Here is a 144,179-nt window from a genome sequence, read left to right as displayed (position 1 = left end):
CATGGTCTAGTCGTTTGCGGAATAGCTACGCCAACACTCAGTTTAAACGTGACAACGCCTTTGTTTTTGTCTTTATTGAACATTGGGATTGTCTGATTATTATGCAATATCACAGAACAAATAATACTGCAGAATTATGAAGGGAAGTGATATTGGACGAGCTGAAGTGGCGCTACGAAAATGCACAGAGCGACAGGCAAAGGAAGGGACGAAGCACTTTGCATGGGTGTGGGTAAAAGAAAGGGTTGGCACCTTCCACTGATGAACAGTAGGGACCACCCCCAGTAGGCACCAGGATGGGATTCAAAAAATCCAGACTAGAAGTTGGAAAAACGGCCCAAATACAGCAAACTCCACTATAGCCCTGTCAGCCGCCCACGAAAGATGCGGTGACAGCTTTATTGATGGGCTTCGTCATTGATTTCTAATTAAAAAAAACCTACAGCAGACTAATCTCTTTATTGGAAGCTGATAGATGTGGGCTGTACACTGCCGTGCTCTGCTGGTGTGACTGGACGCCTTGTAATTCTTGATTATTAAAGGAAAAGAAACACATGTTTTTTAACCACTTAGGACTGGGGCGGGGAATAAAATCAATCTAACTCAAAGGGGGAGAAAAACAGGAGGAAAGACATAGTTTAAACTTGAATTTCCTCTCAAAATGACATTCCAGTTGGACCAAAGCTTTGGTTCAAGCTTTATTTTGTTTAGCAAGCCTCCTAATGACTAATGGGATTCGTGATGGGACTACAGTAGATCCAGGTGCACGGGTTCCTCTTACCAGCATCACGTATCCAGGGAAGCAATTGGGGTTAAACTAAAAAAATCAGCATCCTATGCTTTTAAGGATTCCCCCGGCCAGCTCAGCTCTGCCTACCCCTATAGGGCACCCAAAAAATCAGTGTGTACACTTATGTTACCCAACTTTATGAGCTTACTGTAAGGAAGGCATGGTAACAACAGTGACAACAGACACAAGTGATCACAGTTCAAGGGTGTTTATTGAGTTTCAAATGGATTGGTTAAACACATATCTAAACCTCAATCTAAAGATGGGAGCAAGCTACGACCATCAAAGTAAAAATAACACAGTCCTAGTGACGTCTTTGTCAAAATAAAAGGGCCTATACTAATAAGCCTAATGACAATCCTTACTTCTAAATACAAATGGTGTGGGACAATAATGCATGCAAACAGAAAAGTGTTCAAGAAATAATATGTCAGGATGATCGAGCAGTTGGTTCCCCTTCCTCACGTTTTAAGCACTGGGCAAGGGGACACACTTGAGCTTCGCACACACTATTGCTTCTTGTCCATGAGGTAACAGTTCAAAACATTGGTGTCAGGGCTTTCTGCCAAATTCGCTCTCTCAATTACAGTCTCTTATTGCAGAGGGCTTGACGTAACAACCAGAACACAAAAGTTCCTTTCTCTTTCTCGGGTTTTCACATTCACAAATTTCCACAAGATCCCTCTCCTTCAGGCTCAGACCCCTTTTTCACAATGTTCACAATTTGATCTCCCTCGTTCGTGCTCAGACCATGGATTCCCCTCCTTCGGGAGCAGACCCCTTTTTCACAATGTTCACAATTTGGTCTACCTCATTTGGGCTTGCACCATGGATGCCCCTCCTTTTGGCTCAGATCCTCTTTATATGCAAATTGAAGACTTTCGAATGTGAAATGGGTTTTGATTAAACCATTGCAGGACCTCTTCGATTCACTTCACACAATTACTGTCATCAATCTTCTTCTTTCATTTCTCTTCGCAGGATACCCACGGTGCCGGACCACTATGTCAATGATATTGTATCTTTCTTTCTCAAGTTCAAACATTCATCAGCAGTTTAGCTTTACTTGTGTCTTTCATCACACGCATTTAAAAATGTTTGTTCCAGCGCTCGTTATCCAATGTTGCCACTTGCAACCTTGACTTCAACACAAACCGGTCTTGTATCAGTCTCTCCAACTCACCGGCTGTGTTGATCTCTCTGGTGCTCCTTTGTTATTGGAGCTAAAGATGATACAACAGTGGCTGCTGCTGCTCCTCCTCGCTTTGGTCAGTTTCGTGGGAGGGCCTTCGGTATCTCCGACACACAATGCAGGATTCTTCAGTCTAGTTTCTTGGCCTTGCTCTTTCTGCCTCGAAGGTTTCTTGAAAGTAACAGAGTCTTGCTGGAAAGGTCAAGGGTAATTTCCTTCTTAAGAACCCTTCTTGGTTTTCTGTCTTTCTCCCCTCGTTCAGGTGCTGACTCGAAACTGCTGTTGCTTTGCCTCGCTCAGAGTGTGCTCTCATGCTCTGCCTTGACATGTCAGGTAAACGGCTCGGGTGTGAGTCTGTTTTCTCCCAGAACGGGCTGTCCATGAGAAAGTGTTCATGCAGGGAAAGGGGGCAGAGGGCTGAATTTCTAAATATCCTATTGGGTATGATGCAGTAAAGGTGTTACATGGGAGGGGGATACTGCGTCTCACAATCCAATGTCCCACTCCCTAACAACCCCTCACCCAGGTGATCCTCCCGCACTGGTCCACCCCCAGGGTCTTGATCCAAAGGCGATGGCCATGCCCTGGCCACCTGAGAGAGAGATCCGCAGGGACTAGCGGGTGAGACGCCTTCTGGTTTCTCACACACCCTTCCTCTATGCGACATAGCCACATCTGTTTCACAGGGAAACCAGGAAAGGAAATCGACGTTGCCTTGGTCTTTGCCTTTTCAGTGTTCCACAGTGAAACAGTAGGGTTTCAGGTCTTAGAATCATCTCATGACTCAAGGGTTAGAGTCCTTTTGTTGGCTTATCCATAGTAAAGGTGAGTGGTCTGTGACAAGGGTGAACCTCCCCAAAAGACAGTGGCCCTCATTACGACCCTGGCGGAATTCGGAAAACGATGGCGGAAATGCAATACCGCCATCGAATAGCGCTCGGTGCGACTATGACCCGTCACCGCAAAGTACGAAGCCATTAGCGACACCGTAGTGAACGCCAACGCTAACTGCACCAAGCACGCGCGCGCGCGCCATGCCAAACCGTAAACACCACCATGGCGCAAGGGTACGCCAATTCCGACCCTAGCGGACATGTACCTAACGCCATCAAGCATGGCGGAATGAACCATTCCGCCATGGTGAGAAGTACGGCATCGCGAATCAACCGTAAACGGCCCCACTGAGTGCCTGTACACCGCTCCCTGCCCACAAAGTACAACTCCCCGTAGGTGCAATGAAGTCACAATGCAACCATTGAAATGTACAAGTCACCCATGCATGCCAACGAACAAATGAAACACAAGAGGGGCCAATGGGAGCTGCAGGGCACAGATGGCACGAATACAGAAGCCATCCCAATGGACATGACCACAGTCCCCCACCAAGAAACGCACGCAAACACAGGCACCTGTGACCAGCAATATTCCGAAAATCACATCATTCCACCAGTCCACCTGGCTGACCGGCATCTGTTACACAAAACCCAATCCCCCGCCCCTGAGCATGACAACATTCAAACAGTCATATTGGCAGCCCCCATCCCTGACCTCACGGGCTTCGTAGGCAAACGCGTCCAGTACAGTACCACGCAACTAAACTCCGAAGCTGGAACCCAATGCAGATCTCCTCACAATACATCGCTCCCCAAATAGGAATATGCCACATCACCTGCAAAGAAGAACGCTACACGGGCCAAATCAGAATAGAAATTTAATGCACAACAAAATCACCAAGCCCATACAGCCATCAGGCCATGAACTCCAAAACACATTTCACCATTGTGGGCTGCATCCGCAAGAAATGACCAGCCACTACTTGTGTGACGCCCTGTTCCATCATGGTACACAGAGCCACATTCACGTACGAAAAGGCAACATGGAAGCGCACAGAACCGCAGGGCCGTCCCAATGGGGAGGCACTAGTCCAGCTGAAAGGCCGAAATGTTGCTCCGAGCCACCAGTACTGCGTAAGGGCATGTGGCCCATTGGCGATCGTCCCATAAGATCGTAATGCTGCTCCACTGATTAACACGAAGCAGCAGGTGTCGGGAGTAAAACCCATCTGCAGGAGTGGCATACAGATGGCAGTGGCAAAAGGGGAGGAGATACCTGTCAACCAAAAGAAAAGAAAAAGAATAGAATGGCCATCAGAACTACATTCGAACAACTCACTTCAATGATCACACTAAATCCACAGCCATATGCATGCTAGCCCACTCCAAAGGTTCATCACCACCCAAAAACCACTTGCGACTCATAACTATCTATATCGAGGTGTAAACACCATCACAAACGAGTGTACCTGTGCATGCGTCTGTCAAAACAGAATCCATCAGATGGGATTGGTAACGTGCATGGACACAAGTGTCTGAGGGCGCGTCGAGACAGGGAGGGCTCAACAAGGCCAGATAGACGATGGTCCCACTATGGCAGCCCTGCATCACATAGCGTAGGGGAGGCGGATAGATTCCAAGAAGCCCTGTACATGGCAAACTCTGTATCAAATCACCTGCCCATGCATCCATTCATCATTCCCTCATCCCGGGATTAAAACGCCTGAATATTTACTCACATAACATTAGAAATATCCATTGAGTCTGTGCGTTATGCAGCCTGCAAAATCCACAGTGCCCCAGCCCGTAATTCCAGTGTAGTGAAGTAACATGTATTTGGGAACGTCCGGCCTCATCGCCCACGTCGCTATTGCGCATCCCAAACCATTCATATCAATCATTGCATCCTCGCCATGGCCCCTGTCCCAAGGACATTGAACAATAGTACGTTATATTTGCAGTCAGACCTGTGGGCATTTCCCCGCCGCTAGCTGAAAACCGAAAGCGCCGCCCTTCGAATTCCTCATTTGCAACATCACGTCGAAGAAGCATCTGTGGCCGTTTGAAATCACTAATTAATCCATCTAGTGCGGCTGTGTGTGAAAATGGCAACTGCCTTCACCCACAAATGGGACGCCCCGCCCGTCGTTGCAACTCGGTACAGTGATGCATGAGGGCCCACCGTTACTCGAGTACTACGTACCACTGACCCTTCACAAGTCTGTTCGCGACTGCACAGATAGTATGTGAAACAATGGGACCATAGCAGAATGAACATATCAACCAATGTTACACGGCCATCGGGTACAAATACATGATTGCAATAGCAAGATGCCATTCCCTGAATTGCAGCGTTGTGTGCGGGACGTGCTCGGCCAAAGGGGAGAGCAGTTTGCACAGGTGGAATGAATCACCACAGGTGGAGGCCATACAGCCTGAAAACACATAAATTGCACAGCCAGTCTCCTCCCACAACCACTCCGAAATGCTACCGGCAGGACTCGCGATGTTGGCCCTGGGGGACCTGATAGCACTGCAAGTACTCCAACTCCAGGAAGAAGACGAACACCAACTACAACCGGCCGCACGGAGGAGACGCAGGAGGAGGAGGAGGGCAAGGCAGGGCCAGCAAGGGCCGCCAGCACAGCCACTACCACCACGCAGGCAGCCCGCAATCCCACGCCTCCGAGCACATCCGTTCAACCTCACTGATGAGCAGATCCACACCCTCTACCGTCTGGACCGGGACACCATAGCCGCCATTGTGGACATGACACAGGCTGACCTTGTCAGCATGATAGATAGCCCAACCGCCATCCCACCCCTACTGAAGGTGGTGTCTGTACTCCACTTCCTGGCCACAGGCACCTACCAGCACACAGTCGGACAGTTGCATGGCATTTCTCAGCCACTGTTCTCACGGACACTATTGCAAGTGCTCGATGCCCTCCTGCAGCACGCAGACGACTACATCTCCCTACCACGCTCGGAGCAGGAAATTACCAACACGAAAGTGGGATTCCATGCACTTGCCGGCATACCGGGTTGCATTGGTGCCATCGACTGCACCCATGTGGAATTGGTCGTCCCACATGCCATGGAGGCCCAGTACCGCAACCGAAAACAATTTCATTCTCTGAATGTACAAATGGTGTGTGACTCCAACAGGATCATTACACATTGTTGTGCCCGATTCCCTGGATCAACCCATGATTCTATGGTCTTGAGGAACTCTACAATACCACGCTACATGGAGCGACACGCAGGGAACAGATCCTGGCTACTCGGTGAGTCTCATTACATGCATGATAATGTGGGGTATGTGATTCGGCAATGACCTGGCAGGAAGGGGGGGGGTGTGCGTACGTAGCAATGGCATTCCACATCATACGTTTCTCGTCCACATACAGGTGATGCTGGATATCCACTGAAGAGATGGCTCCTCACACCAGTCCGGAACCCACGGGACCAGCATGAGGAGGACTACAACCATGCCCACTCACGTACCCGTGTAGTCATAGAACAGGCATTCGGCCTACTGAAGGGTCGTTTCCGCTGCCTCAGCAGGTCTGGCGGGGCACTCCTGTACCGCCATGAGAAGGTTGCAAAGATGGTGATGGCATGTGTCATGCTCCACAACATGTGCGTACGTAGAAATGTGCCCATGCCCCCTGACGCAGAACTGCAAGCACCTGATGATGGTCATGATGAGGGCGGGGATGTGGCAGCACCTCAAGGAGTCTGCGAGGCACCGGAGGGCCGTGACATTCGTCAGCATCTCATTGATGTATGCTTCTAGCACTCACGCCTGGTGGCTGATACATGGACACGGGACTCGTGGCACTGTGTGTGTCTGGGACATGCACAATATGGACTGTACGCCTATGATGGCCTAGTACACAAAGATCAATGTCCACACATCTCATTGGTTGATCGTGCACTGTTTATGGCATATGTGATATCATGTTGAACACCCTATCGACCCGCCACCCAAGTGAGCCCAACACACCCCCTCCACCCTCCTACCTCCCCCCCGAACACCAGTGTCCAAAGATGCTCATTGTCAGTGGGCAGTCGCTATTGCAAGCCCCCTCTGCGGGTATCAGGGGCACCCCTGCCTGTGGAGCGCAGGTTCCTCCCAGATCTACGTTGGGGGCTGCCCTGGACGGAACTTGCAACGGATGATGTCTCTGCCTGCTCACGTCCATGCATGTCCCTAAGGGTTTGCGAGAGCTCAGTGAGCACACGGCGCACTGCGGCAAGTTCGGCACATACGTCCTTGGACGTCGCATGCAGTTCCCCCCTCAGGCTCTCGGTGCTTCTCTCCATTTGGACTCCCAGGCTCTCGGTGCTACTCTCCATTTGTGCCCTTAGTGTCTCTGTTCCTCTCTCCATTTCTGCCCTAAGTGTCTCAGTTGATGTTTCTATGTCTGCCTTAGTGCCCCCACATTCATCGGCATGGTCCTTGAGGAGCGTGGCCAGTTGCTGCTGTTGCACGATTAACTGGTCGAGGGACTGTTGCCTCTGCTGGGCCATGGCCATTTGCGGGGGTGTCACAGAGGGGCTGTTGACCTCATGTTGCCTTGCCACAGGGCTTGTGGGGGATGGCCAGTCGTCGTCTTGTGGGTGCCCCTGCGTGGTATCCTCATGTTGTACGGGATGGGACAGACAGGGGGATTGGGACAGGTCATGGATGGATCTGACTTCGACATCCCCGTCTTCTGTGTCGGAGCATGCTGCCATCAATGGGGTGTCACCTATGGTGCTGCTGCCACCAGAGGCAGTGCCTTCTGTGGCATCCGTTGGGGGGACCTGTGGTGGTGGTGTTGTGGGCATGCTGGCTGCTGGGGTGCCTGTTGATGTTCCCTCCTCTGTGCTGCCACCTGATTTGTGCTGCTGCCGTGTCTTGATGCGTGCAGCTGAGGTGGAGGGTCTTTGGCCGTTGGTCTTGGCCCTCTTTGCAGGTGTGCTGGTAGGGGTGTCCTGAAGCTCGTCGTTTGGATCGGACCCTGTGGTGGAGTAAAGGAGGGCGAGGGTTATTGATGGGTCTGTGGGAATTGGAATGGCATTGTATCACATGCATTGGGGTGGTACCTGAGGGTGATTTGGGTCGGGGCCTTGGAGGTGCTTACATTTGTGTGTGGAGTGAGGGTGCAGTTGTTTGGCAGCCTGCAGTTAGGGTGTGCCTGCTGCACGTGTAGTGGGTGTTTTAGGGGTTTTTAATTATTTATGTATTTATTGTGGGTTTTAACGTGCGCTATCAGGCCGATGTGTGTGGACGTTCTCCTGGACATGTGTTTCTGTTGCACTATGTGGACACATGGTACTTCACATGGTTGGACTTTGTGGATTTGGCATTGTTTTATCTGGCCCACCTACCTGAATCTTCGGATGTCTGCACTCCTTTCTCCATCCCTCCGACTCCCTCTATGCTCTCCATTCCGATGGTGGAGGCACAGATTTCTTCCCAGGGGGTCAACTTGATGGGTGATTCAGGACCTCCCCCGGTGGCTGTGGCAATGTTGCGGTTGGCAGAGAGTATGCTGCGGACGCGTATCCGCAGGTCGTCCCATCGCTTTCGGCATTGCTGTGGGGTGCGGGGTGCGGTCCCCACCGCACTTACCCGCTGTGCCACCAGAGCCCATATGGCCTTCTTGTTTGCAAGTGCCGTCCTGGTCATTTGTGTGCAGAAGACGACGGCAGCATTCTCCTGGAGGGTCTCTGTTAGCACGGTGAGTTCCTCACGGGAGAAGTGGACCTGCCGCTTGCGGTCGCACGCTTTCTTCGCTACTTTTCCCATTTTTCTTGGTTTCGCTAGGGTGGATGACGGGTTGGGGTGTGTCTCAGGGTAGTGTTTTTAGTGGTTGTGTGGTTTTAGTGGTTTTATAGGTGTACGCGGGATGTTTCCCGTTCCGGGCCCATGTTTTAACTTCCGTTTCCGTATATTTCCGGTCACCGTACTTTCCGGTAGGCGCACACTGCGGTGTCCGCTGTGATGGGTGGCGGTATTGCACCTAGGGCGCCGTACGGCGGCGGTGTGGGCCGTTTTGGGGTCTTTTCCGCCATCGCGGACTTTGCACTTCCGCCATGCCGTGGTGCTCGTGCCCGATGGGTCGGAATGGGCCGCACTTTGCTCCTTCGTACGATGGCGGAAACGCTATTTACGCTGTGGCGGTCCGGTCAGTCACTTTCCGCCAGGGTCGTAATGAGGGCCAGTATCTTAGAAGGGTGATTGCCCATTTGGTGGCAATGGCCTTTAACTCCAATACGGAGTAGTTCTTTTCATGAGGGAAGAGTTTTCGACTAGTCAAGAGGATAGGGTGTTCTAATCCATCACAAATGTGTGATTAGACTGCTCCTAACCCTGTGAGAGAGGCATCAGCTAATAACACAAACTCCTTTGAAAAGTCTACCACTTTTAGGTGTGGGTTCTGGCACAAGGTTTGTTTTAAGTTGTTGTAGCATATATCATCCTCATCAGTCCAATTAAGCTTCTGGGGTTCAGCGTTCTTTAATTTGTCAGTTAACCTAGCTGTTTTATCCAAGAAATCAGGGATGAACCTATGGTAATAAACAATCAATCCTAGGAACGCCCTGAGGTCTCTCTTAGTCTTAGGCGGAGGGGTATCTAGGACGGCTTTCACTTTTTCACGTTGGGGCTGGACACTTCCATTCCACACAAAGAAGCTGAGGTATTTCACGGCTGATTGGGCTAGCTTACATTTGGATGGATTGGCAGTTTCTCTGAGGGTTCTTATGATAGTATAAAGATGGTCTTCTCAGGTCTTACTGTAAATTAATATGTTGTCAATATAAGACTCACAGAAATCAGAATAGGGATGTAAAATCCTGTCCATAAGCCACTGGAAAGTGGCTGGGGCCGGTACAGGCCAACGGGGAGGGCTTTAAACTGGAAAAGTCCCAAGTGCATTGTGAAAGCTGTCTTTTCCTTATCAGGTCCATGTACAGGGACCTGCCAATATCCCTTGGTCAAGTCTACGGTCGATAGAAAGACGGCACTTCTGAGTTTATCTATTGACTCATCGATGCATGGCATGGGATACACATCGAAGGGAGAGATGGTCTTAACCTGCCTGAAGTCTATACAAAACCACCAGGAATGATCGGTTGTGTTACCAATACACAAGGTGAGGACCATGGGATCAAAGAAAGCTCAATAATGTTTGCCTTCAGCATTTTTTCACTTCCACAACCACTATTTGTTTTCAGGCATCTAGGAGTCTGAAGGGTTTTAAATGGAGCACTTTTCACTTTGGAGTTCTGATATAATGATAAGTACCATGTAATCTCCCTGGATTTTTCTCAGAATACATCAGGGAATGCTATGACCAGGTTGTTTAAGTCTTCTTGTTTCTTTCTAGATAATACTTAAGCAATACGCTTTGAGTTGTCTATCTCCTGTGATATTAAACAAGAAAATATTGTGGTGGAGGCAGCTGAAGGATTGTCTTTCCACTCTTTTAAGAGATTTACATGGTAAAGATGGGACTCTTACTTCTTATCAGGTTGGGCTATTTCATAAGTGCGGGTCCCTATTTGCTCTAGTACCTCATATGGCCCATGCCACTGTGAGACAAGTTTATTTTCAGAGGTAGGTAAGAGGACTAATACCTTTTGTCCTACTGAAAAAGCTCTTAAATTGACTTTCTTGTCATAGGTGGACTTCTGCTGGGCTGGAGCTTTTTTCATGTGAGTTTAGACTCAATTTCGTACAAGGTTCATGTGCTCCCTCTTGTAATTGGGTAGCTCTTTGTGAAAGGGGAATAGGTGCCTCTTCCCTTTCTTTTCAGGTCTCCAGAGCATTTCTAAGACATCTCTTGGTTCTCTTCCGTAAAGTAATTCAAAAGGGGAGAAACTGGTGGATGCCTGAAGGGTCTTTCTTACTGCAAATAGGGACCAGGAGATGATGCCATCCCATTCCTTTCCATCTTGATCTACCAATTTTCTCAAAATCATCTTAAGGGTTTTATTGAATCTCTCAACCAATCCTTCCATTAGAGGGTGGTAAACTGAGGTTCTTAAGGTGGAGATATGTAGTAATTCCTTGACTTCACTCATCAATTTGTTCATAACATTGGCTCCCTGATCCGTTAGAATTTCCTTGGGGAAACCAACCCTAGAAAAGAATGGTAAAAGATCTTGTGCAGGAAAAGGGGGTAGAGGGGTGTTGAGTTTCTAAGTATCCTATCAGGTAGGATGGTGTAAAGGTGTTAGAAGGAGGAGGGACTGCATCTCACCATCCAGTGTGCCATTCCCCTCCCTGAAGACCCCTCACCCAGGTGATCCTCCCGCACTGGTCCACCCCCAGGGTCTGGATCCAAAGGCGATGGCTCTGCCCTGGCCACCCAAGAGAGAGATCTGCAGGGACTAGCGCATGAGAAACCTTCTGGTTTCTCACATTACCCTTCCTAGGTCTTATACTGCCTACTGTCTGGCACAAGATATCTTTGCATTTTGAGAAGGAAGATTTGGGGAAATTTATCTCAACTTCATGTGGGAGGGTTCTGCTTGCAGTTTCCAGAGAACGGCATTGTGAAGGACTGTCTCCCTAAAATACATTGATACATAATAGCTATGGTCTGGGCATTATTTAAAAAGTAGGAAAGCCCCTTTGGGTGGATGGGAACAGTCATCTTTTCTATTAAGCAGAAAGGGGTGTTATCATGCACATATTTAGAGATAAGACAAAGGGGGTCATTACGAGATTGAAGGCAGCCATGGAGCTATTAGCTCCATGGCTGCCTCCAATACCGGGTCCGGAACTGGTGTTGTTCAATGGGGACTTACCGGTCCATTCCGACCCTGGAGGGACCGGTAAATCCCCATTGAACAAACCAATCCCCATTCCCATTTGAGCCCCGATAGGGCTCAATGGGAATGGGGAGGGTGCAAATAACGCGCTCGCGAATGGCAAGCCCATTATTTGCGCCCTGGTCCCTTAGCGGGGCCCGTAAAGGACGTGTGGTCCGACCACACGTCCCTTACAGTTCCCGGTAAGGGACCTCAGAATTGGGCGGTAGGGGATTACCGGCACCGGTCTCCTTACCGATGCCAGTAATCCCTTAGCGCCCACCTCGGATTGACCCCCAAAGACATGTTAACAATATTCTGGCCTCTAAACCAGAAGCTAGTACAGCGAGTGGCATACTAAAGGCCTGGGGTCATTTAACAAAACGTTCAAATTTTGAACCTTCCAGAATAGTGTTTTGGGAAGTCGAAGCTAAAAGGCAATGGCATAGTTGATCTGGGAATTAACTATGGTCACTGTCATAATGCAGTAAACATCAGAAACAAGAGCTAAACTAACAATCGTGGACGACCAAAGCTAAAAGAAACCTTTTGTTTGTTGCTAGGTCAATCTTAGGAGCAAACGGTTTTTACTGAACCACTCCTCATAATAGTGTGAACAGCAGTGATATACTCAATGCAAATTGGATGCCAGAGATGAGTTTTCTTACTCAGATGAGAGAGCCTACTGGAGTTATATGTTTCCAGTGAGGATGAACAGATTTACGAGTCAATGCGGCTCATTGCAGTTTCCCCAGTCGCAAGAAAATGGAGGTTAAATTGCCGGTAATTCCAGCACCATCATTTTTACTGGACCAGGGAAACACAAGTTTGCCGTGAGGGCCACGGATCTACCTCCAGGCCTGACCTGCTGGTATATCACACCCCACCAGCAAAATAATTCTGCAAATCCCGGCACAGGTTCTACTGGTGCCAGTAATTGCAGCAATCTCTTGGAATGCAGAGTTACTAGCATTCCCGCCACCCCTAACCTCCTGGTAATAGCAGGATATTAGGCTGCAGGATTGCTAATTCCGTTTTGGTTGCATCCTGCCAGAATTAGCAGCGGGTTTACCACCAGACTAGCAATGAGGGCCAATGTCAACGTTTAAAAAAGAAAAACATCATCCTTAGTAGCAGGAATGGCTGAAGGGTATCCAACTATGATCGAATGCAGGATAAACTGCTTTGTCTTTCAAAGATCTAAGGTAGTTTGCTTGCAACTAAATGTGTGAAACATGTGGCTGTCATATTACCAAATCTGGGACAAGACACCAATGAAGAAGAGCCCCACATTTTAAAGACTGCATGAGTCTAGTAACATTGGTACAATTGAATATAATAGTGAAGGCATTGTTTTGTAAGGATTAGCCCTTTCAGAACTTACTGAAGAGTGTGCACACCCATGTCAGAGAAGGTGAACATCCATTTGCCGGAAGCATTCCCAGCATTCCAAGACTGTACTTCCTAAAATATTTTGATAAAATCAAGAGGTAGCTCCTTTTCCAACGTTTTTGTTCACAAAGTAGACCTGTAGATTGGGTTTTTAGTTCAGGTTTGTCAAACAATTACTGAAAGTTTTACACTTGAAGCTATTGGATAAAGGTGGTCTTACGGTGCTAAGCATGGTCATATTATAGTGTGCACAGTGCTGAGCATGGTCATATTATAGTGTGCACAGTGCTAAGCATGGTCATATTATAGTGTGCACAGTGCTGAGCACGGTCTTATTATAGTGTGCACAGTGCTAAGCATGGTCATATTATAGTGTGCACAGTGCTAAGCATGGTCATATTATAGTGTGCACAGTGCTAAGCATGGTCATATTATAGTGTGCACAGTGCTGAGCACGGTCTTATTATAGTGTGCACAGTGCTAAGCATGGTCATATTATAGTGTGCACAGTGCTAAGCATGGTCATATTATAGTGTGCACAGTGCTAAGCATGGTCATATTATAGTGTGCACAGTGCTAAGCATGGTCATATTATAGTGTGCACAGTGCTGAGCACGGTCTTATTATAGTGTGCACAGTGCTAAGCATGGTCATATTATAGTGTGCACAGTGCTAAGCATGGTCATATTATAGTGTGCACAGTGCTAAGCATGGTCATATTATAGTGTGCACAGTGCTAAGCATGGTCATATTATAGTGTGCACAGTGCTGAGCACGGTCTTATTGTAGTGTGCATGGTCCTAGTATAGTGTGTAGGAGGCTGTGGATGGTTCTGATTTTGATTTGATTTAGATTTTTTGCATTTGTAAAGCGCACCAAACGAAATAAACCGTATATCGGCGCAGATGACACAACTAAAGGTAGAAGCAAAGTTCAAGAAGAATCCCAGATGAAATAGGGACAACTACCTAAAAAGGAAAGTCTTCAGTGCCTGGCGAAATTGAAGAAGTGAGCTCATGGTTCTTAGAGATAGCGGCAACGAATTCCACAACCTGGGACCATAGACGGAAAATCTTCTGTCACCTCTGGTTCTGGAAGCTGAGTGAGGAATGGTTAAAAGGTGTCTATCACAAGATCGCAATTGTCTCGTGGGTTGATATGGCTGTATTAGCTCTTGTAAATACAAGGGAGCCATGCCATTAACACATTTATAGACAATACATGCTGTCTTAAATTTGATGCGATCATCGACTGATAGCCAGTGCAACTTTCGGCGAAAAGGTGAAACATGATCAGTTTTCTTCAGTCTAAATATCAGTCTGATGGACGCATTTTGCGCCCTCTGAAGCCGCTGAAGCTGTTTGATAGGAATACCCAACAATTGACTGTTGCAATAGTCTAAGTGGGCACTAGTAAGAGCTCCTACCACAGATGCATGATCTTTAGTTGGTATGTAGGGAAGTGCTTGACGTAGCATTCGGAGGACGAAGTGTACTGCTTTGGTCTTAGCTCTCACCTATAATAGTTCTATAATAGTGTGTATGGTGCTGAGCATGGTCCTATTATAGTTTGCATGGTGCTGAGCATGGACCTATGATAGTGTGTATAGGTCTGAGAATGGTTCTATTATAGTGTGCATGGTACTTATCATGGATCAGTTACAATGTGTACGGTGCTGAGCATGGTCCTGTAATAGTGTGTACAGTGCGGAACATTGTCCTATTATAGTGTTTATTGTGCTGAGCATGGTCCTATTATAGTGTGTACGGTGCTGAGCATGGACCTATTGTAGTGTGCACGGTGCTGAGCATGGTCCTATAATAGTGTGCATGGTTCTTTTATAGTGTGTATGGTGCTGAGCATGGTCCTATTATAGTGTGTATGGTTCTGAGCACGGTCCTATTATAGTGTATACGGTTCTGAGCATGGATCTATTGTAGTGTGCATGGTGCTGAGCATGGTCCTATTATAGTGTGTATGGTTCTGAGCACGGTCCTATTATAGTGTATACGGTGCAGAGCATGGATCTATTGTAGTGTGCATGGTGCTGAGCATGGTCCTATTATAGTGTGCATGGTGCTGTGCATGGTTCCATTATAGTGTGTATGGTGCTGTGCATGGTCCTATTATAGTGTGCATGGTGCTGTGCATGGTCCCATTATAGTGTGCATGGTGCTGAGCATGGTCCTATTATAGTTTGCATGGTGCTGAGCATGGACCTATGATAGTGTGTATAGGTCTGAGAATGGTTCTATTATAGTGTGCATGGTACTTATCATGGATCAGTTACAATGTGTACGGTGCTGAGCATGGTCCTGTAATAGTGTGTACAGTGCGGAACATTGTCCTATTATAGTGTTTATTGTGCTGAGCATGGTCCTATTATAGTGTGTACGGTGCTGAGCATGGACCTATTGTAGTGTGCATGGTGCTGAGCATGGTCCTATAATAGTGTGCATGGTTCTTTTATAGTGTGTATGGTGCTGAGCATGGTCCTATTATAGTGTGTATGGTTCTGAGCACGGTCCTATTATAGTGTATACGGTTCTGAGCATGGATCTATTGTAGTGTGCATGGTGCTGAGCATGGTCCTATTATAGTGTGTATGGTTCTGAGCACGGTCCTATTATAGTGTATACGGTGCAGAGCATGGATCTATTGTAGTGTGCATGGTGCTGAGCATGGTCCTATTATAGTGTGCATGGTGCTGTGCATGGTTCCATTATAGTGTGTATGGTGCTGTGCATGGTCCTATTATAGTGTGCATGGTGCTGTGCATGGTCCCATTATAGTGTGCATGGTGCTGAGCATGGTCCTATTATAGTGTGTATGGTACTAGCATGGTCCTATTATAGTGTGTATGGTGCTGGCTATGGTTCTATTATGGTGACTAACAGTGCTGAGCATGGTCCTACTATAGTGTGTGCAGTGCTGATGTTGGGATGGAAATGAGTCTATCCCACCCCCATAGGCACTTTCAGGTCAGGCAAACACCCTATGAGGTAATGTAGTGTATAAGGGGGGAGTAGTCCACACTATTAAGCATGATGTATAGGCACTGTAGTGCCTAAAGTTGATGCACGGCACTAAAAAGCACATAGCACACAACTCCATTTTGTTTTAGGCCCAACCAGTAGGAGCTTGCATAATCGTGCTTTTCATGAATCCAGCTCACTAGGCCCAATCAAAGTAAAATAGAATGGATCCCCAGAGCCCCGTTCCCACGGAACTTCACTTCCCCCTCATCCCTCCAGTGTTGCAAATATTTAGTATCTTCCAAAGGAATGTGCCCTCCAAGAGCGTGAGACAACACCAGGCTCCACACTGCGCACATCCATCTTCACTAGACTGCCAGTAGGCCTCTAACCCCCACCCAGCCAGTCCGGAGCCAGCCCCACACCACTGACCCGACCACCACACCTTTGCATTCACCGATAATCAAATGACCACCCCTGTTCCAACACAAATCAAGGGTCTGCAGAAGATCTAAGCATTCACGGCTGTATTTCTTCAAGCACGAAAGCACATCTCTTGTCACACGAGGTACAGGGAGGGATAAATTAAAGATCAAAAGCCTAATGGAGACCTTGAGTGCGGGAACTGTGGTGTCAATGAAGCCCTAAATGTGTAGGTCAGCGTGACTGTATTTTATCGTCCCTTCCCACTGGCACCATTTCCCGTGCTGCCCAGGTGCATGACACAATGATATAGTAACCAGGCTTAGCATGTTTAGCTTAGAAAGAAACAATGTTGTATATGTGTGCTCCGAAACCTAACCAGGACGATTAGCCCAGCTGACCCACGTGGATCCTGATCGACAAGTTAAGAACCAACCAATTGTAGCTTGGCATCCCCAAAGGAGCAAGCCCATTTGTAGGGTGCCACCAATCGGTGGCACCCTTTTCTATTAGATGTGATGATGTTTTAGGCCTTTTAAGCTTCTGTTGTAGCAAGAAGAGCAGAGTGCTCTCGAGCAGCAGAGTCCTTTGCTGCTATTTGTATTCTGCATGATAAACCTTGTTATCCTTGCAGCGCTATCTCCTGGCCTATTTCCCTAGCAGGTTGTCTTCATTCTGGAGTGTGCATAAAAAGGGACTTGCCTTCACTGGTCATAGTCCTATTGTAGTGTGCATGCCACTGAGCATGTTCCTATTGTAGTGTGCATGGTGCTGAGCATGGTCCTATTATAGTATGCATGGTGCTGAGCATGGTACTATTATAGTGTGCATAGTGCTGAGCACGGTCCTATCATAGTGTGATACACTGCAAGGCCAAGTACATAGACAATTTCATGGCAGAAGGCATGGGTGATGAGAGATGCTGGGCTAATTGGGTGGTGAGGTACTTTCATGTCCTATCTCCTTGCACCTGGGGCTGGGCTTACGTGCTGTGAACTGAACTAAATGTTTCACACATGGCACAAGCTTGCCAACCAATTATATCAGTCCATATAACAAAGGACCTTATAGTTTGAAAACCAATGAGAAACTGTGTATCTAATGTTTCTGAAATTACATGTTTTTAGAGGTAGGCATAAGTTGTCCACCTGATGACGGGCAGCCAATAACCAACCTATTTCCTATAGAAATGTATAGTTAGATGTTTCCCTTAACCAATCCTGACCCTTGATAGGTTTGTCACTATTGCCACGTAATATGACGTCACTCTGATGCATTTTATGCATAAGAACCATACTTTTTGTGGAGATCATTGAGAGACTGAGCATACGTCCATTGATGTTCGTTGTAACCTCCCTGTTTTAGATATTTGTTACTAAAACAGTACTTTGCCATCTTCCTGAGTTGATTCTGTTATTTGGACTCAGAATTACTCTGGCGTAATCCCATCCATTTCATATACACATTCCTAAAGTCTATACGGTCACGTGGTAGAAGTGCGGATGGATTCAAGATCCAAACCAGTTTAGCTCCAGAATTTCAGATGTTCAGGAATCCTCCACCATTAGTTGGAAGTTGGTGGAGTTTCATGTGGAGAGCGGCTTGCAAGAAGAATCAAGACAGTGGGAAGGTCCCTCTTTGAATAAATCCCTGCACGGTTTCCACGGGTACTCTGCGGATGGAAGGCGACGTGGTCGGATTGAAGGAGGAGTCGATACCAAACGCCTCGAGTTGATTACGGAATGTAAGTAAACTAGGGAGGGAATGGCAATATAAAGGGGCAGGATTGTGATATTTTGAGTAACTGACGTTTTGTGTGGATAACGGAATGTCTAAGTAATCCTGTTTCAAGTGAGATAGAAAAAGACGTCTCAAACTCTAATGGGAGTGTGAATAAAAGGGATACGCACAGTCAGGACTGTGAAAGATGACATCTTGCACAGTCAGGACTGTGAAAGATGACATCTCAAACCCTGTATAGGGTAAAATAAGTAGAGGCGAGAGAAGTATACCTCTTATTATAAATGGTTATAAATAAGGGAAGGTGATAACGGGGGCTATTAATGTGTATTGTGTTATTGGTTTGAGTATTATTTGTTGTGTGAAGTTTTAAGAAAAAACAAGTGTGAATATTAGAAGTGACGTTGCTTGAAGCGAGGTGCCAATCAAAAGACAGATAGGGTGTTGAAACAAAAGAGGATTGAGCGGTGATTGATGGTTGTCACAAACTTGATGGCCGTGCAGAGTATGGGCAACCCCTCTGTCCCCAAGTATCACACTGACAACACCAGAATACTGTCTGTGTGATCTTTGAAGCCACAGGTGGAAGTCCGTAAGCCTGGGCGTGGGGAACAGCCGGAAGAACCCCTGAGCGCTGCAAGGCAAGTTGCAATGTGGTTAGAATACAGGGCAAGGCAATGTATACTGAATGCAAAATACAAGAGCACGATGTACCTGTGAGGATTTGAGGGTGGTTCCGGAAAGGCCGACAGAGGCGTAGACCTTCAGACAGCTGTTGGGCCAGACAGAGGGCAAGGGTAGGTGAACACCTAGTGCAGGACCGAAATCCTAAAGTGGTACTTGATCCGTAGAGAAAACCAAGCAGTCCGTGGTCAAAAACAGGCGATCCAGGTCGAGGCAGATGAAGGGTTAAGAGACAAATACAGTCCGTAGAGCAAAGCGTAGTTCGGCAGCATGTAAACAAAGTTCCAAATCAAGTGAGGGGTTAAACACAGAGGAGTCCGTTGGGCAAAGCGTAATAGTCAGCAGGCAATCCAAAGTTCCAAAACAGACGAGGGCTAAGCGTAACAGTTCGTGAAGCAAACCGTGGTCAGGCGATGGACACAGATCCTTAGAACGAAGAATGAGCGTCACGTGATCCAGACGAAAACAGCTGTGAAGCAACGTCTTCAGTTTCCGGTCTTCCTTTATCCCTTGGGAGAAAACACGTGACCGTAGTCACGTGAGGTGTGGAAACAGAACGCTGCGGCGTTGCTAAGGGACCACGAGTCACGTGATCCGTGACGCGCCGTGACGCGCAGGTTTCCGTGAAAGCCGTATGTCTCGGCGATGAAGGAGTCTCCACTTCCTTTGCCAGCGATGTGAAGGGCGATAAACGCCAGTCCTGCCAATCATGCCATGCCGTGCCCTGCTGTACAGGAAGCGAGGAGGCAAAACGGTACATGTGTCAAGGTGTGTGTGTCGGGTGGCAAGAGGGGTGGAGGCCACAGACGGGGTAGGGCGTGTCTTTGTTTTCATAGGTGCAGCACGTAGCGTGGGGGGCGGCGTGACAGAATCCCCCCTCAAAGGCCCACGACCCCGTGGGCTGGCAGGGTTATCCTCATGAAACCGCGAAACCAGAAGCGGAGCCTGGACATCCCGGGAGGGAACCCACGAACGGTCCTCGGGACCATAACCCAGCCAGTCCACCAGATACTGGAGGCAACCCCTATGGACACGGGAACCAAGGATGGCGCTGACCTCATAGACGTCCTGGGAAGACACAGAGACAGGGGCGGGAGGAACCAGGACACGAGTAGGAGCAAGGAAGGGCTTGAGGAGAGAGGTATGAAAGACCGGGTGGATCCGCCAGGCAGGAGGAACAGACAGACGGAGAGCCACAGGGTTCAAGACCCTGGCGACCTTGTAAGGGCCCACAAAGCGAGGTAACAGCTTGCGACAACCGGGGATCCGCAAATGTCTGGTCGACAGCCATACCCGATCGCCCACATGATACTCCGGTGCCGTAGCCCGCTTCCGATCCGCCTTAGCCTTCATCACCGACAGGGCCTCACGGAGATGAACCAGAGTCTGGGCATGGACGCCAGCTAGATCGCGCACACAGGCGTTAGCCGCAGGAGTGGCAGAGGAGAAATCAGGGAGCGGTAAGGTGCGTGGATGTTGCCCATACAATGAATAGAAGGGGGAAAACCCAGTGGACGAATGTCGGGAATTGTTGTAGGCGAATTCCGCGAGGTAGAGCAGATTGGACCAGGAATCTTGGTGCTGAAGGGACAGGCAGCGTAGGTATTGTTCTAGGGCTTGGTTAACCCGCTCGGTCTGTCCATCGCTTTCGGGGTGATAGGCCGAGGAGAAGCGAGCATCGATACCCAGGAGCTTGGTAAGAGCACGCCAGAAACAGGACGTAAACTGTGATCCACGGTCCGATATGATGACCTGTGGCAGACCGAAGAGGCAGAAGACCGACTTGAAGAACAGGCGAGCCAAGGTTGGGGCTGATGGTATGCCCGTACAGGGGATGAACCGGGCCATTTTAGTGTATGAATCGACGATAACCCATATGGTATCGTGACCTTGTCTGCGGGGAAGATCTGTGATGAGATCCATAGAGATAGTGTGCCAAGGCCTGGGGGGAATGGGCAACGGTAGGAGCAACCCTAGAGGCCGTCCTCTGCGTGTTTTGCATTGGGCACATATCGAGCAGGTGTTTACGTAGTGCTCTATGTCCTTTCTCATGGATGGCCACCAGCACCAACGTTGTAACAATTCTAGGGTGCGTTGTTGCCCAGGGTGGCCGTTTATAGCAGCATCATGTGACCAGGCAAGCGCCTGGTTACGTACATCACATGTAGGGAGGAACAATTTGTCTTGGATAAATGGCAACCCTTCCCGGAGGGCAACCTCCCATTCGGCGAGTGCATGAGGATGTTTGGAAACCCATAGTCTGATGGCGGTGAGCATGGGTGGGGATGGTGTACACATACATATTACATGGCCCTTCCCTAACAGTGTGTCCGGAAACAATGACAGTGATTCCCCACCAGGAGAACGGGAAAGAGCGTCAGCCTTGCCGTGGATGTGACCCGGTCTGTGCTTAACAACGAAATCGAAGGCAGCAAAGAACAAGTGCCAGCGCACTTGTCTACTGTTTACACATTTCAGGGAGGCCAGGTCTTGTAGGTTTTTGTGATCTGTGTAAACCACCGTCTGATACCTTGCCCCCATAAAATGGTGTCGCCACGTTTGGAGGGCGTCTTTGATAACCAATAGCTCTTTCTCGGTCACGGTGTAGTGTGTTTCGGCAGCCAAGAACTTCCATGAGTGATAGGCTACCGAATGTAGGCTACCCGTGGTTGGGCAAGGCTGAGATAATATCGCACCTAATGCAAACGAGGAGGCATCTGCTTCCAGAACATAGGGAAGGCCAGGGTCCAGGTGTTGCAGGACAGGAGCAGAAACAAATCTGGACTTAAGCACCTCGAAGGCTTCCTGGTGTACAGAGGTCCAGGTGAACGGGACAAGAGGACTAGTCAGAGCGGTCAAAGCTGAAACAATAGAAGAGAAGCCTGCGATGAATCTCCGGTAAAAATTAGCGAAGCCGAGAAAGGACTGGAGCTGTTTGATGTTAACGGGAATCGGCCACTCCGTGACAGCCCGTACCTTAGTCTGATTCATGGATAACCCTCCGGGGGAGATGTGAAAGCCTAAGAACTCCACTTCCTTTGTATGGAACAGACATTTCTCGGGTTTGGCGAACAAGGTGTTCGCCTTGAGGCGAGAGAGGACCTCCCTAACATGACCGACGTGTTCCTCCAAGGAGGATGAGTATATCAATATATCGTCCAGATATACCACCACGAACGTATCCAAGATATCAGAAAATACGTCGTTGATAAATCGTTGGAACGTTGCGGGGGCATTACAAAGCCCGAAGGGCATCACGGTATATTCAAATAACCCTTGTCGGGAACAAAACGCCGTCTTCCATTCGTCTCCACGCCTCATACGGATTAGGTTGTACGCCCCCCTTAGGTCCAGCTTGGTAAATATGGAAGCCTTGGTCAACCTGTCCAACAGCGTGGAGATGAGCGGGAGGGGGTACCTGTTTTTTACGGTGACGGAATTCAACCGCCTGTAATCCACACAAGGGCGTAGATCGCCTTCTTTTTTCGGCACAAAAAAGATCGGGCTATCGGCCACCAGGGGGCGCACGGACGATGTCAGCCTTCGTGTGAGCTCCTAACCCACCGGCCCCCAAAAGTGAATTGAGCCCCCACTTTGGCCCCCCCGAACCCAACAACGACAGCCTGACCCACAAGAAACGCCCCCCCACCCCCTGAGCGAAAACCCGGCCGAAATCGGACCCCTGGTCCGCGAGAAAACCACGAGAGGAATCGACCTCCCCCCGCCGGCGGAGACGCAGACACGGGAGAAGGCCGCGGCCCGCGGCGCTGGACTCCGCCCCCGGCCATCATCGAGGAACACCAGCGCGAAACCTGGGCTCCGGGGAGAAAGGCAGCGGCCCGCTCCGGATCGCGTGGAGGGTCGCCCCCCCCCGCGCTTCCGAAGAGCGGACTCTTCGAGCAACCGGCCCCACGCCACAAGGGATCGACCTCGCGGAGGTAAGTGCCCGGCTGGGAGTGGGGGCTTGGGTCTGCGCCACCCCAGCGGGGGCTTGCTCCGCCCCCCCGGCCTAGAATTACAGAGTTACCAGGACTCCCCCCGCACCAGCAGGAGACCCGAATTTCCCGCGAGCAAAGAGGACCTGCCAAGAGCCTGCCCCCCACGGCGCCCCCCCCTGATTGGAGCACAAAAATCACCCGGAGGCCCTGGGTTGGTGGGGGTGCCGCAGCCCCAGCGCCGCTCCCGCCGGCCGCACTAGCAGGCGAGAAAGGAAACTTCTGGCGCTCTTGGTGACCCATAATTGCAATCTACGGTCTCCCCCTACGCAGCGAATTAACTAAGCACACGAAAGGGGAGGCGGAAGGTTGGGCCCCCACTCCTGGGGCGTGTGCCCTCTTCTGAAAAGACCACAAGCAGAACGGAGACAGGACAAGAGGCCCCACAATTGGAGGACAGTGCATTACACGGTGGCCCGCGGCCCCCCTCCAAGCATCTGCGCCTTAAATCCTCGTCCTGAGACCTGCGCCCACACACCTCCAGCAGGGCCTGGCTACAGGACGTTATCGACACCTAATACCCCCCGAAAAGGCGTTGAATCCGACGAAGGACATAAGTGCGGAGGGTAGAGCCCCTGGAGACAGGGCATGTGCCTCCTCCCACTCCCGCCAAAGGAACCCCCGCCACGAGGACAACCCCCCACGAGCTCTTCAACACACTGGTTCCGAGGGTAAGGCCCCCGACCCAGGGGCGTGTGCCTCCTCGTTGGATACCCATCCATGAACATACCGAACAAGCTTGCCAAATACGCCTACAAACCAGCAGCTCAAGCTCCTGACCCTGGATCAACAATGTCGGTAGAAACCATCGAAACGGGTGCAGCTGCCACCAAGGGAGATATTGCCGCCCTTTTAGCCGAAATCCGAAACATGGGCGCCAATCTCGGTGGCAAAATGGATAAGATGACCCAAAGGATAGACAACATCGAGGAGAGACTAGAAGGGGTCGAGACTAACCAAGCCTCTATTGACACTCTAGAGGCCCAAATGGAGCTCAGAATACGAAACATAGAAAAGAAGGAGGATGAGATTCGCCTGAAGATAGACGATTTGGAAAATAGAGAGAGAAGAAATAACCTACGGTTTTTTGGAATCCCGGAGAAAGAAGGGGAGACAGAGGAAGACCTCAAGCAGACTATACGCGACATCACCAAAATCCTAACTGCGGACGAGGACATCGATGAGCTCAGGACCGAGAGAATTCATAGAGCCGGTGGCCCCCCAGGAGGCCCGAGATCGGTCCTTGCCAGATTTCATAGGTATCAGGACAGAACAAAGATACTCGCCAAGGCCAGGTCTGGAGGCACTCTTACCCTCGGGGGAGCCCAGATTACTATTTACCAGGACCTCTCATCACTGACACTGGCATTGCGTCGCTTATGCGGCCCCCTCACGAGATGGCTAAAAGAGCAGGGCACGAGATACAGGTGGGGATACCCCTTCTCCCTCGCGTTTGAACATGGAACCAGAAAATTCCTACTACGATCTGAGGAGGAAATTCGAGAATGTATTGCCGACCTCCTCGGACAGACCCCAGAGGGGGGCACTCAGGGAACACTAACGCAGGACAGATCACGCTGGGAACTTCAGGGCCAGAGAAGAAAACGGGTGAAAGGCTCCAGAAAGTACAGGCGGCCCAACGACACACCTGAACACAACTAATGACATAGTCGCTTCAAACTCTACATTATACCGAGGAAGGATCATTCCCAAAACCGCATGTATCATACAATATGTTACCTTGAAGTGGGAATCCTTGTTGTTTGACACACTGTTGTTTGATAAGTGATTTCATGAGCAGGGGGGTGGGGGCTCAAAAATGTTACCTTGATACTATTAGTTTACGGGGTCGTACGGTTACGACCCTCACTGGTGGTCCGACAGAAGACCGGTTGTTCACATCCGGTCCAACTCGGACGCCACCACGGACAATCACAAACCCTCATCGTAGAATTAAAGATCGACGCGATAGCCCAGAGGGTGATGGGTATGCAGTCCAATACCCTACGGGGATGGGAGGGGGGAGGGAAACGGGGAATGACACAGTCTCAGACAAAGCCTCTGTCAGATAGAGGCACACACAATGCTACTTCCAATATGGCAATTTCGTACAATGGGCTCCACGACGTTGCGAAGAAACCCCACGAACGCACTGATGTCACACAGACACGATAAACCAAATGACACGCAGGGTAACCTCAAAATTGGCACGCTCAATGTTAAGGGCCTTAATTCCCCCACCAAAAGGTCACTCGTGCTGAGAGAATTCAAGAGGGCTGAACTAGACATTCTTTTCTTACAAGAAACTCGATATAGCAGAGGGGAGGAGAGGAAGATTCTCTATGCTAAGCTAGGATCGGAATATTGGGGCTCTGGCCCGCTCAAGAAGGCAGGAGTTGGCGTGCTAATCAACAGAAAGATCCAATTTGAACTCTTAAAGTCATGGATGGACGTCAGTGGTAGAGCAATAGCCCTGGTGGGCAGCATACAGGGCACGGTTGTTACCCTTGTGGCAATATACGCCCCCAATACAGGCCAAGACAGATTCCTCCAGAGGATAATACCTAAAATCATGTGCGAAGCAGAAGGCGAAGTAATTATTGGAGGTGATCTAAACATGTGGATGGACCCGGAACAAGATAGACAATCAGGTCGCCTCTCTACATCTCCACTCGTTGGTCCCAGACGCCCACTAGCCGCAGACATGATGACCGCCTACAACCTCACCGATGCATGGAGGCATGCCAACCCCAACCGTACTGGCTTTACCTTTTTCTCGGCACCACATGCAACCTTCTCCAGAATAGACTATGTGTATCTGACCACAGACCTCATCACGGCGATGACTGAAGCTGTCATAAACCCGGTCTCCTGGTCGGACCATGATATGGTCACGGTCACTCTCGACCAAATGGCCCTGCCCCGAAGATGCTCCAAATGGCGCTGTAATGAAACCCTCTTTAAGGATCCCACCTTTCGTGGGGAACTGGAACAGGACATTACCCGATACTTTGAGATCAACAATACAGGGGAAACTCCTATGAACACAGTTTGGGAGGCAGGCAAGGCGACCTGGAGAGGGCTACTTATCCGAGAAGGAGCAGCCAAAAAAAGAGAAAGACAACTAATTGAGAACAGGATCCGGAATGAAATCACACAACTGGACCACATGGCACAAACGGCTGATCAGGATAGACCACAAAAGATTAAAGAGGCCAACGATAAGAGAGAGGAATTAAGACAACTAGAGGCGGGAAGCGTAGCGCGTAAACTACAGCACCTGAAGCAGAAGCACTACGAACATGGGGACAAAGCGGGCGCCCTCCTTGCCGCAAGACTACGAGGCCAACGCCAAGAGAGGTGGGTCCCCACGATTCAAACAGAAGAGAACTCTGATGAGCCAACTTCTCCCAGTGTCCCTGAAGCTTTTGCCGAATTTTACGAAAAATTATATTCGGCGCGCCCCCCCTTGCACACGGGAGCCATAAATGAATACCTAGAGCGAGCACCCTTGCCCACCCTCCCAACGGATAGTGCACTCACATTGGAAGCCCCCATAACAGGAGAGGAAATTGAAGAAGCTATCAAAAGGCTCCCAACAGGGAAAGCCCCCGGAAACGATGGATACACGGCAGGGTTCTATAAAACTTTTAAAGATGCCCTTCTCCCATTCATGGTGCTCCTATTCAATAACATCCTAGAATCCGGCGAGGCACCCGACTCCTTCTCTGAGGCGCTGATAACAGTCATCCCCAAGGAGGGTAAGGACCCAAAGCTGTGCGCCTCCTACCGCCCTATATCTCTATTAAACATTGACGCCAAAATCTATACGAGAATCCTGGCTGCAAGACTGGAATCATATATGCCGGCAATAATCCACAATGACCAGGTTGGCTTCATTTTAGGCAGACAAGGAGCAGACTCCACCCGGAAAACCCTACACTTAATCCATGAGGCCCAAACGTCACAGAACAATCCAACGCTACTCTCAATTGATGCCGAGAAGGCATTCGATAGAGTAGACTGGCACTTCCTCGAGGCCACATTGCAAAAGATAGGCATAGGCCCCACACTCCGACGAGGAATCAAGGCAATCTATAAGTCTCCAAGAGCATCGGTCTCGGCGAACGCCCAATTCTCCCGATGGTTCCCCCTCAACAGGGGTACAAGACAAGGTTGCCCCCTATCGGCGATACTGTTTGCACTGTCCTTAGAACCTCTCGCCGTGATGCTACGAGCTGATCCCACAGTGGAGGGAATCCAGGTGAATGGTAAAGAATATAAACTAGCCTTATATGCGGACGACATTCTGCTCCACCTGTCAAACCCAACGTCTTCCGTTCCGAGAGCGATCCAGCTAATAGAGGAGTACGGCACGCTCTCGGGATTTAAAATCAACAAATCTAAATCTACTCTTTTTCCACTCCATGAACCATCGTCGGAACACCGGAACACCCTTGCGCGACTCGGGCTGATCGTCGGAGGCCCGACATTAAGATACTTGGGAATCAACTTGACACGACACCTCGACGGCCTCTACGAAGCCAACTTTCCTCACCTCCTCGAGGCTCTCAAGGCCGATCTCAAGAAATGGAAATTGCTAACGATATCCTGGATGGGACGCCTGAATGCGATCAAAATGGTGTCCCTCCCACGGTTTCTCTACCCCTTTCAGGTCCTGCCTATCACAATTCCGGATCACTTTTTCAAGCAAGTCAGAAAAGCCATCCTACACTTCTTGTGGAACGGAAAGAAACCCAGAATCTCCTACGAGGTCCTAATACTACCGAAAGAGCTAGGCGGGGTTGGCTTGCCGGACATAGAACGCTATTATCAGGCCACACAGCTCAGGATCTTAATCCCACATCTCCGAGAAAGGAAAGACCTCCAATGGGTCCACCTAGACAACAACGTTCTATACAACGTGACTCTGGCAGAGTGGTTATGGGTCCCCAGATCGAAGCTATCGAGGAAACTGCGCAACCACCCGATAGTAAGCATGTTGTGGAACATATGGAGGAAGGGAAGAGCAATGTCAGGAGTTACCACGTGGCCTTCGCCACTAAGCCATCTTTGGTCCCCTGGAATCAGAGAGGAAATCCCGGAACATGCCAGATACCAATCTTGGTTTGATGCCGGCCTTGAGAGGGTCGGACAGCTGTGGAGAAAGGGGAAATTCATTTCGATAACGGAACTCGAGGAGGCCCTCCAAATCCGCCCGATACCAGTTTTCCTGTACCTACGTCTGAAAGGCGTCATATCCAGAAAAGAATGGAAGGAAACCACGCAGAGAGAACTAACACCCTTTGAGACGATCCTAGACACAACTACTACCTCCAAATGCCTCATAGCGAGAATGTACAGAGCCCTAATCACCAAAGACAATGCACCCAACCATCGTCTAAAAGCAAAATGGGAACGAGACTTTGCCAGAGAGTTCGACCAGCAAGCCTGGAATAAAATATGTGAAACACCATCCAAAATATCAATTGCGGCCCAATATAAATTGCACGCTATAAAATTACTACATAGATGGCAATACGACCCACAAAGACTGTCCAAAATGTTCCAGACCTCCAGCCCGCGATGCTGGCGACATTGTGGGATGAACGCCGACTATTGGCACATGTGGTGGGCCTGCCCCAAGGTCCGCATCTACTGGCAGGAGGTCCTGGGATGGATCAAACAGCTGGAAGGCATAAATAGAGAACTGTCGCCCCTCCTGATCCTGTTTAGCCTCGAAGAAGAAGACGACGAAATGACAAGAGTGAAAGGTCTGATATCCCCCCTCTTGCTTGCGGCGAGAGCTGCCCTTGTGATAAAATGGAAAGCTCCCCGCCTACCTAATAAGAGGGACTGGATACAGATCGCTACAAATATTTACACTATGGAGAAAGTAACAGCAATATTGCATAACAGAGCTGCGCGACAGGAAGAACTCTGGTTCGATTTCATAACTAAATACATCTCGCGCCCGACCATGGAAAACTCAACTCAACAGGGAAACTCCTCCCGATCCATGCTACCAATCATTGAAAACTGAAAGACCCCATGCTGACAACCCTTGCGTGTCATAGACCACACAGGAGAACAATAATCGTTGGATGTTCCAAGATGCGCGTCACGTAGCCCACTACGACTCAGAATGCCAATGCCCCGAAGGAAGCGAACATGAGACATGGGGATAGGGAGGGGGGTGGGAAGGGGGGAGGGAAGGGGGGTTTTTCTTTTCTCTTCTTTATTCTCTTTTTCTTTCTACTTTCTGCCTTCTCCTGGAATATGGAGCGTTAAGGTTGATAACTGTTGTTAAGATGGACACGGAGTTTCTACTGAAGTAGTTCGCTATGCACAATGTATAACCACCTGTATGTTCATATTCACTGTTAAAAACAATAAAAGTCAAATTAAAAAAAAAAAAAAGATCGGGCTAGCAGCAGGGGAACAGGAGGGACGGATGTGACCTAGTTGTAAGGCCCGATGGATGTACTCTGAGGGCTCGTTCCTCTGACTGGGATAATGATTAGATCCTACCCCTGGGAATGGGAGCATCTGAGACCAAATCTATTGGACAATCGTATGGTCTATGTGGGGGTAGACCTTCTGCAGTAGCTTTGTCAAAAACCATATGAAAATCGTGATAGTCAACGGGTATGTTCGGCATGACGGCCCCCACGGTATGCGAAGGCACAGGGCCTGAGACTGTGTCATCGATGCGGGTGGAAGCCATGGCACCAAGGATGGTAGCAGGAGTGGAGACCGAATCCACTTCTGTGAGACAAAACTGTTGGCACACCTCTGACTCAAACGTGACTTGTACCGTTCCCCGATTTATCAAAGGGTTGTGCTGTCGCAACCAGGGTATCCCCAATATGATGCCGAACTGAGGTGTAGTGATAAGGTCAAATGACATGGTCTCTCTATGGGTACTCTGTATCATTACTTCCAGAGGAGCAGTTCGGAACTTGATTGGGCCGGAAGATAGGGAAGTGCCATCAACCGCGTGTACGGGTTCTGGGTGTTCTTTTCTGACCAAGGGCAGATTGAGACGGTGGGCCAAGGCAATATCGATGAAACAGCCAGTGGCCCCAGAGTCAATCACAATCTGAACGATGTGTGCGATCTCCCTAGTGGATTTCAGAAGGGCGTGGACTACCACCGGTCTGATAGGGCCGAAGGCGGGTTCAGCGGGGGTCATAGACAGGCTCGCCGGTGCCCCCTGTATCACGGGCGAGCCTTCCGAAAACCCGGGGTCTTGTTCTTGGGGCGTCGGGGGCATTCCCTTACATAGTGTCCATTCAACCCGCAATAGAAACAGGTGTTCTCAGCCCTCCGACGTTCTCGTTCGGATGACGTAATCGGACTTCGGATACCTCCTATTTGCATAGGTTCAGAAGCGGTGGTAGAAGTGCTCGGGCTTGGTTGGCTAGTGAACGTTGTTTCTGCCCTCCGCTCGGATCGCCTTGCGTCAACCTGTAAGGCTAGATCCACCAGATCCGTGAACACTGAAGGAAGGGCAGGAACCACCGAGAGTGCGTCCTTCATGGTGTTGCATAGCCCACGATAAAATACGATAGCTTTTTGCTCCTCCCGCCAGGAGGTCTCGGCGGCAAGCTGGTTGTACCGTGTAATGTACTCTATCAGTGTTTGTTTCCCCTGTGTTAAGTCCAGGAGTTCTAGGACCCTTGATTGGGCCTTATAGCGAGTATCGAAGACTTTGGCCATTTCTGTTATGAGAAGATCGAAATCATACAAAGCGGGGTGATCGTTCTCCAACATTGGATTTGCCCAGGTGGCCGCCACCCCAGACAGATGTGACAGAAGGAATGCGGCCTTAGCAACTGAATCGGGGAAAGCCAAGGGTCTGCACAAGAAATGTAGTTTGCATTGATTAATGAAAGTACGGTACTTCCGGGGGTCCCCCTGGTAGCGTTCTGGAGCGGCAAGAGGAACGGGTGTCGGGAGTAACACTGGAGTGGGTGTTGGGGCCTGAACAGGTGCTAGTCGGTCTGGAGGGGCTGGGTCCCCGAACTCGGCGTCTGCGGGTAGTGGGTGTTGGGTGCTCTGTAAGGCGTCCAGACGGTGATGTATGGCTGCTGTGGCGGCGGCCATGTCGGTCCTGAGGGCCGCCACTGCCTGCATCAACGCGGTCACTGGATCCCCGGTGGAGGGATTCATACTCTGGATGACCAAAAAGGCTTCACAGTCTGTCACAAACTTGATGGCCGTGCAGAGAATGGGCAACCCCTCTGTCCCCAAGTATCACACTGACAACACCAGAATACTGTCTGTGTGATCTTTGAAGCCACAGGTGGAAGTCCGTAAGCCTGGGCGTGGGGAACAGCCGGAAGAACCCCTGAGTGCTGCAAGGCAAGTTGCAATGTGGTTAGAATACAGGGCAAGGCAATGTATACTGAATGCAAAATACAAGAGCACGATGTACCTGTGAGGATTTGAGGGTGGTTCCGGAAAGGCCGACGGAGGCGTAGACCTTCAGACAGCTGTTGGGCCAGACAGAGGGCAAGGGTAGGTGAACACCTAGTGCAGGACCGAAATCCTGAAGTGGTACTTGATCCGTAGAGAAAACCAAGCAGTCCGTGGTCAAAAACAGGCGATCCAGGTCGAGGCAGATGAAGGGTTAAGAGACAAATACAGTCCGTAGAGCAAAGCGTAGTTCGGCAGCATTTAAACAAAGTTCCAAATCAAGTGAGGGGTTAAACACAGAGGAGTCCGTTGGGCAAAGCGTAATAGTCAGCAGGCAATCCAAAGTTCCAAAACAGACGAGGGCTAAGCGTAACAGTCCGTGAAGCAAACCGTGGTCAGGCGATGGACACAGATCCTTAGAACGAAGAATGAGCGTCACGTGATCCAGACGAAAACAGCTGTGAAGCAACATCTTCAGTTTCCGGTCTTCCTTTATCCCTTGGGAGAAAACACGTGACCGTAGTCACGTGAGGTGTGGAAACAGAACGCTGCGGCGTTGCTAAGGGACCACGAGTCACGTGATCCGTGACGCGCCGTGACGCGCAGGTTTCCGTGAAAGCCGTATGTCTTGGCGATGAAGGAGTCTCCACTTCCTTTGCCAGCGATGTGAAGGGCGATAAACGCCAGTCCTGCCAATCATGCCATGCCGTGCCCTGCTGTACAGGAAGCGAGGAGGCAAAACGGTACATGTGTCAAGTTGTGTGTGTCGGGTGGCAAGAGGGGTGGAGGCCACAGACGGGGTAGGGCGTGTCTTTGTTTTCATAGGTGCAGCACGTAGCGTGGGGGGCGGCGTGACAATGGTGCTTGCTCATATTTGTTGTTTTAAAACTAAAAAAGTGGTGATTTTAGTTAAATAAAAGGTTTAATAACGATCTGGTAAATATCAACTGTCAATTGCGACTTGTCATTATGGAGGACACTCCTCTCAAAAATCTTTGTAAAATACTACCAAAAAATGCAATCAAGCTCAAATAGTACAGTACAGAATAGGTAAAGGGCACAGCAGATAAAATGTTCATGACATGGCCACAAGGATAATCATTGTCAAAAGCAGTATTGCAACATATGACCACATACGTGCATGATGCCTACACCGGAAAGAAATTAGAGAAAAGGCTGGTAATTTTAGAACTTTGGAAGATGAACCAAGAGGAGAAAGAGGACCCACCACCAGAGGAGTGGATGCTTAATCAGCATAAGGGGGAGGGCATTGAGCCCTCGGCTCCTCTTACCTTGTTTGAGATCAAGAGAGTAACTAAAGAAGAGATAGGAGTCTATCCTCTAAAGGAACTGAAAGCCGAGGCTGGGTAGTAACCCGACATATAAACCCCCTGCTTACAGTAGTGATGACAGTCCAGAAGAGAGCAAAAGAAAGGAAGATGCCTGTAAGTCTATACGAGATAAGGAAGAAAGAGGCGAGAGATCGAATATATCTGCAGTTATAGAGTGAGAAATTAAGCGATGGAAAGGAGAAAAGGATAGGGCTGAAGAGGCAACGCTCGTACAGAATAAGTGGATGGGAGGGCAGATAATACTCAATTTAGATGGGAAAAGCATCGAGGAGGTTAGGCAGAGAGAAGATTAAGATGAACAAGAAAAGGAGGACAGGGAATGAGAAATGAGATTGAGGGAGGATGAGCAAGGAAGAAAAAGCCGGTGTCGATGGGAACAGATATATATGGAGGAACAAGAGAAAGACGATAAATGGGCAGAGGAACAAAGGAAGTATGACAATACACAAAGAGCGATAGAAGAAAGGGATAGGAAGGAAAGAAAGAGAGAGGAGGAAGAAGCACAAAGAGTGAAGGACAGAAGGTTACAGAGAAGGAGAGAAGAAGAAGAAAAAAGACAGGAAGTAAGAAGAGAGGAACGAAGGCAGGAGTAAGAGAGGGTAAGAAGGGATGCGAGAAAGCAAAGGGAAGTGAATGGAGAAATAAAACAGAATAGGAGACAGCGAGGTCTGGATGCCAGTCTCATCCTTAAAGAACCAATGAGAACAAGCAAATAAATTCGATGGGATAGAGTAAGAGAGATTTCCCCGATAAAGGAAATAATGCCAGAAACACCTAGTGTAGCACTAGAAGAAGAAAGATATGATGCAGAAGATATTGGGGAGAGGATTGATAAGGTCTATCAGCAATTAAGGCAGAACAGCGAGTATGGAACTCAGGGAGCAGTGACCGATCCCCAGTACCTTTACTATGAAGTTTGGAAGAAAACATGTTCAGTGATAAATGCCAAGCACTGTCTTTGAGTAGATAACATTTAGATAGTGATGAAGGGGATGATAGTCACACCAGTTGGGGTCTAGCAATATCAGACGAAGAAAGAGAATTGGGCCATGGCGCAGAGGGAGCGGGTGCATGAATCCCACTAGGAGACCTACCAATGCATAAGGAGGTAAGATGGTCAGATCTGGAACACCCTAAAGAAAGAACACCAGGTCCCATGTCATATCCTGAGCTTCCCTGAAGACGATCATGTAGTGAGAAATGAGAGTCTCCACCGTATGTGGTTACCAGCAAGAAGACGAATAGGGACAATTACCCCTGCCATAGATAGACGATTAGTGGGATCCAACTATGGGATCGGGTTCTCGCAGTTCCCCTTGTTAGAGAAGGGGGAGCAAGACCACAATACATTCCATGGCCACAGATGGATAAGAATAAATTAAAATACAAGCTCCCTAGTTTAACTTGGGCGGCTGGGAAATGGATATACAAATTAGAGAAAATGACAGGAGGAAAAACGCTGACCATAGGAGACACAAAAGGTCTACTGGCAGCTATTCTTGGGAAGAAGACTGACAACATATGGAGGCGAGCATGGTATGCAAGTGTGACAGCACAAAACACAGCGAATGATGGAGCTCCATTTAATAATTGAAGGGAAGATGTTGGAGGGCTCTAAGGGTACAGTATCCTAATACATCAGATATGGGTGCAATTATGTCATGTAAAATGAAAGAAAATGAAGACCCTATTGCTTATATTCAGGATTTTCAGGAGAAATGGCAGCTTGAAACTGGTCAACCATGGGAAAAGACAGTGGTGCTATTTTATCATATTTTGTGTCAGGGATTGCCAGAACCAGTACAGAGACAGATGAAAAAATAAGTGGGGATGAAAGCAAAGCCATGGGCTGAAATACAGTTAACCATTGTGCATCATTGTCGGTTGCTACAAGAAAAGAACAAAAAGAAAGATGAGAATAGAAAAGTGGAGGCAGCTAAGTTAGTTCATAAACACATTTCAAAGTTTGCCATAGAAGGGGCAGTATTAACAAGTGGAGAAAGAGTAAGAATACAAGAAGCAATGGGTACATCACAGGTGAATAGTTCATGCACAATGGGTCAAAGTGGGTACAGATTTGTGCCACAAGCAGTGGTGTAGGGTTTAAAGGAAGAGGAGGTGGATTATAGAACACCGAGGGTGGATTTCAGAACAAAAAGAATGAGAGTCAGGATACCCAGTGAGTATATAACCAAGGAGGGTTTGCCAGAGCGCCACCCCAAGTGTGATGGAATTGAGGAATAACAGGGCATATTGCGTGCGTATGTAGGAGCCAAGGGAATGTCCAACAAAATGGACAGTTTTGAAGAGGGGGGACAGCTTATGCACCACCATACAGCACACGCACAAGAGAGGGCTTTTCTCAGGATCACACATCCGATCAGGCACAGGCACCACAAGTACAGTAGGTACAACAGCAGGAGCAAGTACAATTGCACCCATCTCAAGGGCAGTCGCAACAAGCACCTATGCAAATACATCAAAACAAGAATACAGGGCATATACTCATACCTAGGATAGGGGGGTCACTGTGGTAAGAGGAAATTCTTTCATGGGGACGGGAATGAGTTTATACCCTCAATAGGACAGCTCACAGGGTGACTTGATGTGTTCAGTACTATCTGTGACACCAGACCCCCAAGAAAAACCAAAGGTCGATGTGACGATAGGGAGCAAATCCATTTATTTTCTTGAAGACACTGGGCGACCTACTCTTGTATATGGGAGGGAAAATATCCAATGGCTGGTATTGCCATGAATGCTCAAGGGTTCTCTGGAGCTACGAATTTAGTTTCTTTTACGGATAAATTACCTGTTTCCATAGGGGAATGTGACATGTCTGTTCCCTTATTATATTCACAACAGATGCCAGTTAACATTTTGTGAAGAGATTTGATGACAAAACTCAACATGACGATTTCGTTCACTGATCAGGGGATAGTGTGCTCCACTCCAGGAATACACTATTTACATGTAGGAGAGTTCATACTGGCATTCACAGGGCAAGTGGCTCTGCAAGGAGTCGTGATAGATCCCGAAGTCTTCCTATATAGAGTGAGCATTTTTTTGACATGGCTACCTGGGCTAGTAGGAGTCTGAATATACCTGATTAGTTCTTATTTAGACCACAAATCCCTATGGATGATGAAGGTGGACAGACTATTCCTATAGAACTGGAAGCATCTATAGTACGAGGAGAGATAGCAATGCTTGAAGGGATGGATGAGGAAGGAAGATCATGTAGAACCATGATAGCTATTGAAGAGAAGAGGGGGACAGATTAACTGAAATAACAGATGAAGATATGTTTAGAGAAGAACATATTGATGATGAAGAGGTGTTATTTATGAGCATTACATACTGGATAAAGATCAAGAAAAGAGAAATCCCACCGCAAATGGAGGTAATGTGGCAATGACCAGCATTTTTTCAGGAAGATCTACAAAAGGTGCCAAGTGCCCTATTGGAGGGGAAAGTGGAGGTTAAAATAAAGCTTAAGCCAGGAGACATTTTAGCCCAAGCAAAACAATACCCTATGTCCCGAGAAGTTGATGAGGATATAACCAGACTATTTCAGCACTGATGAATCAATTAATCGTAGTGCCATCGGAATCATTGTGCAATACTGTGGTGTATCCGATAAAAAAAATCTAAAGGAGGGACGTGGATATTTATCCAGGATTTATGCCCTCTTAATCAGATTGTAGAAGCAGAGTTTCTTTTAGTTCCTAATCCTGCGACAATATTGTGTAGTATCCCAGTTTAAGCTAACTATTTCACAATGATCGATTTGAAAAATGTGTTTTTCTCGAACCTGTTGCATAAGGACTCACAAGACCTGACTTGCTTTACGTTCAGACAAAAGAGACTAAAACATACTCATTTACCTCAAGGGTATTGTGAGTCCCCATCGATCTTCAACATGGTCCTACAGATGGAACTTGGTAACATTTAACTCACAAGTGCAGCAATTCAGCACGTAGATGACATATTGATTTGCAGTAAAACAGAAGAAGATGAATGCAGACAAGACTCTGTCCAGTTAATTACCATATTATCAAACAAGGGATACAAGGTGGACAAGGAGAAGTTACTGTATTGTCAGGAAGAAGTGTTGTACATAGGTGTGTCAATTTCACATAAAGGAAAGAAAGTGACACCTGAAACAGCTGAGGCTATTATGAAGACACCAAAACCAAACACAGTGTGGATAATGCAGCAGTTTCTAGGCTTGTGCAATTATTGCAGAGCCTGGGTTTTTGATTACAGCACGTATACAAGTCCACTTTTGCAAGAGTGAAAGAAAGCAGAATGTGGTAAGGAAAAGATAGAATGGACCGAAGAAATCGAGGGAGGATTTGAGAAGTTGAAAATAGCAATTTGTACAGCTCCCGTTTTAGGGATTCCCAGCTACAGTGAGGAATTTCATTTGTTTTCACACACAAATGGGGAAGTAATGACAGCAGTGCTCACACAACGGACAGCATTGGGGTACACACCTTTGGCATATTACTGCAGGATTTTAGATCCCTTTATGTGCGAACAATCTTTGTCTGCTGCCGCATTTGCAACTGAGAAATCCACAAGTGTTATCATGGGCTGTACTCTTTACATGGAGCATGCCTTATTTGCCATTTTAGAGATACCCAAGGGCACATTAACGTCACAAAGAGCTTCAGCTTACAAAGTAATGATTTCCAATCTCGCCATTAAAATTGTGATGTGTAAAATAGTGAACCCAGCCACGTTTTTAGCTGAACCTGTAGAAGAAGGTGTTTGTGTGCATGACTGTGCAAACTATGTTGAATTCTATGATGATATACCCTGTGGGAAGGAGAATGCTTTGGCGAGAAGGGAGATTCTTTTTATTGATAGTTCTTCAAATATTGACCAGACTAGTGGGGAGAGGCATTCAGGCTCTGTAGTTGTATGTCACAGATTAAATGGTGAATTTGAGCTTGTAGCACCTGCAAGACTACTGTCTCACTTTTCCACGCAAGCAACCGAATTAGTAGCACTTATTGCCACGCTCTGGAAACATGAAGGGCAGGAAGGGATTGTATACAGTGAGTTTGCTTATGTGGCGTCAACAGTACATGCAGGGCTGTCACGTTGGAAAAGGAGGGACTACCTCCACGCAGACGGCACTCCATTGCAACATGCGTCCTTATTGGACAGGCTTATTAAGGCACTACAGCTCCCAGTGGCCATAGCGTTCGTTAAATTTGCAGCACATACTAAACAAACAGACTTTATTTCTTGCAAAAAAGAAGCCCCAGACATAGAAGCCAAAAGGGTTGCTTATTCTCCAGACATTTAGAGTTTTGATAGTGAAGATACAAAAGAGGTTTTGACTCGAAGTATGCTAGTACAAGAGGGGTTTAATATGCTGTCAAGTACACAACTAATAGAAATTCAGGGAAGAGAGAGCCCAGCAAGAGGAGCAAGAATTATGGAAACATAGTGGGCGTTCTTTATCCCCCACAGAAGCATTATGGTGATTGCAAAGCATTGGAAAGCCAGTGATGCCAGTGGCATTATTGAAAGTCGCACTTCAACAACTGCATTACCCCATTCATATAACCAGAGAAAGTCTTGCTGCCACAATTGCAGAAGACTGGTTTGTTCCCAATTTACTGGAACACCAAGTTCATGGTGAATTGCATTGTGTGTCAAATGTTTACCGCTGGACATACACTGAGAACAATCAGAAGAGTAATACCTTGACCGAATGGTCCTTTTCAGCATTTACATATCGATTATGTCGATATGTTGCAGACACGTAATAGATACAGGTATCTATTAGTGGTGGTGGGTCCCTTCTCTAGGTGGATCAAAGCTGGTCTGTGTACACACCGTGATGCCACTTGCGCAACAAAGTTCTTAGTGCGCAAAGTCTTCCCAAGGTGGAGTGTGTGCGAAGTACTAAAATCCGATAATGGGCCACATTTTGTCAATAAGCTATTCAAACAAATAGGACTTCTATTGAGCATAAAGTACCGGTTTTCCTCTGTGTATCACCCACAAGCAAACTGGATATGTGAGAGACTCAACAGCCTCCTCAAAGAGAGGATCGCCAAGATCAAATTGACTTTAAAGATGGGATGGCTATATTGCCTATCTCTAGCGCTATATGCCCTTCTGAATCAGCCAGGTTCTGACCACCAACTCACCCCTCATGAGTTAGTGACAAGGCATTGCATGAGAACTCCTCTTATGTCTCCATCTAGAGTAAGGAGTGATGCCCAGAGTGCAGAGAAGACTCTAGGTGATGAGATGCACAATTATTTGACATGTTTGACTACCAGTGTTTCTTTAATTTCAGATCAAGTAAAGCATCACGGGGAGGGGTCAAGAAACACAGAAAAGGACAATCCAGCGACCAACCCCAGTGAACTATTGCCACTGCCAAAGTTATATGTTGGTGACTTCATTCTCATTAAAGGTTTTACTAGAAAGTGGCACGAACCTAGGTTTAATGGCCCCTTTAGTGTCGAGGAAGTCTCCCCCCTTCTGCAGTTAAGCTATCGGGAAGACGAGTTTGGCTGCATTTAGGTGATGTGAAAATGTATAAAGGCAAGACCCTCCCTCCAGCGGTTGCCGACCAAGAACCAAGAAAAGAAGAAGAATTTCTGCCTGTGAAGACTTCATCGATGACCAAGAAGAAGGACGATAAAGCAGCGAGTGATTAGAACATATTTTTTCTGGATTGGAATTCCGTGGACACTCCTTATATATTTAGTAAGAAGTGCATAGACTTGCAGAGAAATTCCAGAGGCTGAAAGGAACTTTTCGAAATTCATTGAAGAAATAAATATTGCATCAGTATTACACCTAAATAATATATTTATGTCTGGACTTCAAACAGCAGGGAATGCTAACTGGTTACAAAAGACAGGGTGGGAGCTTCTTCAGACAATCAATGCCACTATAAAAGGATTCAACGACATAAAAGAAGAGCTGAGGGCCATACGACTGATGACCCTTTAGAACAGGTATGTCCTTGACATGATCACGGCAATGGAAGGAGGTGTTTGCGCCAATATCGGAACATCATGTTGCACATTCATACCTTCTCAAGATGGCGAGAATGGGACCTTGACGGAGGCCATATCGATGTTGACAGACCTACATACTAAGATGGAGGAAGAGACAGATGGCATTGAAGATGACAGTTGGTTCTTGTTCCTGTTCTCATGGATTTCCCATTGGATGGCAAATGTATTCAAGTTTCTAGGAGCAATACTGGTGCTGATCATATTTGGATTCTGTGTAATCAGGATAATAATTGCACAATGTCAGAAAATGGCAAAGAAAGCAGTAGGAATGAAGGTCATGATTGATGACAAGGATGAACCAGAAACCAAGGAGCTGACTGATGACGCTGTCAGAGATTACATAAAGGCCAGCATTGTAGCACCTGAAGGAAAAATGTTCTGGTATCCAAAAGATCATAAAAAATATGTGGGACGTTGGGTCTATTGTACCCCAAATGGAAAATGCAATTACATGACCTGGAGTGTGGATGAACACATTAAAATGGCTGGCACCTTGAGGAGGGTGATGAAAAAAAGGACACCGAAGAAACACTTCTTCAAGAGAAAATACAAGGACGCAGAAAGACTTGAGGAGGTGGTAGAGGACTCGAACAGAGGGGGGAATGTGGAAGAGCAGCTGTATACATCTGCAGGAGATCCCGTCCCCCTTCCTCCCCTGTATTGGAGACATGAGACCATGCCGTGTTTGACACCTGCCGTGATGCCAATATTGCAGCTAGTGTTCGGAAGAAGATCCCTATTAAGAGAACCTTATCGAATGTGCCAACAACCTGCAGGAGGAACTCCCTGAAGGAATATGAGAAAGAGCAAAGAAGAAGAGCTGGTGACATCATAAAAAGTGTGCACGACATCCCGTGATACTGGCTGAAGATGATGTATAGATCATGAAAAAACGAATGACGAAGTCAATCTTCGAGTGAACTCTGAAATATAAAAGAAGAAGATTACATGTGAATGAAGTACTGCAGAGAACAACTGTTCAATAAATGTACAGAAGCTGAAATGCTAGGTAGATTAAGTCATCATAGAAGCTGACTATAAGTAGTGAATAGAATGGAGGTGAAGCCGCCATTGCGCAGAAACTGGACATTGGTATGATTGGTATCATGAATTGAGTAAGCCAGAAATTATGAAGCAGGAGAGTGGAAAATTATGTTGCAGCAAGAATAGTAGGCTCATGGAGATGCGTCGCGAAGCTGCCTGGCCTGAAGTCAACATTCTAGAAGGTGAGGTTAGCTATCTCCTCTGAAGAAGGACGGGCATCTGGAGGATGAACCTTCTCAGGTTAAGGTGCAAGAAATAACACAAAGGATGCCAAATTTGTATTTATTTAGAGCATTTAAAAAGCTGCAAAATTGACCAAATCGTGGTCTCCAGTCACGTGAGCCAAGGATGGAAATAGAGTTTGAAATTGGAGTTGCAGACACGACAGCAAGTGCCCTCACACTCATGCATTCTCAAAGACAAAGATACTCTGCAAGGCCAAATACAAAGACAATTTCATGGATGAAGGCATGGGTGATGAGAGATGCTGTGTTAATTGGGTGGTGAGGTCGTTTCACATACTATCTCCTTGCACCTGGGTCTGGGCTTACGTGCTGCTGAATGAACTGAATGTTCCAAACATGGCACAAGTGTGCCAACCAAATGTAGTAGTCCATATAACGAAGGACCTTATAGTTTGAAAACCAATGAGAAAATGTATATGTAACGTTTATGAAATTACATGTTTTTAGAGGTAGGCATAAGTTGTCCACCTGATAACGGGCAGCCAATAACCAACCTAGCTCCTATAGAAATGTATACTTAGATGTTTTCCTTAACCAATCCCGACCCTTGATAGGTTTGTCACTATTGCCATGTAGTATGACTTCATTTTGACGCATTTTGTGTATAAGAACCATCCTTTTTGTGGAGTTCATTGAGAGACTGAGCCCATGTTCATTGATGTTCATTGTAACCTCCCTGTTTTAGATAATTGTTAATAAAACAGTACTTTGCTATCTTCCTGAATTGGTTCCGTTATTTGGACTCATATTTACTCTGGTGTAATACCATCCATTCCATATGCACATTCCCAAGGGCCATAAGATCACTATTATAGTGTGCATGGTGCTGAACATGGTCCAATTATAATGGGTACGGCGCTGAGCATGGTCCTGTTATAGTGTTTACGGTGCTGAACATGGTCCTATTATAGTGTGTACAGTGCTGAGCATGGTCCTTTTATAGTGTGTATGGTGCTGAGCATGTTCCTGTTATAGTGTGTACAGTGCTGAGCATGGCCCTATTATAATGTGTATGGTTTTGAGTATGGTTCTATTACAGTGTGCACCGTGCTGAGCATGGTCCTATTATAGTGTGCATGATGCTGAGCAAGGTTCTATTATAGTGTGTATGGTGCTCAGCATAGTCTTATTATAGTGTGTACAGTACTGAGCATGGTTCAATTATAGTGTGTATGTTGCTGAGCTTGGTCCTGTTATAGTGTGTAGGGTGCTGAGCACCATTCTATTATGGTGTGTGTGGTGCAGAGCATGGTCATATTATAGTGTGTATGGTGCTAAGCGTGGTTCTATTATAGTGATTATGCTGCTGACCATGGTCCTGTTATAGTGTGTATGCCACTGAGCATGGTCGGATATAGTGTGTATGCCGCTGAGCATGGTCCTATTATAGTGTGTCTGGTGCTGAGCATGGTCCTATTATAGTATGTATGATGCTGAGCATGGTCTTATTATAGTGTGTATGGTGTGAGCAACGTTATATTATAGTGTGTATGGTGCAGTGCATGGTCTTATTATATTGTGTATGGTGCTGTGCATGGTCCTATTATGGTGTGTATGGTATGGTGCTGAGCAACGTTCCTTTATAGTATGTATGGTGCAGAGCATGGTCCTATTATAGTATGTACAGTGCTGAGCATGGTCCTATTATAGTATCTATGCCACTGAGCATGGTCCTATTATAGCGTGTGTGGTGCTGTGCATGGTCCTATTATGGTGTGTATGGTGCTGAGCAACTTTCTATATAGTGTGCATGGTGCTGAGCATGGTCCTATTATAGTATGTACAGTGCTGAGCATTGTCATGTTATAGTACCTATGCCACTGAGCATGGTCCTATTATAGTGTGTATGCTGCAGAGCATGATTCAATTATAGTGTGTATGGTGCTGAGCAAGGTTCTATTATAGTGTGTATGGTTCTCAGCATGGTTCTATTATAGTGTGCACAGTGCTGAACATGGTCCTATTATAGTGTGCATGGTGCTGAGCATGGTCTTATTATAGTGTGTATGGTGCTGAGCATGGTCCTATTAAAGTGTGTATGGTGCTGAGCAATGTTCTATTATAGTTTGTATGGTGCAGAGCATGGTCTTATTATATTGTGTATGGTGCTGTGCATGGTCCTATTATGGTGTGTATGGTATGGTGCTGAGCAACGTTCCTTTATAGTGTGTATGGTGCAGAGCATGGTCCTATTATAGTATGTACAGTGCTGAGCATGGTCCTATTATAGTATCTATGCCACTGAGCATGGTCCTATTATAGCGTGTGTGGTGCTGTGCATGGTCCTATTATGGTGTGTATGGTGCTGAGCAACTTTCTATATAGTGTGCATGGTGCTGAGCATGGTCCTATTATAGTATGTACAGTGCTGAGCATGGTCATGTTATAGTACCTATGCCACTGAGCATGGTCCTATTATAGTGTGTATGCTGCAGAGCATGATTCAATTATAGTGTGTATGCCACTGAGCAAGGTTCTATTATAGTGTGTATGGTTCTCAGCATGGTCTTATTGTAGTGTGTACAGTACCGAGCATGGTTCTGTTATAGTGTGCACAGTGCTGAGCATGGTCCTGTTATATTGTGTAGGGTGCTGAGCATTGTTCTATTTTAGTGTATTCGGTGCTGAGCATGCTTCTATTATGGTGTGTGTGGTGCAGATCATGGTCTTATTATAGTGTGTATGGTGATGAGCATGGTTCTATTATAGTGTTTATGGTGCTGAGCATGGTCCTGTTATAGTATGTATGCTGCTGAGCATGGTCATATTATAGTGTGTATGCCGCTGAGCATGGTCCTATTATAGTGTCTATGGCGCAGAGCAATATTCTATCATAGTGTATATGGTGCTGAGCATGGTCCTATTATAGTGTGTACGCTGCTGAGCAAGGTCCTATTATAGTGTGTATGGTGCTGAGCATGGTTCTATTATACTGTGTATGGTGCCGAGCATGGTTCGATAATAGTGTGTATGGTACTGAGCGTGCCCCTAATATAGTGTGTATGCGGCTGAGCATGGTCCTATTATAGCATGTATGGTGCTGAGCATGGTCTTATTATAGTGTGTATGGTGTGAGCAACGTTCTATTATAGTGTGTATGGTACAGAGCATGGTCTTATTATAGTGTGTATGGTGCTGAGCATGGTCTTATTATAGTGTGTGTGGTGCTGATCAGGGTTCTATTATAGTGTGTACGATGCTGAGCATGGTTCTATTATAGTGTGCACAGTGCTGAGCATGGTCCTATTATAGTATGTATGGTGCTGAGCATTGTCCTATTATAGTGTGCATGGTGCTGAGCAATGTTCTATTATAGTGTGTATGGTGCAGAGCATTGTCTTGTGTATGGTGCTGTGGATGGTCCTATTACGGTGTGTATGGTGCTGAGCAACGTTCTTTTATAGTGTGTATGGTCCAGAGCATGGTCTTATTAGATTGTGTATGGTGCTGAGCATTGTCCTATTATAGTGTGTATGGTGTAGAGCATGGGTCTATTATAGTGTGTATGGTGCTGAGCAAGGTTCTATTATAGTGTGTATGGTGCTCAGCATGGTCTTATTATAGTGTGTACCATACTGAGCATGGGTCTGTTATAGTGTGTATGATGCTGAGCATGGTCTTATTATAGTGTGTACCATACTGAGCATGGTTCTGTTATAGTGTGTAGGGTGCTGAGCATTGATCTAGCATAGTGTGTAGGGTGCTGAGCATGCTTCTATTATGGTGTGTATGGTGCAGAGCATGGTCTTATTATGGTGTGTATGGTGCTGAGCATGGTTCTATTATAGTGTGTATGGTGCTGAGCATGGTTGTATTATAGTGTGTATGCCACTGAGCATGGTCCTATTATAGTGTGTATGGAGCTGAGCATAGTTCTATCATACTGTGTATGGTGCCGTGCATGCTTCGATTATAGTGTGTACGGTACTGAGTGTGCCCCTAATATAGTGTGTATGCGGCTGAGCATGGTCCTATTATAGTATGTATGGTGCTGGAAATGGTCTTAATATAGTGTGTATGGTGTGAGCAACGTTCTATTATAGTGTTTATGGTGCTCTGTATGGTCCTATTATAGGGTGTATGGCGCTGAGCAACGTTTTATTATAGTGTGGATGGTGCAGAGCATGGTCCTATTATAGTATGTATGGTGCTGAGCATAGTCCTATTATAGTGTGAGCAACGTTCTACTATAGTGTGTATGGTCCTATCATAGTGTGTATGGTGCTGAGCAAGGTTCTATTGTAGTGTGGATGGTGCAGAGCCTGGTCTTATTATAGTGTGTATGGGCTGTGCATGGTCCTATTATAGTGTGTGTGGTGCTGAGCAGGGTTTTATTATAGTGTGTACAGTGCTGGGCATGGTTCTATTATAGTGTGCACAGTGCTGAGCAATGTTCTATTATAGTGTGTATGGTGCAGAACATGGTCTTATTATATTGTGTATGCTGCTGTGCATGGTCCTATTGTGGTGTGCATGGTGCTGAGCAACGTTCTATTATAGTGTGTATGGTGCAGAGCATGGTCTTATAATAGTGTGTATGGTGCTTAGCATAGTCCTGTTATAGTGTGTATGCCGCTGAGCATGGTCGTATTATAGTGTGTATACCGCTGAGCATGGTCCTATTATAGTGTGTATGGTGCTGAGAATGGTCTTATTATAGTGGTTTTGGTGCAGAGCAATATTCTATCATAGTGTGTGTGGTGCTGAGCATGGTCCTATTATAGTGTGTACAGTGCTGAGCAACGTCCTATTATAGTATGTATGGTGCTGAGCATAGTTCTATTATACTGTGTATGGTGCCGAGCATGCTTCGATTATAGTGTGTACGGTACTGAGTGTGCCCCTAATATAGTGTGTATGATGCTGAGAATGGTCTTAATATAGTGTGTATGGTGTGAGCAACGTTCTATTATAGTGTGTATGGTGCCGTGTATGCTCCTATTATAGTGTGTATGGTGCTGAGCAACGTTCTATTATAGTGTGGATGGTGCAGAGCCTAGTCTTATTATAGTGCGTATGGGCTGAGCATGGTCTTATTATAGTGTGTGTGGTGCTGAGCAGGGTTCTATTATAGTGTGAACAGTGCTGAGCATGGTTCTATTATAGTGTGCACAGTGCTGAGCAATGTTATATTATAGTGTGTATGGTGCAGAGCATGGTCTTATATTGTGTATGGTGCTGTGCATGGTCCTATTGGGGTGTGTATGGTGCTGAGCAAGGTTCTATTATAGTGTGTATGGTGCAGAGCATGGTCTTATAATAGTGTGTATGGTGCTGAGCATACTCCTATTATAGTGTGTATGGTGCTGAGCAACGTTCTATTATAGTTTCTATGGCGCTGAGCATGGTCCTATTATAGTGTGTATGGTGCTGAGCAATGTTCTATTATAGTGTGTATGGTGCAGAGCATGGTCTTATTATAGTGTGTATGGCGCTGGGCATGGTCCTATTATAGTGTTTGTGGTGCTGAGCAATGTTCTATTGTAGTGTGTATCATGCAGAGCATGGTCCTATTATAGTGTATATGGTGCTGAGCATGGTCCTATTATAATGTGTATGGTGCTGAGCATGGTTCTATTATACTGTGTATGGTGCAGAGCATGGTCTTATTAAAGTGTGTATGGTGCTGAGCATGGCCCTATTATAGTGTGTGTGGTGCTGGATATGGTACCATTATACTGTGTATGATGCAGAACATAGTTCTATTATAGTGTGTATGGTGGAGAGCATGGTCTTTATATAGTGTGTATGGTGCTGGGTATGGTTCTGTTATACAGTGTATGGTACAGAGCCCACTAGCGCTGCTAGGAAAAAACTCCACTGGCTCCCGGTGGCAGCTTGCACCCAATTTAAACTGCTCACGACTTGTCACAAATGTATCTTTGAAAAGGCCCCCCTATACTTGAAGGAGAAGATCAGCATTTACCGACCTAAGAGATGCTTGAGATACACTGAAGGCTCTCTGTTGGCACTGCTGCAGATTAAGCGATCTTGTGGCGTAGGGCGTGCCTTCCATGTTCTGGGTGCTCGAGCATGGAATGCTCTTTCACCTCAGCTACGAAAGACAGAGGACCATCTCGCCTTTCCTAAACAGCTGAAGACAATGCTGTTTTATTAGGATGATTCGCCTAGCTTCCTACCCTATATCTGTCTCTCGGCGCCTGAATGCCTGCGGGCTTTGGCGCGCTACAAATCCAATTAACATAACATAACATAACATAACAGAGCAAGGTTCTGTTATAGTGTGTATGGTGCATAGCATGGTCGTATTATAGTGTGTATGGTGCTGGGTATGGTACTAGTATAGTGTGTATGGTGCAGAGCATGGTTCTGTTATAGTGTGTATAGTGCAGTGCATAGTCTTATTATAGTGTGCATGGTTCTGAACATGGTCCTATCATAGTGTGTATGGTGCTGGGTATGGTACTAGTATAGTGTGTATGGTTCTGGGTATGGTTCTATTATACTGTGTATGGTGCAGAGCAAGGTTCTGTAATACTGTGTATGGTGCATAGCATGGTCTTATTATGGGGTGTATGGTGCAGAGCATGGTTCTGTTATAGTGTGTATGGTGCAGAGCATGGTCTTAATATAGTGTGCATGGCTCTGAGCATGGTCCTATCATAGTGTGTATGGTTCTGGGTATGGTTCTATAATACTGTGTATGGTGCAGAGCAAGGTTCTGTAATACTGTGTATGGTGCATAGCATGGTCTTATTATGGGGTGTATGGTGCTGAGCACGGTCCTATTATAGTGTATGGTGCAGAGAATGGTTCTATGAAGGTTGTAACTGGGCCACGGAAGGCTGTGCTGGCGTTTATAAAGGTACATGTTGATGCAAGGCTGGACCATAGCATATGATGGTGTTCCCGCCACACTGCGGATTTTTATTAAAACACACCTCTCATCCTGGAGATATGAAGGTGTTCCTAGCATGCATGGATTTGCCACTTAAGAATGGACATGTTTATATAAGGTTTTGTGTGACATATATCGTTGTACATGATGAGAATATTGGGTGCTAATAAATGAAAGTGCATGCGCAAAATGTCAGGCTGAAGTTTGAGTTTACTCAAATTGGTTCTTTTGAATTGCATTTTGCCTTTATTTGTGTAAAAGAAGACCTTTGACCAGTAGCTGTGCACATGAGCACGTTACGGCGGGACGGGCAGTCCCGTATATGCGTGCCTTAAATGAGTGCACGCGTCGCAGTGGCAGATGCATAAGCACCGCATAGCAGGTAGCTAGGCCACTGGACAGTGAAATGAGCGAGAACTGACAAGACACGATTTACATGAACGGAGATCAACGCTCACATAATAGGACTAGATAGATACACAAGAGAGAATTACCATATGCAGTGTGATAATGTGCGCGTGTGTTTATTGATGTGGATGGGATGGATGAAGATGAGGATAAACCGGGAATAGGGAATAAGGATTGCCAGCTCGGCCTCTCCTTCATGTGTCTTTTTTTATGGCAGTTGTGAAGTCTGACAACGTAAGGTTGAATTTTATGTCATGGATAGGGAGCTCCAGTAGTTTGTGGGGGTTGGAGGGTGGACGGGAATTCGTCTGACGGAACACAAGCAAGAGTAAGTACCAGGAGGGCAAAGAGCAGGAAGGTTGAGTCGAGGTTGGGAGCTCAGGGTGCAAGTGGTTGGGTAACGAGAGGTGAAACTAGCCAGATTGGTGTTGGCTCCCAGGGGGCGATTTCCAGACTGGAAGAATGAATTTAAAGACGGAGGAGGCAGTGTGTAGAGGTCTAGAGGATTTTCAGGATCATGAGCGATTGAAGAGGTTGCAGGTAGCAAAGTGAAGTAGGGTCGGATTGGCCCCTCGGACTTTCGGGCCGTGACCGGGCCGAAATTGTCCCTGGGGCGTGGGGGCCGGTTTCTGGCCATGCCTGGGGCGCTTTTGAAAGAAAAAATTTGAAGAAAAAAAAATATTTGTTTTTCCATTTTTTTTTCTTTCAAAAAGCGTTTCATGGGTGATATTGTATGCATATTTCTTCCATAAAAAAGAGCTTAAGCGTAAGTGCTATACATTAACACATTATCATTTGGCCTTGGACGTCTGCTTGGATTCTCAGTAATTTAGTGTACTTAGGAACAATACTATTTGATGATATTTCCTGTTTTCTCAAGGGGTGAAGGGTCGTGTTTCATCGCTTCCCGGGATGTCACTTTGGGATGGGCTCAAATGACATCACTTCTGGTGATGTCACCAGAGGTCAAGGGTCGTGAGGGGAGGGGTGGGCCACTTTTTTGGGTGACTGGGCCTATTTTTTGTCCCAGTCCGACCCTGATTAGTGAAGGACCTGGTTGAGTTAATGAAAGGAGGGAAGAGAGAGTCCCCATAAGAGACTGAAGCAGTAATCTTGCCTGTTGATCACAGGTGTGGAGTTGACACTCTCAGCAGAGTGAAAGGTGAGAAAGAGGCATATTTTCTGGATATTGAGGAGATTAAGCCGGGCATCTGTATTGGTGGAGGAAATGAGTTGCCATAGATTCAGATCACTGTCAAAGAGAACCAACAGTGAAGCGCCACCCATTGCCAAATGTTGGTCAAGCAATCAGTGATGCAGGAAGAAAGTTGTGGGCCAAAGGAAAGGAAGGACATATATGTGTGTCATGGGAAAAGAGATGATATGATCATCCAGAGGAGATGAGTTGCCAAGGGACAATATGTAGAGAGTGATTGGAATAGGACCAAGAACTGACTCATGAGGGTCCTTGGCTGGTAGAGGGGCTTGGCTTGGAGAGGATGTTCCAGCACTCCAGATGATGGAAAAGGAGTGATCAGTTAAGAAAGAGGAACCACAGGCTAGGGCAGTGCTCTTGCAGCAAGAGAGACAGGAGGAGAGATAAGTTCTCACCAGTCTCAAAGCAATAGAAAAGATGAAGGTGTATGAGAATTCAGGATAGTTGAAAGGGATTGGCAGATGGAAGTCAGCTAGGGGTTGATGTTGCTGGTTCCATGAGATCATAACGAATCAAATAATAACAAAAACCTTTTCTCTAATTATAAATAACAAAAGAATATCCAATGTTTTTGTTTTTAAATTTGAGGGCTGCCCCCCAAATCTCCCCATTTCCTTAGCATTATTACTTCACTCCAAACCCCTCTCCACCAGTTTTATTCCCTTACCCCACGCCCATATATAATTTTTAACAGAAAATGTGGTGTTTATCGTTATTTAGGGTTTGTTATAAAAGTAATGAGTTATTGTCGATTTGTTAACATCACTGTATACGATCTTGCCTTCTGGTTCATTTTAGTGGTGCCTGAGGAGCATGCACTGGAGGATGATGTCACTGAGTTTATCCTTCTCTGGATAAGTAGTGATATGTTTTAACATCAGGCGCTGAATCGGTTGGTTGTCTCCATGACCATCAGTCTGGCTTCAGAGCTGCCAGAAGCACAGAAACTGGTCTCCTGAACATCCGTGAAGACCTGCTCTCCAACCTCGATTCCAACACCCCCTGTATCCTCATCTCACTTGTTCTTTCTTCTGCCTTTGACACGGTCAAACATGCCATCCTGCTCAACCGCCTCCATGATAACCTGGGTATCACCGATCAGGCCCTGGCTTGGCTTTCCTCTCTGATCAACCCTCTCAGGTCCAACTTGGGTCACTCCTCTCCTCTATCTCTATCTCTACCTGCAGTGTTCCCCAGGGGTCTAACCTCTCTCCCTGGCTGTTCAACCAATACCTGGGACTCCTTGCCCACTGCATTGCTGCTCTCTGACCCCAACTTTCAGTGCTATGCGGATGACACTCAACTCATTTTCAGGCTCCCTTCTACCTCTTCTTCCCCTTCTTTCATCTCTTACTGTCTGTCAGCTATCCAGGAATGGTGTGCTGCCAATGATCTCTGCCTTAATGGCAGTAAGACAGAGATTCTCTTCATCGGCACACCTGCTCCCTCCTTTCCTGTGACTCTCCAGCCGGCCTCTCTTGGCCCTCTTCCTGCTCCCACCTGTGAGGCTAAAAACCTTGGGGTCATCTTCGACTCCACACTCTCCTTCTCTCCTCACATCTCTGACGTCTCTAAGAAGTCACACTACCAGCTGCACCCTTCAGATGTATTCTTCCTTTCCTCTCCTTCCCCCAGAAGCTCACTGTCTCCAGAGCACTGGTTCTCTCTAGGCTTGACTACTGCAACAATCTCTTCCTAAATCTGTCTGCTTCTACTCTCCACCCTCTGCAACTCATCCAGAACAGGACTGCGAGACTTGTCCTTGGCGTCAAGCCCAGGGTCCGTATCTCTCCAGGACTGAAATCTCTGCACTGGCTCCCAGTGGCTGAGAGGATCAAGTTCAAAACCCTCTGCATTGTCCACAAGGCCGTCTGGGGCCTAAATACCTTCAACTCTCTCTTCCTAAATATCTTCCTTCTCGTGCTCTTCGCTCATCCGCCTCCAACTCCTTCAGGGTCAGTCGCTTCTCCAAGCAACAAGTCGATGGTAGATCTCTTTCTTCAGCTGGGGTCTCCCTCTGGAACAGCCTCCCTGAAACTTGAGGAGAACCATCTCCGGTTCCGGAAGCACCTCAAAACCTTCCTCTTTGCTTCTGCTTTCTCCCCTCCTTTCCCCTGCTGAACTCCTAGCTGAAACTGAAACTGCGCTCGTCACCTAGCTACCCTCTGATCTCGGGCCCAGGTCCCCTCCCCTACCAGTTGATCCCCTGCACTGTCTCTTTGGCATCCCCCGCACTTGGGGACTGTTTTCTGTATCCATACAGCCCCCTACCAGCACTTGACATCTGATGTCTGCACTTACCCTTGCACTTGCCACCAGCTGGCCGCACTTTTACTTATTGCTTTTATTTATTCTATTTATATTTACTGTCATTCCCATGTACTGCACTGCCCTCTCCCTCCCCCCCGCACTTTTCCCCTTCCCCTGGACTTGTGTGATATCAATGTCACCTGGCCTAGTAAGATCGTTGTCTCTCTGTTCCCCCTCCTTTGCCTCGTTGCGCCTTGAAACACTTGTGTATAGGTGCGTTAGAAATGCCATATCATATCATATCATTGAGAATTTCTGAATAGTGAGCAAGGAGACATAGTTGTGCATTTGGCAACCCACCATATTTAATTTTACTTGTGAGAGTCAAGGTTACGGGGTGACTATCTTCACTTTATCAACATGGCCGAATCGGCATCATTGAATGGGGTTTCCCTGAGGTGCATCGAGTTGCTGTGCTGAGCAGTGAAATGTGTCCATTCATTCCAAGTGCAGGACGTAGGGCAGAGGGCTTTCTAGAGTATGGGAACCACACATCAATCCCCACACATGCCACTCACACCACCAGGTCTGATGGCCAGTAGAAAAAAAAAACAGCTGGCCCGTTGTGTTGTTTCTCCCCTTCTATCCACTGCAGATTCGACTGGCAGAGCAGCGTTGCCGCACAAGATACAAGATGATCAAGCAAAAAAGAGACTCTTCCTTCCATCCCTGATCAGCGCCTAAGTCTGGTCTAGAGCTTGCTTTTGCGGATGGGGTGAAGATGAAGGAAATCTTACTGGGGATATGTGTCGCCCCTCTGTGGCTTCATGCAAACTTCAAAAATCCTCTCACAATTAGAAGGATGAACTTGCTGCACTGGACACAAGGCTCGATTCCATCTAAGAGCAAACTGTAGATCATGAGAAAGCAGTGTGTGGACTTGGATGGACTCAGGATTGGAGAGTCCCTTGAAAGTTCACAGAGCAAAGCTGGACCCTGGAAAGGAGCTTCCGAACTGTCTGTGCATCTCTGTGATGTGATTGGAAAACTCAGTGGAATGCTTGGAGATTCGATTGAGGCCTGCTAAACTGAGACTCTTGGGCTTGCTGGCAGAGGCGTTGCTAGAGGGCTGGGGGGATTTAGGGGGATATAGCACAGGGTCTTTTGTTTCTACCCCCGGATAGAATCTCAGGGTCTACAACCAAAAGGCTAGCTAGCCCCGAGTCCCAACAGCCCCGACATTGGTGTAGTCCTAGATCCTTTTCAGACCTAGCAACACCCCTGCTTGCTGGAATTAAAGGGCTGTCAAACACTGCAGGAGGAGATGCAGTCTTTTTTGGCAACATCTGTCTTGAAAGGGTACCGACATGTGGCAGCACAATTCTTGAAAGACGGGGAGAGTGCCATCAAGAGGTCCACATAGGGAGGAACACTAGGGTCTTCAGCAGGTGGTGGTGCAAAATGATATGACAGAGGCTTGACAGCAATGCATTTGATTGGATATTTCTTGGTGAAGGTGAAGTGACCTGTTGGCATTTTAGAGAGTGTGTACAGTTTGGAGGCTTCCTTGTGGCGTGTAGCAAAAGTGAGACTGATATTTGGAGGAGGTGCTCATATCTGCATAGCCAAAGGTCACTGAACTATTTCTTCAAAATGTATGCTCCAGGCTCCCAGGCCATGAACAAGAATTGGGTTGATGATGTAAGGTTCCTTCTAGCAGCACGGGGCCCTCTTTAGATGCAGGTGGAGGGAGTCGATTTGATTATGTTGTTCTTTCTTGTGATGTAAAGATGAGGTTACTGTTTGTGAAACCTTTTTTCTCTTGTGCCTTATCTTTCCCACCGACCCCCAGGGCTGAGTTACTGGGTTTGGGTGTTTATTGTTTAAATTAGTATTCTCCACATGTGTTCAGGGCTCAAAAGGGCAAAACCATCTTTGAGGGTACATTCTAGAATACTATCGTGCAGGGTTTTGACCTTGTGTTCTACTTTAGAGTTTTGAAAATGTATATGCTCCTGAATGGCTTTGCAAAATAAACAGAATGGAACAAAAAAGAGATGTGCAGGTAATGGGTGCTTGCTCCCTGTGGGTCTGAGGTGCAAAGGCCTCAGCAGGAGCATGAGGAGATTTGCCAGACTGGAGGATGGGTGCCAGACCAGCCAGTGTGCTGGGGAAAGTAAGCGACTGAGACGGAGGTGAGAGAGGTAGAGAAGGAGAGACTGGAGGATGGGTGCCAGATCAGCCAGAGAGCTGGGGGATGTAAGTGACTGCGGTGGAGACGAGAGAGGTGGAGAAGGAGAGACCGGATGATGGGTGCCAGATCAGCCAGAGTGCTGGGGGAAGTAAGCGACTGCGGCAGAGATGAGAGGAGTGGAGAAGGAGAGACTGGAGGATGGGTGCCAGATCAGCCAGAGAGCTGGGGGAAGTAAGCGACTGTGGCAGAGGCGAGAGAGGTGAAGAAGGAGAGACTGGAGGATGGGTGCCAGATCAGCCAGAGTGCTGGGGGAAATATGCGACTGTGGCAGAGGCGAGAGAGAGGTGGAGAAGGAGAGACTGGAGGATGGGTGCCAGATCAGCCAGAGTGCTGGGGGAAGAAAGTGACTGCGGTGGAGGCAAGAGAGGTGGAGAAGGAGAGACTGGAGGATGGGTGCCGGATCAGCCAGCGTGCTGGGGGAAGTAAGCAACTGCGACGGAGGTGAGAGGGGTGGAGAAGGAGAGACTGGAGGTTGGGTGCCAGATCAGCCAGCGTGCTGGGGGAAATAAGCGACTGGGGCGGAGGCGAGAGAGGTGCAGAAGGAGAGACTGGAGGATGGTTGCCAGATCAGCCAGAGAGCTGGGGGAAGTAAGCAACTGTGGCAGAGGCGAGAGAGGTGAAGAAGGAGAGACTGGAGGATGGGTGCCAGATCAGCCAGAGTGCTGAGGCAAATAAGCGACTGTGGCAGAGGCGAGAGAGAGGTGGAGAAGGAGAGACTGGAGGATGGGTGCCAGATCAGCCAGAGTGCTGGGGGAAGAAAGTGACTGCGGCGGAGGCAAGAGAGGTGGAGAAGGAGAGACTGGAGGATGGATGCCAGATCAGCCAGAGTGCTGGGAGAAGTAAGTGACTGCGGCAGAGGCAAGAGAGGTGGAGAAGGAGAGACTGGAGGATGGTTGCCAGATCAGCCAGCGTGCTGGGGGAAGTAAGCGACTGCGGCGGAGGTGAGAGGGGTGGAGAAGGAGAGACTGGAGGATGGGTGCCAGATCTGTCAGTGTGCTTAGGGAAGTAATCGACTGTGGCAGCGGTAAGAGAGGTGGAGAAGGAGAGAAGGAAGGATGGGGTGGAGCAAGAAAAGGCTAGTAAGCGTATCATGAATTTGAGAAATGTTAACAGAGAAGGAATGGGGTAAAGAGATGGAGCGAGAGTTGGCTAGTAAGCATGTATAGACTTTATTAGAGAAGTAGCAGGTACAGTTATCAACAGAGAGAGAGAGAAAGAGAGAGAGAGAGAGAGAGAGAGAGGGGAAGAAATGAAGAGCAGGCAGTGGGGGCAACCATGGTCTTGAGGGTCCTGAATAAGTTCTAGTGTGAGAAATGAGAGTAGATATGAGGTTGTTCTAGTAGTAAGACATGGCACAGTAGAGTGCACAAGGTATCTGGTGGAGAAATGTCTTGTATGTTGTAAGAAGAACCAGAGAAAGAGTTTTGAGAGGGCGGCATAGGTGGAGATGCATGTTTGTTGTCAACTGTTGGATGACAGAGAAGATGCAAGGTTAAGGACATAGTCAGGATAGGTTGAAGTTACGGAAGGCCAGGAGTGGAGACAAAGCCTGGAGGAAGGAAATTGCTTGTTTTAGATTGGGCGTCATGGAGTCAGGTCGGAATGTGCACTTGGTAATCGAGGAGGGGCGAGGCAATTGAGTGGAGAGAGTAAATGTATATTGAAGTGCAGGAGGTAGTGATCAGGGGCAAGGGGTTGATAGACGCGGTGAGTTGGAAAGGAGCTGAGAAACCAGGATGGTGGTAGGTGAGACGCATGGTGAGACGAGTCGGTGCAAGCATTTGAACAGTTATGTATTCAAAGGCAGAACGGATGAAGTTGAATGGGGGAGGGGTGAATGGATGGGGTGCCATTGAAAATTAGATCCTCTCAGCCCTCATTCTTAGACAGGCATTGAGAGTCTGAGAAGGAAACAGAAGCAGTGTGATTGGCTGCTCATGTGGCTGCGCCTTTAGGCGGTGATCTAGATTTCTCTGTGATGGCCATCACTGAGAGGCGTGAGAGGTGGATGAAATGGGAGCCAAAGCGATCAGTGAAGAAGAAAGTTTTGTAACAAAGGGCGCTTTGAAACACAATTTCTTTTGTATAAGCGCCTTACAAATGCACAATAAATAAAATAAATAAATAAACAAAAGGGATTGGGTTTTCTGGAGGCCTGGTGTGCAGTTGGTGGGAGGGTGGGATTTAACTTAGAGGAGGAGGGTGACTTCAGGTAACAAGTGAGACAGCTAGATGAGGTTATAATGCTTCTGTCTTTGCTCCTCCTCTCCCCTGCTGATCTGCTCTCTCTCTTGGCACTGTGCACCTGGTCACCCTCTGTCCCCTGGGCCCAGGTACCTGCTCACCCTGCCACCCTCCTGCACTGCCTCCCGGCCACCCCCTGCACTGGGGACTGTATCTGTACCCATACAGTCCCCCACCCTTCATTTTCTTCTTTTTCTGCACTTATCAGACTTACCCAGTCAGCTGCCGTAAACTCAGCACTTGCCACTGGCTGGCTGCACTACCACTGTTTATTGCCTCTATTTTCTATTTATTATTATTTATCTGCTCTCCTCTGCTCCGCACTTTCCACTCTCCATCTTCCATGCACTTTTCCCCTTTCCCTTTCCCATGCTCTTACGTGTTCTGAATGTCACTGGGCCTAGTAAGATCGTTGTGTTTTGCCATGTTCCCCTGCCTTGCCTTGTCGCGCTCGGAAACGTGTGTACGAGTGCGATACAAATTAAATATCATATGATATTATATCAATAAGCATCAGGGTGCCAGGTGCTTTTGAGGACAGGGCTACATAGTGGCAGGGTCTTTTAATTGAGGAAGAAGGAAGTGTGGCGGTGCCTTACAGGGTGGTGAATGGAGCCCCTTGATGAAGGCTCGGTGTATAGTGACTAGGAGGAGGACGACAAGTTAGGCCAGTAGCAAACAACAGTAAATACAATAATGCCAGATGAGACCAAAAATAATATAAATAGTCTGGTAGCCACCAAGAGTAGTTACACGATAAGCCAGTAGTGACCCTCATTAAAAATACTTAGGCCACTAGTTACCCAATAATAGGAATACGCCTATAGTAACCAACAGTAGCTATAAATTAACCCTTTAGCAACCAAAAACAAATACAAACAAGGCAAGTTGTATCTAGAAAAAAATAAAATGGCCCATTTCAGCTAAAAAGCCACAAATACACAGCACCGCCAAGTAGCCATGAGTGGAAGTTCACCTTCAGATCAGAGACACACATCAATGCACGTTGGGTATGCAAATTACCCGAAAAGCGTGTTTTTGCTTCATATGAGAACATTATCTTATAGAGCAGTGCCATGTTATACATAACTTTATCAACCTGAGTTTCACAGCTCTCAAATATGCAACAGCCAACTACATGAAATTGTAGAAAATGGACTGGTAGCGATCGATACACTCGGATGAAATGCCAGTGGAGACAGTTAGGCAAGGTAGCAAATAGATGGGGTAAATGTTCATTATTTGGTGGGTGGGTGGATGGTGAGGTGGGATAAAACAAGATGGAGAAGATGGAGGTCCTATTACTCACCTAGTGGGGATGGTAGCCACCAGGTGAGCGGGGGCAAGGAGGGCAAGCCATGAAAATAGACTAAAAGCTAAATGCCTCAATGCCCAATAAGCTTAATGCCCTGATGGTAGAGTTAAAGAGGAGGAGGCCCATGCCGCATGATCGGCCAGGTACCTAAATGTGGCACGTTGCAGGGACCGGGTGGCACCTAAGGCAATTCCAATGCAGTTGCTGTGCTGCAGGCAGTGGGCTGGCAAGAGATGTGGTGAAGCATGAGACATGCTCTAAATGCAGTCTCAAGATGATCTTCTGGGCCCGGACACATGATTAGCGGCGTACCCAGTGGCGGCACAACGCACATCCCTATTTAGGAACTTCCACCACCGATGGTGTCCTGAAGATGGACAGGAGGAGTGATGGAGTACAATGCATGCTCCAGCTGCAGCTCAAGATGATTTCCTGCATCCCAGACGTGATGGCCTGGTTCTCCAATGGTGACACAGTGCACAGGTCCAGTGACTGCTGCGGCGCCTCCACCGTGGATGGTGCACTGCAGGCAGTGGGTGGGGAAAAACACGTAGGGAAGCACAAGGCAAGCTCCCTATGCAGCTCAAAATGATTTCCTTGGTCCTGGCTATATGGTGCTTGGGTGACCGTCCACTGGGCCCTTCCTGTCGAAACAATTGAATACTGGATTTGCCACTGGCATATGCAAAGTAATTTGAAATGGAACCAGATGTGTTAATGCTATATACACTTTTTATACTGCTAAACTAGCAACTAACTCTAGAGCAAAGTTTGACTGTTACATCTCCGACAGCCTATGAATTGGTATAGGTAGATTCCATCGTAGGAGATTTCATCGAATTCGATTCCATTGAATATTTTCCGTCGAATTTCACTGCAAATTTATGTGGGGGAAGCGAGTTCTGCGGAGGGCCTCCCGGTGAAAAGTCTTTAAAAGAAATGTTAATGTAATCGAATTCGATGAAATGGATTGGGTGGAATCACATAGATCCTATGAATCTGCACCTGTTGCCGTCCATTCACCAGTCTATGCCGCTGTCCCAAATTTGGACTTTACTACCTCCCTCTCCCCATCCAATGCCACCCCTTTGCAGACAGTCTCCCATGCCATTCAATCACAAACCTATGTGATCACGGAAATGTCAGCCCCCACTGCAGCGCAAACCCATACCAGCAAGCTAAGCCATCTCAAAATAGCAAACTGCATTACCACACACAAAATAAATCTACTCTCGTGCCTGACTGGCTGGATAAGCCATCCCCAAACAGCCCGTTCTCAGCACTACACAGCCACCACTCTGCAAAACCAGCCCAACTAACCGTTGAAAATGAAAACAAACAGTCTAGCTGCACCACCGCCCAATCACAAGTCTATACAACAGACTGATAGACCATCTTTATCACTGACTATCTGCCACCCAGGAACTAGCAATTTACATAGATAGATCAATTTTAATTTGAACACTCTCTAGCAATGGTCTTGACACAATGGTGATGCCCTCCCCCAGCCCCTCTCTGCAGACAGGAAATAATGCTGTGCAATTCCAAAGTGACCTCTGGCATGTGCCAGAAACTGATCTTCCATCTCGCGCGTGGAACATTACGCACTATACCCACCCACATCCTCCCCCGCGCAAACAATCAAGTGCCCGGTTACCACTCAGTGGCAGCTCTTGGTGCAGAATGGCTCGTGAAAGTGACTGCAGGATCAATTAGCCATGCATAAGCACTCGCCTCGGATGGCGTGATTAATGGTCTCTTGGCCGCCTCATTATCGCTATCTCCTTGAGAGCCGGAGCTCAGACCTTTTATGCGTCCAACAAGAGCAAGCTGTGCAATGGGAAAGTTGCTGCAAGAGAGGACACGGCTACTCTTGTGTGAATGGAGGCAACATTCCCATTCAATAGGGTGACCAGACGTCCCGGTTTTGCCGGGACTGTCTCGGTATTTGGAGCCCCGTCCCCCTTTCTCAAGATAATGTTCCCATTGCAAACTTCAGTGGTCCCGGTTTTTTGTAGTAGGTCTTCATAGCTGGCAGGCAGGAATGCACAATCTCACACAGAGGAAGTGCTGCATTTTACAACTTAAGGTAGTGTTAGTTTGTGATATTTATAATATGTGTTTATTTGAACAGTAACACTTAAACCCCCTTCTCCTCCATATGCTACTAACGTGTAGTGCCTTGACAGCCACTTTAAAGAGTTAGTCCTACTTTTATGTTAATTGCCCTGTCCCGGATGTTTGCTTTTTAAATCTGGTCACCCTACCATTCAAGTCCTCTGGGCCTTTTGGCGAATGGGGGGATTTCCCAAAGGTCACTGTCTCTGTAGGTCCAGTAGAGGTGGGACTAATCAGTTGTGCTATAGAAGGTCTGTATTATGGGGAAAGGGGTTAATGATGCGTGTAACTCTATGTCCACACTGAATCCGCTCGTTGGGGTATCCCAATAACTAGAACAATCCAGTCGAAATGAAGTAACATTGTTTATTATCAAAATGACAGTGGCAATAATTGCTGACATATTCAATTTCATGTGTGGGGCAGCACACTTCAGGGTGGGCCCCAAAACACAGCTGCGCTTCTCAAACAGTATAATGTCAAGTAAAAACCTGAAAAAAGTACAATGTAAATGTTAACTCAAATGATGATATTCATTGTATTTCCGACATGTGCAGATGAAGTAATAACCCCAGATCAGACGGGACAACACATCTGCTGAAACCATGTGTAACAATTGTCCATGAAAATGCTCTATAATGGTACAGTGCATATTGTTACAGCACTATTTGCTCTTTTAGTAAGGTGTTGTTCATTAGTCTGTGCATATTGTGCATAATGAAGAAATATAACCATTAAAGTGCATATGTACTTTTGGCATTTTTCAGTTTTTTTCTTTGTGGTTACAGTGTGTCTGAAACTTGCCCATTTCCTCTACTCTATTTCTTATACAGCAGTCAGTCACCGTGTATATGGGTAGGTTATCCTGCATGTATGCTGCACCAAATCACCAGAGTACCAGTATCCGAGCTCCTAGGCTCGTCGGTGGAGTGGTGTAATGTGACCCGACAGGGGTATCCGGACCAAAATGATTGAACTTAGCGTGTGACTTCCCAATTCATATTTACAAGTGAGACCAGCCAAATGCATCTTCACCAGTGCTACTAAAGTAGTCACCAGCCTGCCAAATATTTTCTCCGAATGTAGCTGCTCATCATTCATAGCACCACACAGGGCACTTAGCTGGGTCCAGGATGTCGAGCTGTTTTAAGTGTCGCACAGCTTATTCACATTATGTTGCTGCTCTAGCTTTCATTTTTTCCGACAATTTTTAAATTGTTTTCTTTATTTTTTCATCAATCCTTGCATTCAAAGATTATTGATTAAAAGCTGTCCGTGCTCCTGGGCAAGCCTCCACTTCAAAAGTGTGAGTGTCAGCAGGGCCGACTCCGCCTTTCATCCTTCTGATGTCAATAAATTGAGTACCATTAAATTGGGTGATAATATCTATTACCGCCGCTTCTAAAATCGAGAGGAAGTCGCCACACGGCACTATATAAAACCCTAATAGTACTTGTATTATAATTTTGGCATGAGGTTTTGCTTTCAAAATGTTCAATGATGTTACCCTTGTGAAGAAACACGTTCTAAAGAAAAGAAACAAGTACTTCGAGGTGTAAAGACCAGTTGCTCATAGAGTAGCACAGGTACTTGCCCGACAGGCAATAGAATGAACTGGGTAACAAACCTTGCTCAGGCGACCACGGAATACATATAGAGCCATCTTAACGGCCAACACATGTACAGAGCTGTTAAATTCCAATGGACGCCAACCTTGCAACAGCTTGAAGTCCCCGTCTGCCTACACAACTACACAAAATATGAATTTATGCTATAGGGATTCCAACCACACTTGTGCCATTTTCATGGTCTCCGGGCACCTTGGCAGATCTGCAAGTGGGGGTGTGTTCAGTTAGTGGGTATAGAGGGATAATGGAAGGTAAGGGCTGCTATGTTAATGCACGCAGTTAGGAAGTACCTGGGTACTGTGTGTGGATCGTTTTCTAGGTGGTCTATGTCAAGGGAATGCAGGTATTTTTGTCCAGATGGGAGCACCGTGTGCCACGATGCCAGGGTTCATTGGTCGTGCTCTGTGTCAAGTGAATACAGGCATGTATGTCCAGATTGCAGCATAGTGTGGCACGGTGCCAGGGTTCATTGTCCGTGGTCTGTGACAAGGGAATGCGGGTATTTTTGTCCAGATGGGAGCATAGTGTGGCACGGTGCCAGAGTTCATTGGCCGTGGTCTGTGTCAAGGGAATGCAGGTATTTTTGTCCAGATGGCAGCATAGTGTGGCACGGTGCCAGGGTTCATTGGCAGTGGCCTGTGTCCCACGGTGCCAGGGTTCATTGGCCGTGGTCTGTGTCAAGGGAATGCAGGTATTTTTGTCCAGATGGCAGCATAGTGTTGCACAGTGCCAGGGTTCATTGGCAGCATAGTGTGGCACGGTGCCAGGGTTCATTGGCCGTGGTCTTGTCAAGGGAATAGAGGCATGTTTGTCCAGATGGGAGCATCATGTGCCACAGTGCCAGGGTTCGTTGGCCAGGGCATTGACATGTAAGTCCGTTGGTTCTAGAGGTTTAGAGTCCTGTTGTTTGATGTCTCTAAGGAGGGATTTTAGACAGCAGTCTGCCAGGGGCCTTGGTGGTCTGAGTATTGTGTGTTTGGGTGGTAAAAACAGAATGTTAGTGATGGGACACACAAGTCATACGATGGCCAAACAATCTGAGATGCTAAGGAGTAAAATACAGTGGGGCAAAACTTAAAGTAGGGCAAGCAATTATAGAGTGGGGCAACAATGCATCAGGGATTCTAATCTGAGAAGGTCCAAGTGTGAGTATGTGGGCGGGCAATGCAATGGAACCTGGAATGGCCTTAACAAGTGCTCATTTTCTTAATACAATAAAAATGTAACTATATTCCAAGAGCTTTTAGCTTTAAACCAGCTAAATCCAAAGGCTTTGTGAAATATTTAGCTTATTATGAGCATGACATACCTGGACAAGGTTATCTACCCACTCTTAATAAAATGCATGCATCCCACTATTCTGCTTGTTTAAAATATTGTACTTATACCGAAAGCAGTGTCCCATGGCCAGGAGGGACACCGCCATCACTGCCTCAGCCCGGACACAAGTCCAACATGGATCTCTTCAAAGCTCACTTAAACTTCACTTATTTGCTAAAGAGGAAGCTTCCCCCTGACCTGTGCTCCATCCTCCCTACTTGACCCCACTACTGCCTCCAGTGACTTAATAATGGCATTTTGTACATTTAATTACTATTCTTCATTAGTTTTAAGGACTTGCCCCCTTAGGTTAATGTTACATTTGTAAGTCACCTGTTTTCTCATATATATGTTGTTTCTGGTTGTTTTGTTTTGTTGCTGTATCTGTCCTAATTCTTTTACACCCTCATAAACTGGCTCAGTTGCTCATTTGTGCTCATATTTATGCTACTGTACAGGCACCCTTTGTGAGAATGCTTACGCCATCTGTAAATGTGTTATTGTAAGTCATTTCTGATTGAAATTGACATCTCTGTTCTTCAAATAAATAAAAATACCCCAAAAAATACAAATACAAGTTGTTCCTGTTCACCTTACGATCCAGGAGGCACAGTGTTTCCCTCACCACCCCAGACACGGCTGCTCTGTCATTCCTAAGGTGTTCCCTGTGAGGCACCACAAGGACATCCTTGCTGTACCCACCACTTCCTGCTGGCGGGCCCGCACACACCTCCTGGGCCTTTTTGGGTATGTAGTCCAGGAGAAAAATGACTTTTCTGTCCTTGATTCCTACCTCTGCAGCACAGGACACATCAGGATACATGGCCCTGGGCAAGATATTCTCCCAGGCCCTCCGCAGCTTTTGCCCCTCTGCATCCGCCACCCCGCTGCTGCTATCTTTTGTGGGGCCGCTCCGGGGGCCGCTCCCCAATGCAGCCTGGGCATCTAAGAATGCTGCGGACGCCCCCCATCCAATCTGGCTGCTTAGTTAGGGATAGTTAGGTGTTAAACGGTATGTGTGTGTTTACCTCTTTTTATATCAAACAGAAATAATCATGGTATTTGCCAGAAACCGGGTAGATTACAATTACTAAAAATACAGTACACTAGCGACAGGTTAGTGTGTCATTGGGGCGTCTTCTAATCTCTATAATTCAGTGGTGGTATGTTTATATAGTTTTTGAAGTAGTTAATATAGTGCTTTCAAGTATTATGAGCTTTGTAAATCCGCTCGGCGTCCCTGTTGTCCTGTGACCTTGGGCTAGGGTGTTGTCAAGTGTTTTAAAAGTGAAATAGAGTGCATTGATTTGCCTGCCTACGCCTGCCTCCAACTTAGCATGCACAGATTCCATCCTCCATGTTCTAATTGAGCCAGTCAAAGCTGCAGGAAACCCCCCACCCCCCGCCATGCGAGTGCACGGTCTATCTGGACTTGATCTCAAATCCAATCATCAAAAGTACAAATCTCTTTGAACCTCCAGAATTAAAATAGATCCGAGCTTTTAACTATGTGTGTGACAAAGCTAACATTAATTTGGAGTCTGAAACTCCCTCCCCCTCCATTGCATTTTGAAACGATCCATTCATTTTGCAGTAAAAACATAAAAAGTGAAAATCATAAAATAGAAGCGGATATGGGTTTATGGTTCATAGTCATTTTTTCGAAAACAAAAATGTCAAAAGTAATTTTTTCGAGAAAAAAAATGTCGAAAAAAAAATGTCGAATTTCTTTTTCAATACGTTTTTTTTTCGAAATGGGGAGGTTCCCCTCAACCCCCCTTTTTTCTATTTTTTTTTATTTTACCCCTTTTTTTTATTCCCAGAGCCCAAAATAAATATATAATTAAAAAAAAAAGAATTAGACTTTTTTTTTTTCAATATTATTTTTTCGACATTATTGTCTTTCGACATTATGTTTTCGATAAAATGACTGCACACCATGGGTTTATGTCTTGCAAACTCACCATAGAAATGGGAGGAGCTTCCAAGTGAATCCCAGGGGAAGTGAAGATTGTGTGGGCTCACCCTTTTTAACACATCCGGGACATAAGGTCTAGTGTGGGAAACTGGGGAAAGGTTTTTGGCTGGCCTGCCCTGTGGCTTGAGAAAGCAGGCCTCTGGACTGTGCAGCCCGCATGCTGCGGGCACCTGTGGCAAGCTAGCGAGGCAAGGTGCAAGCCTGGAAGCTTCAATAGGAGTGATAGCAAAGCAGGGAAGGCAAGACAAACATTAGAGTGGCGAAATACCTTGAAGATTAGGATAGAAGCAACCGAGGAGGTCAGTGTGGAGGCTCCAGGGAGTAGAGAGCACCATTGGCTTAAGTGAATTAAGGGTACAAAGGGAATACAGAGGATATAGTGTGGTTTGGGGGTTGGTGGCAACATAGAGATGGCAGACAGGAAAGAGAGATGATAGGAGGAAAGGGCAAACTGCTTGCGATCGGAGGAAAGACGTGCCAAGGAGCAAAATGTATTGGCACAGAAGGAATATGCAAAGTGGAACTGCAGATTGATGTCAACGCACACAAGAAGGAGACCACTGCACGTCAAGCGGCGAGAGCATGCCCGGGCACCAGGAAATATCGATTACAAGTGCAAGGTTGGGCACTCTGAGAGAGTAGAGTTGCACAGTCATTGGAAGGGTGGAAAGACAGGGAAGATCACATTAAGCTTGGATGGGGAACTTGGTCCCACCGCTCTCTGGATCCATCAGTGTACGTCTGACATTGAAAATTGATAAGACCGAATTTGCTCAAACGCAGTGTCAGCAGGAGTTGGTTTCAGCAGCTAAGCCGGAAGTTGAAGTTGCATTTTGCTATTGCTTTTTAGAGCTTTTCAGATCTTGAGGATACCAGGAGGTGAGGAAGCACCACGGCTGTCAAGAAAGGACGTTTTATGGGGCAGCAGGCAGTTGAGATGAAATTTAAGAAGCAATGCTAAGACACTCGGCAGAGTAATTGAATAATGGAGCATCCAGCGCGTTGGAGGGTTGTGAATTATCCAGGGTTTCAGCATTTAAAGAGCTCCAGGGCTTTTTGATTATTGTGAAGAGGTATTATGTGACTTCGGGGTAAATAAGGAAAGACTTATATTCAGTCACAAGATAATAAAAGGAACATTCGATGAATTGGATTAGAATTCAACTGAAACAATGTGTACTAAACAAGGAACCTTAGTGCAGATTGTAAATGTATGGAAACATGTGGGTGCTTAGCTGTCCTACCACTGTAAATGATTTAGATATTTATGAGATTACGGCTGAACCTACTGCCTGCGCTGGGTATTGTGGAACCAAGGAGAACGTTGCATAGAGGGTTCAGAATGTGTCGCTTTTGTAGATTGACCGGTCAATTGGAAACTTTGAAACACTTGCCTGTTAATTGTAATAATGTGCTGTATTTTAGAACAGAATATTTTAAGAATTTATTAAGTAATGTGTCTTTTATCTCTGCAGAAATATTTTGGTCAAGAAGGATAATCACATTTCTTTGCTTTTAGCATTAATAAGATGTATTCTTACCCATTTTAGAATGTTGATGAATATCTGTATTCATTTAATTGATGCAGTGTTAATGAAATGTTTGTGAAAGGTGTATATGATAAACTAATCACAAATCAATAAACAAATACATAAATAGCTAGAACATTGTTTGGGAATTCAAAACCCTCCCTCCACCCCTACTGGGAAGGCAAATGCTGCCACTATTTTGTAAAAGCTTCCATTGGCTGAAGCAAAATGAGCTACTTTATGATGAAACGTCTTAATAAAAAAGGTTGGGCAGGTGGAAATTGCAGAGATCCCAGGTTAATCTGACGGATTATTTAACAGTGTCTTGCATCCGAATTAGATCATTAATACATCACATCCCATGAGCAAGTCCCTAGATATTAGGAGCTGATTGGCTCAGAACTATAATTGGATAAACATGAGAGTTAGCAGTATTGATAGTTACGTTTTCTTTCTCATCAAGAAGGGTATGTCACTGTGAAATATTCGACCATCTGCATGGGCGGCGTGCGCTCACCTATTTTTTAAAAAATGTTTAATTAAAAGGAATGATGGTAGACCAACCTCAGGAACATGTGTGAGGCTAATCCACGCACATTTTCCTATGCTCATACCATGACAAACGGATATACCCTTTTACTCTGTGTGGAGACAGCCTACAGGCACAGCCACCTTATCATATTTAGTTGGAATGTGACAGCAAGGAATGCACAATGTCATCTCCAGGAAGGGGGAGGTCCAACCTTCCCCCTGCCATGGTCAGCCTGATTAACTAACAAAGGCTCCATGGATCCACCCGGCTCTTTTTCTAGGCCCTGCAGCTGGTGGCAATGATTAACATACCAATAGAGGGTAATTCAAACAGCCTCACATGGGACCTGGCTCCAAAGGTTAACAAAGGAGACAGGAAAACCAACAACATTTCATATGTAACTGTGACAACCTGAAGCTAGATCCTGCCCTCAGTATCAATGACAGTGAGCTGTCATGTCTGGGGCTGTTGTTTACAGTAGGCCACCCGCTAGGGGGACCCCATTCAGATATGAACATTTGGTTTGCAGGAGCCAGATAGTCTGGTCTTGCCACAGATTCAAGGGAGACCTGATGCTTTAACAGGGAGCAGACAGGGAGAACCATTAACCCAAAGAGACTCTTTGATAACAACAGACAGGACAATGGGTGGGACTTAATATCATAAGGGAGTGACCCCAGAGCTATATCTGCTGAAAGAAGGATTCTGCCATTTTAGGTCTGGGGCACAATTTGTTCCTGTTTCCACTCATTTACTTTTCCTGTGCAAAGCACTCTGGTTATGATCTCACACATATAGAAATTGTTGGTAGGGACCTCAGGATCAGTTAATTAAGGTAAGCTTAGCCTACACCAATTACTGTGGCCCACTTGGCTTTAAAAGAGAGCTGAGCCCCTTTTTTGGCATTTCATCTGAAGACCTCACAAGAAGCAGCAAGAAGAACCCAGCCTTGGACCCTGGCTGAAGATACATTCTGCTTTACAGCTTCTGCCAGTGAAGGAAGGTCACGAGCATCCAAAGAGGGAAGCAAGAACCCTCCCCTTAACTTCTCCCAGGGAACAGAGGGAGAAATGAACTGAGAGGACCCTCCAGCCACTCCAGAACCGATACCCAGCCAGCACACAGCATGCCCTGCTAGGCTTTGCAACATGCTTCCTGAATAGGAAGTGCCAGAACCTACAACCAAGAATAAGGCAGCTGCCCGCAACATACTCCTCAGCGTTGGGCCATCCACCTTAAAGGACGAAATAGACCCATTGAAGAAGCTGCGAGATGTGCCTCGGTGAGCCTCTACCGCAGTAGGCCTTAAAGGACATTTTTGAGCCAGTTGAGTTGCTCGATCTGCAACTGACTGCAACACTGACCGTTGTCAAGGCACAGTCACTTAAAGCCATCCGAGACATCTCTACCAGTGCTTCAGAACCACCGAACAGCACTGAGAGAATGATTCCTGACCATGAGCCACCGTGTAGGTCAGCCTGCAGCCGTTCATCAAACTCCGCTCGACAAACCGTCTTGTCTCCTAATACCCGCATCTGACTCCCATCTCAAACTCTGTCACAGAAGCCTGCAGAGCACCATAAAGCCGACTTGACCCTGTGGAGCACCAAGAACATCTACAGCACAAGGTACATTGTGGTTCTGTCCCCCTAATCCTTCCAGAAGGCCCCTATAGACATTGTAAGACCCATTGCTCCCTTTCTGCTAAAGCCAAGAAACCATAACACACTGTTGTGGTTATTAACCATACCAACTCCCCTCCTGTCAGTATCAGGGTGCATCCCTTTTACTTCTTTGAAATTGTCTGTCCTCTGCATTCCTTTACAGGGTGGGTTGTATTTCATACTGTTGTTAGACTCTGTTGTGATTAATAAAGTAGATATTTTTAATACAACCTTGACTGGACACTCCTTTTATCATTGGGTAATAATTGTATTTTCGCTGTGTTGCGACTAACCAACGATCCACAACCTTTCAGAGATAAGTCTGCCACTCCGTCCACTTTACCAAAATTGGACAAGGAGGTTTATCATTTTCTTGTGTTTGCAATTTGTTCGGGTTCCTTCTGGTGTACTAGAGGTGCGGGACTGATTGATGGTTTAGAAACGGTATTCACCCATGGATCACTGATACCCCGGAAGTTGATTCCTCACAGTCATTCTTAAGGTTGCGTTTTCTATCCCATCACTAAGGGTATGTCTCTCTTGAAGATGATATTAACCATTTATTCCATATTCCAAAAAACCCTATGTGAGTTGAGCACTAGGGCACTTGTAATTTCTAAACTCACATGTTTTTTTTTTTCTTGAGTGACATACCCTTATTGATGGAAAAGAAAACTCAACCTTATCTCTTTCATGTTTCTGGGCTGTGGGGAAGACTAAATACACCTACCCTAGCAGCAGTCCAACCAGTACTTTCCTTCCCAAGTGCAGCTGAACAGAGTTTCCCCCACACCATTTGACCTGCATCAGAATTACTTTCTTGACATCATCTGCAGATACATAGAACAGAAATGAGGATGGTCTGTTCTAGATAAGGCAGTGTGGACATCATGATGCAATGTGGGCTTGTGTGCAAGTAGCAAAGCAAACTGTGCACCACACTTTCAGAGAGAGGGTTGGAGGAAATTAATACCAAAGCTAATAGAGCTACAAGTTAAGAAGACCACAGGTGATTACTTTTTATTTTACGTTTGGGCAAAAATGATCGTTTTCAGGTCACACGTCCTGGCATAGTGTAAAGCAGTGGTGCCTGGTCTGATGGCGATTATAGAGCAATGGCTGGTTACAAATTAGCATAATCTGAGGGTTGAGAGCTGACTCACAAACTAAGAGCACTAGTTAAGAAGTACAGAGAAAAAGCAGTGTGTTGGTTTAAGGTGCCTACTTTTTTAGTAGGATGGGTGCGCCTTTCTAGAGGGTTTTACATTTGTGAAGATTTAAGTGGATTCAATTGCAGGATTGTTCATGTTCAAGGGTCATGCAGTGGCGTAGATAGACTGTACCTGAAGGACAAGGTCCACTCTCTTTTCCAAAAAGCCCAACCTGCCACATTACATGCAGGGGAGAGGTACATATGACGTGGGGCAGCTACTTCAGTTCATGAGTTGAAGCAATACTACTCATATTGTACAGATAGATTAACATTACAGCAGAAACTAACCGCGGCTGCACGCCTCATCAAGGGTCTATGCATATACGATCACATCACCCTGGCCCTCATTAACCTTCACTGGCTCCCACAGTACGTATAAATCACCTTCAAGTCTTGCTGCATCATCTAAAAGGCAGTTGCCCTCAAGTCGCCGAGCTACCTTGCAGAGGAACTCAGCATCTCCGGTGGACAGTGAACCACCAGAAGCCAGGACATGTGCAGAACTGAAATCTTCTGCTGCAAAAAGGAAAGGACCAGAAAACAAGCCTTCTCTGCATACACCCCAAGACTATGGAACCTCCTCCCCATCAGCATCAGACTCACCCCCAAGCTCCTAAAATTCAGAAAAGAACTCAAGACACACCTCTTCAAGGAATCCCTCTGCCTCAACATCTAGGCCATCACATGGCCCCTTGTACCACCTGACTCGCTAGATGCTGCCCGCTGCTCTCCTCCCTGCCACTTGGTACAGCTTTACCCCTCCTCTGTGCCCTCTGTATACCAATGCCGCTGTATCTCTGTTCTGTTGTTACCTCCGTAAAGCACTCCATTATGCATCTGTACTGTTGTAGACCTCTGTAAATCGCTCTGTTATGTATCTGTAATGTTGTATACCTCAGAAAAGCACACTATTGCTTCTCAAAGCTAGGTACGCGCTCAATAAATACAATAATAATAATAATAATATGCCAAGGAAATAAACACCCAGTGCTCCATCAATCCCAGGGCTCTGTCTGCAACTCAGTGGGCCTCATTACGAAGCTGCCAGTGAGCCGCCAGTGCTACCAGCGGTTTACCGGCTTCTTCACATTACCGTTTCTGCCGCCTGACATACTGGTGTTACCGGGATATCATAGGCGGCAGCGGTACAGTAAGTTCCCATTCCCATGGAATCCCAGAGGCCTTCATGTGAATGGGAACACTGAAGCACCGGCAGCGTTGTTAACGGTGATGGTGCTACAGGGAATTTACTGCCGGTAAGGACCTGCAAAGTGACCCTGTCTGGAAAAAGTGCTGGTAACGTTGTTCCGGCACCTTTATTTCAGACAGGGTCACTCGTAAATTTACTTCACCTGTTTCAGTGCTTTCCGTGGATGGAAATGTAGTCTGGGAACAGGAATAAAGACACATCTTGTTTGGAAATGTTTACATTCTCTGACTGCTTTATGTTAGGTGTTTATTCCGCAATCTCCAAGTGTGAACAATTGTTGTACATCAATTTCCACATCCATATTAAGGGTTCTGATACATCTAGATACATGTGCTTTAAAGCAATACAACAGGAGCGTCTATAGGACTATCCAGCTGCTAAAAATAAGCACAACTGAAGCCCATTAATAACTATGAGTATTCCTAGCTCTGACATAGGTTTTACCACGTTCACCTGTCGACCTCCAAATCTTGTATGCTTTGTACAAAGATGTTTGCATATGTCAAGCAAAAACTACGAGCAGGTGACTATCCAACAGGCTCACCAGGGTTGTGTGTAAGCCTGAAAGTAGTGCAAGTATAGGATAGTTTTTAGAGATCTGACGTTGTGCAGTGTCAGGTGTGATGTATTGCACCAGTCCTTGTTTTTAGACCCACAACATAATGCATTCTGGAACATCTAGTCCTGCAGTTATATTGTGTAAAGGAATGCAAAGTTGCATGCACTACAAATGGCAGCAGTTCTAGAACATGATTTCAGAGTTCTGTTTCACCATATTTCAAGGAACAGGGTTATGCATGAAGTAGTGATTTTCAGGGAGTAAAGTGGCTAGTGGTTTTTCTGCATTGCTTTAGAATATTCATGCTCCATTGAATATTGAATTATTCATATCCATGAATTTTACTGTTTTGCGACAAAAGCGATTTAATTGTTTAGTGTTAAAGTGTAATATTTAAAATGTTAAGAAGATACTGGTACTCACTATGATGCAGTGAAGTTTATGTCTGTGCTTATCAGAATTTCTTCTAGTAAGTGTGAATGTTTGAGTGATTCACATTAAAATATGTGCATCTTGATTCCAAGCCCCTACAGACCCCAGATAGCAATCTGATATTTTAAGACAACACGCTTAATCAAAAAATGACCAAATTATTTTTAAACTGCTCAGTTTTATTTCCATAATGTTTGCTTGTTATGCACGCAGAGATTATTTGCTATTTGAATGGGCAATTCAAAGGTTTTGTCACATCACAGGGAACAACCATGCCCTTGTTAAAGGATGACTACAAGCAGGTAGCCTTATTATACCTATTATTTGGTTGTGCGCCTGAATGGCAAAGTAGTAAAAATCAGGGGAGTTTTTATTTGGGCTTACATCATTCACGTTTTGATATCATGGAAGGGGCCATTTGTTTGAATTGTGTCTTTTCACTATTAAGTCAAAAGTATACAAAAGCCACTAATAGTTACAACTATTCCCCGGTTTGGGGTTGCATGCTAAACAAACACTCTGATCAAATAAACATGTCTCCTTTATTTGTGGGGACCCCATATGGTCACATGTGTGCTTTGCAGACCCACCTTGTCGATAATTATTGGCTACATCATGGAGTCATATTTCTACAACTGTTCTCTCCTCAGAGGCCCAAATCAATCTCTCTCTCTCTCTCTCTCTCTCTCTCTCTCTCTCTCTCTCTCTCTCTCTCCTTCGCTCTCTTTCTCTCTCTCTCTCTCTCTCTCTCTCTCTTCCTTTCTTTCTTTCTTTCTCTATCTCTTTTTCTCTATCTCTCTCCCTCCCCTCTCTCTCTCTCCCTCTCTCTCTCCCTGCCCTCTCTCCAACCTCCCTTGCATCTAATAGGAGACCCCCCTAACTCTTCCACCACCCTCATATCCATGTCTATTTCTCCCCATACCACCCCAACACCACCAAATCCCACACTGCGTGCCTTTGCCATTCCTCTCAATGGTTATGGCGGAACTTGAGTGCCAACACTCCACCAACTCTCCATCGCTATAAGGGAACAGTCCTGCTTTTCCCGAATTTGGTTTGACTTTCTACCTGTCTAATTTCTATACTGGGTAACCCCCGTACCCCTTTTTTAATAATTTAATTTGTATTTATTAATTATGGGTCCCCTCATTATGGCAACGCAGATGGCTGCTCTATTCTGACACCCCTTCCTGCTTCCTCTCCCCTACAATAAACTTCTATAGTATACTTCCTATAGTACTGATAGGACACTGTTACAGGAAGGTCCCTCTGCTGACTGGGGCACTGATGGAGGATGTCCACACTGTTTGGCTCTTTGGCACTGACCATGAACGTGAGCATGAAGCTCTGAGTGCTTGAGAATAACAGCACTGATATAGCACTGAGGATGTTGACCGTGCCCGATGTAGGCATTGCTGGAGGTTCATGTAGAGCACTCATGGACACGGCAGAAAGGCTCTACAGCATTGGCAGGGCACTGCTGGAGAAAGCTCATGTTGCTGCCCTTGAGTAGTACCGATGGAAGCTTGCACTGCTGAAGTCTCATATTGCTGACAGTGTACTGAGGGAGAGGTTCACACTACAACATAGTTGTTGTTTAAGTAATAGTTCACGTTTGTTACTTTGTGAATAAGCTTTATGTGTGACGAATCAACTACTGCGGCACCAGTGGTCCAGGGGTGAATATCGGTTTCTAAACCAACAATCAGCCCCACAGCTGCAGTACAACAGAAGAGATCCGAACAGACTGGAAACACAAGCAAATTATAAACCTCATTATCCTATTTTGGAAAACGTGTTTGGAATGGCGGGCTTACTCCGTAAGGTCCGTGGATCGTTGGTTAGTTGCAACACAGCAACAATACAATTATTACCCAATGATAAAAGGGACTGTCCAGTCAAGGTTCTATACAAATATCTACTTTATTATTCAACAGACAGTTCTAGCACACTACAAAATACAACCCACCCTGTAATGGAATGCAGAGGAGACAGTTTCAAGAGGAAAAAGGGATGCACTCTGGATACTGGCAGGAGGGTAGTCGGTAAAGTAATGAATCACAATAGTTCAAGGATAGTTGGTTTCAGAACAAAGGGAGCAATGTCATAAAATCATAAAATGATTATAAAAGGGTCATAAAATGTCACTAGGGGCATTCCTTGAAGGACCGGGAGGACAGAACCACAATGTAATTTGTGCTTGAAGAAGTTCTTGGTGCTTGACAGTGTAGAGTCAGTTTCAGGGCGCTTGGGTGGTTTGCAGCTTCTGTGACAGAGTTCAAGATGGGAGACAGCTACGGGTATCAGGCGGCAGGAGTTTCGGCCAGTGAAGCTGGACGGACGGCTGCAGGCTGGTTTACATGGTGGCTCAGGATAAGGAATCATCTCAGTGTTAGTTGGCGGGTCTGGAGCACTGGTCGAGGCATCTCGGACGACGTTAGCAACTGCAGCATGACAACCGTCAGCGGTGCAGTCAGTTGCAGCTTGGCTGGCACAAAAATTTCATTTAAGGTGGATGCTGGTTGATGCTTGTCGATGCACTCCTCCTAGCTTCTACATTGGGATTGTGTTGTCCTTTAAGGCAGATGGCCCAAAGCTGAGGAGATTGTTGCAGGCAATGGCTTTGTCCTTGGTTTGGTTCAGATACTCTCTGGCACTTCCCAGCTAGGAAGCTTGCTGATGAGCCTAGCAGAGCACCCCCTGTGTGCGGGCTGGATGCCGGTTCTGCAGCTGGTGAGAGGTCCTCTGGATTCAGTATCTCCCTCTGTTCCCTCGGAGATGTTTAGGGGAGGGATCTCGCTTCCCTCTTTGGAAATCCTGGCCTTCCTTCACTGACAGAAGCTGTAAGGCAGAACGTACCTTAAGCCAGGGTTCAATGCTGAGTTCTTCTTGTTACTCCTTGCAAGTCTTGAGATGATCTACCCAAAAGAGGGGCTTGACCCTCTTTTAAAGAAAAATTAGCCCCAGTGATTGGTTTAGGCTAAGCCTAGCCTACCTTAATGAACCAAACCTGGGTCCCCACCAACAATCTCCTCTATACATGAGGTCATAACCAGAGTGCTTTCCAACAGAAAAGGTAAAGGGGTGAAAACATGTAATACTAAATCCCACCCATCCTCCTCTCTGTTGTGGATCAAAGGGTCTCTCTAGTTAACAGAGCTCTCTGTGGTTCCTGATTAAAGGGGCAGGTCTCCCTTGAAGCTGTGTTGAGACCAGACATTCGGTTGCCGCCAAACCACATACTCGTACCTTCTGGAATGGGTCCCCCTGCAGGAATGACTACTGTAAACAGCTGTCGCAGGCGTGACAGGTCACTGCCCTTGATACTGAGAGGCAGGAGCTGGCTTCAGGTTGACACAGTTCACATATATTGGTTGTTGGGGTTTTCCTGTCCTTTGTTAGCCCTGCAGCCAGGCCCCCCATTGGCCTGTTTGAATTGACTCTGATTAGTATGCAAAGCTACCAACAGCAGCTAACAAAGGACAGGGCGGATCCATGGAGCCTTTGTTGGTTAACTAGGCTGGCCATGGCAGGAGGAAGGTTTTGCCTTCCCCCTTCTGAGATGCCTTGATGTACTCTTGGCTGTCATATTCCAACTAAATATGACTGGGGGGACTGCGCCTGTAGGCTGTGTCCACCCAGAGTACACAGGTCTATGTATGCTATGCAGTGAGCATAGGAAAATGTGTGGGGAATACTCCACACAATTTCCGGAGGTTGATCTACCATTATCCAATTTCATTTAAAATTTCAAACAAAAGCTCAGGCAAGTGCACACCCACCGTGTGGATGGTCGAATTCCTCACAATATAGTAATTTCATTCATAAACAATCATTAAGCATTATTGCCTGGAGCTGTGGGCAATACGGGATCACATGAGCCCGGAAGCCAGACGTGTAGTGAAGATGGAAAACCCGAGCATACCTTCCCTCCCGATGGACCCCCCCAACCAGAAGAAGTATCCACGACAAAACCACCACCGACCGTATGAGTTTGCATCGATCCCCACTGCTCCCACCATCAGCATGCACCATGAAAGATACCTGGCCAGTCGACCATACAACCCTGCAGTGGTAAGAACCCTACCCAAAGTTTGCGAGGAGAGGCAAGACCGAGCTGGAGACGACTACATGGACAGAATCGACTAACAACACCACAAAAGCCATGCTGCAAGTCATTAGAGATGTCATGATGACATAGCTATGTTAGACAGGAAGCAAACATGCACTCCGCACACTCAGGTCATTCACACACCAACCTACACGAAAAATACATGCGTACAGTTCTACGAGCTGGAGGACGGTAACATATACATACTGTCTGCATGTTTATTATTTTGCCACTTAGGATGCTACAGCACCGCAGAAACACAAGATGCCAGGACAGATTGTGCACATGCTTGCAGATGCTACTTTCTATTAACCCTATGGAAGGACAGGAGCACTCGAGGGACCTGACCAACCATTTCTCATTTTAACCTATGGACATTATGCAGAACACCTATTCAGAGCCAGAGTAGGCCTTAGGAAAATCCAGCAAGCCAAGATAATCTCACAGAAACCTCAAGCAGCGAGATGCTGTGCAAGTAGAATCACCATGGCAGGCACAACGGCAGCCAAGGCAACGATGTTGCTAATGATATTCCGCACACACTGAGTCAAGGTAATACCGGCCCCAGCAGGGACTCGTCCATGCAAAATACAAATCAAATTGAAGTAATTCAACCTCACACACAGTGGCCTCACACATTACTCAGCCAAAGCTGATATAATGCCAAGACCCACAGGCTGGGAAATCACAGCAGCCTCACGCCTAAGAATGAGCTTACAACAAATCACAACATGTCAGCAACGTTGTACGCTGGGAATAGAACGCTATCATGGCAGTAGTATACCCACACCATCGTTACTCACTGTCACATATTCACATAATGTTCATACACACTATCGATGACCAGGTGTCTTGTGGGTTGGGAACGAAGTTTGGCCGAGGCTTGGGAGCCCGCAGCCTGACCAATAAGAACACTGGGGGCTAGGGGCAGGTGGCGGGAATCATCAGACCAGCACCAGGATTTCCTAAGTAACACTTTCAGAGTAACAGTTTTTAGGGATGATCCAAGCACACCACCTAACCCAGCGGCCTCCACTAATATTGTGCACTATATGTCCCCATACTGGACTTACCACTCCGGGAGCCAATCCTGTGTGGTCTTAGGTTCGCGGACGGAACTCGCTGAGTGACGCAAATAGCAACGTCATTTGTCTACAAAACTGGCCTGCAAGCCAGAATGTGTGTGATTTGCCTGGAGTACTCCATGAAGATGATGCCTGTGGTTTGTGCTAATAAACTGGAGAAACGCTTGCTCCTTGTGTGGACCTCGACTTCTTTGGGACAAGGGAAGGAGTTCGGTCCTTCCGTGAACCGGAGGTCCGTGGACCCCAGGTGCGGCTCTGCTGTCCCCGGAATTACCCTAACAAGTTGGAGGTCTCAGTCCGCTCTCGAAAGGCATTAGGGCCAACCACCTTTGGAGCGTATGGGGGTGGTTTGTACGTGCAGTTTGAGCATCCTTCTGCTGCTGTTAATTCTTGAAGCTCCTTAACTTCTCTTAACTCTCACACCGGGTATAAGCCCTGCCCCTCCTCCTCCTCCTCCCCTGCACCTCCTAGTGTTGCCTCGGATGATGCAGGGGAGGAGGAGGTGGAGGATGGACAGGGCTTATACCCAATGTGAGAGTTAAGAGAAGTTAAGGAGCCTTGAGAATTAACAGCAGCAGAAGGATACTCAAACCCCACCTACAAACCACCCCCATACACTCCAAAGGTGGCTGGTCCTAATGCCCTGCAAGAGGGGACTAGGGCAGACAGTGTGGGCCTCGACGAAGGCAGGTTACGGCAAGCAAAGAACGAATTTGTGGGAATAGGCTCAGACGCATGGATAGCGGCACAAGTACTATTGAAATTACAAGGGGTAACTACCGGGGAGGTCCAAGGCGCATCTAAGGTCATAGGGGAGTTGGAGTTGGGACAGGGATGCAGAGGAAGATTAACGCATGTAACAAGGGAAGGGCAGTTGCAGGAAAAAGAGGAAGTGGAGTTAGAAGCAAAAATACCGGAATTAAAGGAGAAAAGGAAAGTGTTAGTGGGACAGCTAGAGTTAAAGAATCAGGAAAGGAACAGTCGGCATTGGTGGAGAAGGAACGGAGAGAGGTGATAGGGAGGAATCTGACAGGTGAAGGGAGCAAATTGCAGGCAGAGGCAAGGAAAACGGAAGTGGATGAGAGTGAAGGGGATGAGGCTGAAAAGGAAATGGCATTTTGGAGGCAGAGATATCCCTAGACCAACAACGTAAGTACGAAGAGGGAAGATTAAGGGAGTTGAAAATAGTGAGGGCAGGGAGAGAGAGGAACACGAGAGAGCACTGCAAAGGGTGAGCGAAGCACAAAGGGAGAAGTTGGACAGGAATACACGGGCCGAGGAGCACCGGGAAAGACAACAGGACAGACAGGCACCTAATGGATGCACAGTGGATCACGTAAGTACTTCTAAGGTGCATACGAAAGGGACTGAAGTCACAGATTTGGGGGGAAGGAAAGAGGAGAACGTGTGTGGCTTCGCAAACATTGATCTTTAGACAGTAACGGTACGCTATACACTCCCGCGTAAGTTGTCATTTTCAGATGGATTCTGTAGCGATGAGGAAGAGACAGATGGAGACGGACAGTGATGCAGAAAGAAAGGGGCCAACTAAGCTTTACATAACGTGAAAAGGCATGCGATTGTTATGGGAATGTAGAACACCTAAAGAGAGGGGTGGGGGACAGCGCATTGACAACATAATCCAGGACACAACCGCAGAAGTGGCCCCACAAACACCCTATACTAATAGACTGCAGGACCTCCTAGGATGCAGGAGAGATGGGACAGCAATAATAAACAATAGGTGGCACTCGTGCAGACGGGGTAGACACACTGGGACATGGGACAACACACCACAATCACACACTAAAAACATGCCAGATATTGGGGCAAACGCAGAGGATGAGAGGGGCCCTATCCAGGTGCGACAATACCGGCACGCACCTGAAGAGAGGGCTGCGTATTCACAGCAGCCCCTTCTGGAAAGGGGAGGGACAAGACCACAGTATGCGCCGTGGAAACACACAGACAAGGAAAACAAAGTGCAGGTTACCCTCCGTAAGTGGGGGAGTGGGGAAATGGATATATGAAATGGAAAAATTAACGGCAGGACACAGGTTGGTGATGGGTGACGTCAAGGGCTTGCTGGTCTCCATACTGGGTGACACCGCGGATGACATTTGGAAAAGGACAGGGTTCCCGTGAGTGACTACCCAGAACACAACACATGACGGATCTCCATTTGCAAACTGTAGACATGCGGTGTGGCAGGTACTGCGGGCACAATATCCCGACACATCAGACATAGGTGCAAGTACGTCACGCAAGATGCGTGAGGATGAGGACCCTGTCAGGTATAACCAAGAAATTCAAAACTATGGTGCCTCAAGACGAGGGAGCCATGGGATAAAATGGTAGCTATCTTTTATCACATCTTGATACAAGGGTTACCAGGTGCAGAGACAACTGAAGAAAATGATGGGGATGGAAGCAAAAGTATGGTCAGAAATACAACTCACAATAGTGCACCATTGCAGACTATGGCAGGAAAATATAAAGCAAAAGGCGGAGGATAGAAAAGCAGATGAAGCAAAATTGATCCAAACAAAGCAATCCAAATACGCTCTAGAAGGATCACTTATAACAAGCCCAGCCCCACAGCTGCAGACAGCAGTATAACAACCCTAAACTCAACCCCAAAAGCAGCAGCAGTATAATACAGTACAGCAATACGCACCACAAATGGGAGGAGGATACATGGGAATCGGCGGGTATCAGAACAATTATAGAGAAAGAGAAGGGTTCCAGAGAGGGCTGGGTTTTGGACCACAATCACATTACCCATGAGGAGGGTTCAGGGAATACCAACAGCAAGGGCAACAGGGACAGGGCGAGGGAGGAGGGGGATTCCCATGGCAAGCCAGAGATCTGCCCCAGTGCTGGACGTGCGGGCAACTAGGTCACGTGTCCCGCACATGTAAGAGTAGAGGCATACAACAAGGGTGGGGTAAACAAGGGCAACAAGGTCACCAGGGTGGACACAATGGACACTATACGCAAGACCCCTTACAGACAGGCCAACAGCAAATTCTGCCACAACAAAGCATACCTCTGCCACAGACACAACAACAAACCATGACAGGAACACAACAAATACAAACACAACCAGCACCACAACAACACCAACAACAAATGGCTGCACCAGTGGCCCAACATACACAAACAGCACAACAGCTGACACAACTACAGGACAACTCAGCACATCCCATGGACACAATGGCAGTGGTACCAATAACTAAGATGGGCAGGGTAACTATAATGGGGCACAACCCTTACACAGGAAACAGACAATCACTATGCCCACAATAGGACAGCCCACAGATGAACGTGTTGTATCCCATCCTATCAGTAACACCTAACCCTGCGTAGGAACCTCGCATAAAGGTGGCGATAGGTGACAAAACGTTTTTCTTTCTTGCTGACACTGGGGTCCCTAGGTCATGCATATGGGAGGGAAGGTAGACATTGTCAGGTGATGCCATGAACACACAAGGATGTTCTGGGGCTTGAGAAGTGGTTCCCTTTACAGATAACATCTCTGTATCAATAGGAGATCATGACCTATCTTTTCCTTTACTGTAAACAAGCACATGTAAACATACTGGGTCGCGACATAATGAGCAGACTGAACATGACAATATCCTTCACAGACAAAGGCATAGTGTGCTCCACACTAGGCATTCACATGCTCATGGTCAGACTAATACTACAGGCATATTGCGAGAAAAATGTACAGAGGGGGGAGCCAGTTGATACCGAAATGTTCCACTACGGGACAGACATGGCTACCAGGAATAGCAGGGATGATTTAGAGAAGGCCAGGTGAGTACCTCTTTAGGCCGGAGACACCAGCAGATCAGAAGGAGGGAGCATTCATATCAATTGATATAGATGGAATTGTGACAAGAGAAGACTGGGTTGCAGTGCACGCCTTAGATGACGAGGGTAAGGCATGGAGGGCGATAATCACACTATCAGAAGGGTGTCGATTAAGTTGGGTGTCAGATGAGGAGCTATTCTCACAAGAGAAAGGAAAAAGCGAGATGATGATGGGAATAAGTGTATACTTCTGGTTACGCATAACATACAGAGAGCTGGCCCAAAAAATAGCAATGGCACTGGAAGCACCCCTCCCAGCACTGCCTCCCTTCTGTGAGGAAGATCTAGCGAAGGTACCCAAAACACAATGAACAACAACACCCTATGACGCAGAATGCATAAAAAGTAAATGGGGAGTGAAAATTAAGCTGAAGAAGGGGGCGATTCTACCCAGAGTCAGACAATACCCCCTGACAAGAGCAGCAGATGAAGGCATTTATGAGACAATCAGCGTCCTCATAGACAGAGGTATCCTAGTACCATCAGAATCCCCATGTAACACTGCTGTATACCCCGTCCACAAGGCAAAGGGGGATTGTGGTGTTTTATCTAGGATTTACGACCCCTCAACCACATTGAAGAGGCAGAATATCCCATGGTGGCTAACCCTGTCATGATACTCTGTGGCATCCCAGCTAAGGCGGCATGGTTCACCGTTATCGACCTCAAGAATGCCTTTTTCTCAATACCCTTACACCCAGACTCACAGGATTTGACAATCTTCACGTACCGCAATAAAAAATGGAAATACACTAGATTGTTCCAAGGTTATTCGTGAATCACCATCCATCTTTAACAGAGTGATCCAGATGGACTTAGGCAATATCCAAACAGAGAGCACGATCCTACAGTATGTAGATGACATTCTCATTTGCAGCACCACAGAGGAAGAGTGCCAGAAGGAATCAGTACACATGCTCATTGTCTTAGCTGAAAAAGGGTACAAGGTAGACGAGGCAAAATTACAATATTGTCAGAAGTATACTAGATATAGGTCAGCTGGTATCTCAAAGCAGCAGGCACATAGCACCAAAGAGAGCACAGACAATACTTGACAAACCTCAACTGAAAACAGTACGGGAACTGCATCAGTTCCTCGGCCTGTACAACTATTGTAGGGCATGGGTTTTTGACTACAGCACCTACACGTGTCCTCTACTTACCACCCTTAAGGAAGCACAAAGAGGACGGATTTAGCTGGGGTGGACAAGGGAAATGACAGATGCCTTCCATGAACTGAAGGAGGCAATCTCTACAGCCCTGGTTTTAGGGACACCAGATTACAAAAAGGAATGTTTTATATTCTCACACTCTGATGGGGTGGTCATGAAGGCAGTTGTATTCTACAGTGGACAATTGGATTCAGTAATGACAGGCCACTTCCTTTGCGAACAACATTTGGCTGCTGCAGCCTTCGCTGTAGAAAAGGCACCATCAATAACCATGGGATGCTCCACCACACTTTACGTGGAACATGCCATCTTCGCGATCCTGCACAAACCAAAAAGCATACTGACAACACAGAGGGCAACAGGATATGAGTTACTACTATCATGACCCGAATTAAAAATAGCAAGGAGCAAAAATGTAAACCCATCCCACTTCTTGGTAGAAGAATATGAAAAAGGGGAATATGCCCATGATTGTACAAATGCTATTGAAGTATATACAGCAACACGGAAGGTAGAGGAAGATGCACTTGAGGGGGGGCTGCTATTTATTGATGGCTCATCTGCAATTGATCAGGGAGATGGGATCAGGAGAACAGGTGCGGCAGTCGTTAGGTTAACAGAGAACTGGACGAGCAAGGTAGTGTTCAACTACCCCCACAATATTCAGCACAGGCAGCAGAACTAGTGGCCCTGATATTGGCCCTCAGGGAATGTGAAGGAAAAGCGTTACAATATACTCCGACAGCACCTACGTAACATCAACCGTACACTCTGGCTTGGCAAGATGGTTAAGAAGGAGATTCAGAAGAGCGGATGGGACACCTGTACAGCATGCCCTCCTGTTGGGGGAGTTAATAGAGGCTGTTACGTACCCAATGGAACTTGCATTAGTAAAGTGCCAAGCACACAGTAATGGAGACGATCCAATATCGAAAGGGAACAAAGCAGCAGACTACCATGCAAAACATGCCTCCTATTTTGGGGAAATGTGGGACCTCAAAGAAAAACAAAAAGAAAGGGGGGGTGAGACTGATGCTGATGAAGGAAGAATACAACCATCTACCAGAAACTCAGTTTATGGAACTGCAGGCAGCAGCACCAATGGGTGAGAAAGAATTATGGGTCAAAAATGATGTTCAATGTCTCCCACTGACACCCTATGGTGACAGAACAACACTGGAAAATAGTTATGCCACTAGCACTATTGAAAATAGCACTGGCACAATTACATTATCCCACACACACAGGGAAGGAGGACATTGCAGCACGCATTGGAGAATCATGGTTTTGCCCCGACCTAAATGCAAAGGTCACAAACTTTATCAGCAATTGCCTTATGTACCAGCAGTTCACTGCTGGACACACACTAAGAGCAATACAGGGAACAATCTCCAGACCAGAAGGACCATTTTACACCTCCATATTGACTATGTAGACATGATCAATGTATGTCAAGGCTACCAATACATGATTGTGGTAGTATGCCCCTTTTCAAGGTGGGTAGAGGCAGGACCATGCTCCCATGCCAACGCCCTTAGAGCAGCAAGATTTCTGGTATGAGAAGTATTCCCAAGATGGGGTGTCTGTGAGATCCTGTGGTCTGACAACAGACCTCACTTCACAAATGAACGGTTTCAGAACATAACAGCCCTATTAGGGATCAAGCACACGTTTGCATGTGCATATCACCCACAAGCCAATGGCTTTTGTGAATGCCTCAATGGTCTGCTGAAAGAGAGTATAGCAAAGATCCAGCAGAGTACCAAAAAGAATTGGCTTCATTGCCTACCCCTGACCCTGTTCGAACTTAGAAACAAGCGCGGGTCCGACCACCATTTAATGCCCCACTAGGTGGTAACTGGACGAGGCATGCATCTCCTTTTGGCTCCACACACACAGGCTATGATGGACTGTGAATCAACCACAAATGTTCTTGGGGGTGAAATGTATACATACGTGACTTCACTTGTTTCTAGCGCATCTTTTATCTCTCGGCAGATACAACGTACAAAGGGGAGGCCAGAGGATGGTGCAGAAAGGAATAACAACTTCCCCGAAGTAACTAAGGAACCCCCAATCAAAATAGGGCACACAGTTCTCGTCTGGAATTTTACAAGGCGTTGGAACGCACCACGATTCACAGGACCCCATAGAGTTGAGGAAGTTATATACAGGGCTGTGAAATTAGCAGGTAAACAAGTTTGGCACCATTCCCATGATATAAAGCCCCACAAAGCACTGGCCTCGCCCCAACACGACACAAGAGAGATAAACAGAATAAACACTGCAGCGACAAGCACCGTACAACCATCCAATACCGCCCCTGACTCAATAGCTAAGGAACTAGACACATCTCACAGCACAAGTGACCAAGAAGGTACTGGCCATCCCATGGTCAGACACTCCCAAGCATCAGAGATCCCCACTGCAACACTGGTGCAAATTGACGATTGAAAAGGAATATTGTTATAATTTCCTTGGACATTAATTATTTCCCTGAACATTAGCTCCTGAAGAGACACTACAGTTACCCTGTACAATTATTCCACTACTATACTGAACTTAGGCCAGTAAAATATATTAGACCCCGGCCAACTTACCCAATGAAATATGATCTCCTAATGATTAGTATAATTTGTAAACACTGTCTTAACATTCTTCTTATTCTCACATGCAGGGTTCTGCGTCTGATAACTGTAAATGAATAAATGCTAGAAATAGACTGTGATATTCGATTTAGATGTTACCCTCTACTGACTACCCTGAAGCATTGCTTCATCAATACATCCATGCTACACGAAGGCCCTACAGTCCACCACGGATTTATTACTACCCATTTCTTGCATACATAGAACAAACATACTGACAACTTCACCACATCCTGCCCACACTTAGAAATCAATCCGTACGAAAGATCTGGGAGGAAATGTTTGTTTGGGCATTGAATGATTACCTAGTACACAGGGCTTAAAATACTTATGAATACTAACACAATAATGTGTTTTATTGTGATTTTTAGGTGGGTAACTTTATCGACTCATCAACCACTGGATGGCGGTGTAAGTACTAAAACCATGGTCATAATAATAAAACTTGTTTTGGCAACCTTGTGTTTTATCTTGACGACTGGACTGCTAACTGCTGCCCTTTGGCAGCTTTACATGGTTTTTCATGTTTCTGCAACACCAAATACTAATATTCCCCCTACCCAAGCCTCAATGAGCACTGTGTCAGGTGGTACAGACAACACTGCTGACAAGGTAAGGAGAGGTAAGCGCAGTGTTGCCACTGATGTTAATGCAGTAGACACATACCTAACTGGCACAGCACACATAACAAACAACATGTGGTATAAACACATGTCGAAAATAGGGCAGAACAAGAGGCAGCTGCTATGTCTGCTCATTGATCCCATATGCCATGAGCGCCTCCAGGACATTTGTAGCCACAGAAGTACCAGCGACAACAGCACAGTGCCTCCTGTATCTCGCACTGTTCCAGACACGAGAAAGATTCTAAGGGAAAACAGCAACACTCACATGGAGATCCAAGGCAATTTATGAAGATAATTTCATCAAAATACTACCCATGTTCGACAATTACTGGCAACATACTGAAGCACTACGATCCATAACTGACAGGCCGGAAAAAGGCAAAACAAAAGAATTAACATTGGACTACTTACCTTGCAAGTGGAACGCAAAAGAAACAGACGGAGAACTAGGCTGCTGGGAACTACCACAAATATTGATATATACAAATGTAGACACCAAAGATGTATGGGTAAATGGAGTGGTGGGGAGCAAACCATTGACTTTGACAAAATCTACTGTGAACAAAGTTCAGGAAGAAAATGACAAGTGCCTTAAAGAATGGGCCAGGATCAGAAGCCTGCTTACATGTTTGGATAAGGAAGATGGACCACTAACAACAATTCCCCTAACAACACCAACTTTGTGCTACCAACACAACGGGACATTGAAGTGGGACCAATGAGGGGTGCAAAAGGACTGGTCTTGGATGCCGTCCTGGCTTTCGGATGGCCTGAAGGTACTGGCAGGAGCACTGGGGTTCACCTCATTGTTCGGGGTGAAAGCATGCATGGCGAAAAACAAAACAACAGCAGAGGAGGTGATCAGAATGAACTTACTAATACCCATGGATGACAAACAGCAAACAGACGTCATACTTAGGGAACAAGAGAGACTGCACCAGAACAGAATCAGACCTGTACACACATTCAATGAAGTTAGAAAATAATAAGAATCTGAAGAAGTATGTAGGGAAGCGGGTCTACTGTAAGCTTGGAGGAGGGTGTGTACACATGTATTGGTCATTCGAAGATCATGTCAACCACTACAGACACCTATCTGGGATCACAAAGGTGTGGCGGCTGAGAAAGGACAAGAGGAGTAATAATTTTGTTGTCGACAAGTCGACCAGCGGGGGGACTGAAGAGGGAACACCCAAACATACCTTCCCTCCCTATGGACACCCCAAACGGAAGAAGTATCCACGACAAAATGACCACCGACCGTATGAGTTCTAACCGATCCCCACTGCTCCCACCATCGGCATGCACCATGAAAGATACCCGGCCAGCCGACCATACAACCCTGCAATGGTACGAACCCTACCCAAAGTGTGCGAGGAGAGGCAAGACCGAGCTGGAGACAACTACATGGACAGAATCGACTAACAACACCACAAAAGCCATGCTGCAAATCATTAGAAACGTCATGATGACATGGGTACGTTAGATAGGAACCACATGTGCATTCCACACACTCGGGACAATCAACCACCAACCTACACAAAGAATACATGCGTACAGTTCTATGAGATAGAGGACGGTAACATATACATACTGTCTGCACGTTTATTATTTTGCCACTTAGGCCACTACAGCACCGCAGAAACGCAAGATGCCAGAAGAGATTGTGCACATGCTTGCAGATGCTCCTTGCTATTAACCCTATGGAAGGACACGAGCACTCGAGGGACCTGGCCGACCATGCCTCATTTTAACCTATGTACATTATGCAGAACACCTATTCAGAGCCATAGTAGGCCTTAGGAAAATCCAGCAAACCAAGATTATCTCAGAGAAACCTCAAGCAGCGAGATGCTGTGCAAGCAGGATCGCCATGGCAGACGCAATGGCAGCCAAGGCCACGATGTTGCAACCGACATTCCGCACACAACGAGCCAAGGTGATACCCGCCCCAGCAGGGACTCGCCCATGCAAAATACAAAACAAATCAAAGTAATTCAGCCTCACACACGGTGGCCTCACACGTGACTCAGCCAAAGCTGATATGATGCCAAGACCCAGAGGCTGGGAAAGCACAGCAGCCTCACACCTAAGACCAAGCTTGCAACAAATCGCAACATGTCAGCAACGTTGAACGCTGGGAATGGAACGCTCTCATGGCAGTAGTATACCCACACCATTCTTACTCACTGTCATAAAATCACACAAAGTTGATACACATTATCCATGACCAGATGTCTAACGGGGTTGGGAACGAAGTTTGTCCCATGCTTGGGACCCCGGGGCCTGACCAATCATGGGGGCTAGGGGCAGGCGGCTGGAATCACCAGCCAATCACTGAGATTGCCAATGTAACACTTTCAGAGTAACAGTTTTTAGGGATGATCCAAGCACACCACCTGACCCAGCAGCCTCCACTAATATTGAACAGTATATGTCCCCATACTTGACCTACCACTCAGGGAGCCAATCCTTTGTGGCGTTAGGTTCGGGGATGGAACTCGCTGAGTGGCGCAAATAGCAACGTCATTTGTCAACAAAACTGGCCTGCGAGCCAGAATGTGTGTGATTTGCCTGGAGTACTCCATGTAGATGATCCCTGTGGTTTGTGCTAATAAACTGCAGAAACGCTTTCTCCTTGTGTGGACATGGGCTTCTTTGGGACAAGGGAAGGAGTTAGGGCCTTCCATGAACCGAAGGTCTCCGGACCCCAAGTGCGGGTCTGCCGGCCCCGGAACTACCCTAACACTAGACTAAGCTAAGCAACGGTACATAAGGAGGGATAAATATTGTCCCAGAGTTCAAGGGCAATGAGGCCGTTAGCACCCAGCTGCATGCTGTGTGCTTGTGTCTGACCAGAGAATTCAGCTACATAAAGAAAAAGCCATCTCGGAATGGCCGCTGATCAACGGATGCTCGGCGGCCTGTCACCAGCAGGCCGTTTTTCATTTTTCATTGAAGAAAAAGCCACAAGCCGCACACAAGGAGCAGCTGCAGGATATCAGGAAGGTAGAGAAGCGAGCATGGAAGCCAAGAAGGGATCAGATTGGGCTATCAGGAGAGTGGAGCAGCCTTGGGGAACAGGATGGGCTGAAGGCATCCAAATGTGACCATGAGCAGGATGGAGCCAATGGGTGCTGAGTGGGAGAAAGAAGCGGGGAGAGCAAAGGGTGGGAATGAATGCCCGGACCAGGCCCCCGGCATGGCGCATGGAATCCAGAGGGCCATCAGCATCCATGGCTACACTAGCAAATATTATCCGGAGGCCCTAGATCCTGATTAGCTCCCTGGTTCCACCCAAGTTGCTGTTTAAAAATAAATATTTTAAATCTACTCATTTTTTGTAATTTGTCTTCAAATGAATCATCATGACCTTAACAGTTGGCTTTAGCCCCGCCCCTCAGCTCACCTTTGGGGGCGTTGGGCAGGGAGGCCGCTGAAGCCCGATTAGCTCAATGGCGTTGCGGGCCTGCTCTAAAGGGAGGTGACAATACTGGTAATGGAAATAACATCTGGATGGTCGATAAATGTTTGCCACTTTCAGAATAGCTCCCAGAGATTTTTGAGTTGCCAATACCCCCCAAGGTGAGGTACCAGCAGGGGTCCGGTCCTAAAAAATAAGGTGGGGGGACTCATTAACATAATAATTGAATGTGGTGCCATCAGAAATGAGCATATCAAGGTACCCTCTGTGGGGAGACTTCTGAAAAAAGTGGGGGGACTCCGTCCACCCACGTGTACCTTCGACTTGAGCCCTGGGTAGCAGACCAGTCTTCCCTCACTGCGGGTTTGGGGCATGCAGTGCTAGCATCCCAAGACGCGCCACAGGGTCAGCCATGGTTGCACAGGGCGGCAGCAGCATACGGATACATGGGGACTGTTTCAGGTGGGCCCAGGGATGGGGGGGATATGAGGGAAGCATGGGAGAGAGAGTCCGAGGGGTGCATACACACACTGGTGACCAAAGGGGGGGAGAGGGGCGCATACACACACTGGTGACCAAGGGGAGGAGAGGAGCGCATATACACACTGCCGACCAAGGGGGGGGAGGGGTACATACACACACTGGCCACCAAGGCGAGGGGAGAGGGGTGCATACACACACTAGCGACCAAAGGGGGAAGGGGCGCATACAAACACTGGTGACCAGGGGGGGGGGTGCATACACACACTGGCAACCAAGGGGGGGAGATGGGTGCATACACACACTGGCAGCAACCAAGGGGGCGGAGAGGGGCACATACACACACAGGCAGCCAAGGGGGGGAGAGGGGTGCATACATACACTGGCGACCAAGGGGGGACGAGGGGCACATACACACACTGGCGACCAAGGGGGGGGGGCGCATACACACACTGGCTACTAAGGGGGGGAGAGGGGCACATACACACACTGGTGACCAAGGGGGGAGGGGCGCATACACACACTGGTGACCAGGGGGGGGGAGAGGGGTGCATACACACACTGTCGAGCAAGGGGGGGGCATATACACATACTGGCGACCAAGAGGGGGAGAGGCGCATGCACACACTGGCAACCAAGGGAGGGAGTGGCCCATACACACACCGGTGACCAGGGGGGGTGGTAGGGGTGCATAAACACACTGGCGACCCAGGGGGGAGAGGGTGCATACACACACTGGTGACCAAGGGGGGGAGAGTGGCGCATACACACACTGGCAACCAAGGGGGGGAGAGGGGCACATACACACACTGGCGACCAAGGGGTGGGGCGCATACACACACTGGTGACCAAGGGGGGGCATGAAGAGGTGGCAGTGCAGCGTACCGTGGTGGACAAGGGCAGCCAGGGCCAAGCTTGCCGGCTTTCCCATAGGCCATGACATACTAGGCATCAGCCAATCCGGGCAAAATGGCAGGACGAAACAGCCCAGGCACTCCGGTGCCTGCAGCACAGCCATCTTGGAATGGTGATGCAGGACCCTGAAACGATCAGGAAAGGCACTGCAGTGCCTTGAATCAAGCAAATAACCCCAAAAACAGTGCAGATCTGCTTGCAAAGCATAGGCTTTAGTTAAGGTAGAAGATTAAAAGCATTTTTTCAAAGTCGCGCACAAGCGCAGATTTTCGTTTCTGTAAGCAATGAGGCCTACCTTGCTTCCAGATGGTTGTTGTTGCTGGGTTCCATCTCCCAATGTAGGTGGGAGTGAGGCAGGGGCTCCAGCGCCCTGCAACTTCAGGTGGTCATGAGAAGTACTCTGGTCTTGGATGGTAGCCAGGGCCAGTAGTGGGCCTTGGAGGGAGGGCCGGCCGAGCCTTCCGGCTTTCCCATAGGCTATGACATACTAGGTATCAGCCAATCCGGGCAAAGTGGCAGGAGACAACAGTCCAGGCACTCCGGTGCCTGCGGGTCGGCCATCTTGGAATGTGAGCCAAGGATGCAAAAAGAGTTGAGCTCAGAGTTCTAGAACAGCAATAGTGCATGCTCACACTCCCTTATATTCTCACAGACGAGAATACTTTGCAAGGCCAAGTTCACAGACAATCTTCATGGCAGAAGGCATGGGTGATGAGAGACGTTGGTCTAATTGGCTGGGGAGGTAAAGTCAAGTCAATCCCCTGGCACCTGGGTATGAGCTTACGTGCTGCCAAGTGAACAGAATGTTCCAGACATGGCACGTGTATGCCAACCAATTGTAGATGGCCATATAATGAAGGGTCTTATAGACTGAGAGCCAATGATATACTGTGTACTTAATAGTGTTGAAGATGACATATTTTAGAGGTAGGCATAAGTTGTCCACCTGACAGTAGATATCCAATCATAATCCCACCCCTTATAGAAAGTATACTTAGATGTTCCACTTGATCCTATCACAACCCGTCGTAGGTTTTTCTTATTTGCCACCTAGTATGATGTCACGTATGATTCATTTTTAGTATATAAATGTGGTTTTATGTGATGAGCCGATAACTTGAGCAAACATCTGTTGCTGTCTATTGTAACTCCCTGTTTTAGACAATTGATATTAAAACAGTAAACAAGAAAAGTGGCAGAAAAAAGACCCTGGAGGGTACAGCGCATGGATGGCAAGTACAGGTGCTTGCTGGTGGGCTGCGGATGAGAGGGATAGTGGAGAACCTGCCAGATTACCCACAAAGTAAACAATGAAGGAAGACTAGGTTTGCTCTCACACTGCGCACACAAAATCAAAATGGAAGCATAATTTGCTGATTATATTGAGTGATTTTAATCAACAACGTTGCAGCCTGACACGTGTTTCGAGCTTCATGCTCTTCTGCTGAGGCTTAATCTTGGTCAATCTGCAAGTCTCGTGCAGGTATTGAACCTTAAATAGATTTAAATAGTATTACGTGGGCTCCCAATAGCACGCTGCATTGCTCTGATTGACCAAAAACGTTCTCCGTGCAACTGCAAGAGTTTGGGAGCCCACGTAATACTATTTAAATCTATTTAAGGTTCAATACCTGCACGAGACTTGCAGATTGACCAAGATTAAGCCTCAGCAGAAGAGCATGAAGCTCCAAACACGTGTCAGGCTGCAACGTTGTTGATTAAAATCACTCAATATAATCAGCAAATTATGCTTCTATTTTGACTTTGTGTGCGCAGTGGGAGAGCAAACCTAGTCTTCCTTGATATTAAAACAGGAAACTTTGCCATCTTCCTGAGTTGGTTCGATTATTCTGCATCCCTATCCATTGCATGTACGTCACCCAAAGGGCTCTAAGCTCACGATTTTGAATCCTTATGCTCGGGAGTTATATTATGCTACTTCACTTGCAGATAATTGATGTGCAGTAAAAGATAGACCCTTTGCTACTGACAATGAGGTGTGTTCATCCAATAGAACTAGGGTCACATTCATGTAGATCTGCAGCGTTTTCTGGAGATAGGAAGAGATCTGTGTGCAACCTGCATGTGCATGTTTGTGAATTAAACCAGCGCTCTCTGCCTTTCATCCTTCTGCAACTGATGAAATGAATAAGACTGAGTTGGTTATTTTTATCATGTGTTATTTGCAGTGCTGTGTATAAGCACAATTCTGTTTGCAAGCTGTAAGAAAAACAAATACTTATTATTGAAGGTAGTTATTCCTGGCATATGATAGATGTGTACTAGAAGATAAGGCTGATGCTGGGGATATTAAAATGTTCTATACACATGATGGAGAAGACTTCCTGCTCCCACTGGCTCTCTCTGGAAGCCCTTTAAAGGGACAAGGTATTGGGGCTTGCTTTGAAAGCTCGAACTAAAATGAACTTCTCCTTGCTTCAAGATCGGAAAATGTTAAGTCTGGGAGTGAATCCGTCTTGGTGCAAATTCCTGTGTGTTTCCACCTGTTTTAGTGTAACCTTGCCTGTGTTCTGGCCAACCAATTTTTGCTCAACTGTTAGGTCAAGAGGAGCTGGTTCCAGCTTCCCTTCAGTCACAGCGAAACACTGGAACTCCCTACTGCCTGAACTGATAGTAGAGACCTCCTACCGGCCCTTCTGAAAGGCGCTAAAAACTTGGCTATTCTCACCCCAGGACCACCCCTGCACCTGACCTCCAACTACAAACCCAAATCACATCACTTTTTTCAGTGTAACCAGTTGCACCTTACAAATGTAAAAAATACAAAAAAAAAATGTTGACAAAAGATTGGAATTCAACTTTGCATAACAACTTTGATCATTAAGTTGTATGTTTCTCTGATGTAATCGATTCTATTAATTAAGACAATTTTGCTACCTTTATCTGCTGCTTTAACCATCACTTCTGAGCTGGTTTTCAATTCATCAAGTGACTTCTTATTGTTTTTTTTATTCGGTTTAATGTTGTATTTTGTGCTGTTAAGCTATAGAGATCTCAGATCTTTTGTAACTGCTTTGTTAAATAAATAAATAAATCACATTATCCACTGGCAAGGTGGGTATAAATTTGGATTTTGGTATCAATTTGCTTTCTTCTGCAATATTGGCATTGGTAGCCTGTTCTGAAATCAATTATACCAGACTAAAATCGTCTTCAACTCCCTCCAGATTTAACTGAGTTGCCATTCTCCCTGCTAGATCAATGTGGTGCTACATACTTACATTGAAATTGGTAAATGGTTCCTTGACCTATTTTAGAGATCTTTCAGAATCAGATCAGTGTAGAATTTTTGCAAGCACCTTCTTCACATTGTTTGCAGGATTATCTATATAAATTGATCCTTTATCTTTCAATAGATAAAGTATGCTACAGTTATTAAATGCTATATGGAAGTCCATTTGTTGATACAAATTGTAAGTGCTTTCAATCCGGCACACACCCAAGTCAATGCCTTGCGTGTAATGCACAACTGAAATCCTTATTTATTTTTGTCTAAAGGTTATCTTATTCTGAACGATGTACCACTCACATCACGCCCCTCTCCTGGAACCCCCCACCCCCGCCCCGGTCACACTGAACCAGGAAACAGGCTGGTTTGCAAAGTTAAAATATTTATTTATGTATTCACAATTTAATCATACTATGTTTTAATGGGTACACAATGATCACCAATGGGGTGATGTAACTCTAAATAATCTCTTTAATACACAAGGAATAAAAGTGAGCAAAACAATTCAGCACAGAAATAATACTTTTGTGTGGTGAGATCAAATAGCAGTGTAGTTACTATTTCCCCCTGCACACCCCTCAACCCCCAACAGGCAATGTAAAGAGATAAGAGGAGAGAACAGGTTTCAGGAATGGCAGAATTCAAACAAAATATCAATCCCAATTTCCTCCCAGCAACACCAGAGAAAAACAGAATTGATTGGCAAGCAGTCAGAATGGTTTTAAAGTTATGTTGAGAATGGATTGGGTAAAAACACTAAATATGGTTTAAATTGCTGAAATTGTTTAAATTCTTATGAGCTCCGCTTTGGATAGTTGCACACAAACACTAGCAATGATTTGATACTAAGAAACAATGTGAAATCTTAAAATCAAGGTCGGAAGCAATGAAAAGCTCTATTACACGTGTCAGAATTTCCCTAAAATGAAATTCAGGGCAAACTTTTCAGTGTGCGATAATCCCGATTACGGGAGAACCATATGGATTTGGGATGCGGTTTTAGATGTGAATTAAAGCTGTGGATGTTAGCTACAAATAGACGTCGAAATTTTATTTCTATCAAAAATTGAGGAAGTTATGGACATTTTAGTGGAGGTCGTTTTTTGAGCCAGGCGCAAGAATGGGAAACAGGAATGCACTTTTAAAAGACAAATGGGATTTCTTGCACTAGATTATGACTATAGAAAAAGAAGCATGCCACACATGAATCTCCACAGTTCCTGGCCAGGGAACCCTTCCCGTGGTGGATACTCAATTTCTTTCTGGTATTCACTTTAATTACTCACAACACTAATGACTTATGATTTTAGAATACAAGCAAGAGAAACTCAGCGCGAGAAAAGTTCTGACAATTCAAAAATACTCCTAACAATATCAGGTTCTGAAGACAATATAGAATGGGTTAAGATAGGGATTAACTATGGACAGTACATATACTAGTGACACAGTTCAATCTATAGATACTCACTAGATATGTTTTTAAATGGAACAGTCAGGATTCTGGTCCGTCAAGATTTCTGGTCAGGGATTCTGGTTCTGGGTTAGACAGCTGGGCACATCGGATTGGACTGGGTCTGTTCACAGCACGGCACAGGACTGGATCGGATCTGCAATGGTTCTGGTCACAGCACGGCACCGGACTGGATTAGATCTTTTGGTTCTGATGATAATTATTTCAGCAGGCAAGAAGTACAGCACAGCCCGGCTGTCTTTTGTTTCCCCTTAGCTTTCTGGGGTTGGTTCTGGTTCTGGAAATTTAAGGCCTAACTGAAAATGTTTCAGCTATGCAATGGGCCTTTCTGCTTTGCCAAATTCTGGAGTCTGGACCAAGTAAGATGGATAGGTCTGCAACAGGATGCTCCGCCAACATTCAGATAGTGGGTGAATCTGTCTCTCTTTTTGAGTGCTGAGCTGTCTCTATTTATGCTTATGATAAAGGGGTGTGTGTGCTGGTTTAGCCTAAGCTCGCTCCTTTGACAGGGATTGGTCAAGGTCTCCCCTCTTCCTTGATAGGAGGAGAAAAACAGGATGTCACCTGTATGGTGTGGGTTTATGAGGCCTAGAATCCACCCCTAGCCTCTTGAACACAAAATCTACTTTTGGTACAATACATATTTACAAATGTGCAACCTCTATAACAATCATATATACAGATTACATATTTTGTGTAGCAGATAATCCTCCAAGCCCCATCGCTATGGGATCTTGTGTCTGCTTTTCACAGAATTTTGCCCTTTTCATCCAGAATACAATGTCCAATTTAGGAGCAAATTTCTACAAATATGCGCGTTGAACATGGGCATACGTGTATAAAGTTTCATACTTCTTTCAGAAATACATTTTGTATAATATCACATGTTCCGCTCTTTCTTCCCAGAACATGCCAAACAGTTCTGGCGCCTTTTCACCCGTGCATCCAAAAATTACATTAACAATGCTGTTATTTCTATATTTTACACAATTTTACATAGTAAGTTACCAGTCTTTTTAAAATGTGTCTTTTGTCCTTGTTAAGCAACAATTGGTTGTTTAGCTCGACCCCTTTGGGGTGGAGCATCTCCTCCCTGTTTCTCCTGAGCAGAGGCATCTTTATGGCTCTTCACACTTCGCATTTCCTTTACCTGGAGGATGTCCATTGTCTTCTTCCCCATGCAGACCAAATTCTTCCCCCCACCCTATAATCATCACATAGGTGTGATTTCCTGCTGGAGAGGAGTGGATGGAGAGGCCCTGCCTCTGTGAGGAAAGCTGTTATTCCAGTTTGGGTGGCTTTTAGCCAGGCTTAAATTTAAATGTTAATTCTGTTGCATTTCTTTCTTAGTTTAACACAAGCTTGTGATTTCAAACTAGCAGCTAGAACACTTATTCCAGATTCTAAACCATGGGCTCAAACAATTACAACAAAGATTACTCTCCGTAATAGGCCACTTAGATTTCAAACATTAGATTTCACTTTATACAGGTTTTAAAGTTTTAATCAGGCTTCTGACAGCTGTCATTCAGGCGGCCGAGGGTACTGCGCCCAGATTTTGACAGATTCCACAGGCAGGCAATTTTTGCTGTGGGTGTTTCTTTGATACTTTCAGCTTTTCCAGACATTTTGAGTTCACAATGATTTCTTACACTAAGTGAATTGTTGCACCCAGCAAGAATTTTGGATGTTTAAGGATGTTTTGTGCCGGCATTCTGCAGTTTTAGCAACAAAGAAAAAGATTTAAAGCAAGACTTTTGGGGTTTCCTTTATCCAAGCACTGCTTTTCCCCCTGTACTCCATTTTCACTTGCTGTGGAGCCCAGTGACATATTTCAGGAGTGAGATCTCTGTTCCACCACTGACAACATGTGTGGTAGATTGTGCTTTGCAGAGCGCGATTTTCAAGGTTTTGGCGCGCACAAGGGTTTAGCGGCCATTTTACTATTTTTGGCACCATCAGAACACAGTGATGCCGCATGGCAGAGCAAAAGTGGGTTGAATCATCCCACAAAATGTTTCAACATGGTGGCCTTAAACGTGAGCATCATGATATCATCACGGAAAGAATGCACATGATGGTGTCATCGCGCAACATGTGCACATGATGACGCATAGCATAAGATAAAAACAGGGTGCGATCTTAAAATGCCGGATGCCACATGGACCGCTTCTGTACCTCTTTGAGTTGGGCTATCATATCCAACCTTTGTTTCAGTAAAAAGGTAATATACTATAAAATGGCTATTGAAGTCGTTTTTTCTGCATCTTCATCTTTAATTTAGAATTTCAGTATATCCTCAGTGATTGATTAAATATCCTTAGATGCTCTTTCAGATATATAAGCTATGGAAGTGAATTTGACTTGATGGAAAAACGTTTTGGTGAGAGTCTATTCTAGGTACATAAGCCCAGTGATGTTTACATTACGTTGCTTGTATTATACAAAACAATTATCATAAGTGGCTATTTATATTTTGTGTATTCATACATTTGTTTATAATTATTAAGAAAACCTCCTGATGAGCCACTAGCAAGCCGTAAAACGTGTTGAGGTTGAGTAATAACTACGATTGAAATAGTCAAGCTATTTTGAATAAACTTTAATTTCAAACATACTACGACTTAAAAGAAGTCTCTCTATGAATATGGAAGAACAGACTTTGGATGAATATAATTAGAGTGAACCTAGGTGCAACTGTCATCCTGAATGATTTGGATTGTCCTTATTGTTTAATTGGGGAGACACAATCTATTTCAGGAAGATAAGCCACAGGATCAAAGAACATTTTTTATTTTTAGTTTATCGCCTTAAGGATAAGGCATGTCTGCAAGCTGTTTTCTAATTTGAGAACAGAAACATTGTTTCATTTTCATCAAGTGCCAAGCATAACATTTTTACTTCAGTAATTGTGGCCATCCGCCTCACTTGCCTTTTGTTACTGAAAACAATCACCGATCACACATCCTACTTTTGGATTTGGCCACCTTCTGAGTTGGCCTGGCAGCCCCACATCTATTATTCGGTAGCCCACCTTACCATAAATAGACACGGTAGGTATTTTAAACCTACATATCTACTAGGATTGCCCAGGAACACATTTGAGTCCCCCAAGCATCCAAAACTACTTGTTATCTGCCTTATAACAGTCCAAAATTGCCTTGGGATTCCAGTGCATATTTAAGCTTGACTTTTCTATGTCACCTCTCGCTAGTTAATAGTCCCGATATAATGGTCGAACAGGCGCCCATACTAATGGATTTTGCTGTGTCTAGCTCCCTCCCTATATCTGCAAACTCATGTCCTGCTTTCCCTCCTTCTTACTTCACCCTTGCTCATGCTATTCTTCCCAACAGACTCAGTTCTGTTGACCCTGGGCAGGAGCACAAGATGCCTCAGACAAGGATATGGTTCTATGAAACTGGTGGAGAATTTCAGGTAGGGTGGCCAACCATTCCTTATTTTGTGGGACTGTCCCATTTTGGAAGACTTTGTCCCATGCGGGACAGGTAATGGTCCTGAATCAGTTCATTGAGCAAACTTAGCCCAGGCCTCCTTTGTGTGACTTCAGATCGAGTGTCATGCCACTGCTGCCACTGCTTTAACGCTCTGACGCCTGGCTTAATTCCAATGCTAATGCTTTCTTGGTGGGGTTTCAATGGTCATGTTTAAAGTTGAAACATGTGGCCATCATCTCCCAATGACAAACCATTAACGTTGGAGGTAAACCCAGTGTTGGAGCGTTAACAATCATTCACCAACTGCTTAAATAACACTTGGGGACAGGCCATGGCGTCATCGCCCCTGTGTGTCCAAGTGTCTCACTAACTGATGTTGGACAGTTGTCCGCCCTAGTCGAGGCAGAACAAAAGCATAATGACATAACATTGTATTCTGGAAAGTATGGCAGCACCTGGGCACTCTCACCTGCACTGCCTCCACGGCAATCCCTGCACTACGGGACTGTGTCTGTATCCATACAGCCCCCCTTCCCGGCACTTGTCTGCACTTACCTCGCACTTGCCACCAGCTGGCCCTTGTTATTTATCCTGTATGCTGTATGCTAATAACCCTGTACTGCACTTTCCCCTCTCCCTTTCCCCCATGCACTTTTCCCTTCCCCTCTACCCTTGCGCGATCTGAATGACACTTGGCCTAGTAAGATCGTTGTCTGTCTCCCCTTGTCCCCCCCCCGCCTCGTCGCGCCTTGAAACACTTGCGTATAGGCGCGTTACAAATGCCTTATCATATCATATCATATGAACGCGTCCCTGGCATGTATGGGGCTACATGGAAATGTGGGACATTACTAGATTCAGGCAGTGGCGCTGCACCCAGAAGTGACCCACTGTGCTCCCAATGTTTACTGCTACTGGCCAGGCACACGCTTGCTCCAGTCCTGGGAGCAGCAGGGAGTTCGGTCCAGAAATCTATCCTCGAGCAGAACAGATAAATAAATGCATTCCAAGCGCCAGCATCGACGAAGACTAGAGGCGCTGCGTGGACGTGCGCATTGATTAACCGCGCGGCTGCGGTGTAATAGGCCGGGACATGTGACAGGGGAATTGTAACTCGCCGCTCTTCAGTTGTCTGACACGGTTTATTGATCAGTGAAACAGATTGCCGCTCTTGATATTGTAACACAATATTTTAATTACTGCCTCATACTGGGTCTGACCTTCAGTCCATTAGTGCAGAATTAACCCGCACGAGCCATGGCACAGAACCAAAAGGGCAGCTTCGTGCCGGACGCTGTTCCTGATGCAATCAGTCCTGTGGGTGGGTGTCCACATAGCTTAAAAGGCTCCTCTGATCAGAGGAGGCGAGGTACAAGGAAAGAAATGGGGCAAAATCAGGGATGACCCAGCGACGTGGGGGGGAGGGGTGGGGGAGGGAAGCAAAGGGAGTAGGGGTGTGCTCGTCTCACTAGTTCACTGTTATCAAATGTGCCAGGTTACCAATTGGATAAATGGGTGTGTTTCCTTTTCCTGTGTGTGGGAAACTGCCTCCCTGCCCGGTTTCCTCGGCACAGTTCTTGCTGATGCGAGGCATCTGCCTCCAGACAAACCCTACCTACTAAGCTTTCCAACCTGGGAATAGAAGAAAGACTGTAATGTTCTAGTGTACCAGGGCTCTACGCCCCTCTTTATGTTCATTATCCTGCCTGGCAGGAAACAAGTCATGTGTGTTTCCTGCGGACAGTATAGTGCCAGTGAATAAAGAAACCAGTTGATGTTGTAGTGTCATTGTCTCCACGGCAGGAGCGTAAACCGACGAGCGGGTCCCTGCCAACATCACACTAGCGACAAGGAGTGAGTCGGGCCCATGCTTGCCGTAGCATGCCCGCTTTAAGCCCCCTGCTGTGCAGTGTTATAAGAGCGTAATTCGCTGCATGCCGGCACCTGAGGCCCACCTGCCATGAGCGCTACGCGGCAACACTGTGAACACTCACCGCTCCTGCACACCATCCGAAGCCTTGAGTGCAGAGACTGTGCTCCACTGCCCATAAAAACAAGTTTGTGCCACAGCACGTTGTTGTAACACATGCACATATTGGCCGTGCAAGTTCACCGGCAGTTTGTCTGTGTCTGGGCTCGCGGATGATGACATCCACACCTTGACACCCAAAAAGATAAAGGGGCTAATCAATGGTGCGCACATAAAAAACAGATTTACATTTCAACTGAGAGTAACATGCTGATTCATAAATGATAGCCTCTCCATAAAAAGGTTCTGCCAAGTTGACTGCTGAAGAATACAATACCAGCAGAAAATAGGTGACAAAGCCACCGATAATATGTCTTCCGTAGAGTCTTATGTGTCCACGCCTGCCACCCCCTCTGTCTTCTTCCCAATCACACCGATACAACATGAACAGCAGGACGAGTGTTCAGCTGCATGGGGCTCCATCTTTTAACAAGAAGTTTGACAATCACCATGCACACCTATATTTTGAGTGTGTATAGTAATGATGCAAAGTAGTTAAATCAGGAATAATATGTAATTTGAGGTGCAGGGGAGAGGTGCTCAGCCTTGGTATCTAGGCTGGAATACATACATGGAACAATAGTTTCCTATTTAAGGAAACCCGCGTCCCCTGCACACTATCAACAAGAGGATAAAAGCCTGTATAGAAGTTTGACAGGGTAATTCATAGAAAATCGCACAAAAGTGGCGCACGCGACTGGCGCACAGCATGCCCGTGCGAATGTCTGCGCCAGCCGCGTGCGCTAAAACCGATTTCCGCGCACAGCGTATTCATGGATTTTCGCATCCAAAACCAGCCGTGGCGCAGCATGGTGCAGCGACCCTGCAGCAGCGCCAGTTACGCCCCCAAGAACGCCCTCGCGCAAGGAAAAGCCCTCAAAATCCCCAAATAATCGCAAAGGGCTGCGCCAACCCTGGACCAGTTCACAGGGCTGGCAAACAGCAAACGCAAAGCGGGGACCGTGTATTTCAGTGGTTCGCGGGAAGTTCCACACGCGATTGTCCCTTGTACGTGTGCATCAGGGGTGCGCGGAAAGTATCACACGCAAATTCAGCTGGGTACGTGTATTTCAGGGGTGCGCGGGAAGTTCCACACGCGATTGGCCCCGTGCGAGCAGGGCACATGTATTCCAGGGGTGCGCGGGAAGTTCCTCACGCGATTCCATCAGGGTACGTGTATTGCAGGGGTGCGCGCGAAGTTCCACAAGCGATTGGCCCCGTGCGAGCAGGGTACGTGTATTCCAGGGGTGCGCGGGAAGTTCCTCACGCGATTCCATCAGGGTACGTGTATTGCAGGGGTGCGCGGGAAGTTCCACACGCGATTCCATCAGGGTACGTGTATTGCAGGGGTGCACGGGAAGTTCCACACGCGATTTCAGCAGGGTACGTGTATTGCAGGGGTGCGCGGGAAGTTCCACACGCGATTACAGCAGGGTACGTGTATTTCAGGGGTTCTGGGGAGTACTACACGTGAATTGGTTGTGTGGGTCCTCCCAGGTGTACGCTCCACAACCTCCACGGCCCCTGCAGGCAGCCCACACCACCGGGGACTACCCTGCACCCCTGCCCATGTCCCGCAGGCAGCCCATCCACCATGGGCATGCCCCCCAGCCAACCCACATGTCACCTTGCACCACTGATCAACAATGCATGTCTCCCACCACCCCCACCCCCCAGCCACCAGGGGCAGCCTCCACCAGGCCCCCACTCATGTCTCCCACCACCCCCACCCCCCAGGAACCAGGGGCAGCCTCCACCAGGCCCCCACTCATGTCCCCTATCACCCCCACCCCCCGCAGTGCAGGGGCAGCCTCCACCAGGCCCCCACCCATGTCTCCCACCACCCCCACCCCCCCGTAGTCAGGGGCAGCCTCCACCAAGCCTCCACTCATGTCTCCCACCACCCCCACCCCCAGCAGTTAGGGGCAGCCTCCACCAAGCCCCCACTCATGTCCCCTATCACCCCCACCCCCCCGCAGTGCAGGGGCAGCCTCCACCAGGCCCCCACCCATGTCTCCCACCACCCCCACCCCCCAGCCCCCAGCCACCATGGGGCAGCCTCCACCAGGCCCCCACCCATGTACCCCTGCACCCCCACCCCCCCAGCCACCAGGGGCAGCCTCCACCAAGCCCCCACTCATGTCCCCTATTACCCCCACCCCCCCGCAGTGCAGGGGCAGCATCCACCAGGCCCCCACTCATGTCTCCCAACACCCCCACTCCCCCGCAGTCAGGGGCAGCCTCCACCAAGCCCCCACTCATGTCTCCCACCACCCCCACCCCCCAGCAGTCAGGGGCAGCCTCCACCAGGCCCCCACCCATGTATCCCTGCACCCCACCCCCCCAGCCACCAGGGGCAGCCTCCACCAAGCCCCCACTCATGTCCCCTATCACCCCCATCCCCCCGCAGTGCAGGGGCAGCCTCCACCAGGCCCCCACTCATGTCTCCCAGCACCCCCACCCCCCCACAGTAAGGAGCAGCCTCCACCAAGCCCCCACTCATGTCTCCCACCACCCCCACCCCCAGCAGTCAGGGGCAGCCTCCACCAAGCCCCCACTCATGTCCCCTATCATCCCCACCCCCCCACAGTGCAGGGGTAGCCTCCACCAGGCCTCCACCCATGTCTCCCACCACCCCCACCCCCCAGCCACCAGGGGCAGCCTCCACCAGGCCCCCACTCATGTCCCCTATCACCCCCACCCCCCGCAGTGCAGGGGCAGCCTCCACCAGGCCCCCACCCATGTATACCAGCACCCCCACCCCCAGCCACCAGGGGCAGCCTCCACCAGGCCCCCACCCATGTACCCCTGCACCCACACCCCCCCAGCCACCAGGGGCAGCCTCCACCAAGCCCCCACTCATGTCCCCTATCACCCCCACCCCCCGCAGTGCAGGGGCGCCTCCACCAGGCCCCCACCCATGTCTCCCACCACCCCCACCCCCCAGGGGCAGCCTCCACCAGGCCCCCACCCATGTACCCCTGCACCCCAACCCCCCCAGCCACCAGAGGCAGCCTCCACCAAGCCCCCACTCATGTCCCCTATCACCCCCACCCCCTCGCATTGCAGGGGCAGCCTCCACCAGGCCCCCACTCATGTCTCCCACCACCCCCACCCCCAGCAGTCAGGGGCAGCCTCAACCAAGCCCCCACTCATGTCCCCTATCACCCCCACCCCCCGCAGTGCAGGGGCAGCCTCCACCGGGCCCCCACTCATGTCTCCCACCACCCCCACCCCCCGCAGTCAGGGACAGCCTCCACCAAGCCACCACTCATGTCTCCCACCACCCCCACCCCCCAGCAGTCAGGGGCAGCCTCCACCAGGCCCCCACTCATTTCCCCTATCACCCCCACCCCCCGCAGTGAAGGGGCAGCCTCCACCAGGCCCCCACCCATGTCTCCCACCACCCCCACCCCCCAACCACCAGGGGCAGCCTCCACCAGGCCCCCACCCATGTACCCCTGCACCCCCACCCCCCCGCCCCCAAGGACAGCCTCCACCATGCCCCCACTCATGTCCCCTATCACCCCGACCCCCCTGCAGTGCAGGGTCAGCCTCCACCAGGCCCCCACTCATGTCTCCCACCACCCCCACCCCCCCGCAGTCAGGGGCAGCCTCCACCAAGCCCCCACCCATGTCTCCCACCACCCCCACCCCCCAGCAGTCAGGGGCAGCCTCCACCAAGCCCCCACTCATGTCCCCTATCACCCCCACCCCCCCCGCAGTGCAGGGACAGCCTCCACCAGGCCCCCACCCATGTCTCCCACCACACCCACCCCCCAGCCACCAGGGGCAGCCTCCACCAGGCCCCCACCCATGTACCCCTGCACCCCCACCCCCCCAGCCACCAGGGGCAGCCTCCACCAAGCCCCCATTCATGTCCCCTATCACCCCCACCCCCCGCACTGCAGGGGCAGCCTCCACCAGGCCCCCACTCATGTCTCCCACCACCCCCACCCCCCCCCGCAGTCAGGGGCAGCCTCCACCAAGCCCCCACTCATGTCTCCCACCACCCCCACCCCCCCGCAGTGCAAGGGCAGCCTCCACCAAGCCCCCACTCATGTCCCCTATCATCCCCACCCCCCTGCAGTGCAGGGGCAGCCTCCACTAAGCCCCCATTCATGTCTCCCACCACCCCCACCCCCACCCCCCCTGCAGTGCAGGGGCAGCCTCCACCAGGCCCCCACCCATGTCTCCCACCACCCCCTAGCCCCCAGCAGTCAGGGGCAGCCTCCAACAGGCCCCCACACATGACTCCCACCACCCCCCAGCCACCAGGTGCAGCCTCCACCAGGCCCCACTCATGTCCCCTATCATCCCCACCCCCCGCAGTGCAAGGGCAGCCTCCACCAGGCCCCCACTCATGTCTCCCACCACCCTCACCCCCCCGCAGTCAGGGGCAGCCTCCACCAAGCCCCCACTCATGTCTCCCACCACCCCCACCCCCCCGGAGTGCAGGGGCAGCCTCCACCAGGCCCCCACTCATGTCCCCTATCATCCCCACCCCCCGCAGTGCAGGGGCATCCTCCACCAGGCCCCCACTCATGTCTCCCACCACCCTCACCCCCCCCCGCAGTCAGGGGCAGCCTCCACCAAGCCCCCACTCATGTCTCCCACCACCCCCACCCCCCCGGAGTGCAGGGGCAGCCTCCACCAGGCCCCCACTCATGTCCCCTATCATCCCCACCGCCCTGCAGTGCAGGGGCAGCCTCCACCAAGCCCCCACTCATGTCTCCCACCCCCCCTCCCCCCACCCCCCTGCAGTGCAGGGGCAGCCTCCACCAGGCCCCCACCCATGTCTCCCACCACCCCCTAGCCCCCAGCAGTTAGGGGCAGCCTCCACCAGGCCCCCACTCATGTCTCCCACCACCCTCCAGCCACCAGGGGCAGCCTCCACCAGGCCCCCACTCATGTCCCCTATTACCCCCATCCCCCCGCAGTGCAGGAGCAGCCTCCACCAGGCCCCCACCCATGTACCCCTGCACCCCCACCCCCCAGCCACCAGGGGCAGCCTCCACCAAGCCCCCACTCATGTCCCCTATCACCCCCACCCCCCGCAGTGCAGGGGCAGCCTCCACCAGGCCCCCACCCTTGTCTCCCACCACCCCCACCCCCCAGCCACCAGGGGCAGCCTCCACCAGGCCCCCACCCATGTACCCCTGCACCCCCACCCCCCCAGCCACCAGGGGCAGCCTCCACCAAGCCCCCACTCATGTCCCCTATCACCCCCACCCCTCGCAGTGCAGGGGCAGCCTCCACCAGGCCCCCACTCATGTCTCCCAGCACCCCCACCCCCCAGCAGTCAGGGGCAGCCTCAACCAAGCCCCCACTCATGTCCCCTATCACCCTCACCCCTCCGCAGTGCAGAGGCAGCCTCCACCAGGCCCCCACTCATGTCTCCTGCCACCCCCACCCCCCCGCAGTCAGGGGCAGCCTCCACCAAGCCCCCACTCATGTCTCCCACCACCCCCACCCCCCAGCAGTCAGGGGCAGCCTCCACCAAGCCCCCACTCATGTCCCCTATCACCCCCACCCCCTCCCGCAGTGCAGGGGCAGCCTCCACCAGGCCCCCACTCATGTCCCCTATCACCCCCACCCCCTCCTGCAGTGCCGGGGCAGCCTCCACCAGGCCCCCACTCATGTCCCCTATCACCCCCACCCGCCTGCAGTGCAGGGGCAGCCTCCACCAGGCCCCCACTCATGTCTCCCACCACCCCCATCCCCCGCAGTCAGGGGCAGCCTCCACCAAGCCCCCACTCATGTCCCCTATCACCCCCACCCCCTCCCTCAGTGCAGGGGCAGCCTCCACCAGGCCCCCACTCATGTCCCCTATCACCCCCACCCCCCCGCAGTGCAGGGGCAGCCTCCACCAGGCCCCCACTCATGTCTCCCACCACCCCCATCCCCTGCAGTGCAGGGGCAGCCTCCACCAGGCCCCCACCCATGTCTCCCACCACCCCCACCCCCCAGCCACCAGGGGCAGCCTCCACCAGGCCCCCACCCATGTACCCCTGCACTCCCACCCCCCCAGCCACCAGGGGCAGCCTCCACCAAGCCCGCACTCATGTCTCCCACCACCCCCACCCCCCCCCGCAGTCAGGGGCAGCCTCCACCAAGCCCCCACTCATGTCTCCCACCACCCCCACCCCCCAGCAGTCAGGGGCAGCCTCCACCAAGCCCCCACTCATGTCCCCTATAACCCCCACCCCCCGCAGTGCATGGGCAGCCTCCACCAGGCCCCCACCCATGTCTCCCACCACCCCCACCCCCCAGCCACCAGGGGCAGCCTCCACCAGGCCCCCACCCATGTACCCCTGCACCCCCACCCCCCCCAGCCACCAGGGGCAGCCTCCACCAAGCCCCCACTCATGTCCCCTATCACCCCCACTCCCCGCAGTGCAGGGGCAGCCTCCACCAGGCCCCCACTCATGTCTCCCACCACCCCCACCCCCCAGCCACAAGGGGCAGCCTCCACCAGGCCCCCACCCATGTCTCCCACCATCCCCACCCCCCCGCAGTGCAGGGGCAGCCTCCACCAGGCCCCCACTCATGTCCAACTCATGTACCCCTGCACCCCCACCCCCCAGCACTGTGGGGCACCTGCCAACAGGCCCCCACACATGTCCAACTCATGTACCCCTGCACCCCCAACCCCCAGCACTGTGGGGCACCTGCCAGCAGGCCCCCACTCATGTCCAACTCATGTACCCCTGCACTCCCACCCCCCAGCACTGTGGGGCACCTGCCAGCAGGCCCCCACCATGTCCAACTCATGTACCCCTGCACCCCACCCCCCAGCACTGTGGGGCACCTGCCAGCAGGCCCCCACTCATGTCCAACTCATGTACCCCTGCACCCCCACCCCCCAGCACTGTGGGGCACCTGCCAGCAGGCCCCCACTCATGTCCAACTCATGTACCCCTGCACCCCCACCCCCCAGCACTGTGGGGCACCTGCCAGCAGGCCCCCACTCATGTCCAACTCATGTACCCCTGCACCCCCACCCCCCAGCACTGTGGGGCACCTGCCAGCAGGCCCCCACTCATGTCCAACTCATGTTCCCCAGCCAACATGTCATCACAATCTAGATCCCTGGTCCCTATGGTCAGCCTCCACATGCAAAACACCCACCCGAGTATTGCATCCACCCACTCATAATTGCCAATTACATGACAGCACACCAATTGCAAGTTCCGAAACAAACACATTTCCCTCACATACACCCAATGGGTGTCAGTGAATCTCAAAAGCCATATCATGATATGCATTAAACCAATGAGATGATACTACACATTGAAGTGTGATAATAAAAATATGTATTGAAGGAAAAATAATTAGAATCAAAAATAAAGAAACAGAAATGTGAATGTACAAAAATGAAAAGAAGCATGTCCGTGAAAAAAAAAACAAAACCATAAATAGAAATCCTAAGTAATGGTGTCCAAAGTCACTGTCCAGAAATCAAAATCCAATGGGAAATAAAATAGAAAGCCATTGCTCCATTGTGAAAATGCGAAAGAAAAATACAATCCAACAGTGAACTATGTACATACGAACAAGCCAGGGTCCATTATCCCAACAACAGAAAGGAAACCTATCTAACTGCACTGACTAATAAAATAAACTATATACAAAAATGTGGCCAATGTCCGAAAGGTCCAAAATAAATCCTAAAAAAATGAAACCTAATACTACCTACATAACTATGTACAAGGGCAGCGGGCTAGTTCGACGGCTCACTTGTGGATGTCCCGGGCCAGGGCATCATCGAACTCCTGCTCAATGTCCCGGAGGCGGTCCTCCTCCATGGCCCTGAGGGTCCGCAGGGCCGTCGACATGTCCACCTCCAAACCCCTGCGGATTGCCTCGAGGCACTCGGCCCGCCTCAGGGCCCTCCGCATGGAGTTCTCCGCCCTGACCATTGTGAGCCGTGCCTCTTCCGCCCGCTGCCGCTCCGTATCTATGGCGTGGCCCAACCGCTGCCACACGGAAGACACTCTCTGTCCTGGGTCCTCCTGCCCTCCGGCCGATGCCTGCCCCTCCGATGTTGAAGGCCCCGAGCCTTCATGGCTCCCACCACGTTGCTGCTGCTGCTGTGCCTCTGCCCATGCACTGCCTCCTGCTGCCTGGACATCCTCCGCCGGCTGGGGTGCAGTCGTTGACGTGGCCACCCCTGCTGGACGTCCGAATCCCGACTGTGGCAGGGATGCCTCCTCCACCAGCCTGGCCGCATCGTTAGAGGCAGCTCCACAGGGCACCCAGGTGACTGATGGGTGGGAAGATGGCACGGAGGACGACTGGCGCGTAGGGGGTTCAGTTGAGGAGGGGGTCGTAGCAAGCCCCATCATACGGAGGAATCCAGCCTGGGTGAGCTGTCCCAGCAGGCTGACGTGGTCAACGAGCCATTCAAGATGACCTGCGGTCTCCTCATGAAAAGACTGCAGGTCACCTCGCATGGCCCGTTGACTCAACGCCACACCACTCAGAACAGGCTCAACCCGGACCCGGATAGCCACGTCCGCAGGCAGAGGAAGGCCAGTTGCCGTGAGCTCATCCCCTGCCTGAAAACGGGTCTGAACGTAGGCATCCCTGCTGGTGCAAGATGATGCAGGGACAGGATCAGGGACAGGATTGCACACAGGCACCTCCACGGCGGCCTGTGCTGCCTCCGGTCCCTGGTCCTGCACTGCACCGCTAGCACCAGTTGGGATCCTCACCTCCAGACCCCGTCTCTGTTGCTTGCACGGCCTCCTCCTCCACCAAACCCCCCACCAACCTGGATGACTCCGTGCCATCTTCCCCCGTTGGGCCCTGTGGGGTCCCAGCTGCCCCTTCTGCTGCCGAGGAGTCCAACTCCAATCTCCGCCTCTTGGACCTCCCCCTGGCAGCTGTGGCCTGGAACGCTGCACCGGACTCCTCACTCCCCAACGAGATGACAACATGGGAGGGGAGCCGGGCCTTGCGTCTCCGGCTGGCGGTGGGATCTCCGCCGCTGTGCTCCACAGGACCTTCTCCGCCCTCTTCATCAGTTGATGCTGCAGACAGGGAGAAATAAAACACAGGCATCAAGGCACTGTACAATGGACACATACACACATGACAGTTGTACATGAGTGGCATTGGCAAACCTCAGACATGGCATCACAATTCCCAACACACATGTCATTTCAACTCGCACACAAGAGCCATAGCACAGCCATATCGCAACTGCCAGCACCATCCAAACACATACAACAGCATGAGCAGGAAAAGGTGAGCCAGACATCACATGCAACACAGGAAGTGCACCACACATGTACACACACCACCACACTTGCATGCATGTGTACACCTCTGCCAAGTGTCGCAGTGTTCAGATGGGCATCCATGTCACATCTGTCCATCAGGCTTCCACATACCTCTGTCACATGCATCCATGTTGCATCACTCTTGCACCCTTGTCAAATACACACACATGCACATGTACACAGTGCTGATACATGCAGCTGAAAACAACATACATGCGTGACATCACGGACATGTCTACTTACATACACATTCATCCAAACATGTGTGCCCACACAATTGCATTTGGCATGCAAGCCTACACACACAAGCACCATCCATGTCTCACACATACCAGCCCTCGCATGTGTTGGCCCCACGGCCCTGTACACCCCCACCCATACTCGACCCCATACAAACAGATGTGCAACCTGCACACTACTGAAAAATCACCACACGCACAGCTCACAATCAGGATGCATGTACACTTACCGCTCGACTGCAGACGGGTCAGCCTCTCAAGGACCTGGACGTGGAGCGCTGGGGATATGCGTTCCAGGACCCTCATCTGTTCTTCCGACAACTGGCCCCGGCGCCCCTTGGCATCCGCTGCCTTCAAGATGTGCCGGGCCTTGTTCAGGGTCCTGGACCTGAAGTCCTCCCAGCACTTCTTGACATGTTGTAAGTCGCGGACTGCCACCCCCTCCGCGTTGATGGCAGTCACAATGTCAGTCCAGATCTGAGTACGTCCTTCCCTGTCGGCGCGGGAACTTCCAAAGAGGGCATCATACTGCCCCAGGACTTGCTCCACCAGGACACCAACTTCGGTGGCAATGAAGCTGGTGCCCCTCTGCCTCTCTGGCCGGGGGTTGTCAGTGGTCTCAGATGGTATTTGCCCCGACATGACAACCCCAGAGGCAGGAGTGGGTGGGCAACTGGGTCCTGGGGCTGGGCTGTGGAGCGATGTAATACCAGTTGGGAGTCTTCGGTTCCAGCAGGGGTGGTCACAGCAACAGCACCCCTGGCTGATGTGCAGGCAGCAAATGGCAGGGCACGTGGGCAGCAGGCAGTCAGGCAGCAGCAGATGGCAGGTGGGAGCGTGCTCGGGGCTCTGGGGGGCAGTAGTTCGTCCTTCTGGGCAGGAGCGTGGTCTTCCGTGTGCTTACGCGTGGCCAGCTTGATACGGAGTAATTTGGCACGTGTAAATCCAGCACGTCTGCGTGTAAATCGAGGAAAGGCCATAAGCGCGTATCCACGTCAGCACGCATATGCGATTTCATTGGACCAAAGGCCCTTAGCGCGTGAGCGCGTCTGTGACATGAGGCGCGCGGTGTTCTCCTCATTACACGTGATGACAGAGCACACGTGGATTTCCACCAATTGCGTGTGGAACTTCCTGCGCACCCCCAGTAATACACGTACCCAGGCCAATCGCCTGTACGCTCACTTCCCTCCGAATACACGCGATGACACTCGGACGTGCAGTTTTACCACGTGTGCTCGCATTTGCGATTTCATTGGCCCAAAGGCCACCATGCGCAGCTGTGACGTCACGCGCATGGCCGTAGAGAATGGCGTGTGTAAAAATGAAGAGATACACGTCCGAGTGTCAAAGCGCGTAATTGGTGGGAATGGCCTCATTGCGCATGCGCGTCTGTGACGTGTGTATAAAAGGTACGTGTAGGATGCCATTTCCTTGTACGTGCTTTTCGTGGAGAGCGAGTGGGTGAAATCTGTACTTCTTGTCGGTTCACACACGATTTACTTCACAGCATTTCCAGTTCGTACTCCCTGTTACCTCTGACAGTTTTTTCTCTTTTCCTCTTTTTCCTGGGCCTGTTTCCCCAAACAGCTTCCCTACTACTGTTGTCCTGTCTCCTCAGACAGCGTACAATTCTTCTTTTGGCGGGGGTGTTGCCAACGCACACACGGGCATATTTTTCACACTTTTGTTCCTGGCAGACGGTGAGTCGCGCACGTATCTAACATCTGTGCTTGCCCCGTGTGTCGCGTACCCCTTCAGAGGTCATTCTAGGCTGCGTGTGGCACGCATACGTTCATTCTTGTGTTCCTGGGTGCCACAGCGCAGTGCAGGTTTTTTTTTCAACGCACGTGGTCTAGGAGGGGTTGCGTGCACCTTACTTCCCTTTTTTGGGGTGCCTGTGCGTTGCGTGACCCGTCATCTTTCCCCAGGGGTGACATACAGCCTTGCTAGAGCACTAGGGTACGATTACCATCTGGTACCCAAGCCCTTTGACCCCCAATTGCCCAGGACAATAGTTCACATCAACTCCCATACGCACAATAACATCAGTGCCATGGCTGGGAGGTGAACAAGCCGTAAGGGTGGCAAAGGTGGCCGAGCCCCAAGTGGTGGCCGTGGTGGATCCGGTAGGGGACGTGGCCGTGACTTGCAGGGTGCCCCTAGCCTCCCATGTGTGGAGGAGCAGTCAGGGACACCCAGGCCCCCCCCTGGTTGAGGTTACTGTGGCTGACACCATCCATGCTCAGCCCTTGTATGACCAGCCCACTGTGGAACCAGACCTGGCACAGGGTGACTCCATGGCTGACTTCCAGGTCAGCAGGTCTAGGCCACGTGCGCCGGTGAACGTTGGTCTCATCAGGCCATGTGGATCAGGGGCAGCTAGGTCATCTGCTGCCCCACGTAGGCAGGCTGGGGAGGCTGCAGGGGCAGCTGCGGCTCCATCCACCCCACCTCTCACACACCCAGCCAGGACAGTGTCGGTCCAAGTCCATCATGCTGACATTCCCCCTGACACCATCACACTTGAGATAATGCCTGCACCAACTCCCATGCTGAGTGTGCAATCCCACGCTCATGCCCCTAGTGTCCAGAGCGGCGCAGGACACTCCAGATCCCCACCACCTTCCAAGCGGAAGAGGAAGAGTGCTCGTCCAGTAGAGGCTGATGCCCCAGACACGGCTACACAGTCCGGCCCGTCAAGGAAGCCCAGCTTCAATGAGGCCGAACTGAATGCACTTGTAGAGTATGTGTCCGCACATGACCGCGAAATGGTGATTGTTGCAGGATCCAAGACCACACCTGCACAACATCAGGCACACTGGCAACCATTGCGGACATCATAAGTGCCCTTGGAATCGTGAGGCGCACAGCTAATGATTGCTACAAGCGCTGGAATGACCTGAAGCGCAGGGCAAAGAATAAGCTGACCTCAAGTAATGCCGCAACTCTAGTGACTGGAGGTGGGTCTCCAGCAGACGACATAGAACACACTCCACATGAGCAGGTTGCTGGGACCTACGTCACGGAGAAACAGATCCAAGGCGTGGGAGTAGTGGCAGATTACGAGGCATTGTCCGGTGAGTGCACATGCATGTGTGTGTCATCCATGTGCATGTTGTGTGTGGGAGGGCTTCTGTTTGGGTGCCAGGGGAGGGTGTGTGTGCCTGAGTGGTTCGGCTCACCCATGTGCCTCTTCCTAAACATTCTTGCCACCAGCATTTGGGTATAGCAGCATCCCTTCGGACAACATTAGCCATCCAGCCCAACACCACGCCAGTTGCCCTTGGAGTGTCATCTTGCCACTACACTGTTGCTTATTTACCTCTGTTAATTCAGGCAGATTGTTTGCATACCACCACTTTTACTCGGGATTTCTCAGTCCTATTGTCACATGTCTGACATGGCTATGGTACAGTGGACTGCTCAGTTTCGTGGACATGATTAGTTTGGACATGTCCCTGTGCTATAGGACCATTTTTGACTGGCAGCTGCATGGGACATTAGGACCATTACAATGAAATTAATCAATCATATGAACAAACTGGACTGAATGAACAATTGGTGACCTCCTCTCCCTCTTCACTTCATGGCTAGGGTACATGCCATCTGTGTGATGGTATGTGTATTTGACCTGCCAATCACTGGCCAATGTGTGATGGCACTGCTAGGCAGCATGCAGCAAATGTGTTCATCTTCCATCTTGGTGTCATCAATGTGTGGCATCTGCCTCCCCATCACACGCAGTGACGGTGCATGCATGGGAGTGTTTTAGTCATGTGGGACATGTGTCAATCAAGTACTGTTTCTGTAGCCTCTCAGCACTCATTGTGTGCCATAGTGCTAATGCCTGTTTCCATTTGTTTTCTTTTATGTCTTTGCAGGGGAAGACGCACCTGATACTGCTGGGGTTGTGGAGATGGTGCAGACCAAGGAGGGGTCTGAGGGCTGACCGACCACCAGTGAGGGACGTGGTGTGGTGGTGGGTGAGAACCCACAACTGCTGCAGGTCGTGCTCTCAAGGGGTGTCTCTGGCTGCACCTCCCCCGAGCTGTACTCAGGTCTTGATTCGGATGATGAGACCTACGTGCAGTCGCAGGTGAGTGTTCCTGGGAGGGATTCTGTTCTGTCCGACCCACCTGCACCAGGGTTAGAACCCTCAATGGGGATGTCAGTGTTGGCAGGTACGCCTTTGGTGGTTACGGATGCAGGGTCACACTCTGCGACATCTGATCCTGTTCCTGGGCCAGCAGATCAGAGGGGGAATGCAGTCCTGCAGCCTCAGGCAGTGCCGGCACAGCAAGGCGCAGTTCGCCTTGCCCCAGACAGGTGTGGTGCCCGCCGACATGGTGGCCGTACGCCACCTGGCAATACCACATGGGAGCAATCCATTTACGGTATGGCAGCCCAACAGGCAGCATCATCAGAGGTGATGGCTCAGGCCATGGATAGGGTGGCCACTTCCATTGTCCCCCCCGAAAGGCTGATGGAGCGACTACAGCAGGCAACCGACTCCATCTGCCAGTCACACAGGGAGGACATGTTGGCGTCCAACAGGGACAGGCGGGCGGCACTGGCGACTCTGCAGGAAGCCATCTCCATAGAGTCCCAGGGCCACAGGGAAGCCCTGAGGCTGGAACTCCTTCACCTCAGGACGACTCTTGTTGAGCTTGAGGCTTCAACAAACCGAAGGACAGAACAGCAGCTGGAGCGTCTCACCCGTACGCTCTCAGCTGAGATGCAGGCAACTAGGGTGGAGGTCCGGGCATCCCGTGAGTTGTTGCATGGGGACCTCCGCACACTCATCCTCCAGAACGAGACCTACCACACACGCATGCTTGCAGCCATGGAGGAACAGACTAGGGCCTTGCATGGGCTACCTCCCATAGTGCCACCACCTCCGGATGCAGCTGCACAGGGTGAGAATAGCGACAGCAGTGATACTCCCACAATAGGGTAGCCGTGTGGGCCATGAGCCCATGGAGGTGTTGCCTTGTGTGGCTCCCGTGGGCATACGCTCCATTGTGGCTGGGCACATGCAGGCTTGTCATGGATTTGGTTCAGATGCTTGGGTTTTTGTCACACACACCCCTCCTGCTTCCCGTTTCCATGGGCTTGCAAAGGGTGTGCCCAAGTGACATTGACGTACATGGTGACATTGGACTCCCATGAGCTGTGTGGGCAGTCTGTAGTCAATACTGTGTATACATTCATAGTGCATATTGTTGTTTTGTACACTGCGTGGTGTATTGATATGTGCCTCTGCATCCATCTCATCCTCCATATTTGCAGGTCCATTCCTCATGTCTTCACAATGCGGTCCACCTTGGAACTGGAGTCCATGTTGTAAGCAGTGCACCTACACTTTTGCTTGGCGCTAACACTGTATACTTGCAAGTGTTCGGAGGGCTGTCATCATCAGGTGGTGAGGCTAGCAAATATTTAAGTCTGTAATGTCATGTTTAAGGTAGGTTGGAGGTTGTATAGGTGATTGGTATTATTGGTAAGTATTTGGTAATGTGGGCTGTAGGTCCTGCATTACTGTGAGCATTTCATGTGTGGACAGGTTTCCATTAGGGACACTGTAGCTGCTGACACTTGGGGCATGTTGTGGGGATTCATTTCTTTCCTCTCACATTGCATGACATGCCATGGTGTGTTGTGTGGCCGTCCCGTGGAGGGGGTGGGTGACATGGCACTGTTTTCATGTAGTATTTTGCAAGTGGGTATTCATTTCTGCAGCATGGAAGTGTCTTTTCATGACACTGCATTGGTGGTGTTTGTGTAGGTAGGGATGCACACATTGTGACACTTCCACATGAACAATCTCAGGCTGCTATGGTTCTGACAGTTGACAGTCCCTTTGTTCGTCTTAATTGTCAGGTCGAGTCATCATTGCTTATCAGATGGTATGTGCCAGGCCTGTGTGCACTCCATTGGGGTGTGATTTCTATGTGAAGTAATTAGCCACCAGCTGCGTACGGGCTGCCTCACCCCGTGCCCTCTCCCCTCCCATGCGCAGCGGGCGTGCATGTGGTTGGGGATGTGGGGCCACCACCATGTCCACGGCCAGGCCCCGGCCTGTTGCAACATTGTGCAGGACACATGCTGCCACTATGATCCTGCACACTACTGGGGGCGCATATAACAGCTGCCCGCCGGACCGGTCAAGGGAGCGAAAGCGTGACTTGAGCACTCCGAATGTGCGCTCCACTATGCCCCGGGTTGCAATATGGGCTGTGTTGTATCTTACCTCTGGAGGCGTGATGGGGTTCCGAATTGGCGTCATCATGTGGGTGCTCAGAGGGTAGGCACTGTCCCCTGGTGAGGAGGTGATGGGTATCATTAGTGGGGTAGTGACATAACTCTGCATCTGACATGCATGCATGTGCAGTGGCATTCATACTCACCAAGCAGCCATGTATCGCCATGCCGGCCAGCTTCTAGGTCCCGGTTTAGGGTAGACATTCGGTAAATGAAGCTGTCGTGGGTGGACCCTGGATAGTTGGCATATACTGAGGTGATGATTCCCTTAGCATTACATACTACCTGCACGTTGATGGAATGCTAGTGCTTGCGGTTCCTATAGATGTGCTCAGATGCCCTGGGGGGACGTAGTGCCACATGGGTGCAGTCAATGGCACCTAGCACATTTGGAAATTGTGCCACACCGTAGAAATCGAGGGTGGCAGCCTGCCTTTCTGCAGGTGTCCTGGGCAGGTATATGTGCCTACGGACTGATGGGCGTGCAGTGATGATGTTCAAGACCTGGTGTAGGCAGCGTGACTGCGTGGCCTGTGACACCCCACCCACTATGGCACTTGTCCGCTGAAATGATCCTGTGGCCAAGAAGTGCAGTACATTGAGGACCTTCTCCAGGGGGCTGAGTGCTTGGGAGCACAGGGTGGGTGATGTGAGGTCATCCTCCCACTCACTGACCAGGTCCAGTATTATGTGTGGGGGAAACCTGTACCTCCCATAAACCTGGTCATCAGGCATCCCAAATAGGCAGGTTCTGGGAGTGAAAATTCGGGCCCTCACTATCCTCCTCCTCCTCCTTTGGTAACCCACGGATCACTGCTGCTAGGAATGGTATATTCATCCTGGAGTATGAGCTTGTTTGTGGTTGGTGCGCACTTTTATGCTGCACGGGTCGACGTACGCCTGCTTCATGCTGGCGTACGTGTGTCAGGATTGGACCCTTTTTCGGCACGTCGTAGGCGAACGTGTGAATCTTCCCGCCCACACCAGGAATACACGTAGCACGCTCTCACAGGCACAGTCGCGGGTAAATATTCCCGCCCACCCCTGGAATCCATGTGACCCACTCTCACAGGCCCAATCGCGTGTGAAAGTTCACGCGCACCCCGAAGTACACGTACCCAGGCAAATCGCGTGTGGAAGTTCACGCGTACCCACAGTAATACACGTACCCAGGCAAATCGCATGTGGAAGTTCACGCGCACCCCCAGTAATACACGTACCCAGGCAAATCGTGTGTGGAAGTTCACGCGCACCCCGAAGTACACATACCCAGGCAAATCGCGTGTGGAAGTTCACGTGCACCCCCAGTAATACACGTAACAAGGCAAATCGCGTGTGGAAGTTCACGAGCACCCCGAAGTACACGTACAATCGCATGTGGAACTTCACGCGCACCACGAAGTACACGTACCCAGGCGAATTGCACGGCTGGGGGGTGGGGGTGGTGGGAGACATGAGTGGGGGCCTGGTGGAGGCTGCCCCTGGTGGCTGGGGGGTGGGGGTGGTGGGAGACATGGGTGGGGGCCTGGTGGAGGCTGCCCCTGGTGGCTGGAGGGTGGGGGTGGTTGGAGACATGGGTGGGGGCCTGGTCGAGGCTGCCCCTGGTGGCTGGGGGGTGGGGGGTGGTGGGAGACATGAGTGGGGGCCTGGTGGAGGCTGCCCCTGACTGCTGGGGGGTAGGGGGTGGTGGGAGACATGGGTGGGGGCCTGGTGGAGGCTTCCCCTGGTGGCTGGGGGGTGGGGGTGGTGGGAGACATGAGTGGGGGCCTGGTGGAGGCTGCCCCTGGTGGCTGGGGGGTGGGAGGGTGGTGGGAGACATGAGTGGGGGCCTGGTGGAGGCTGCCCCTGACTGCTGGGGGGTATGGGGTGGTGGGAGACATGGGTACGGGCCTGGTGGAGGCTGCCCCTGACTGCTGGGGGGTAGGGGGTGGTGGGAGACATGGGTACGGGCCTGGTGGAGGCTGCCCCTGGCTGCTTGGGGCTAGGGGGTGGTGGGAGACAAGGGTGGGGGCCTGGTGGAGGGTTCCCCTGCACTGCGGGCGGGGTGGGGGTAATAGGGGACATGAGTGGGGGCCAGGTGGAGGCTGCCCCTGGTGGCTGGGGGGTGGGGGTGGTGGGAGACATGAGTGGGGGCCTGGTGGAGGCTGCCCCTGGCTGCTGGGGGTCAGGGGGTGGTGGGAGACATGGGTGGGGGCCTGGTGGAGGCTGCCCCTGTTGGCTGGGGGGTGGGGGTGGTGGGAGACATGGGTGGGGTGTTTCATTCACTTGAAAGGAGTACCCTGCTGACTGCTTACTTACCTCGACTGCAGCACCTTTTGCCCTCCCAGCACTCCGAGCAGAGCTCTTGCTGGACATTGTTTGGCTTCCTGGAGGAGGCGGACTTCGTCGCGGTCACGTGACGAATCACGTGACTCACAGCCCGCATTTAGTGCCGGCCCAACCGCCCGAGCGGCGTGTTTCATTCACTTGGAAGGAGTACCCTGCTGACTGCTTACTTACCTCGACTGCAGCACCTTTTGCCCTCCCAGCACTGCGAGCAGAGCTCTTGCTGAACATTGTTTGGCTTCCTGGAGGAGGCGGACTTCGTCGCGGTCACGTGACGAATCACGTGACTCACAGCCCGCATTAAGTGCCGGCCCAAACACCCTTGCGGCGTTAAGCCCTGGAGGCAGTAAGGGCTGGAGACGCTGTTTTGCTGTTCGGCTGTGGCCGTGTTCGTGTGCAGTGAGTACTTCAGTTCAGAAGTACTTTGTTCTGTTCCGTTAGCTACATAAGCCCTCATTTGCCACAAGGGTAAGGGGGGAGAGATGACTCTGGCAGCTCCTTAAGCTGTCGGGCGTTCCTTACCCTGCGGCTGGATAGCCCTGTGAAGTCCCGCTTTGCCGCTTCGCTGCGGCGAAACGAGTTCTCCTATTCCACATACTTGCTTTTTTTTTTTTTTTTTTAATTTTTCACTTTCCTCCTTCTTTCCCCCTCCTTTCCCCCTCTCAAAACTTTTCCATCTGTCTATAATGTGTGGATTTATATGATTTGCAAACCTAGCGAACCATATCGTCTCACAACGGAGATGCCGTGTGACATACGCCAACGGATTATGTCAGAATCCCAAGCGCTCCCAGAGGAACGACCCTTTACAAAGGTGACAAAAAAGTTATGTTCAACTCCTAAGCAACCACTACCTAAAAGTAAAATGAATCCAAAGGAAAAGCTGAAAACGCCCAATAAACGCAATGTTGATATACGGAATTATGGATTTGGAGTGAAAAGTAAACCTGCTGCAAATCTGATTCCTGCTGCATCTGTGCCGCTGGTTTTACCATCTAATGTAAGTCTGCCGACTGATTTGGTAGTCTGCATGGCCAAGGTTGGTTCACAAAGCATTATTGCTGAAACTGCTGTATGTGTGCCAGCCGATTCCATAATGTGTTCAATTAAAAACACTATGCCTATGTCAGATTCTCCTATGCATGCCGAGGGAAATATCACTTTGTCAGAAATGCCTATCCCACTTTCTGATAGTATGTTATTAGAAAATGTCTCCTTAGGTGTCCCAGTTGTAGCAGCCCCCAATATGAATGGCATTTCAAAGGAAATTACAGACATCACAGATACCAACAATATGAGTACCTCGATTAGAGTAACCAAATCTAATTTATCTAAATCTCCTGAGATGTTTAAACAATCGGAAAATAGCATATCCACAGTAGACATCTCTTATATCCCTCCAACCCCACGGAGGCTAAATAACGCCCCTCTGAGCTCGGAAAAAGTATTCAATTCCTCGAAATCTACAACGTTAACATTAGAAGTTATGAACATCGCCCTTATGGCTCTTGCGAAACTCTTTGAAACTGTTGATAGTTCATTTAAAAATGTGACTGAGAATATCAAAGCCATGGAAATAGATCAAAAGAAACGCAACTTAGTTGCCAACTCCAGGCACAATGACATCTATAATAAATTGATCCACATTATTGATCATCAAAATGAAATAAAACAGCGTTTGACTCAGAAACAAGATGAAAATCTAAAAACCAACATGATAGGAATTTGTGTTTCTACCCAAACACTTGAAGACCTTGACTGTGAATTCATAGAAGTGATTCTAGACTCACAAACATATCTCCCTCCCCAAATGTTAAATTATCAACATAAGGCTAACTCGGACATTCCGTTTGTTGAAGGTATTATAAAAGAAAAAATTGTAACAGCTACCTCCACATATCAGCACGTGAACTGCCCGCTCTCACAAGGAGAACAAAGGTCAGACTGTGGACAAAAACCCGAACCCACGTATTCTGTTTTCGACATGAAAGTGGCCAATGAAGCCATAATCAAGTCAAAAAAGAAGAACTGTAATAAACCCTCAGACCAATTAAAAAAGACAAAAAATGAAAAATCTGCGAAGACATCAGGAAACTCTTCTACCAAACAATTTATTAACACTCTTGCTAAAGTAAATTTGAGATCGACAGCGGCTGCGAGCCTTATAACGAAAAAATATACTGCGTTAGCTAATTTAAGAAAAAAAAATAAACAAGCAGACTTTATTCAATTGTCAAAAAAAATTGCAGACCGTCCCCCACTAGATGAACTCATCAAATTGGCTGAAAAACAGAAGTCTGCGCATGATAAAAACCCTGATGCGAGTATGAATCCCACGCCAGTCATCGGTGGTGATCAGAAAATAGAGAATAATGAGGTTGACAAAGATTTAGCAGATTCAAGAAAGGCCTTAAGACATGAAATCGATTCGTATCTTGAGCCTCGAACGTTTGAACCACCAATCTTCCCAATTATAACGAATGGCCCTGCCAAATGCTCTACTGCGACTCATTCTGACACATTGTCAAAGACGAGTGTAACAACAAATAGTCCAGGAAAGCGAGTCTCGTTTGCTGAGCTCGCTTTTTCCGGTGTTGAAAACAAGAGCCAAATCCACACCACCAATAATAACCTATTATAAACAGATCTAAACGAAATCAAAGATTCTATTGCGCGTCTGTGGCAACTCAATGCTAGATCACAGACGGTATCTTCCTCAAAACAAGCAAATGAAAGACAATGGACAAGCCTGCAATCTGTTCCAAATATAAAATCTTCCCTAGGCAAAACATCAATGCTATCTAACACCCGATTAGTAAAAGAGGAGAACAGACATTCCGTGACACTTTCGTGTCGACAGGACTTAGGTTTGTCATATAATATGAATCGTCAAAGCATCCTAAGACTTTTTGGTGGTGTGAAATCATTACAAGAAATTCAGTCACAAGATCTTGATCAAATTGAATTTCCAATCGCAGATGATAACACCATAGTCCTGATATGGTCCCGGTCACTAGTAATCCATAACATCATTTGGGCTGCGCGACAGGACTTATCTAACTTGGGATTTCTACTCACTCGTAACGGAAACAATCAAAAACAAATTAAATCTTGCCTGAAACCAACACCTAGATTTGAATCTTACATCCCAAGAATTCCTGCTGACCCCACGAAAAACATGTATAATGCTCAAAACTATATGACTAGAGTATAACTAGCTAATAATGAAGAGATTGCAGAGCTAGCAGTTTTGAGCTGGAACACACAAGGGTTTAATCATCTAATCAACAACAAGGAGAGCATATTGGGTGATTATGATCTAATTTTCTTGCAAGAAACATGGCTCTCCATTACACCAACGTGGAATAATTATGATGTGTTGCTTAATCCAGCTATAAAAGCAACCAGAGGCAGACCTATGTCAGGATTGCTTACAGCGTCAAACTCTTTAGTAGACATTCAGCTCTGTTCTACACCTTCATCGAATGCATACATACAATGCTCTTACGTCACTATCAGCCTGATTAAGATTGCATGCCTCAATATTTATTGGAATCCTATAGGCATAACATCTGCTTAGTTCTTCAAAAACTTAACGTCTGCTTTGGAGAATGCTAGGCTGAAATATGAAACTACTCATTTGATCATTGCTGGTGATCTAAATGTACATCTTGTAAATAAGAAAAAAGTGAAAGATAATGAACGTATATGCATGTAGAACAAATTTATGAAATCTTGGGATTTAATCATGCTAAATGGTACGAGCGTGGCTGACTCGCCTCCTCATGACACTTGGTTTAGGGAAAAACAATCAGCTATCATTGATTATATATTTGTTTCGAGAAGTTTGTTTGCACATTCAAACAACTTTGCAGTCAAAACATCACAATACAGCGATCATCGACCATTAACCTTTAAGATCAACCTACACCTCACTTCAACTGCACCAAGACATTTACTTAAAGGTCAATATGAAATTAATAATTCTTTAAATCGACTGAAATGGTCACATGAATCTCTAATTTCATATTATGACCATCTACAATCTTATAAATCATGTGAGTCATCTTCTGAACCAAATAAAATATCTCCGTTTAGCCTAATGCAACTATATGCCTCCCAACAAAGCATCAATACCAAAATAAGTAAAATCTCTGATAACATAGTTCGTACTCGGAAAACAGCATTCAGATCACAAAAAAGAGAAGCCATGAAATTACCAGCTCATGTAAAAATACAAGCCATGAAATCCATCAAAACCAGCTATAAAAATTGGTTAAAAGAATACAAAATTACCAAACATCAGAATGATGGAGAACTCATGTTAACTGAAATTAAAAATAAAAACACGGCACAGCTCTGGCAATTACTAAATTCAGTAACCACCCCGTCCCAACTATCTTCACACATTAATGGTGTTTCAGAATCTGACTGGTGCCTACATTTTAAAAATTTGTATGCTGCGCCAACTGCAAATGAAAATGTGTATATGACCTCCATTCCGTTTTCTTTTGAATTTGACGAGGATGATATTTATCATTTTATCACCAAAGCCAGTATGTCCCGAGCCCCCGGCCCATACGGTCTATCTAATGCCATCTTAAAAAAGAACATTGACCTATGGGTGCCGATTCTATTCTCTCTTTTCCAACTTATTATCAGTCATCAAAAAATTCCGCCATCATGGGCACAATCGATCATCGTTCCCATCTTCAAAAAAGGCAATAGGCAAGACCCGTTGAGTTATCGACCCATTGCCCTCCTTGATGTCTCTGGAAAAATTTTCTGTAGGCTGATATTGCGAGAATTAAACAACTGGTCACTACAGTTTAAACGAAGAGACCCTTTTCAAACTGGGTTTGTTTCGGGCATGGGCACGGCCATTAATTTAACTATTCTTAATGCCATCAAATGTTCCTATGCCGTGCGGAAGCAACCACTTTATATAGCATTTGTGGACTTTCGCATGGCTTTCGATTCAGTGGACAGAATACTGCTAACTCAGAAATTGGTGCGATATAGCTGTCCGGAAAACTTGATAAGAATTATGACGCTGTTACACTCTAACACCTCTGTACAAGTTAAATTAAACATGGAGGGCTTACTTTCCAAATCTATTTCGACTGCAAGAGGCCTGAAGCAAGGGTGCATTCTTGCATCCACCTTATTTAACCTTTTTTTACTTGACATGGCTGATGATTTCATGAGAACTCAATCAGATCCTCCGAAGCTGGGTGATCACGTAGTTCCCTGGCTTCTATACGCGGACGATTCAATTCTGCTATCTCAAACTCCTTCTGGTCTTCAAAAAATGCTGACTGCTCTCGAGGCTTATGTTGCGGAACAAAAACTCACAATAAATGAGACCAAGACTCAAATTGTCACTCTTGGAAAGCACCCAACTCATTCACATAATACGTTCCAGTGGACAATATGTGATAAGAAACTTCAAGTAGTTACTGAGTATAAATACCTGGGCGTAGACTTTAACAATCTAGTATCTGAAAAGACAATCGAGATAAAGCTTCAATCCAAATTGACAGGACTCATTTCCCAAGCAAGAATAATTCATGCTAGATTTGGAAAATGTTCCTGCATACCGGTAATGAGGTTTTATCAGCAGAAAGTATTACCTATAATTACATATGGCTCAGAACCTTTGTTACCCAGGTCTTCCAACTGTCTAATCAAATTAGAAGCACCCCTAGTCTGTTGCTTAGGTTTGAACTTGGTCTGTTATCAATCCAATCCTTGGTTACTTGGAAAATGTGTGTTCTGCTAAGAAAATGCATAATGGGTCTATTCAAACAAGATTGTCTAGCCATCTTAGCAAAGTATCTTCTAACATCATCTCATTCTTTTCCATTAAAATGGAGAACCCATGTACTGGATGCCCTTGTGGAGGCAAATATCTCTATTGACATATCACCAATCCGAACCGGGCAAAAACCAAAATTTTCCAAGCTGATTGGATTATGACCCAAGACAAATGTTCTAAATTAAAAAATTTTAACGGGATGTTATTTGGTCATAAAGAATACCGAAGAATGGCAGACTATTTAGTTAGATGTCCACCCTTGAGCCTGAGACAAAAAATACTACGATTTCGATTAAATTTATGGCCTGTCAATGAAATTTTGCTAAGACGAGGCCTCATAACTAAAGAGCTAAGTTATTGTCGATTCTGTTCTAATGGACCGATTCCTGAAACTTTGGAACACATTATTACGCAGTGTGAAGCCTTTGAACCTCAACGTCTAAAAATAGCTGAATGCTTAGCCTGGAATCTTGCTGATCACACGCTGAATGAAATATGGCATGAAATCTTTAGCTCCAGAAAGATTTCAATTAGAATCGCGACAATGCGATTGCTTGATTTGGCCTTTCCGTTTGTGGTAAAGCTTGCAAATAACAACAAAAGAATTAAATAAGGTGATTCCCTAGTAACTGAGAAGTTCCTTCTTTATATACTTACGTCACATGAAGCGCTTGACATCTCAACATGCAAAACTATGTAAAAAGTGTCATATGTCATATATGCACAAGTGTTTTATTACATTTGTTGTCATGGATTTTAACTTATGAACTATCACATATTAGATGATCCTATGATGAAATATGGTGTGAAATTTGAAATGTTGTAACTTAATGTTGATTTTATTTGTTCATCTGTAAAAAGTGAAAAAAATGTGTAAAGTTGTACTAACAACTAAATCAAATTAATAATAAAAAAATTAAAAAATAAAGACATGGGTGGGGGCCTGGTGGCGGCTGCCCCTGGTGGCTGGGGGGTGGGGGTGGTGAGAGACATGAGTGGGGGCCTGGTGGAGGGTTCCCCTGCACTGCGGGGGGGTGGGGGTAATAGGAGAAATGAGTGGGGGCCTGGTGGAGGCTGCCCCTGGTGGCTGGGAGGTGGGGGTGGTGGGAGACATGAGTGGGGGCCTGGTGGAGGCTGCCCCTGGCTGCTGGGGGCTAGGGGGTGGGGAAAGACATGGGTGGGGGCCTGGTGGAGGCTGCCCCTGGTGGCTGGGGGGTGGGGGTGGTGGGAGACATGGGTGGGGGCCTGGTGGAGGCTGCCCCTGGTGGCTGGGGGTGGGGGTGGTATCAGACATGGGTGGGGGCCTGGTGGAGGCTGCCCCTGCACTGCGGGGGGGGTGGGGGTAATAGGGGACATGAGTGGGGGCCTGGTGGAGGCTGCCCCTGACTGCTGGGGGCTAGGGGGTGGTGGGAGAGATGGGTGGGGGCCTGGTCGAGGCTGCCCCTGGTGGCTGGGGGTGGGGATGGTGGGAGACATGAGTGGGGGCCTGGTGGAGGCTGCCCCTGGTGGCTGGGGGGTGGGGGTGGTGGGAGACATTAGTGGGGGCCTGGTGGAGGCTGCCCCTGGCTCCTGGGGGCTAGGGGGTGGTGGGAGACATGAGTGGGGGCCTGGTGGAGGCTGCCCCTGACTGCAACACCGAAATACACGTACCCAGCCAAATCGCGTGTGAAACTTCCCGCGCACCCCTGGAATCCACGTAACCGGCCAAATCGCGTGTGAAACTTTGTGTGCACCCCTGAAATCCACGTACCCAGCCAAATCGCGTGTTGAACTTCCCGCGCACCCCTGAAATCCTCATACCCGGCCAGATCGCGTGTGGCACTTCCCGTGCACCCCTGAAATCCACATACCCAGCCAAATCGCGTGTTGAACTTCCCGCGCACCCCTGAAATCCACGTACCCGGCCAGATCGCGTGTGGAACTTCCTGCGCACCCCTGAAATCCACGTACCCAGCCAAATCGCGTGTTGAACTTCCCGCGCACCCTGAAATCCACGTACCCAGCCAAATCGCGTGTGGAAATTCCTGCGCACCCCTGGAATCCACGTACCCAGCCAAATCGCGTGTGGTACTTCCCGCGCACCCCTGGAATCCAAATTGTATTGAATGTTAAGAATACAGAACACATTGCCCCTGATGAAGAGTGAAAATTGATACTCGAAACGCGTTGGGCCACATTAAATTGTGATTTATGATTTGTTGTTATAAAATGAATAAACTACTCTTTGTTGGATAAACAGAAAAGTTGTCAAGAAATAATTGGATGATTTAAGAATAACTTTGTGAGCTTAACAAAGCAATGAAATTTATTTAAAAACTGTGAATACTACTAGGCTACTGACTGTACCTATTAAAACTTCTATACAGGCTTTTAGCCTCTTGTTGATAGTGTGCAGGGGACGCGGGTTTCCTTAAATAGGAAACTATTGTTCCATGGGGCTCCATCTATTGACATTAATGATGCAAGCAGTCTGGAGCCCAGGTGGGCTTGTTGGTTACTGGACTTTTATGCCTATGTAGATGCCCTATGGTGTGGGAACCGAGGTGTTTGAGAGGACTTCTGATGCACTCGCTGGGTCCCACAGTGAGGCACATGGTTTATGAACTGCCTTCCCAAACCACTGTCTCATACACAGATGTCATTGACGCCATGAATGCCTATTTTGCCCCACACCGTAACATTGATTATGAGCGACATATTTTCCATACTGCTACACAGGACAAGGGCGAAACGTTGGATTTGTTTGTCATGAGATTTAGAGCGAGAGAGTGAAATACTGGGATTTTGATAACTATACCACCGATGAGGCCCTCCGGTCCCAAGCGATTGCTGGCTGCGAGTCCCCTGACTTTTGCAAGAAGCTACTCCAGAAGTAGATATCTCTGGAGGAGATTCTCAGGTTGGCCAGAGCTGACATGGCCATCGACATGGAGGCTGGATCCATGGGGAAGGTCACCATCTCCCATGCAACCTCCACCCCTGTGTGCCAGATGCAAGCGTCAGACAGAACACGTAGGAAGGACACACTAAAATGCTACCAATGTGGCTAGGACTTTGCTCACAAAGAGACGTGTCCGGCCATGGGAAATCAGTGTGATGCCTGTGGAAAAGATAATCGTTTTGGGTCCAGGTGCAAGGCAAACATGGTTCGTACAAATCAGAGAGAAGATCTGAGAGCCAGAAGTATACGCCTTAGAGGCTATCGCCCCATCGCAGCAGGAGGAGCTCCCTGGAAAGGCGTTGTACGTCGCCTCAAAGCCAGAAGCGCACCACTGGACGGCACTATGAAAGATGCAGCTTCGTCACACCAGAAAAACAGAAGTGAAGGGCCACAAGGCGCATTCTGCACTACATCGAGGCATATCCAAGATGTCAGTCCAGATCTGAATCATCCTCCAGCTGCGACAGAAAGAGAGGTTACATACATGCCATTGGAAATAGGATGGCGACGGAATTCAGCCAAACATTACCTTTACAAATAAACGGCAGCACCTAGGAATTTCTCCTTGACACAGGGGCACTGTGAATGGCATGAGTGAATCAACCTATGCCACATTGAAACGTCCCGTCAAGCTGAACCCTCGGACATCGACATTTGAGCACACAGTTTACATGAACCACTACCACGTGAAGGAATGTTTGAGTGCACCTGTTCCAACAAGGACAAGGCTGAAACAGTAAGAATGTACGTCATAAAGAGTGACGTGGCAGGAGGCAGCATATTGCATTTCAAATCGGCGATCAAGATAAGCCTGGTACACATCATGCATCGGATTATGTCGGCTTATACCTCCAGCCCAAAAGACATGGTAGTGCAAATGTTCCCATCACTCGTTCAAGGTCTGGGGAAGCTAGAAGGGAAACTGCACATTGACAAACATGTAAAGCCAACAGCTCAACACTATAGGGGGATTCCCCTAAACATTCAGGTACAGGTTGAACAGGAACTACAATCCCTGCTTGCCCAGGATATCATCGAGCGAGAATGCAGCGACAAAATAGGCTTAAGCGTGGACATGAAAATGCCAAATCAAGTGATAGAAAGAGAAAGGCACCTCGCACTTCGGATGACTGATATGATGCACCTGATAAGGTATTCTCTAAATTAGACTTAAACAAAGGCTATCATCAGCTGGCGTTACACCGGGACGGTAGATACATCACCACAGTTACAACGCACGTTGGGCTGTTCAGGTACAAACGGCTAAGCTTAGGAGGGTCCTCTGCCGCCAACATTTTTCAAAAGGAGATTCACCCGGGCATCAAGCACATTCCCCAGTACCTAACCTACAGCATAACATTTTGATATTTGGGGCCAAACAAGAAGCTCATGATGACACCTTACGAAAGGTTTACATGGCACTTCAACGTGCAAATTTGACTCTCAACCTCAACAAATGTGAATTTAGCAAGTCCACTCTGAAATTCTTTGGATGCATTTTCTCGTGCGATGGTTTGCAACCTGACCCAGAAAAAGTGCAGGCACTGATTGACACACCCACACCTCCTCTTTCTCTGCTGTCACGTCTTTTCTAGGGATGGCCAGCTATTGTACGAGGTACATCAAGGACTTTGCTTCTGTCAACATGCCTTTGCGTTTCTCACGGCGAAGGGTCAAGAGTTCTTTTGGTCCCATGAATGTGAAGATGCATTCCAGGAAATAAAATCTTGAATTTCGTCAACTGCATGCATGTCGTACTATGACCCAGAGTTGGAGATGGAGGTCACGGTGGATGCAAGCCCTGTAGGCCTAGGGGCCACTGGCACAGTACAAAAAGGTATCCAGCTCACCAAAGTGCATTGTCTCCTATGCCAGCAGCAGCCTGTCAAGTACAGAGCATGCCTATTCACAGCAAGAGAAAGAAAGTTTGGCTGTGGTGTGAGCATGTGAACATTATCATCTGTTCCTGTACGGAAAGAAATTCATTGTCGTAACCGATCATCAGGCCCTCACCACCATCTATGGCAAGCCCAACGCCAAGGTGCCTCCCAGAATTGCTTGGTGGGGCCTCCGTCTGCAAGAGTATTCTTTTGACATTGTCCACAATATGGCATGGACAACAACCCTGCTTATTTCCTCTCCAGATTTCCGCTCCCAGTGGCCAAAAAGGCGCAAACCTCCAAGGCGGACCAGTGTGTCAACTACCTGGTAAACAAGGCGCTTCCAACAGTGTTAACTATTCATGAAATTGTCCAGGAAACAGGGAGGAACAAACTGCTGTCACTGGGAAAGGAAAACATTGTCACAGGATGATGGCACACCTCAGTGCAGGGAGACGCTGTGCTTGATAGCGACCAGCAGAGGAGGATGCACACTTTCACGCTCATGAGGGATGTACTGTCCACGTCAGTGCAGGGGTAAATTCCCAAGGAGAACAGGATTGTCATGCACCTCTTGTTGCAAGACCGCATCATTGAACTTGCACATGTGGTTCACAGAGGAATTGTATCTACCAAGTGCCAATTGAGGACAAGGTGTGGTTTCCCAACATGGATTCCAAGATGCAGATGCCCTGGAAGACTGGCTGATATGCAAGGCCCTGTCACCTCGCATGTTCCCTCAACCTTTACAGATGACTCCCATGCCATTGAATGTCTGGGGAATGTCTGGGATGAGGTGGCAATTGGCTTGTTTGGGCCGCTGGTGAATGGGAAATACGTGTTGGTGGCCATTGATGAGATGTCACGGTACCCGGAAGTTCATCTAGTATCGTCTCCGAGTGCACATGCCATGATCCTCGCACTCGAGAAGGCCTTTGCAGATTATGGCATTCCCTTAGTGGTGAAGACGGACAATGTTCCCCCCGTTAGTGGGCAGGAATTTGCCATGTTTGCACTTAGGTTTCCAACACAGGAAAATCACACAGCTCTGGCCCCAGGAAAATGGGACGGTGGAACAATTTATGGCCAAGATTAAACGTACACTATAAGTCTGTACCATCACTAATGGGTCCTTTATGCAAGTCATCTATGCACTACTGAGGAATTACCGTAACACCCCACACAGCACATCAGGGGTCTGTCCCTCTGACCTCATGTTCAACTGCAAGATCCACACACACCTGCCTCACATGCCAGGCATGGCACCAGAAGACGATAGACGTGCCTGTGACTTAGACAGTGCAGGTAAACAGAAGATGAAAAACTATGCTGACAAGAGAAGGAGAGCATGAGACAATGACATCCACATAGGAGACACAATCTGGTGTGTCAGAGACAGACACAGAAGGACATGCCAGCATTTCATCCTAACCCATTGTGAGTGACGGACATCAAAGGATCAATGGTCTCAGCTGAGAATAATGCTCTCTCCATCACCCAGAACTCATCATTTTTCCAAAAGGTTGGTCAATCTTTCACTAAGGAGACATCATTAGAAGACAAACTCAGTGACGACAATCCGTTGGACGGCTGCTCCGACTACATGGACGCTGATGTGTACACTGTTGATGACAGTGACTCTGGAGCACCCGAGACACGCTATAGTGGAAGTCCATCCGAGAGCGTTGCGCGTCGACCCCCGAGGTGGATGGAAGAAATGGAATGACTTTCTCTATGTTATGGTTTATGTGGGGGTAAGATGTAATGAGTGTTCCAGGGCTCTGCATCCCTCTTTATGTTTATTATCCTGCCTGCTTGACATGTCATGTTTGTTTCCTGCGGACAGTACAGTGCCAGTGAATAAATAAACAAGTTGATACCCACTGATCTGCGTGCCGTGCTGTGTTGTACTGTCATTGTCTCCACGGCAGGACCATAAACCCATGAGCGGGTCCCTGCCCACACTGCTGACATCACAAAGGCTCGAGTTGATCACTCCCACTTTCTCTTCATACGCCATTAAACTCCCTACCCTCTTTGGGCCCATAATCCTCCAACTTTCGTTAGTCAGCTCATTTCTTTCATGTCTGTCTCCAATGGACGACCTTCAGAACCCTTTCTAGGTATGGGAGATAAGTAACATAATTTCCTGAAGTGATATTGATTGTGATTTACTGTCATGTCATTTCAGGAATGTTGTGAATAATGCCAAGCATTCACCAGAGAACTGCATGGCCCATACGAATAACACTGGGCAGTCCAGGCTACAATCAAACTTTGCCTCACAGTGATTCGGGGATAATTCTGGGCAGTGCACGTTCCCTCAATTGGCAATGTGAGACTATTTCAGGGGTTGCATGCTCTGCAGGGAAAGTACACCTCCTGAGCACTGTGGGGCTGTGTAATGTGGCTGGGCAGGTGGTGCCGGCATAATTTACATATAAGGCTAGTAAGTGTACAATGTGTAGGAAGGTGCAGCGCCCAAAGCCATAAGGGGTCATGGGACATTGTAGGGTAGCAATCAGGGTTCTCGATTGCTCTGCTAAATGGATCACTCAGCAGCTACCAACATCATGCATGATTGTGCTACAAGTTATGTGGGAAGCTGCCGCGTATCCAGGCAATGCCTGATTCTTAAATGGTCGCTCTCATGAGCTCTTGGGAGCTCTCCATGACAAACATCAATACCAGTAGTAGCTCACTAGAGAGTGAGGGAATGAACATGTAGGTACCATAAGAAGCTCTCTGTCCAAAGTGTATCCAGAAGCCCAAGCATGTCAAAGTGTCCGTCAAGGTTGAACAGGAAGCAACTCCCGCTGCAACGTCCGGCACTGTACCTGTCCCAGGGATTGCCGCGGCCCCAATCGAAATGATTGTCACATCAGTGACTGTAGCTTTCAAGGATGAAGCAATGGCATTGATATCTCCTGGTAATACATTTGGATCCCACAATACAGGATGAACCCCGTCCTCAGAACAAGGGATAGAACTGCCAGGAAAGCAACTGGCAGAGGCACTGCACAACACCAGGGATGTTCTGCATTTACATTTAACAAGCTGAACACCAGCTGAAGACAAGGTTGATTCAATCAGGATGGCCTCCCTAACCACAAAGAAATGAGAACGCTTCTGATGTGGCAGTGGAAACATGTGAACTAGCCGGACTTTCCTCCCTTCGCATTGAAATGATATCCACTGGCAGGGTCCCAGACTGGTAGCCAAGGTAGATTCCCTGCCTGGCTTGCAATCTTACAGAGCAAACATTTATAGAATCAGATGTCTGCTCTCCCTCAAACACAACTAAAAGAAAGGTAGGCAGAACAGTGAAAAGGACCTGTAGAGAGCACTCTCTTTCAATGTTTCTGATGTCTCTCCAGAATCGACGACTTTCACAACTTCAATCCCACAAGAGTTTTTCAAACCAAGATTTATGGACTGGAGGATTCAAACACAAATACGAAAAAAAAGACAATTACTCAGAATAAGTGGGGGAACCTATTACATCCTGTATTAGTACAGAAGACTTCAGGTGAGTTCAGAACCAAAAATACATTTGAAGAGACTGTTGAGTTGTCGTCCCTTCAAGATGGCCTCCATCAAGGCAATAATTCCATTGGACGCGCCAAATGGACTTCCTAGCATCCTTGGACCTCAAGAACACATATTTACATGTTCCAATTCTGCAGCACATCAGAGGCTTCTCTGCTTCCATTTCAGTGGTCAACATTTTCAGTTCATCCTCCCCTTTAAGCTAGCACTAGCACCACATGTTTTCACAATGCTCATGGGCGCCCAGGCTAAAAGTTGTGTCTTTTCTTATTTCCAAGGAACAGTCAGATGCCAAGCAAGTCACCACCTTCCTACAACATCACAGCTGTCTCTGGAACATGGACAAATGCCATCTGGTTCTCTCACAGTCTCTGAGAGCTTTCAGGTCTCCTTTTACCACAGTAGAGGGTCGATCTGCCTTACAGCACAGGAGGATCATCATTCTGCAGAAGAGATTATCATCCCTTCTATGCAAGGCTGCTATCAAAGTCAGGGAATAGCTTAATGTTCAAGAGGAGATGGTGGACTGTACTCAATACCCTGTTCTCATTTCAACCTAAGGTCCTTCGTTTGCCACCTCCTCATTGGTTGGTTCCTGAACCCATAGAACAATTAGTCTGCCCTCCACATCCCTTCATCTGGACCATCTAAGGTGCCTCCCCTCAATAAGTCTGCCCAAAGGGAGTTACTCTCAATTCTCCACTCACGTGAATAGTCATGATTAATGCAAGCCTACCTTTGTGGGGGGCACCACTGAACAACCATTAATTTCAGGAGAGATGATCCCAGAAGGAATTAACACACTCGATGAATTGGAGTGAACTGTGCGATTCAGAGATCCTTTCTGTTATTTGCTCCCCAGATGCAGAAGTGTGCTGTACTTGGCAGGTCTGGCAACAAGGTCACCAGTAGTTGCATAAATCATCCAGGTGGGACCAGATCTCAGACTTTGGCAGATCTGGCAGAAGACATTGGGATTTTTGCAGAGATAGTCTCCTGTCATTGACTGCGATATATCTTTGAGGGAGGGAAAATGCACTACCACACTGGCTGAGCCAGTCTTTCAACACATCAGCACAGTATGCGCTCCAAATTTCCCTCTTCAGCCAGATGTATCACCAGTTCAGCACTCATTGGGTCAATCTGTTTGCCTCAGAGATGAATGCCCAGCTCTAAAATGTTGTCTTTTAACCTGACTCTCTGAGGGCTTGCAAACAGACAGTCCTGCCATTCCCATGGCAACACGAATGTATGTTACACACTTTTCTCACAATTCCCCTGATGCCCAGGGTGCTGATGGAGAGGGAGGAGTGGGAAGTTCTGATAATCCTCCCATTTTGGACATAAAAATCATGGTTCCCTCTTTTATGCCTGTTACCTGTGGGGATCCACGCCATAATTCTCTCTCCCTCTCACTCTTATGATTCTCCCATACTGAGGAAGTGGCGTGGAAACTGAAATGCTGGGGCATAAGAGGTTGGGTTGCTCAAAAGGTGTAGCTCTCTGCATCGAGTAGGTCCGATAGCCAGGCACTGTCCTGTGTTATCAATGGCACTGCCAGATGGTTTCTAGATGGTGTCAGGGCAAAAGGATATTGTTGTATCTGGCACGAGGGTGAAGTCCCTTGTGCCAGAATTTGGACAGAATTGTCTTGGTTGCCTTCCGTACGCTGATTGAATGTGGTGGCATTCAAAAGCAGATAGTTAGTGCATCTGGAGGAAGCAAGGTAATAAATGTAGTGTATTAAAGTATGTAAATCACACAACCGGCTCCATCCGCACCTACAATATCCGGCGGATAGGATGGGCCACACAGAGTGGGGGCAATTCTCCATCAGTGAGGGACATTTTTCCTGACATAGAGTTAAATTGAGATCAGGATTCTGTGATGAACCGTATGCATCCGTCACCAAATCGCTGCCTAAAGTCTCCTCCCAGGTGGCCAGGGGAAGGCACACACTTCCTGATCCTGACCTTGTGGATGGTGCTCTGCCTGAGGATCACGAGCGAGGAGAAAAGGCTCAGGGAAGTGAGAGGAATCAGTGGGGTGAAACACCATATTCACCTATTCCTGTAATAGTATGTTAAGTATGTAATCGCTTGTTGCCATAACAATTTAACTGTGCCTCATGTTGAACACCTAAATGTGGGTACAATCAGTCAAGACTCATGTGGCATAACAGTGAATAAACCCCTCTCTTAAGCACGTAGATCTAAATGCTACCCTAGTTTATAGGAGGAAAATAAACGGAAAATGGAAAGAAGGCTGTAAATAATTATCGCCAACAACTCTATACCTCTACTCAAAAAACTGGTGACTGATTTGTATAATATTCCATTAATGATTGTTGTAGAAAGCAGAAGGCAAAACAGCTGAACAGAAAGACTTAGAAAAACTGGTAATACCCACAAAGATTGAGGAAGAAAAGACCGAATCCCAACAGACCGAATTTGGGATGCACAATTTTACTGTATATATATATATATATATATATATATGGGAGTAAGGGAGATGTTAATAATATATGTTGAGGGGTAAGAGGGGGTGTTGCGGGGGGGTCTTCCCAGCATATATATGTGGTCAAAGAGGGAGGGAAAAGAAAAAGAAATTCGGTCTTTTGGCATTCATTTTTTCCAGACAATTGATGGTAAACCAGAAAAACTAAATTTGTTGACAAGGACTACAAGTTACAAAAAACCCTCAGTACTGAGACGAGGAAGAGGCAGCAAGATGAACGAAGATGCAATAGTGGTCAGCAAATTAGGCAACATGGCCCACACCTGAGGGAGACTGAGAGGCTTAAAAGGCCCCCTCAGGTGCATGTCAAGAGAATGAGCAGCAGGAGAAACAGGAAGAAGCAGGGCTGGAGAAATCAGTGCAGGCTGTGTATGCTGTGCGAAGCAAGATTAGAGGAGTCAGAGGATCCCGGGACCAGTGTGGGTCCTGAGAGGGTCTGTGCCTCTAATATGTAAGCCTGCAGAGGCAGCCCAGCGGGAAGCATGGAAAGGAAATGCTTACCCATTCAAATCGCATTGTGCAGAGATTGCGCAGTGGAATTCAGAAGTAGTGGAAGCAGCCGAGAAGTTCTAGGTGGCTGGGTTGTACCAGGAACCCTCAGGAGCCAAGGCAGCTTCAATTCAACGTGGCGGACACAAAGGCAATCCAGAAGAAAGAGTTTGCCTGACCGGGAGAAGTCATGGGTACAGCAGTTCTGTGAGCACCAAACAGAGCACAAGAGAGCGACTTACCCGGTCAGTCTGCAGCACATGAATGAGTCTGGGGCACTCAGATGCTGGCCGCGTGTGTCATGCAAACAGTTTCACTTGCGAGTGAGTGAGCACCATGCAGATGAATGTTATGAATATCAAAGCCAACACAAATGGTATTTGGTTGAACCAAAAGACTCTACAACTGAGTACGCAAGTTGCAAGAAACTCCTACAGCCTGAGAGGAAAGCCTTATAGAAATCCCACATGTGCAATCAATATCAAAGCCAAAAGGGGTTAAAAACCAGGAAAAATAGTTCTAACAAACATTGCCAAAGACCAGAGAGGGCGTTTTGAAAAGCCCAAGTGTTGTAAAGACTACTGCTCAGTTTCTGGGAGACCTATACCTGTTGTTAATACAAGCATAAATTGCCAAAGCCAAAGCAGAAGAAAAGTGAGACTCTCTTTTAACAACTATTTGGTTGTTGGTGCGAAGGGGCAAGAAAGGTGGCAAACAGACTGCCCTTCTGAAGAAGATTATCCAGTGGGAGAGGAGCATATTTGCCAAGGAGTCTTGAAGAGCACTAATGTGGTTCAATGTTTCTCCTTAACTTGTGTTGATGCTTAAGAAGGCTGATGAAGTTGTTGCTATTCTAAGTTGGAAATTACCACTGAATCCCTTTTCTGTTCTCTTCAATGAAGAAGTAGACGGGCAGGCAAGTATACATGTATGGCAAAAAGGTATTGCCAAAAAGGACCTGGAAAAGGATTAAACCAGGTAGTACTTGCTGCAAGTGCTGAACTGTGGTTCTAACAGGAACAACTTATTTTAATTTGTGACATTCTAAGAGCAATTGTGAAGGCTTATCAAGGAAAGATTGCACTTCCTTTTGAAACCAAAGCTGTGTTAAACCATCCTGACAAAGACATTTGGTGTTGCTCATCAAATCAAAGTGAACCCTCTTCTTTCTCTAGGAGGAGTTGGAATAGATTATTTCTTTTTAAGACCAAAAGTGCTTAGAAATTATCCTTGTCAAGACCATTTCAATTGTTTACTTGGAGAAGACAAATGAGAGACAGGTCTTGGTCCAGGAGGAGCAGGGTTCAAAATTAAGATTCAATGTGCAGGAGCTAAAACCAGCTCCTGGGTATCGGGCATCACCCAGTAGGCAGGAGCTACTATTGGTGAACCAGGAGCAATTTACTAACACACTGCAAATCTAACTTCCACATGAGATGTACACTTTAACTTTTTGTTTATTTTGTATAATTCATTGTGTTTAAATGTGTACTAGAAGTGACATAATTCTTCTTTATAAGCATTCTGAAATACTCAAAGTTGGTGTTATATATGCATATTTGTAACCCATGATGTGGTCTGGGGAGCCAAATGTAGCACCTGGTAGTTGTTGGTTTTAAGCTAACCAGTCTCTCTAAGGCTAGAAGCAGGAGTAATAGCTCCCGGCTCCCCTCAATCTCGAACCGTGGAGGAGTCTGATCTTACTATTACGTCTGATATTTTGCTGAAGCAAACAAAGTATCCTGGCCAAGACTATTTCGATTGTTTACTTGAAGAAGACAGATGTCAGACATCTCTTACTCCGGGAGGAGTTGCAACTTACTATAACATTTGATATCTTGCTGTAAACACCAGAACTTTATGTGATCAAGTGCAAGTCTTTAAAACCTTAAAACCTGTATTGGAACTTTGTGTTAAACTGGAATTCCTTGTTACTCCTGAACTGTGGAGAAAATCTGTGTTCAGATCTGGGGAAGGAAAATTCCAGGGTATAAAGAAGAGACATTTGAACATATTGTGAAATGAAATATATGTTCTATACCACTGTTGAATTGAAGTGCCTAACTTTTGTTAGTGTGTTTCCTTCAGTTTCCTTTAGGCAGGAAAATCTTCATCAGGGTAGGAATAGATAGGAGTTTATCCAACCTTTTTACTTAATAAAATGGCTAATGTTGAAAACTCTATACAGAGTTGTCCACCTCACGTTTCTGACCCTTCAAATTCCTTGGTAATGAGAGAATCTTCCAAGAGGAGGTATGTTGTGGAAAGTTCAGTGGCAAATAGAGTAAACAAAGAAAGCATCTCTGCCGCATTCCGATTAGGTACGTGGAGGTTTACCATTAGGCATTTTGTTCCACTAATTATTAATCCATTCTAGAAATTATTTAAAAGTTATATGTTTTCCTCTTAAAGCTATGACAAGTTTAAGTCATTAATTAGTGATATAAGATGCACAATATGGACATTTGGAAAATGTCTTGCTTAGTGGTGGGTGATATACAACATGGACAGTTTCTAAAGTTCCATTTATAGATTTGAGATGTTCCAATGATCCAACTTGTGAGTTTGACATGTAGCTATTCGTTCATTTGTAAAGGAGGAAGATGTGTTGTATCTGGCACGATGGTCAAGACCCTTGCGCCTGAAGGTTGAACAGAATTGTTCTGGTTGCATTTCGTACATGGTGGCATTGAACAGCAGATGGTTGGAAGCGAAGCAAAGGTGAGTGGCCTGTCTCTCTAATGTTATAAAGTATTTCAATCACACAACTAGCTCTGTCCATACCGACAATAGGCATCTGCATTAATAATCAATCCCTTCCCTAGGGTTGAATCAGGCTTGTAACCTCACAATTTTCTTACAAAGTACGGTAATATTCCACCAATCCCAACCCCCTTCTATCACACTCCAGAAATCAAAATGCATCAGAAATTCTTGTGGCTTAATTTTGCAATCTCTATATTGTTCTAAATCTCTGGGACCTCTATGCGCATGCTGAAGGAGGGTCACTCAACTGGGGGTATGGCGGTCTCACGGGGTGCATCTATCCAGGGCATACATAAATAATGCTGCTATATAGGCTACTCTCAATAGCTTTTTTAGATACTGCAAGTTTAGTCTTTGTGTACTTGGTGTATTTTGGTACTTTCTTCAGTCTCACAATGAACTTCATTATAGACAGTTCTGTAATAAACCACTGGGTTGTGCAACAACTGGACTCAGGCTTGGTTCTTACAAGGATATTGTCTGGTACCTCCGCCACGAACGTAAGGAGTGTGACAAAGAAGCCAGGTGAGGAGTTAATGTCCTGATCTTCATTACTCTGAGTGCAGGCATTCCTCATTAGATTCCCCCTTCACTGCATCCTGCCCCGCTCCACATAAGATGGTCTGGACATTTATTTTGGAAGTTATGAGCCCAAAGAGAGTAGGGCCAAGGCATTTAACATAGATAGAAGCGAGATTGGGAGTTATCCTCTTGAGTCTTTCTTCTATCCCAGGTTGGAAAGGATAGTAGGTAGATTCTTTCCTTAGGCAGTTTCATCATATACGTAAGGACTGTGATGATGGAGGCTTGGACCCTGAGTAATGAAGATCAGTAATAAGGGTATTTCAGATTTCCCTCCCACTAAAATAGGGCTTCTTTTGATGTACAGCTCTGGCATCGGCTTGCACAAGCTGTGGTGCTGAACCTGTCAGAAGCCACTGCCTAGTCTATGCTAGCTACTGCTCATCATATCACTGCAGCAGTTCTGCTGGCAAAGCCGCCACATCGAAAAGGTCACTTGTTATGACACCTCACTCCACAATGTTTGACCTTCAAGCCCTGCTCCTTTGTGTTCCCACTTCGACCCTCTTCTTCAGCCACTATTGACCACCGACCTTCCGGGCAGCAGTCCAAGCAGCAGCCATATGTACACATTGAGTCAGGCGGCTCAGGCAGCACCAGCAGCTGCCAAACGGGAGGATAGCTCAGCGGCAACGTGCTCGCCTTGTAAGGAAGACGACACAGAGCAACACATGTTCGATCCCCAGGTCCACGCTTAGAAACCTCTGGGTATTAAGCGCGTTATAAATAACCTATCATATCATATCATATCACACAGTCCCTTGCATTAAAACAAGCAGTATCTTAAAGACAGAATCAAATGGATCTGTCAGAGGTGGCACATCTAAATGACCTTCAAAAACCCTGGTCCAAAGAAACATTGGGAAGATTACCTGGAGTCTTTTTGTGGGACTGGTAGCACCTTTGGCCCTGTCAGGCTGACAGTAGATCCTCAAGCTGGCACCTACAGATCATTTTGTTCTTGAACATGTGTGACAGGAACCAAATGAGAGGGTATCACTACATATTATCCCCACCAAAAATATTGCCGTATATATGGTCGTTTGGAACGCCCATAGGCAATATTTTTGGGGGGGGTACATTTTTGCGGTTTTGGGAGCGTGGGTTGCAGGGGTGTCCCCCGCTCCTTTAAAAATAATGCATGGGGGTGTCCCCTTTAGGTTCCATGCCTTAATGTCACCGCAAAAAAGATGGCGATATTTTTGTATGGCGATATTTTTGCAGGTATATTAACACATGGGACCAATGAGAGGGCAACTGTGAATGTTCCTTACTTGTGCGCTCCAGATATGCACAACACATTTCGCTTTATTTTCTCAATTATCATCCAACCCGAGTCCAGCAAATGATCTGTTCTAGGTTGGTGTGCAGTGTAATTATTAAAGTTATCATTGATCTTAATATAACTATATGTGCTTTGTGCATTGGTGTACTGTATTCTCTGTAAAATCCCAGGAATTGCACAACTGGTAATGGATGTGGTCACTCTGAATACCAAAGCTTTTACCTTGGCTTCGGAGTGGCTGTGAGCCATGTGAATAGACTTGTGTTTCAGTAGAGGCAGAAAACTTCACAAAGGATTTCTGCACCAGATGTTGGTTTGTAGGTTGTGGGTGAATGGGCCCAAATGAAGGGAGGGGGATTTTCCTCGTAGATACCTGCTCAAGCCTCCCTACTTGTGCCCTCACATATTTTTCTCAGTTCATGTTTTGTCCCTGATTCAATGGTAAACCCTGACTGCTTTATCAGGACCCAAAGCAATTTGGGAACACACCACTCTTTTCTCTTAGAGTTCTAGGACAGTTGCACAGTTGATTGTATGAAGTCCTAGTGTTGGGTTCAGGGCAGGTTGATGATGCCTTGCTGTAAATTGTAATCCTGAGGAGCCGTGCAAGAATGTATTTTACATTCCACTGAGGTCCTGCAGACCTCCTAAGCTTTGACATACTGATATGGCTGTTAATGGGGAACCAGCCTATTTAAATGGCGTCCCTCAAGTTTAGGGATGCGCCGAGAATCACCTTACCAAAATCACACGAGTATATGAACAAGGCGTCTCCTACCTGGTCTTCAGAGGGTATTCGGAGGAAGGGAATGATTCACCTGACACCCTCTCTCGGCGCTGACCAGTCGGCGCAGAGTGAAGACGCCAGGGAAACCCTCAAGGGGGAAAAAACCCTCGCTGATGGAGTCCAACGGAGGAGGAGCTGGACGGGACAGGATACAGATGCGTATTTCCGTAGAGTAGGTTTGGCGTTTTATTCCTTTGTGTTGAATTCAACGTCTCCTTCCCTCAGCTGTCCGTGTCGGCTAAAAATGAGAGGGGAGAGGTTATGCCTGATAGAAAGGTAGGTGAGAAAGGAAAGTAGGTTCAAGAAAGTGGAACCTACCCTAGGAGTGAGACTGTACGGAGATGTGGAGAGATTGGATCCCACATGCAGGACGAAGGTAAATATATATGTGAAAACAGACACGTTGGTAAATTAATGCAGTTTCAAAGAGAGAAAGTATTGCGATTACGGAAGTCTATCTTCCTTCCTGTACCGTAATCCCGACTGGGTGTTGGAACTAATATCTGAGGGCCATGATTTGGATTCCAACCGCAGTGGCAGTCGGGAGGTGTGGTCCGAGTGTGTGCAAGATGTGGGTTGAGCTGTGCAGAGAAAACAGAGGAGAGGGTAAACAAGCACTAGTGGAGGGCGTATATAATGGATGACTGATGAAGAATGCTGCCTACTTAAAGTGGAAGGGTCCCGGAGGTTTCCGTGTCGTGTTGAGCTATGAGAGGGCTGGCTCAGGAGTTCCGGGGGGTGAACGTGAGGGTTCCTAACGGAAGGGAGTAAAGAATAAAGGCAGTGAGATAAAGTCCTCTTGATATTCGGCGTCCGAGAAATCTAGAAGCGATACTCACGAAGCGTGGCTTCTGTGTACAGTAGCAACGCGATGCTGTGATGGATCCAGGAACGGAAATACGTTCCTGTGATGAATGGGAGGAGCTTGGTCTGCGGTCTCCCGAAACACTGCACTGTCCACCGGTAAAACCCCGGCCATCTTGGATTGGGGAGTTTGGATATTAGAGATACGCCGCCAACGGCGCCAGAATGACCATCTGCCGAAAATACTATGATTGTTAGTAACAGTATGCCCCCTCTTATACGCGACAAAGCCGGGTTTACCAGGATGGAAGCGATAAAATGATCGCACCAGTCGAGGGGCGTGAACTGCAGAAGCCGGTTCCCAAGATCGTTCGGCTAGGGAATAACCCTTCCAGTCCACTAAAAACTGTAACCTCCCTCTACTGTAGCGGGAATCGCAGATTCCGGACACCTCATATTCAGGGCCGGTGTCCGTAAGCACTGGAAGAGGATTTTTAGTGGTTTGTAAATGGAATTCATTCCGTATGTCTGGTTTCAACTGAGAAACATGAAATGTGTGATGTATTAGTTTCCAGGAGTATGGAAGTTTCAATTGAAAGTCTTCCTGACCTTTTTGTTTGACAACTCTAAAAGGGCCGAAATACTTAGGGGATAACTTAGAGGTGACCAGTCTCGTAGGGAGTAATTTATTCGATAGCCACACTTTGTCTCCCACTTGTATTGGGGGGGCTGGAGTTCGATGCTTATCTACTTGTATCTTGCTTTTGAGTTGTGCCTCTATCAAGGCTTCCCTTGCCTCTTTCTGTCCTTTCTGAATGATGTCTATCATCCCGTTGATTTCCGGAAAGGATGACGGAGAACAGGAAAGCGGTGTGAATACCGAAGGGTGAAATCCGAATGTACAACAAAAACGGGCTGAGGCGTATTGCTGAATGTGGGACATTGTTATACGCGAATTCAGCCAGGGGTAACAGACTCTTCCAATTATCCTGTGCGGCTGAAATGTAACATCTGAGATAGGCTTCCAGGGTTTGGTTGAGTCTTTCTGTCTGTCCATTTGTCTGGGGATGGTACCCAGAACTTGGAGCTCTGGAGATTCCGAGGATATGACATATCTGTTTCCAGTATTTGGATGTGTACTGAGAGCCTCGATCGGATATGATGACTTCTGGAAGTCCATGCAGAGAAAATATACGATCCAAGAATACCCTAGTCATCACAGCAGCGGATGGAATATTTTGAAATGGAATGAAATGAGCCATCTTTGTAAGGGAGTCTACTGTCACCATGATGGTATTACATCCTTCCGAGATCGGGAGGTCCACTATAAAATCAGTGGATATGATCTGCCAAGGTTTGGTAGGTATCTGCATTTTGACCTGTTCTCCCAAGGGAGGTCGTCTAGGGCTCTTGGTTTGGAGACAGATAGAGCATGATGCTATGTATTCTCGGACGTCCTCTTTGACTTTTGGCCACCAGAACTGTCTGTGTATAAGATCTAATGTGCCTGCACAGCCTCGATGACCTGCCGAGTTAGAATCATGACAGAGACGTAATACTTCTAGATGCAAGTCTCTGCGAGGAATGAAGATTCTTTGATTTTTGAGGAACAGTCCTTGGCTGGGAATCAAGTGGTATCTCCCAATTAAGTCTAGCTGCGAGGCTTCCCATTCTCTTGACGCATCTTTGATCTTTTGAAGGAAGTCTCGGACCACTGTTACCCTCATGGGTTTGGGGAACATAGGTTCGGATCTGAATGGAGTCTCCTCCACTGGGTCTCTCCGAGACAATGCATCTGCCTTCAGATTTGTCGAACCTGGGATAAAAGTAAACTTGATGCGGAAGGGAGAAAAAAAAATGTGCCCACCGAGCTTGGCGACTGTTACAAGTTTGGGCATACTGTAATATGCGGAGATTGTGATGATCCGTTCTCACCTCAACTGGGAATCGGGCTCCCAACAACAGATGTCGCCATTCCTCAAAGGCACGTTTAATGGCCAGTAATTCTTTTTCCAGGACGGTATAATTAAGTTCAGCTGGAGAAAGAGTCTTCGATAAATAGGCTATGGGCTGTTCCACGTTATTAGTCCCTGGTTGGAGGAGGACTGCTCCCAGAGCCTGGTGTGATGCATCCGATTCCACAATAAACCTCTTCTGTTGGTCAGGCATGGATAATATTGGTGCTTTGGTAAAAAGTTCTTTCAGTTCCCTGAAGGAGAGTTGTACTTCTGATGACCAATGGAAGGGCACCCCTTTCTTTAGGAGATGTGTCAAAGGCTGTGTAAGAGAGGAAAAGTGGGGAATGAAACGCCTATAAAAATTGGCGAATCCCAGGAATCTTTGGATGTCTTTGACCGATTTCGGAATTGGCCATTCTGTGATTGCTGAGATTTTGGAAGGGTCCATCGCAATGC

Source organism: Ambystoma mexicanum, chromosome 8, assembly GCF_040938575.1.
Source record: "Ambystoma mexicanum isolate Mex_15411 chromosome 8, UKY_AmexF1_1, whole genome shotgun sequence".
Taxonomy (NCBI): Eukaryota; Metazoa; Chordata; class Amphibia; order Caudata; family Ambystomatidae; genus Ambystoma; species Ambystoma mexicanum.
Note: the sequence above shows the minus strand (reverse complement) of the source record.